At 45.4% G+C, this 117,142-nt stretch overlaps 2 protein-coding genes, 3 long non-coding RNA genes and 1 pseudogene across 5 annotated transcripts; 4 read left to right on the top strand and 2 right to left on the bottom strand.

Annotated features, from left to right (window-relative positions):
* Window positions 1-2,365: 2,365 nt before the first annotated feature.
* ETFA (electron transfer flavoprotein subunit alpha) lies at window positions 2,366-83,320 on the bottom strand. The gene is made up of 12 exons (XM_077882054.1): window positions 83,181-83,320; window positions 65,651-65,797; window positions 63,203-63,284; window positions 63,018-63,100; window positions 56,548-56,647; window positions 54,993-55,103; window positions 54,262-54,363; window positions 53,855-53,923; window positions 47,484-47,566; window positions 17,092-17,157; window positions 12,505-12,585; window positions 2,366-2,686 (listed from the first exon to the last, which is right to left on the bottom strand). Exons 1-12 carry the CDS (start codon window positions 83,217-83,219, stop codon window positions 2,648-2,650), a joined length of 1,002 nt encoding a protein of 333 aa, XP_077738180.1. The 5' UTR covers window positions 83,220-83,320; the 3' UTR covers window positions 2,366-2,647.
* LOC144303600 (uncharacterized) lies at window positions 37,466-47,474 on the bottom strand. The gene is made up of 2 exons (XR_013370621.1): window positions 43,631-47,474; window positions 37,466-38,805 (listed from the first exon to the last, which is right to left on the bottom strand). It is a non-coding gene; the product is annotated as an uncharacterized LOC144303600 (long non-coding RNA).
* LOC144303598 (uncharacterized) lies at window positions 57,431-80,130 on the top strand. Its single transcript, XR_013370620.1, has 3 exons — window positions 57,431-57,509; window positions 78,480-78,604; window positions 79,971-80,130. It is a non-coding gene; the product is annotated as an uncharacterized LOC144303598 (long non-coding RNA).
* On the top strand, window positions 58,235-60,232 carry LOC144302835 (non-structural maintenance of chromosomes element 4 homolog A pseudogene; annotated as a pseudogene).
* A 39-nt stretch (window positions 83,321-83,359) lies between the features above and the next one.
* LOC144303597 (uncharacterized) lies at window positions 83,360-97,406 on the top strand. Its single transcript, XR_013370619.1, has 2 exons — window positions 83,360-83,630; window positions 93,898-97,406. It is a non-coding gene; the product is annotated as an uncharacterized LOC144303597 (long non-coding RNA).
* A 14,903-nt stretch (window positions 97,407-112,309) lies between these two features.
* ISL2 (ISL LIM homeobox 2) lies at window positions 112,310-116,471 on the top strand. The gene is made up of 7 exons (XM_077881211.1): window positions 112,310-112,326; window positions 112,380-112,504; window positions 112,947-113,136; window positions 113,231-113,493; window positions 114,501-114,784; window positions 115,316-115,483; window positions 115,820-116,471. Exons 1-7 carry the CDS (start codon window positions 112,310-112,312, stop codon window positions 115,934-115,936), a joined length of 1,164 nt encoding a protein of 387 aa, XP_077737337.1. The 3' UTR covers window positions 115,937-116,471.
* The last annotated feature ends 671 nt before the right edge of the window (window positions 116,472-117,142 follow it).

Raw genomic sequence — 117,142 nt, 5'->3', positions numbered from 1 at the left:
CCGCCCACCAGGCCCCGGGAGGAGCCGGCCGAGGTCGCCCCCCTGGGAGCGGGGGCAGGTGTCTCGGGGCCTGCGGGGCCGTGGCTGCACCTCGGCCGGGAGGCTCGGCGGCGGCGGGGCACGAGGAGCTGCGAGAATACGGTCTGCGGCCGCGTCAGCTGCGGGGACCCGCGGACACGCGCGGCCTGATGCGAAGGCCTGAGGGGTCCCCGCGCAGGTAGCGGCCTACGGACGGGGCCGTGGGGCCGTGGGGCCGGGAGGACGGGGTCGCGGCCCTGTGGTCCCCACGCGGGGCAGGAAACAGCGCTCGGGCCGAGTCAGGCGCCGGCGGCAGGGGGAGCCCGAGGGCCCGGCCTGTGAGCGGCGTCGAGGCTGCGGCGTCGCCTCCGTCCTCGCTTCCAGGGACGAGCTCGCGGGTCCGGGCGGCGCCGGCGCAGGTCACGACCCCGGAGGAGGCGGAGCCGCAGGGAGGCGGCGGTCGGCGGGGTCGGCGGGGTCGCGGGGTCGGCGGGGTCGCGGGGTCGCCGGGGTCGGCGGGGTCGGCGCCTCTCGGCCCAGCTGCTCACCAGGAAGCAGCGGGCGCGCCGTCGCCTCAGGGAGGGCCTCGGGGTTCGCCAGTCCTGGGGCTCGGCCGGGAGCCCTGGCTCCGCTCTAGGTGGGGTTTTGTAGGGTTTGACTTGTTCATTCATGAGGGACACAGAGAGACAGAGCCCCAGGCCGGGCGAGAGGCAGGCCCCCTGCAGGCGCCCCACGCGGGGCTGGATCCAGGACCCGGGGTCACGCCCTGGGCCCCACCGTCCCCCTCCGCTCCGCGACCTGCGGCGAATCGCCGTCTCCCCTGGGAGCCCGACCCCCTGCCCTGGCCCCCTCGTCACGTGACGGGGTCCCGCAGGTGCAGGCGGTGGGAGACGCGGTCCCGCGCGGCCTCTCCGCGGGCGCCCCGCCCCCCGGGCCGTCTCCCGGGCTCTCTCCTGGGGCTCCCCGCGGAGGCGGGCGTCAGTGCGCGGCGCTTGCTCGGGCGCGGGCGGCCGCAGAGGTTCCCGACGCGCACGTGTGGTGACAGCGCGAGGCGGCGCCGCGGGCCCAGGGCGCTCAGCCGAGGTGGGGGGTCCGCCCCGCTCCTGAGGCGGCCGCGCCCTCGGCCAAGTGACGCGCCGAGGTCCTCCCGTGGAGGCCGCGCCCTCCGCCCGCCTCCCCGGGGCCGCCTCGTCGGGGCAGGGCTGAGGGACCCGGCGGGCGGACGACGACCCGGGGACCAGCCCTGCGGCCGCGGCGGGGGACACGGGCTGGCGGAGCCCCGCGGCCGCCTGGATCCGGGCGAGTCGGACGTCGCCGCGCTCCGCTCCCCGCCCGCACCACACGGAGGAGACGCGGGCCCTCAGGGCGGCGCCCGGCGCGGCAGGACGAGGCCTCGCACCCGGAGGAGCCGCTGAGCGCTCGGGGCTGAGGGGCCGAGGGGCCGAGGGGCCGAGGGGGCCGACGGGGCCGGGGCGGGAGGAAGCACGGCCGTCAGCCCCACCGAGGCCAGGCCGAGCCACCGGGCGCCCCCGCAGCTCCCCGCCCCGGGCCGCGGGCCGCTCACGCCGTGTGGAGGCCGGGAGGGGCCGCCCCCGCAGCAGCTCGCAGGGCCTCCCGCGCAGCGCCTCCGGGGCCTGGGGCCCCTCCGTGAAGCCGCGGCCTGTGCTGCGTCTCCCCGCCGCCCTCTCACCCCCAGGCGCGAGCAGGTTGAAATGCCAGACACGGAATTTTTTTTAAGACTTTATTTAGTCGTGAGAGACGCGCGGGGGCCCCGAGGCCACGCGGGACCTGTGGGGCCGGGGTCAGCGGGCGCCCGTGGGCCGCGGAGGCCGCCCACGGGGGAGGGGGCGGGGCGAGCACGGCGGTCCCCGCCCCTCCCGCCCCCTCCCGCCCGGCGCCGTGAGCCCTGAGCCCGGGAGCCGCAGGCGGCCTCCCCGCAGCCGACCACGTGCTGGCGCCGGAGCCGCCCCCTTCCTCCCCCCTCCCCCCCCAAGTCCTGTTACCTGACAAGACTCTTTAATAAAAGGAAATGCAGAATTGAATTGACCGCGAGCCAACTACACTGGCCCCGCGACCCAGGGGCGAGTCAGGGCTGCTTTGACCACGTGGGCCGCGGGTTCCTGCAGGCTGGAGCATATTTAAGATAATACTGATGCTGTGGCTCTGAATCTGCCAGCCCAGGTCCCTTCTCTCAACAATTAGATCAACATGATCCGCAGGAGGAACTTCACGGTGCAAGGTTGCCGAGAACAGGGTCCTCCGTGGACAAGACGGGCCAAGGAGAGAGAGACTTTTACTTCCCTTCTTCAATTTTCTTCCTTTACAAAGCCAGGCATACTTCTGGTAGTAGTTCTAAAGCTATGGAAATGTTTTATTATATATTTTATTCCAGAATTAGAAAATCTTTATTATTACTTTTTAGCAAAATCTCAAAAATAATTGCTTGGAACCACAAATAATTAAAAGAAATGTAATAAGAGGCTCATAAAAAAGCATTCTGGCATCTGTGAGAACTTTTTCTCGAATTATGATATGTAGCTCTCCAAGGTTTCCAACGGTCACTATGATAACCATGAATTTCTGTTCAGTTGAATACTTTGACATATTTTCCTTCTTAGAACATGAGAACTCATTTCTTCTTCAATAGCTCAGTCATTTCAGGAACTACCTGCAAATTAAAAAAAAAAAAAAGTAATTAAGCACCTTGAGCCTTCCGTGTGGTGTGGTCACAGCTCGGAAGTACACAGAGAGGGGCGCCTGGGGGGCCCAGGGCCTGATCCTGGAGTCCCAGGATCGAGTCCTGCGTCGGTCTCTCTCCGCCTGCGTCTGTCTCTCTCATGAATAAATAAAATCTTAAAAAAGAAAGTACAAAGACGCCCTGTACACTGCTCCTGAGGCAGAGGTGTGCCCCCACCCCTGCTGTGCTCCCCTCTGTGGGAATGTGGGAGCACTACACACTTAAAAAAAAAAAAAGATTTATCTATTGTAGAGAATGAGAGAGGGAAGAGCACAAGTGAGGGGAGGAGCAGCAGGAGAGAACACGGGCCCAGGCAGGCCTTGACCTCACGACCCTGGGATCATGACCTGAGCCAAGATCAGAGCCAGACATTCGACCACCTGAGCCACCGAGGCCACCCACGACTACTACTTTTGAAAGGGGAGACCACCTGGACACAAGGCTGGCAAGGCCACGAGCCCGCATACTGCCTGTAGGGACTTTTTTTTCCCCTCAAAATGAATGAAGGGGCCCCTGGATGGCTCAGTCAGTTAAGCGTCATGACCCAGGGGTCCTGGGACTGAGCCGCACATCAGGCTCCTCCCGGCTCAGCGGAGCCTGCTTCTCCCTCTGCCCCTCCCCCGCTCCCTCTCTGTCTCATAAATAAAATTTTAAAAGAAAAATAAAAACCAAAGATTGAGTCATGCATGGGGGCGCAGAGGGAGGGAGAGGATCCCGAGCCGCCTCCCAACCCCGAGACCACCGAGACCACGCTCTGCGCCAAAACGGAGTCGGGGGCTCGCCCCAGCGCCACCGCAGCGGGGGGGACTCGGGCTCGGACGCAAGCGCACGCCCAGGAGCCCAGGAGGCGCCGCAGCCGGAGCCCCGCTTTCCCTGCGCGAGGACGTCCCTGGCCCCGGGGCTCCGCCCGCCCCTGCCGGAGGCCGCCCCAGGGTCCGGCCCGGCGCTCCTGCGCTCCCTCCCCGGCGCTCCCCGCACCGGTCCAGCCCACTCCGGGAGGGCTCCGGCGGCGGCGGCGAAGGGTGGGCGGGAGGGGCGGGCGGGGGAGGAGCTGCGGGCTCGAGCCGGTCCGGGCAGGGGTGGGGCAGGCGGAGCGTTGGGCAGGCAGCTGCGGGGGAGTGTCGCGCCCCAAAACCGCCCAGCCACCTGCCAAGGATAATCAGCCGGCCTTCCACGGGGCTGCCGCGGTCCCCGCTCCGAGAGCTGCCCGCTGAACCTGCCCCCCATGCACGCGGCCGCTCAATTATTGAAGAGAGCTACATTTCCATTAGGTGGAAATAATGTGTTCGTACAACATTTATTAAGGAAATTGTCGACATGGTGTTTCTTCCGAATGTCACTCCGTCTCCAGCCTACTGGAAGGCCCGTGCTTACCACGGAGCCAGCAGGCATTAGCTCGGGGGCAGCACTAAGTGCTGGCACCACTCCTAGCTCTGCTCAGTGGGCAGACCACGAGCGGGGCCGGTCACCCGGATGACAAGCTACAAGCCTCCTGTGGGACCTACGTGTTCCATGAAAAATAGGCTAGAGCCCAACTTCTTTTAAGTGAAACATTAACTTGATTTAAAACATACAATTTTTAAAGACTTTCTAGCGTGTCTCCCTGCCACACTCCCCCCCCAAAAGAGGGCACTTTGTCCATCATCTATATCCTTTCTTATTAGATCAACCTCAGACTTTCCAAGCATACCACAAAATACCTTACTAGAAAAAAATAAATGCCAGCTCAAGTTCACTGAATGACAGCCCGGAGCAAGCTCAAAGACCTAGATTCTTATCTGTATTTTAGATAGTGTGAGATGCAGCTCCCTATTCAGTAAGACCAAATGGAAGTGAATTTATGTTTATCTTTAAAAAAAAAAAATAAAACAAGACAATCTACTGACAGAAATCACAACACAACTATATTTCGGTCATTTAGTATTTCCCCAGAGTAAGCACCATGGGAGATAGAGCAGCTCAGGCCTAATTCTTGCCCACAAGAAGTCCCCATCCCCTAATTGGGGGAGAAAAGACAGAGGACTATGAACCACCCAATCAAGAATGTGCTCATCTTACATGTAAGATGTAAGAAGATGAGAAGAATGGCACCAAATGCTCAAAATCCAGGAATCCAGGAGTTCTGAGGAAGAGATTAGGTGTGGACTTGGAAAAATCAGAACATTAACGTGGAGGAGAAAAGTATTCTGGATAAGAACTGAAGAGCAAACAGAGATAAACCCTGTGGGTTCCAGAGAAACAGTGTAAAGGGATTAGAATGACTCTAGTGAATAGCTATGTGTGGGAGAATTGGAGAAAGTTTTAAAAAACAGGTGGTATGCAAAGTCCAATCGATGGGAATAGAATACTCATGGTGCCGTGACAACATGCACAAGAATGAAGACGGAACCTCGTCTCACATCATATACAAAAATTACACACCATATACAAAACAGATCAATGACCTAACCATGGGAGTTAAAACAATAAAACTCTTATTGAAAGAAAACTCAGGGCTAAATCTTCATAATCTTGGATTTGGCAATGGATTCTTAACTATGACACTAAAAAAAACATTAGCAACAAGAGAAAAAAACCGACGAGCTGGACTTCATCAAAATTAGAAACTTTTGTACAAAGGTCATTATCAAGAAAGTGAGAGGATAACCTATCTACAAAATGGAAGAAAATATTTGGAAATTATCTCTCAGATAAGGGTTTAATATCCAAAATACATTAGGAGCGCCTACAACTCCAGAACAAAGGCAAAACTCAACTAAAAAGTTGGCAAAGGATGTGGAAAATTTTTCTTTAAAGTTACAGAAAAGGCCAAAAGGACATGAAAAGATGCCCAGCATCATTAGACATTAAGAAAATGCAAGTCAAAACCGCAATGAGACACCACTTCATACCTACCAGGATGGCTCTGAATGAAAAGTAACAAGTGTTAGCAAAGATATGGAAAAACTGGGATGCTTGCACATTGCTGGTGGAATGTAAAATGGGGCAGCCACTAGAGAAAGCAGCTTGGAGGTTCTTCAAAAAGCTAAACATACAATTACCATATTACCCAGCAATCCATATGTATAAACCCAAAGGAAATCAAAGTGAGGACTTGAACAGATACAGAGGCCTATAATCACTCTACTGGCTTAGGCAAAAGTTTCACATATATGACACCTACTAAGGGACAAGCAATAAAAGAAAAAACAGATAAAATGGATTTCAACAAAATGTAAACTTTTGTGCATCAAAGGACATCAAGAAAGTGAAAAGACAGGAGCTCCCCTCTACTTGCTAAATGGGATGCTGTCTGATTCATGACTTAATAAAGACAATACAATTAATTAATTAAAGAGAGAGGATGAGGGAGGGGAGGAGAGAAGAGAAAAGAGAAGGAAAAGGAAAAAGACAACCTAAAGAATGGAAGAAATTATTTGCAAATCACATATTGATAAGGGACTTGTATTCAGAATATATAAAGAACTCTTACAATTCAACAACAAAAAAGACAAATAACAAAAATTTTAAATGGGCAAAGGATTTGAATAGATAGATCTCCAAAGAATATGCAAATGGCCAGCAAGCACAGGAGGCGATGCTCAACATCACTTGCTATCAAGGAAACACAACCACCACCACAATGAATTACCCCTTCACAGCCACTAGAATGTCTATAAAAAAAAAAGATGGACAATAACAAGTGTCAGTGAGTGTATGGAGAAGCGGGAGCCCTCATACAGTATTGGTGGGAACGTAAAGTGGGGCAGCCACTTTGGAAAACAGCCTGGCAGTTCTTCAAAATGTTAAAAATAGAGTATCAAGTGACCCAGAAATTCCATTCCTGGCTATATACCCAAACAAGATGAAAACATATGTCTGCACAAAAACTTCAATGCGTTACTTATAATAGCAAAAAAGTAGAAACAACCCCAGTGTCCATCAAATGATTAATGGATAAACAAAACGAGGCATATCCACACAGTGGATATTATTCAGCAATAAAAGAAAGTGCTGATATAGGAGTCACCACAGATGGATCTTGAAAACCTTATGCTAAGAAACCAGCCACCAAAAAAAAAAAAAAAAAAAAAAGAAACCAGCCACCAAAGACCATATATTACATGATTTTGTCTATATGAAATAGCAGGACAGGAAAATCCATAGAAATACAAAATAGATGAGGTGCTGCCACGGTCTGGGGAGAGTGGGGAATAGGAAGTGACTACGAAGAGGTATGGGGTTTCTTCTCAGTGTGACGAAAATGTTCCGGAATTACATAGTTGATGGTTGTGTAACTCTGGATGTACCGAGAATCCCTGAACTATACATTTTAGAAGGGTGAACTCTATGATTTGTGAGCTAAATCTCAGAAAAGCTATTAAAAAACCACCACCACCACCACCACGAGTCAGGTAGTGTCCTATTCTCACTCTAACTCCGATTATAATATTTACCATTTATTGAACACCTACTATGTATCTGTGTGAAAGGAAATACAAACAGGTCGCCTAATATTTAACACAGACTGTACTAGGTACAGTATAAGCTCATTATACTGTATAACCTTCAATACATTATATATTCAATATATTGTATAAACCTTCAGTATAACCTTGTAAGGTAGGTAGTATGATATTTATATTATTTTTGAGAAAGCTTACATTCAAAAAAATTAAACAGGTTGGCCAAGATAATTTAACTAGTATGTGGCTCACAACTACTCTATGAGTTCATAACAACTATACCTGTTTGAATTAAAGCTCATAATTAATATACCAATTATTTCTCATGTGAAGAAAAAGACTTGTCTCTAACTCATGATTATTGAAGGGTTAAGTAAAATAGTATTAAAAAATAAAATGCATACACATTTTTACTCCAGATACCATATCACTTAGATCATTATTAGTCTGTTATGTGATACTTTGAAATTTAAAATTTTTACACAAAAATTTAGTCTAAAGCCACCCTTTTTACACAACTATTATTTGACTTAATGGTATCTTTTCTTTTTTAAAAATATTTTATTTTGGGGGACGCCTGGAGATGGCTCAGTCGGTTAAGCATCCAGCTCTTGACTTTGGCTCAGGTCATGGTCTCAGGGTTGGGAGATCAAGCCCCGCATCTGTATAGCTACCTCCCACTCTTACAGGAAATCTTAGGGATTGTACCTCAGGCACAGACACGGACACGAGAATGAACGGATTTGTGCCCTGTGCAGAGCCTGCTTAATCTCTCTCTCTCTCTCTGCACTCCCCCCAAAATACAAATAAGTAAATAAATATTTTATTTTTTAAAATAATCTCTACCTCCAGCGTGGGGGGCTTGAACTTACAACTCCAAGGTCAAGAGCTGCATGCTCTACCTACTGAGCCAGCCAGGTGCTCCTGACTTTATGGTATTTTCTTTAAAATCTTAATCTGAAATAGATAATGCTAACTCTCATTCATAACTTGTATCACTGTATTTTTATGTGTTGTTATAACTATTTGAGGAGTATACTCACTACACCACCTTGTCCATTCTTCGGTCAGAATTACTGTAATACTCACCTATGTTACACGCATTCTGATTTCAACTAAACGAACAATTTGATGGATACTGTCTAGGTTCCTGGAGTCTGCCAAAAGTGAGGTCTTTATTTTTTCTTTGTGGTTAGGGTTGGGGGGAAACAGAGGTTTCTGATTAGGAATAAACTTTTTTGCTAAAATTATATCCTGAAAGTTTTAAGTAAGTAAAAGATGAAGGGGAAGATAAGATAGGTCATTGGTAAACTGGGCCTAAAGGTGCTCTCCTGTCCCACTTCCTTCACCAGGACTTCCTGTCCCAAACCAAATTATAATAGAGAAGAAAACTATTCCTCTTCTGCTTATTAATGATCTAGACAAGAGACGGAGAAGGGGGCCCACTACACGTTCCCAAGGATGAGGGGTACACGTCCTTTCATTCCACTGTGTCCAAGGCACCACCCTGAGGCTCCTAGAAAGAGGAGGAGACAACTCTATGGACTCGACTTGCTTCTGGACCCCTTCCAGGGCCGTTCTGTCCAGCTGTCACTGAGGAATGATAACAAGGCAGGCAAAGACCACGGCCGCAGCCACAACGGCCTCTTCGAACTTTCAGAGTAAGTGTCATTCCATCAGGGCTGGGGTAGCTTTTGAATTCATTCCTCTTAAGAGGAGCTGCGTGAGACTTTCTCCACATACGCCGTGGAACCCCACTCGGGTGGTTCTAGCCTGGAAATTAGAACATGGAGCACATTCTTCTGCCACCAGACTCTCCCCGCAGCCAGCACGGCAAACCTGAGGTGCTCACTGTCTCTGCAGCGCAGGGTGACCAGCAGAGCCACACCTCCCTGCGCCCGCAGGCCTGGCTCAGTGCTGTACCTGCTGGGACCTGGACTGGGGCAGGACCTCGAGTGGCATCGCGCCTCCATCAGAGCTCTTATGCTGCAGCCCTCCAGGAGACTCCAGGTCAGGGCTGCAAAATGCTGGACTGCCTGCCTCCCGGGGCAAAGCCATTACTGGACCATCCCCCGTGGCCACAGCAAGGAAAGTCAACATGCATTCGTTGGACTGGACTGTGAGCTTGCTTCTTCGCACCTGCATGGCCCTCAGGAACAGCTGCAGGGTGGAGTTCCAGTACCCCACCAGGGCCATCCCGTCACAGCCACCTTGCCCCACCAGGAGGGTCCTTCTTACTGCAATTTATAGGTAGAGGAGTAGCAGTGAACCACTTGGCCATGGTCCCTAACGAGTTGGGAAGGCACGGTGATGAGCGCAAAACAGAACCAGGTGCCTGGCTTAATTGTGCCAAAAAATTGCTGAGTAGTCTTCCCAAATCAGATCTCTCTGGGACACACACAACTTGAAAAAAAACATAACTCACTGGTGTCACATATGTAGTAGCAACTCGGAGGCTACAACTCAAGCAGTACTTTTTAAGTAATCTCCACACCCGACCTGAGGCTTGAACCTATGACCCAAGATCAAGAGTCGCATACTCTACCAACCAAGCCAGCCAGGTGCCCCTCAGGCAGATTTTTAATATTTTCGTAATCTAATTTTACTGTCTTAGGACTCTCACCACATGTACACACCTTTCAGCACACACATGTACACACCTCCTCACTTGCGTGTTCCTTCTCTCCTGTCAGACCCGGGAGCTGTCCTTAATGCAAGAGGCATAGTTGTGTGACACCTTGCCATCAATAATTGCTACAAAGTTGCTCCTCCTCCAAGGCAGTCATCTACTATATAAACATAACAAATTTCCAGCTAACACTTCATCCATTTTTCAAGTAAGCCCAGTCTGTAGGTTGCAACATATAGTGTACAAGAAAACAAAAAAAATGTTAAAATAAACAATATTATTTGTAAACTTATTTAAATATTCTCTTGAAGAAAAAGGCAACTACAGTAGATGTCTGTTTCCAAACATATCAACTGAATACATGGTGAGGGTTCAGAGGGTTTCACTTTTATTTTTTGTTTGATTTATTTATTTAATTTTTTAAATTGAGGTTTGATTCGCCAACATATAGTGTAACTCCCAGTGCTCATCCCATCAAGTGCCCCCCTCAGTGCCCGTCACCCAGTCACCCCATCCCCCTGCTCGACTACCCCTCCACTACCCTACCCCTCCACTACCTTTTACATGAGAGACTCCTAACTCTGGGGGAAAAAGAAAAAAAAAAGAGGGTTTCATTTTTAAATTAAAAGGTCTTTACTGGGATCCCTGGGTGGCGCAGCGGTTTAGCGCCTGCCTTTGGCCCAGGGCGCGATCCTGGAGACCCGGGATCGAATCCCACGTCGGGCTCCCGGTGCATGGAGCCTGCTTCTCCCTCTGCCTGTGTCTCTGCCTCTCTCTCTTTCTCTCTCTGTGACTATCATAAATAAATAAAAATTTAAAAAAAAAATAAAAATAAAAATAAAAGGTCTTTACTCGTTAAGCTTCTCACTGTAGCTAAATGCTTGCTATTTGAACAAAGTTACTTACCCTTGTGAGAGATACAAAAAATTTTTCTCTCATTCTAACTTTTCCTCCCACTGGTATATCTCAGTGGTCAAATGAGTGTCATTAATTACTGTTTGTTCTCACACAGCTGGGCCGGGTAACAGGAGCAGCAGAAATACCCAAATCCTAAATTTCAATTACAGGAGCCCAGGATCACTAAAGAGGGCTCTCGGAGGGGCCCGGGTGGGGGTTTGCCAAGGGGACGGCTGACCCAGGGCAACAGCCCCATCCTAGTCTCTGCATGAGCAGCTGAAGTTCGTCCTCGCTGAGCACGAACATACACTTCCAAGTACAGGTGTGCTCTCAGAGTAAATCCTTAGTTCATGTGGAGCATACGCAGCACTGGCGAAGCCACGGTAAGGGGCCAAGTCTTTTGCCAAGGGGAACACCGTGGCGCTATTAAGGCCCGCACTGGCTTGCTGTGATTCTGTGTGAGGGCTTCCTCACTAGCAAACCCACTGCTCCCAGGGCTGGATGCTAGGTTCAGAGCCTCAATGATGGCGAGAGCGATTTCTGCATAAGGCAACCTACAGGTGTGCAGGCAAGTCCTGAGGGACAAAAAGAAGCCGGGCCAGGCACGAGCTATGTCCTTTCAATGTTACACATCAGTATCATTAAAATAATTTTTCTCATGGAGAGGGCAAGTACAGGGGTGGTGGCAGGGCAGAAGGAACACTCAAAAGTGAAGAGGATGAAGAGTGGGAAGTGTTCTTCCCTAAGTAGATCACATTAGGAAGGCCCTGAACTCTCCAACACAGCAAGCAGAGCATACTTGTTGAGCCAGACAAGCCGCACTCGAGCGCCCACTCAAAAGCTGAGTCGGGGTGCCTGGCTGCTTCAGTCAGAAGAGCATCCAACTCCTGATCTCAGGGTCAGAGTTTGAGCCCCATGGGGAGTGTGGAGATTACTTAAATATGTAAAACTTAAAAGAAAACAAAGAAAAGAAAAGCTGTAGCATTTCTGGCAAATCTCTGAATGAGGGTATTTGATGTGAATTTTTTTTTCTTTTTTTTTTTTAAAGATTTTACTTATTTATTCATTAGAGACACAGGCAGAGGGAGAAGCAGGCTCCATGCGGGGAGCCCGACGTGGGACTCGATCCTGGGACCCCGGGGTCACGCCCTGAGCCGAAGGTAGAGGCTCAATCGCTGAGCCACCCAGGCGTCCCTGATGTGAATTTCTTTAAGATACCTGCCAAATATGATTCTAGGTTATAATTACTTGAGTCACTTCACATCGTGTACTACCTTAGTACACAAGATGCCAAAAGTCATGTGGATACTTTAAAGACAATATGGACTCCTTTTTTTTTTTTTTTTTTTTACATTTTTATTTATTTATGATAGTCACAGAGAGAGAGAGAGAGAGGCAGAGACACAGGCAGAGGGAGAAGCAGGCTCCATGCACCGGGAGCCCGACGTGGGATTCGATCCCGGGTCTCCAGGATCGCGCCCTGGGCCAAAGGCAGGCGCCAAACCGCTGCGCCACCCAGGGATCCCTCCTTTTCTTTTTTTATGGACTCCTTTTCAAAGGTAAAGTTATAATACTCTATATAAACTTCATGTATTTATTAGGACAACTTCTCTTTAAGTAGTTTAAAACTACATATACATATTAATACAATACACACAGACACACAGGTACACAGACATACAACGTTCTCCTGTAATGGTTTCCTCTATGACCAACTCTAAGAGGTTCTTCTTGGATGACAATCTAGGTAACAGTCATCTCTCCCAAAGCCAGCTTACCTTAAATAAATCTGCGACAATTCCATAATCTGCCACTTGAAAAATCGGAGCTTCTGGGTCTTTGTTAATAGCCACAATTGTCTGTGAAATAAAACCAAGAGTTTGGCCTTTATCAAGAAAGCATACCATAGATTGATGGTTCTATTTTACACTCTCAATGAAACATTTTTTTTTTTTTTAATTTATTTATGATAGTCACAGACAGAGAGAGAGAGAGAGAGAGAGGCAGAGATATAGGCAGAGGGAGAAGCAGGCTCCATGCACCGGGAGCCTGATGTGGGATTCGATCCTGGGTCTCCAGGATCGCGCCCTGGGCCAAAGACAGGCGCTAAACCGCTGCACCACCCAGGGATCCCTCAACGAAAAATTAACATGGTTAAAAATGTCTACCAAGTAAGATTAATTTGATTCATTTGTGCCAATATTGTAAATTGAGAAATTTCTGGGTTTGAACATAGCACAATTATCTCCCACCCCACTACTAGCCCATCACGGTATTAATAAAGGTTTTTAAACCATTATTTTTCTTAGTTTTTTTCTGACTTATGAAAAATAATGTTTTAGGAAGTAACAAATCAGGAGAGGATTCTGGGCAGATGGAAAAATAGGAAGCATCAGAAGGAACGTGTCTTCCCACCTACACTGCTAACAACTGCACTGGCATCATCTGTCTAAGGTAACTACTTTGGGACTCCAGAGTCTATAAGGCTTGCAATTTCCAGGGGAAGGTAAACTGCAGCTCTTATTGCAGGCGCAGGTACTCATTTCCCACCCCCAGCGGCAAGCACCTGTGTACACATTCCTGCAGCAGCCTGCAGCAGCCTGCAGCGCCCGCAGGAGCCAGAGTGGGCAAAAAAGCAGCCTGTCCTCCAACTACTGGGGACGTGTGCTTTGATTACTGACTGCTGCTACCGATCAGAGATGCAGGCCGAGGAAGACTACTGTTGTTGCACCTCCCCCACTGTTGCAGATCCCTCCCCTCCTCTGGCTAAAGCTACCTCCAGGGGATTTAAAAAGTCAAAGCACTTCTGCCCCCCAGCATTGTTCTTTCTCTGAGAGCCAGACATTCAAGACTAGAATACTCAAAAACAACTGCATATACAGAGAAAATTACAAACTAACCTCACATGCAGGCTTAGAAAAGACAAAAAGACCTTAAATTTATACCTCAGGTTAATCTTTGGCAGAGAAACAGCCTACAACACAAAACACAAGAATAATAAATAAAAAACAACAACAACGAAACAGCACACCCTGGGGAAGGAGGAGAATCGGATTTCCAGGAATGCCACATCATTAGATTCAAATATCCAGCTTTCAACAACAACAAATCACATGGCATACTAACAAACAAGAAAGTACGAGTGCAAAGGAAAAAAAATCAGCAGAAACTGCTTCTGAAAAAGATCTGATGGCAGTCCTACTAGAGAAAGACTTTGAAACAATCATTTTAAAGATGCTCAAAGCACTATAAAGATGTGGAGAAAGTCAAGAAAACAATGTATGAATAAATGGAAATATCAACAGAGATCAAAAGAGAGAGAAACCAAAACAAAAATTCTGGAGACGCTAAGTACAATAACTAAAGTGAAAAATTCACTGGAGAGATTCAAAGGCTGATTTGAGATCATTACCTGAGCCAAAACCAAGAGTCAGATGCTTAACCGAATGTACCACTCAGGCATCCTCTCTATAGGTGCTTCAAACACCACTGCAATTAAAGTAAATTTAAAGTTTTGACTCTATTATTTGACTCTATTTGGTGTTATTTTAATAGATTATAATAATTCATTTCTCTAGGAGTCAAGTTTCTCCCTGCCTATTATCCTAACACATGAAAACAACTGGAACACATTTTTAAGAGAATTTTGATACAGTCTGACTTAACATATAGCCCACATGACATATGTGTAACTCCCCTAGGGTCTCTCAAAAAGATGAAAATATTCCAGAATATCTGAGAATGGAGTATAGTGTAGTCCAGATGACTACTACTCCAGCGAAACATGGCACATGTATTAAAAGATGTGTGGTCAGAGACAAGAAATGATGGTTTCAATACGAGCCTCAAACCCAAAGTCACAAGCACAAACATTTCGAATCACAGGCATTTGGTTTGCATTGAGGTGAAGCCTCCTTTGCAGGAACTAGCAGAGAATTATTTAATTAATGTGGTTGATGATTTTCCTGGAGGCCACCTGGTCAAATATCTGACAGTTTAATCTTCTGAAAGCTTTTTCATTCCCACTACATAAAAGTTATTATTATTTTTTAAAGATTTATTTATTCATGAGAGACACAGAGACAGAGAGAGAGGCAGAGACCCAGGCAGAGGGAGAAGCAGGCTCCATGCAGGGAGCCCCATGTGGGACTCGATCCCGGGTCTCCAGGATCACGCCCTGGGCTGAAGGTAGTGCTAAACTGCTGAGCCACCCAGGCTGCCCATAAAAGTTATTTTTAAAGCAAGAGCACACAACTATGGACAAGGAACCACTAAAGTATGTAAGAAGATTTGAGATGGTTATAGTCTTTCAAATTACTAAAAGAATATTCCTGAATTGTCAACTGTAAAGTATCATAAAATCTTGCTTGCATCCTCGAGCTCTCTTACTATACCCTTATAAATTCACGGTCCCTTCTTTACCAGCTTTTACAGCACAGATTATATTCAATGATATTAATATGTATATAGTTCAAAAAGTACTTTCATTACATTGACTTGTTTGATATAAACCAAATTTCATACTCTTTAAACTATACGATGATGTTAATTAAAACTAAGTTGTGGGCAGCCCTGGTGGCGCAGCGGTTTGGCGCCGCCTGCAGCCTGGGGTGTGATCCTGGAGACCCGGGATCGAGTCCCACATCGGGCTCCCTGCATGGAGCCTGCTTCTCCCTCTGCCTGTGTCTCAGCCTCTCTCTCTCTCTCTCTGTGTCTATGAATAAATAAATAAAATCTTAAAAAAAAAAAACTAAGTTGTATGTGATGTGATCATCAGATTTTTTTTTTTTAAGATTTATTCACTGATGAGAGACACACACGGGGAGAAAGAAAGAGAGAAAGAGAAAGAGAGAGAGACAGAGGCAGAGACACAGGCAGAGGGAGAAAGAAGCAGGCTCCATGCAGGGAGCCTGACGTGGGACTCGATCCCAGGACCCCGGGGTCATGCTCTGGGCCGAAGGCAGACACTCAACCACTGAGCCTCCCAGGTGTCCCATGATCATCTGTTTAAACCCCTTACTCTAATATCTCATTTTAGACCTTAACCAAAATTATAACCTGAGACTGTTGTGTCTCCCACACAAGGTAATGATGATAAGAATACGTTTTTTCATTAAGCAACCCCAGCATCTAGCACAAAGTAAGTGCTTAATAAATATTTGTTGACTGCATAAACAGAGGACACCTTGGTTCAACTTTCTTACAGACTGTTCCCCAATACTGGTCTCCTGACTTCAACTGTTCCCTTTTTGCTTTACCTAGCTAGTCCATCTGTCCCTCAATCCAGTCATGTTGCTGTGGCATCACAATTTTTGCCAGGATCTTCTTGGCAGACAGAATCTTTTATTTTAGAGAAACAATTCTATGATATGTCTGAATTGGCCCAGCTAAAAATATTTCTTCAGGTTGCTGGTGTTGGAGTGTTTTTTTCCTTTTTTCCTTTAATGCAGCAACAACATTTTCCCCATCGGCACTGCTTGTTTTCATAGCTCAGTAAAGAAACCTGCCATCCAACTGTGAAATCTGACTGGTTTTGGGCCAATTCATTTAGAGGTTACATGGAGGTAGTGAATGCATTTTTTCAAGTTAGAAGTTAAACCTGTTAAAACTTTTATTACCTTTTATATCAAACTTCCATCTGAATGAATAAAAAAGCTGGAATGTCAGAAGCATCTCTGTCTTCATGAAAGACTAAAGTTCATAATTCAAACTGTGCATTGGTATGCATGAATTAATGTGTCATATTCTGAAATATATGCTCACAGAATCCTTACACAGGGCTTCCCAATATAGTCCAAAGCAGCAAGTTAGCTTCGAATGCTTCCTCTATATACTGTATTGTTAACAATTACTGTGGTATTAAGATGCCTCAACCCCAAATATATTTGTCACCAACCTGAGAAAAGGAGCTTTGTCTCCATGAGGGTGGGACATTTAGGGGACCAGGATGAAGCAGAGAGTCAGGGATTAGAAACTTTATAAACTAATTAGATGGTCAGAACCTCATTAAGCTGTCTTCACCCTAAATTTTCTAACTATAGAGAATCAGGGCTGAAAGGGACCTTAGACATCATCAACGAATACCTGTGTTAGATAAAGAACTGAGGTGCAGCCAAGACGCATTATGTGGTAAGCTAGGGGCAGAGCTGGGTGGGGTCACATTACTTTCCATGACACAGCACTGCCTCTCCTACCAGTGGTATAGTCAAGCAGTGATCAGCACCTTGTATTACTTTCTACTCGTAGATCTGTGTTAATCTGAATGGTTGAAACTACACACACCGTAACTATATGGAAACTGAGTAAAACCAAAATTTTAAAATAGGAAAATTTTTCTTTTAGGATCATTATTACTGTATACTTACCTTGCTGTCTTTCATCCCAGCTAAATGTTGGATGGCTCCAGATATTCCTACAGCAATGTAAAGCTCCTGAAACAAAAGAGACCATACCATTAATACATACTTACATATATTATATTGTATCTTCCATAGTATTTGCTATTAGCAATTCAAGTCTTAGGCTAAAGATATTTTAAATAAAGTAGATGCAATATGTGCTACTTAAATTATGTTTTCTTCCTTCCCTGATCTAAACCAGTCTTCTCTTTCCTCCAAATTCCTATACTAGTGGGGATATAATAAATATGTGCATAATGAGAATCAATGACAATTAAGTATGTGCCAACCACTGTGCTAATAATAAGCATTTTGCATCAACTGTTTCAATTAATCTCAATTTCCTGTGAGGCAGCACTTTTTGTCTGGGCTGCTCATTTAGATACCACACTTTAAACTCATCACTCTGTATATATTCATTTACCACGTATGTGTGTGCGCGATGTATTTTCATATATATACGTACATATGAATATCACTATATATCTCTATATATACATGCACAATATATACACAATGTACATGTAAACACATACACATATTAAAATTTATTTTGGAGACACCTGAGTGGCTCAGCGGTTGAGCATCTGCCTTCAGCCCAGGGTGTGATCCTGGAGTCCCAGGATCGAGTCCCACATCGGGCTCCCTGCATGGAGCCTGCTTCTTCTTCTGCCTGTGTCTCTGCCTCATTCTTTCTCTCTCTCAGAAATAAATTAAAATCTTAAAAAAATAAAATAAAAATAAAATATATCTTGACTTGTTTGCCTTCTCATAAAAGGATATTTGTAAAATGATAATTGATATACTTCTTAAACTTCGTATTTAGAAAAAAACAAAAGTACAAATCAGCCTCAAGAGGTTCTAAACACAGACATACACACACGTGCACACACAATCTCCCTAAGAAATACAAAGTTCTTGAAGGAATAGGCTAAATCTCTGTATTTCGAGCTCTTACTAAAAGGGCCTCAGACTGTTGTTTCTAAGGAAAGGTTAATGATAATCTTTGTACCTCCTGATCCTCTGCCCCCAGTAATAACAAAGAGAATGACTACTGGCTGTTGCTCTCTGCCCCTTTATCTGAAAAGTTTATAAAGTGTCCATGTTTGGAAAACTAATAAATGCTTAATTTAATGGAGCTTAGCTGCTTCATTCTGTCTACTAAACATAATTAAGGCTTTAACTGAAAAACGTTTCCCCACACATAAGCTGAGCAAGTCCTGCCTTGGGGAGGGGGTTCCCCTACCACATAACCAGACTGATGCTATGGTTTTGTCACAACTGACACTAGTCTCTCCTCAATATGAATACAAACCAATTTCTTCCTCTGTTTCCCAACTGTAAACAGGGGGTATAGCCCCAACACTGGAACTTCTTAAAAAACCTCCCCAGGATACTCTAATGTGCAGCCAGGGTAAGAACCATTAGAGCAGATGATCCCTCAGCTCTTACGCAGCTGGAATCCTGTAACTCTTTTCAACAGGACCAGGCCAGGGGATGGGATATGCCCGGGCCTTATCTCTAAGGCATAAAGCGTCTAACTGCTTCTAAAGCAGCAAGATACTACTGTGTACCCTGTAAAAGGAAACAACTTAGTCCCCAAAGTGAGTTAAATCTTCTGAAAATGAGGTGGGCTTGTTTTCCAATTCAACTTGCTCTACAGTTACCACCTAAAAGCCTAAAGGTAAGTAGGTACAATTTGGCCTAAAAAAAACCGTCTTGGGCGGTAGATAGAAAGTAAAATGTATGGGTAAGGATAAAACACATTCCCATGGCTCCATGATTCTATCTTAAACATATGCAGTGTGTCTGTCACGACCATATACATCTGAACAATGCAATAAGGCCCTGATACTATACTTCTCATCAGGCATGGCCACTGCCATGAGATAAACAAGCTTCTTTTCTTTGAAAAAGCACCTCTATTCTTTATGTAACATTTACAGGTAACTTCAACTGATAATTTTAACATCATTTCAGTTTACTCTAACTAGCATTTCTTTAATAAAAGGACCATCATTAAATTGTCAATTAAAATATACTTACTAAATCTCACATTCAGGAAAACCAGGCCAACAAAATCTCCAAAGCAAGTTATTCAGAAAGACAAACATCCAGACAGAAAACTGTCTCACCAGCCACTCTTCCAGTACACTCTCAAAGCAAGCATTGGAAAAGATCAATAGTTCTATAAATGAGTCCTTCTAACATACATGGCCACATTAAAATTCAACAAGTCTTAAAAGCTCCATTTGCATCATAAAATGCTAATAAAAAATGTTGATCATCCTGGCAGTAAACATCTACATAAATATAACATAAATGAAATTTACTTTAAACCCCCTGAGAAATGAGTACCATTGACTTTAACCATAAATGTCACTAAGGAAATAAAGGATTCTGGGCTAAAGCAAACCAAAGGGCCATTCCTGCCTTTCCGACCAGGATAAGTGATCCAAATGGATTCACATGGCCAACAGGGCCTCATTTTGCTGTCTTACAAACATGGTTCTCTGAATAAATATAAAGACGCTGAAACAATAACCAGAGAGTCCTGGGATTTGGGCTGCTGTTCTGAGATCTGTTATGAGATCTGATAGCTCTCTTAGGCAGGAAGAGAGACTTTTTTTCTTCTTTTTTAAAAAACATGTACAGGCAATTAGACTAGTATCTTAGGATGTTTCCTTATGGCTTAGAAAGCACTTCTGTATTTCAATAATAATAATTAGTATGTATAAAACTCTCCACAGATGCTAATTTATGAAGCACTTTAGACCCTGCTTCACAACATAACAAGGCAGTCCCTGCCCTGAGGCACTTACCTTCTAAAATCAGATAGTAAGCAAGATAATTTGGATAGAAAATCAGATGTGATGTTGGAGGGAGCAGCAATTAAGGGCTCAAAAAGAGGTAGGATTAACAGAAGGAGCAAAGAGAAAAGTAAGGAGAGTCCTTAAGATGAAATCCTAGGAGCCTTAACAAAGGGAGGGAATCTAGAAGTGAGATGGATCCACGAACAGGAACAGGCAACACTGCAAAGGAAGACGCAAAGCCCCCAGGGCAGTAAGAGGACCAGAGGTTATTCTGAGACGCGAAGGAGGGACAGCACTTAGTTCAACAGAAACAAGGACCAGCAGAGGGCGGCACAAATCCCTCTTTGTCAAAATCCAAAAAGACTATACCGTAGATTCATTGAAAGAACTCGGGGCAGGGCTCTAAACAGGTTACAGTGGGCTGAGGTGAACACAGGGCTAGGGCTTGGGAACTGCTGCACCCAGCTTGCAAGAGGAGGGTATCACTGTGCTTAGGAGCCGAGGCTCGAGAATCTCCCTGCCTACGTTCAAATTCCAGCTCAGCCACCTGATAGACACGGGACCGTGGGCCAGCTGAGAACCCTACCTCAAAGGGTTCGGTGAGGCTGCAGTCCTTAGCACAGTACCCAGGATCCTAAGACACTGCGTGCCTTGAGGTTTGCTCAAATATTGATTCTCTCGGCCCACTGGGTGGCCGGCTGGGCTCCTGGGGTGGCTTCACGGCCAAGCGTCCAGCTGAGCTACCGTGTACACTGAACAGCTCGGGAGGAGGCAGCACTTACATCATCCTCATTACAGAACTCCTTTTTATTACAGTAATCTTCCAACAGATGGCAATGCAGTAACTTGAGAAAGGGGTACTTTTCTCCTAATTCATACTAAAAATGTGTATGGACTAGAAGTGCAGGGGAGCCAGAATCCGCTGCAGTACAAATGCTGTAATTTTCTACACATGCCGTAACAGGAAAAAGTTGAGAGAGAGACACTAGTTAACTATGATTTGAGCCTTGCTGATACTGCTGCTACACCTCACAGGTCCTGTAGAGACAAGCGGGGCTCTTCGTCCTCAAGACGCTCACAGTCTAACAACATAGATGAAGGTAAAATAACAGAAGTCTATAATCCAACCAGGGGGAAATAAATCAAAGTATGACAAAGCTCTGGTCTCCCGTGCAAATGCTTTCAGTACCCGCCACTGAGAAGTGCAAAGGGCTAGGGAAGCAGGAAGCAGATGGGGGAGGACATTCCTCTGTAGTCATTTCTACCCCCGCCAAACAGGAACCCACTTTTGCAGCGTATCCCATCTTCTCTGGCTCCCTGAGTCCTTTAGACGAAACAAGCTTTTCTTTTTTTCTCTTCAAAACAAGATTTTAAAAGTAGGTTTTATTGGTCCTAATTTAATAATAAACCTTTGTGTCTGACGAACAGAAAGATGACTGGGATGAAATCTAAAGCACTCTTACAGAAATTCAGCCAACCTGTGGAATCAATATGGTCGAATATTCTGATAGGTGACTTGAGTTTTGGTTACTTTCTTTGGAAAGAATGAACATTACTCCTGCTCAACCGAAACCTTGCGCCAGAAACCTGGAATTCCAAGGGGTATTATCTGGGTCTTACTCTCCAGAGACTTTAGTGCAGAAGAAGCTAAGGAGAAAGTGGTCTCTTACTTGCACATCGTGATTTTTGTCTAACACTGTTAACTGCAAAAAATATTTATATTGTGAGACACATATCTAATTCTTAAATTTCTATTAGCCACATTAAAGTAAGAAAACAAGTGAAACTAATATTAACAATGCAATCTCAATTCAGACTAATGACATCTCAAGTGTCTCACAGCCACATGTAGCTTCGTGGTTACCACAATGGATAGCACAGATCCAAGATAATTCTATAATAAGCTAAAGAGCAGCTTTCTTGTAAACTCTACAAGGGTACATGGTCTGACAGTCGATCTAAAGATAAAATGACATTAGTCTAATGTGTCTGCTTTGCTTATATGGACTCAGAAGATCATTTATAGGTTTTAAACTCTGACAACTGAAGGAAAAGAAAAATCAGCAGTCTAACAAAGCTGAAGACCAGCATGAAAGGCAGTAAGATTAAACAAGAGAGCAAGCAGCCAAGAGTCTCAAATTTTAGGTAGTGTGGACCATTATAAGAAAGCCAGAGGCATATGAAAACTATTGGCTTAATATAGTAAACTTATAATCTGAAAAGACACTATCAAATTTTGTCCTCTTGTAAGCTATAATTTTTCTTAAAGCTCTAGAAGGACTTGCAAATTCGTCCTTAAAAACACACTTTTCAAAAAAAAAGTATCTAAATAATGATTTTTTAGAAAAATTTTTATTTTTTAAAGATTTTACTTATTTATTCATGAGAGACACAGAGAGAGAGAGGCAGAGACATAGGCAGAGGGAGAAGCAGGCTCCATGCACTGGGAGCACGATGTGGGATTTGATCCCGGGTCTCCAGGATCGCGCCCTGGGCCAAAGGCAGGCGCCAAACTGCTGCGCTACCCAGGGATCCCCCTAGAAAAGTTTTTAAATAAAAATTTAAAAATACTTGGAATGAAACACCAAAAAAAGGCAAAGTATATCAGAAAAATTTATAGTTTTAAAATTTTTATATTAGGAAATAAGGATGATAGAAAATGAGTGAGCTGACTGCCTGAGTGGCTCAGTCGGTTAAGCGTCTGCCTACAGCTCAGGTCATGATCCCAGGGTCCTGGGATCGAGTCCTGCACGCTTCTCCCTCTGTCTCTGCATCCCTCTCTCTTTCTCTCTGTCTCTCATCAATGAATAAATAAAATCTTAAAAAAAAAAAAAAAAAGAAGAGGAAGAAAGAAAATTCGTGAGTTAGGATCTCAACTCAAGAACGCTGAAAATGAGGGGTGCCGGGGTGGCTCAGTCAGTTGAGCTTCTGACTTCGGCTTAGGTCACGATCTCCGGGTCCTGTGATCCAGATCTCTGTTGGGCTCCCTGCTCAGCCAAGAGTCTGCTTGCCTCTCCTCCCTCTGCCCTTCTCCCTCCCCCTGCTCCTGCTCTCTCTCTCAAATAAATAAATAAAATCTTAAAAAAAGAAAGTTGAAAATTACCAAGTATACAAAATCACTACATTTATTCAATCACTATTATAACAAAATAAGTAAGATCAAACAGACGGGTTTGGATTCTGACTGTTTCACATACCCTGTGTTCTTGGGCAAGGTATTTAACCTCTCAAAATCTCATGTGTAAAATGGAGACAAACAACTGTAGTTAATAGGACTGCTGTGATCATTAAATAACACAATGCATGTGAAGTGTTTAAAATAGGTTAGATGTTATTATTCATGTTATTATTATTACTAAATGATCACTAAATCCTTAAACCAGAAAGCATAAGATAGACAATTATCATCTACATTCCACTGTAAAGTGGCAACCATCACCATCTCAAGGAAGTTATTAATTTGATACAATTCTTCTGGGATAATGTATTGGGAAAGTTTCTTTTTACTGATACCTATCAGTTTCTTTACTGCATACAGTACTAGCTATAAAGTTAGAAATTAGAAATTCTGCCCAACTTTCTAGACAGTGCTGGCTGGCTTAGAAAGTTGGGGTAAATACCTCTGCAAGATTTTTTTTTTTAAGATTTTATTTATTTGAGAGAGAGAGAGAGAAAGAGAGATCACAAGTCGGGGAAAGGGCAGAGCGAGAAGCAGACTGAGCAGGGAGCCCAATGATGGACTTGATCCCAGAACCCTGGGATCATGATCTGAGCCAAAGGCAGACTGTCCAACTGAGCTACTCAGGTGCCTTCTTTATAAGATTCTAACACAATCTTTTTATAGAGATACATACCCAGATTCAGGTACTAAGACATATCATATTGGTTATATAAAACATATATATGTGGGGTGCCTGGTGGCTCAGTCAGTTAAGTCTTGAGTCTTTAGTCTTTAAGTCAGGGCCTTAAGACCAAGCCCAAATTGGGCTCCATGCTGGGTGTGGAACCTGCTTCAGAGTCTCTCTCCATGGGATGCCTGGGTGGCTCAGCAGGGGAGTGTCTACCTTCAGCCCAGGGCGTGACGGGGCGGGGGGGGGGGGGGGGGGGGGGGGGGGGGGGGGCCGGGATCCAGTCCCATGTCAGGCTCCCTGCATGGAGCCTGCTTCTCCCTCTGCCTGTGTCTCTGCTTCTCTCTCTCTCTGTGTCTCTCATGAAAAAAAAAAAAAAAAAGATTCTCCTTCTTCCTCTGTCCTTCCTCCTGATTTACATGCTCTAAAAAGAAAACAGGGCAGTCCGGGTGGCTCAGCAGTTGAGCATCTGCCTTTGGCCCAGGGCATGATCCTGGAGACCTGGGATCGAGTTCCATGTCAGGCTCCCTGCATGCAGCCTGCTTCTGCCTCTCTGTCTCATAAAAAAAATAAAATCTTAAAAATAAATAAATAAATAAATATCCATACATATATATATATATATATATATATATATATATATATATATATATATATAAAGTCGAAATTACATGAGTTTATGATGTAAACTCATACATTCACTTTTTTTCTGGAATCGGACAGTACTCTGCCAGCAGCAAGTTCAGATCTGCTTTAAACAAAGTAGAAAGGAAAGATTTAAACATTTACTTTTTTGTTCATATGAAATATAAGTGGAGTAGCAGAAAGGCCAAGCCAAGCCAATATTGCTTCATCTCTTTAAAAATCAGGTTTAGGGGAACCCTGGGTGGCTCAGTGGTTTAGCGCCGCCTTTGGCCCGGGGTGTGATCCTGGAGTCCCGGGATCGAGTCCTGCGTCAGGCTCCCTGCATGGAGCCTGCTTCTTCCTCCTCCTGTGTCTCTGCCTCTTTCTCTCTCTGTGTCTACTGTGAATGAATGCATGCATGCATGCATGAATGAATGAATGAATAAATAAATATTTAAAAAACAACTCAGGTTTAAAGTTTCTTTTCTGACAGTCTCCCTTCCTAGATAGAGCTGGGGAAGAAATAAAAAACTACATTTCTTCAGAGATAAAAAATTTTAAAAGACATCCTATAAAGTAGTTCTAGAGCTCAGAGATCCAATGTTATGTGTTGAAAAACAATATCCCTATGATGGCTTCAGATAGCACGAGTTTTGCAAAATGGCAAGTGCTTTCTCAACTTTTTTATTTAGAAAGCTACAGAAGCATGATCTTAAACAGCAACTGTTACAGCTAAAACATAACACACATACACAAGACAAATGCCAGATTAGGAGTTAAATGGAATTTATCACAGCAAATAATGAATGTCTCTGAGAAGTAGATTAACCGAACTATATTTTCTAATTACTGCAAGTCCCCGGTGCATTAGTTTGCTATATTTCATCCTGTTGCTCATTTAAAAGGCCAAACTATTTCCTCTGTTTGCCAAATTGTGTTAACACAGACTAGCTACAAGTCCATCAAAGAGACAGACTCACAGATAAGACTCAGAAATCATTTGCTGCTGTTGATGTTTGTTTTAATTTGTTTGATTTAATTTCAGTAACATGTACTGAAAACTAATACTTTCAGATAAAAACTTTGACCTGCTTTGCAATGAAGCCAATACCTGGTTCCAAATGACCTATAGGAAAGGCCCAGAAGCAAAGCCAGAAACGCGTTTATGGGAAAAAAACAAACAAACAAACAAACAAACATAATCCTCATCTAGCCTCTGAAGGTTGCTCACATGAATGGACATTCTATGTCTCAGTAGATGGACTTGGTGATGATCAGGCAGAGAATATATAGCTTGGATTTTTTAGTCAAAGATTCTTTGAAATCCTAAACTCATCTTTAGACCTAAGTGCTTCCATATTCTTTCTACAGCCCCACCTTTTTCCCCAGAGGCCAAGTAAATTGTTTTCTTCACAACGGTCTAGTTACAGTATACCCAAAGCAGATGGCAATTTATACCACTAGCATATACTTACTTCATTCTGTACCTCACTATTTTTATTCAAAATACAAATTTAATAACCCACTTTCTCAAATGTAAAGTCAAAAGATTTTTTTTTTCTTTTTAGAGATTTTATTTATTTATTCATGAGAGACGCAGAGAGAGAGAGGGAGAGAGAGAGGCAGAGACATGAGCAGAGGGAGAAGCAGGCTTGGGAGCCCAACATGGGACTTGATCCTGGGACTCCAGGAACACACCCTGGCCAAAGGCAGGCACTAAACCATTGAGCCACCCAGGCATCCCAAGTTAAAAGATTATTTTAAAAAAAAAAGAACATTAACTGTATTATGACCTGCAATTCAAAAGTTTAAATGTAAGCCAGAAAAAGTGAAATTTCCACTCTTAACCCTTTAGTACTGTTTTTTTAATTGCAAATTGACTACATTGGACCTGAAATAAGTTTTCTTAGTATAATTTTTATAATAAAATATAATTTTTAATATTCAACTATTTTGCGATTAAATGTGTAGTATTTACCTAATTCGCTTCCATGCTAATTCACAGATTTTCCATTGTGGGAAAATATTCTTCAAGCATATTTGAAAAATCTTTAAAAAAAGGGGGAGGGGGGATGCTTGGGTGGCTCAGTGGTTGAGCATCTGCCTTTGGCTCAGGGCGTGATCCCAGAGTCCTAGGATCGAGTCCCTTGTTGGGTTTCCTGCAAGGAGCCTACTTCTCCCTCTGCCTGTGTCTCTGCCTCTCTCTGTGTGTCTCTCATGAATAAATAAAGTCTTTAAAAAAAATTTTTTTTTGGAATAATAGAAAGCCAAGTTTATTATTATATACATTGCTAAAATTAGTCAGATGATTAATTTACACTGAAATATTTGGGTATATGCCATCAGAACACTCAGATATAGAATCAGTCTATTACAAAGCTTTGCATTTTAGCATGTCAAATAAAAAGTTTGATTAACAAATTTCTTGTCAGCAAGGTTTTTTAATTGATCTAAATCAGTTAGAACATGCTAAACTATTATATACCTATGTAGAATTTTGGAATAGTAAGGGACCCCTAAGATTATCTATGTAATCACTTTGTCTTATGAAAAAATTGAGGCCCACAAAACAGAGATGGCACTAGAACCCGACTTCCAAGCAGCATTCTCTTCCCTCAGCAAGCTGTCTCCTTCCTAAAATTAATAAGAGTTAGGCCATTGCTTCTGCATAACATTTCTTGATCTTTACTCTAAAATTCTTAAGTTCTATGCCAATGACCTCATAAGAGCTACAAAGTGACCAGGGGAAAAGTAAAGTTTATTAAAAAAAAAAAAAAAAAAAGCAACCAGAGTTGTGAAGTTCAGCCCAAGTTACACAAAGACTCCTTTTTAGTGCCTTCTAAAGTTAGAAGGATTTTAGTGGAGCTAGTAATGTGGTAAAGGAAGAAAATAATACATTTACTATTCATCCAACCTAACTAGAGACCCTCTATGTAATCTCACTTCAAGGAAATGGAATACACTGTGTCCCAAACACCATACCATTTCCCAAGTCCCTTTTCAGACTTGCTACTATCAATATATAACATTATATGGTAATTATATATGTGTGTATTTATTTGCATATATAACGATTAGACTAAGTTGTTCAAATGTTCTTTTGTACAGGATCTTAAGTACTTGGGACACCTGGGTGGCTCAGTGGTTAAGCATCTGCCTTTGGCTCAGGGTGTGATCCTGGAGTCCCAGGATCGGGTCTCACATCGGGCTCCCTGCATAGAGCCTGCTTCTCCCTGGGCTTGTGTCTCTGCCTCCCTCTCTCTCTGCGCCTCTCATGAATAAATAAATAAAATATTAAAAAAAAAAAAAAAGATTTTAAGTACTCCTATCTTTGGCCCTAAAGTGAACAAAAGGACTGAAACACGTATGCTAAATGATCGATTATCCATTAAATAAACATTTCCTTGTATTACAGTCTTATCTTCTCTGACATTCATGTGCATGTTTATCACATCTGAAGCTATACATTAGAAAACAAATTAGCATTTACATGAAAGAACCAACAATATAACTAGAATAAGAATAGAAATTTAGAATAACTTTCTTTCAAGTTACCACACAAAGACAGCTACAATAATGATCTGTTGTCTACTCATTGATTTTCATGTCAGCTGTTAAACTAGATTGACTGCTTGTAAGATATGTCAATTTATCCTAACAGTAGCATGCTTTTAAGCAGTTATATATGTAAAAAGAGTTCAACACTCTCCAAAACTTAAAAATTTCAACCTTATATATAAAATAGCAGTGAGTAACAAACTTCACTGGTATTGGTCCTCTGGAATAAATGTTTAAAGAAACCAGTCTAATAAAAATTAGCTAAGAAATAAAGAAAATCATTTGGTTACACTTTAACTCAAAGATACAATCAGAACTAATTCTTAGCAAATAAGTTTTTAGCCACTGCACAACTGAACAGTTTATAGTGCCTAACCCCAGTTTATAAGTTCTACGACTTTTTCCCTTGTCATTTTAAGCTTCATGGTAAGGACTCTGATCATCCAGGCCACGTAATTACCTTTAAGAAGCATGCTTAGGGTGTTTTCTGGACTGCAGGTCCATACAGCATTTCTCTCCGCCCTCTTGGGAATAGAACATCAATTGCTTTCAGCTAAATGCACTCACATATGAATATTTTAGTACAATTTAATGCTTCTATACTAACCCCAAAGGAACAGAGCATCAATTTGAGAACACAGTTCTCTTGGAGTTAAAAGCCAAGCTGGATAATGCAGTATGAAAGGGCTTGTCAGTCTTTAGCTTTTTAGCAAGTCAGAAGAGCAGTCCATAAATTCAGTCCCAGCTGTATACAAATAACTCTATAAAGTCTGTTTCTACACAGACTTTTCAACATTAGTGAATTTTTCAAAAGAGAACCCCCAAAACAAAATGTCCTCTATTGGAAAATCCCCCAAAATTGCTTGCTCACCTGGCAACTATTCATTTACTCTCAAAGTTGTAAACAGACCACAGCTCTGTTAGTAAAATACCAAAATATAGACAAAGTAATCTATTGCCACTAAGAAGTTGCACTAAGTGTAAAAACACATTTCCCTGGAAGCAGGTAACAGATTCTTTAATGACTGCGGTATGCTTATGTTTGGATGCGTAAGAAAGTTAAGTCACAAACAGAGCTTCTAAAAGGCAATCCAGAGAAAAATGTAAAACAGGAACTACCATAAAATATGCCAAGGCTTACAAAGTCATTGGAATTAAATTTTGGTCATAGCACAAATAGTCATTCCAGTAAGCTCAATAAATACTAATTAATGTCCTCACAAAATCCAATGAGACTATCAAATATGAATTATAGAAATAACACTTCAATACCTGTTCATGATTTCAAAACAAAAATTATCTCTTAGCAAGCAAGGACTTGTAACTATAAAAATAACCAACATACTTATACTATATGCCAGGTATGGTTTTAAGTGTTTTACATATCACTTATTCTATCTTTACAATTACCCATGAGATAGAGACTATTATCACCATGATATAGTTGAGAAAACTGTGGTACATAGAAGTCAAGTGAAGTTATACAAGCAAGCAAACAATTATTATATGACAACTATTATAGAAAATTTCTTTAATCTCATAAAAGATACCTACTAAAAAGAGACAGCAAACATCATACCTAGTGGTGAAACCTATTAGAAATTACTGAAAAATAAGAGGCAGGATGTTTATCGTCATCACTTCTATTAACAATGTCCAGGGAGCCACAGCTGACATAGTAAGAAAAAAAATAAAGGATAAAACAAAATTTCATTATTCCCAGAAGACATGACTGTGTATGTACCACGCCCAAGAATTATTCCCAGAAGACATGACTATGTACAGCACCTAAGAATCTATAAATGAATAAAAGCAATGTATAAACTGCATTCTTATTTACCTATCTACATTTATAAAGAAATTATAAACTACCTAAAAAAATAATGTTGTATAGAAGACTAAATATTGCAAAGATGTCAACACCCCCCAAATTAATCTATGCATCCATAGTTCCTCACTTGAAGAATTTCTGCTTCTGAGTATTTGCTACAATTTGTACTTTTTAAAAAGATTTATTTATTTATTTATTTATTTATTCATTCATTCATTCATTCATTCATGAGAGACACACACAGAGAGAGAGGCAGAGACACCGGCAGAGGGAGAAGCAGGCTCCATGCAGGGAGCCCGATGTGGAACTTGATCCCGGGAACCTAGGATCCCGCCCTGGGCTGAAGGCAGACGCTCAACCACTGAGCCACCCAGGCGTCCCATTTTTCTCTTTAATAAAAATAAAATACAGATTTGGGTTCTGTGAGTTTTCAGTAATTGTGTACAATTTCAAGAACCACAATAAATCTGATATGACAAACCTACATTTCCAACCAAAATTTAAATTGTGGGATTTGACAAACTAATTCTAAAACTGCAAGAGAATGGTAGAGAGCCAAGAATAACTAAGACAGTTCTGGAGAAGAACAGAGGAGAGGGGAATTGTCCAACTAGATAATTTTATTATTACAGCTTTAGGTGTAATACTGGTACAATGACAAACATCTGACTGATAGGCCAGAGACCCAAGAAATAGACTTGTCCATGTCTATAAACATGTACAAGGTGACACTAGGGACCGGCGGAGGAGAAAGAGAGTATGTAACCAAAAGTTAGTCATATGAGAATAAAACAATACCTACTTCACACCAAGCATAAAAACCAAAGCAAGTAGATTAAAAACCAAAATGTAAAAAGCAAACTTTATAGGTTTTAGAAAAAAATACAGGTGAATATCACTATGACCCTATCTTAGGAAAGATTCCTTAAACAAGACACAGACAGTAGATATTACAAAGGAAAAAAATAAGTTCAACCACATTAAAATTAAAAGATTCTGTGTATCAAAAGACATATTTAAAAGGAGGCTAAAAACTGATTTAAAAATGTATGCAACACACATAACCAACAAAAGAGCACCCCAAATATATTAAAAACTTCCAAGAATTGATAAGAAAAAAAAACAATAGAAAAATGGGCAAGAAGATATGAACAGGAAATTCAGAGAGAAAAAAAAACCACATTAATGGAGATTTAGAATATAAAGATACCTCACTAATGACCAGGGAAAAGGAAAAAACAGATTTCATCCCCATCAAACTAGCAAAGCTTTTTTAAAACAAAACTGTGGTAAATATACATAATATAAAATTTACCATTTTCATCACTGTTAAGTACAGTTCTGTAGCATTAAGTATATTTGCCTTCTTGTGCAATCATCACTGTCTCCAGAACACCTTCTATCTCCAGAACGGCAAAATTTTAAAAAACCAAAATACAAAAGTTCAAAGAGGATGAGAGGTAAGTTTTATAAACTGCTGAGTATAAACAGCCACTTTGGTAGACCCTTCATCAATATGTGGTAGACTCGATATTTCCTCTAATTGAGCAGATTCACTCTCAGGCATACGTCTCTAGGGAAACACTAACACGGAGACATAAGAATCTTCAAGTACGGATGCCTGGGTGGCTCAGTGGTTGAGCGCCTATCTTTGGCTCAGGGCGTGATCCGGGACTTTAGGGATCGAGTCCCGCATCCGGCTCCCTGCATGGAGCCTGCTCTCCCTCTGCCTGTGTCTCTGCCTCCCTCTGTGTTTCTCATGAATAAGTAAATAGAATCTTTAAAAGAAAAAAAAAAGAATTTTCAAGTTACATTATTTGTAACAGCAAGAATTATAGACTAAATAAGCATCTATTATTAAAGAAATGAGAAAAGTATGACATATTTATATAATAGGACACCATACATTTGTGTGAAACACAAATGAAGTAAAACTGCTACCTGGGGATGCCTGGGTGGCTCAGTGGTTGAGTATCCACCTTTGGCTCAGGGCATGATCCTGGGGCCCTGGGATCGAGTCCCACATCGGGCTCTGTGTGAGGTGCCTGCTTCTCTCTCTGCCTGTGTCTCTGCCTCTCTCTCTGTGTGTATCTCATGAATACATAAATAAAATCTTAAAAAAAAACCTGTTACCTAAAATATAATGGATGAATCTCGCAAACATTAGACTAAAAAACATAAAGAACGCACACAACATGCTGTTGATATAAAGTTTTAAAAATGGGGATCCTGGGTGGCGCAGCGGTTTGGTGCCTGCCTTTGGCCCAGGGCGCGATCCTGGAAACCCGGGATCGAATCCCACATCAGGCTCCCGGGGCATGGAGCCTGCTTCTCCCTCTGCCTATGTCTCTGCCTCTCTCTCTCTGTGACTATCATAAATAAATAAAAATTAAAAAAAAAATGTATACAAAACAATGTTACCTATCAATGTTTCCCAACTTTTTTATACTATGACACAGACGAAGGTAGCATGTGTATGGTACACTGGGCTAAGTGAACAAGGCTAGTCGTAATGTCTCCTGTTCCAAAGGCTAAGAGGATCAACATCTCAGCAGACTTGTAAATCATTCATGGTACTCAAGTTGAAAAGTTGAGCTATACACTGTTTAGGGAACTGGAGATATACAGTATAAGTGAAATGTATTGAAATCATCATCAAATTTAGGTAATGGGTACTTTTCAGGGAAAAGAAGGACATGTATCAAAGTACATAGGGGGCTTTCGATTTCTTAAATCTTAAATTCGGTAGTAAAAGGTGTATATGGTATTCTTTTTATGTATTACATATATATTATATAATGTATATATATTAAATAAATAGAAAATAATGGGAAGAACAGTGGATTTAGCAAATGTAAGCTATTTTTTCAAGCTCAGCCTACCAAGAGAGATGAAAAGGGAGGTAGCTACTGGGAAAAAGAGGCTGCTGGGTCGACAAAGAATTTTCCTTTTTAAGATTATAAAAAAGGAGCCAGTAGAGAGGGAGAGGCTCTAAACCCAGAACAGGGGGGGTAAATAATGGGATACTGTGCCAAAGGAGGTAGAGGTAATGGGATCCAAGAACATAGGTAGAGAGATTAGCATTCAATTAGAAAAGGCAGGCTCAGGTCTTTGATGTATATAAGGAAGTGGCATTGTTTTGCTTTTACAGAGAGGACAGTAAGTTGACTCGTGAAGTAGAAGGAAAGATCAGTGCCTGAGACTAAGGGAAACAGTATGAAATAAGGAGTTCTAAAAATTGGTACAATTTAAGGTAATGCTGATATATACTAACAGAGGGCAAAATCAAAATTCAGTTCAGGTAGATCTATTTGTGGGGAACCGAAACTATGTAAAATCCACCAGTTTTTCCTGGACAAGTGGTTTTTAAAATGTGCTCAGGGCTCCAGTCATTCTGCAGAAGGGCCACAGAGACTCTTTCAGAAAAATGGGAAGGAAAAGAGCTTCATTAGCAGCAGCACTCTAGATTACACCACTTCACTGCAACTCCACTTTTCCTGTTATCCATGAGGCTTCCTGACAAGAAATGTTCTACAACTAAATCACTACTCTGAAACTTTATCCTGGAAAAGCCAGAGCAAGCCCCAAACCAAATAATTTGGCTCCTTATGGAAATGCACTTAAATATTAGGCAATTGGCTGACACTGAGGGGTATTATTTAAAAAAAAAAAAAAGTCCTATGAAACCACTGTCCTTTTTATAGTAAAGACAGTAAGGACATTGTTGAGGATGTTAATCAATAGTGTCTTCTTCAGAAGGACTCAAGGGATAAATCTCTCTCTCTGATCTCGATTCTCGATACAGGCCAAATTATGCTTCCCATGTGTAATCAGTTTGTTTTTTACTTTAGGGACACTGTAAACCAGAACATTGATCTTGTTTCCCAATATGACCTAGGTTTTAGAAAACCTAGTGCCAAACGTGCAGACTAGATCTAGCAAACGGACAGAATATATAATTTATTTTCTTTAAAATCTCTCTCCTAGTTTTAACATATCTCCAACCTTTATCTTTCATCTGAGTTTCCTCAAGACCAAATTCTCCCCTAAGAAACAAAAGACAGTTTGGCAATTACAGGCAGGGGAGTGGAGAATAGGAATAGGAACACTAAGAAAGCCCCAGCCCTAAAGCCTGGGTACAGAGGGCCTAAGACTGAGGTTAAATAAGAAGTGAGAGTTACTCCTTACTACTACCACAAGACTAAAGGTTAAAGAGCAATGACAAAGAAATGCAATACCTGACCCTAAACTGAACTCTGTATGAAGAGGGGACAATACTATAATGAACACTACAAAGCTAAATGACAGAACTGGAATATCCTATTAGAATATGGAAAATGAATTAGAATTTAAACTGACAAAATCCAAATATAGGATGTACATGTAACTTTGGTTATTTAAGAGGATATTTCTTTTCTTAGAAAACACACACTAAAGGGACACCTGGGTGGCTCAATTAAGTGCCTGACTCATGACAGGTCATGATCTCACGTGTTATGCAACTGAGCCCCACTTTGGGCTCCGCACTCTGCAGAGTCTGCTTGAGATTCTCGGTCCCTCTCCCTCTGCCTCTCTCCTGACTAGTGCTCAACTCTCTCTCTCTCTCAAGTAAATAAAAATAATACAACTAAAATATTTAGGGGTCATGATGCTACTATCGTATGCTCAGGAAAAAAACTATGTATATATGTGTATAATATACACACTGTACTATTTTTAATTTTCAACTTTTTGTAAGTTTGAAATTATTATTTTTTAAAGATTTTATTTATTTATTCATGAGAGAGAGAGAGAGAGAGAGAGGCAGAGACACAGGCAGAGGGAGAAGCAGGCTCCATGCAGGGAACCCAATTCGGAACTCGATCCCGGGACCCCAGGATCACGCCCTGGGCCAAAGGCAGGCGCTAAACCACTGAGCCACCCAGGGATCCAAGTTTGAAATTATTTCCAAACAAAGAGTTAATTAAAAAATAAAGAGTAATATAGACGAATTTGTTGTAATAGTGAGCTGTAAGATTAGTGGTTCCCCAGCATGGGTATGAATTCTTGCAGGGAACATGAATCCATAAACATACCAGAAATTGTTCTCCAAACATGTTCAATAATCTTCCATATGAATGTGTAAACTGCTATGAATGATAAAATAAAAATTTATTTAAAAGTATAACTAAATTCACAGCATCTTTTGGGTATTATATATTTTCATACTTTCTCAAACAATCGATAAAAATAAAATTGTTTCATGAGGATAATAAAATTTGCCTTTGTGTCCCTTTACTTGAATAGGGAACTTCTAACTATTTTTATCAGAGAGAACCGTGTGATGCTTTCCATAGCTATTACCAAATGGCAACCAAACAGAATGTAGGATCTTACATTATATTCTTACAAAGAATTATATTATATTCTTACAAAGAATATAAAGTTGAGAGGAATGTGAAAAGAAAAAATCAAGCTTTAAAGGATTCAAGAGGCTTCAATGGTACAGAACAAAATCCCAAAATTCTTTTAAGATTTCATTTACTTGAGAGAAAGAGAGAGCGCGCGTGCACACAAGCCCACACAAGCAGGGGGAACAGCAGAGGACAGGGAGAAGCAGGCTGTCTGCCAAGCAGAGGACCCAAGCGATCCCAGGACCCCGGGATCATGACCTGAGCCAAGGGCAGATACTTAACCGACTGAGCCACCCAGGTGCCCCAACAAAAACCCAAATTTAATAAAGACAATGTTCAGCTTTAAACACAAAGAACACTTCATTATTATTAGACAAAGGAGACATGGTTTAATTGTAGGCAACAAAATATGGGTGAAGGAGAAGACTGAGAGTTTGGATGTCCACAAGTGTAATACATGCCAACAGTGGGATACGCTTGCCAAGGACCTAATGCAGTATTAAGTAGCATTAATTAAAGTATCATTTGAGAAGATAATCTAATTCCGTACTCGTATCTGAGCACATGTGAAATACCGCATTTGATTCTGGGCCTTAGGACTGCTGCTCATGGTCCTGAGGGAACTGCTCCTATCAGACTAAACTTTCTTCCAGAGATAAATTATAAAACCTTGTTAAAATACAGACACAGTAACTATTTAAATATTTTGGAGATCAACCAAGACAACCAGAAGGCAGAATTCTGAGGGAGGGAGGCACAAAAGGATGAGCCTACCTTATACCTCTACTTTCTCCCTTGGGGCATCTGCAGATTTCCCACAGAGGATAAAAACCAATCAGAACGCAGACACTTTGGATAGAAACCCACAGTCTCAATAGCTGAGAAAACACACAGAAACAGTTTGTGGCTGTCACATTAGCTGGAAAGAAAGGAAAAAAATTCTAGAGAGAACCACAAACTCTACATATGTACTCTGCTTAGACCCTGGTGACCGCCACCTTAGGCATGTGGGAGGTGGCTTCTCAGCCACTCCGGCTAGTACTGAAACAGAAGACAGAACCTGGAGTTTTGGTGCTGTTTTGTGTTTTAGTTGCATTTGTCCAGAATCAATACCAACTAATCACCAAAGAATTTCATTATATGAATGCTTGCCAACAAATAAAAATGGTGCTGAAATAAATATACAGGGTTAAATAACTTTTTTGAATCTCGTTATTTATCCTGGAAAAACTGTACTGACTTTTGCAGTCATGATGCAAAAAAGCAACAGTGGGTAAGACTCCTATTTGCATTAGACCAGGCAGCTGCACCAAAATGAACTAGTTGTCGCTGCACTCCTCACAACTACATACTCAGTTTTAGATTTTTTTTTTTTTTATATTCATAGAGACAGAGAGAGAGAGGCAGAGACACAGGCAGAGGGAGAAGGAGGCATCATACAGAGAGCCTGATGTGGGACTCGATCCAGGGTCTCCAGGATCACACCCCAGGCTGCAGGCGGCGCTAAACCGCTGTGCCACGGGGGCTGCCCCATACTCAGTTTTAAAAAAAACCTGAAAAGGGATGCCTGGGTGGCTCAGTGGTTAAGCATCTGCCTTTGGCTCAGGGTGTGATCCCGGAGTTCCGGGATCGAGTCCCACATCGGGTTCCCTACATGGAGCCTGCTTCTCCCTCTGCCTGTGTCTCTGCCTCTCTCTCTCATGAATAAATAAATCTTAAAAAAATTAAAAACCTGAAAAATAAAAAGCTGGTTTCACTTACTATTGTTTAAAACAAAAAGATTTTATTTATTTATTCATGGGAGACACAGAAAGGCAGAGACACAGGCAGAGGGAGAAGCAGGCTCCACGCAGGGAGCCTGATGTGGGACTCGATCCCAGGTCTCCAGGATCATGCCCTGGGCTGAAGGCGGCGCTAACCTGCTGAGCCACCCGGGCTGCCCAAAATTTGAGCTTTTAAGTGATAATCAGAATTCTAAAAAACTTATTACCATAAATATGAAGTTTAAAGACTCTTCTAATGAGCTGAGTGATATTAATGAACCTGACTTTTTGAGACTGATAATATGTGTCAATGTTTGGGAGATCTGCAAAACTCAGTAAACCATTACAGCTTTGGGGATATTGTGGGTTCAGTTCCAGACCAACACAATCAAGCAACAAATATCACAGTAAAGCCTGTCAAATTAATTTTTTGTTTTCCAGTGCATGTTCACCCTGTATTATAGTCTATTAAGTGTGCAATAATACGTATGTCAAAATAATGTACAGACCATAATTCAAAAGTACTTTATTGCTAAAAGATGCTATCAGGTGAGCTTTTCACAAGTCATAATCTTGTTGCTGGTGTAGGGTCTTGCTTGATGTGACTGCTGACTGATCAGGGTGGTGGCTGCTGAAGGCTGGGGTGGTTGTGGCAATTTCTTAAAATAAGACAATAGTGCAGTTTCCCACATCAGTTGACTCTTCCTGTCATGAACAATTTCTCTATAGCATATGATGCTTTTTAATTTTATCCACAATACAACTTTTACTAAAATTCCTTATCAACTAACTCTATGTCATGTTATAAATCCTCTGTTGCCAACAATCTTCACAGCATCTTTACCAGGATCAGTTTCTGTCTCAAGAACTCACCCCCTTTGCTCACTGGTAAGAAGCAACTCCTCATCCATTAAAGTTCTATCATGTGATTACCACAATTCAGTCCCATCTTCAGGCTCCATCCACATCTAATTCTAGTTCTCTTGCTATTTCCACCACATCTGCAGTTACTTCCCCAAGTCTTGAACTCCTCAAAAGTCCTCCATGAGGGCTGGAATCCACTTTCTCCAAAATTCTGTTAATGTTGGTATTCTGACCTCTTCCATGAATCATGAATGTTAATAGCATCGAGAATGCTGAATCCTTTCTGGAAGGCTTTCAATGTACTTTCCCCAGATCCATCAGAAGAATCACTATCTATGGCACCTAGAACCTTACAAAATGTATTTCTTAAACAATAAGACTTGAAAGTCAGAATGACTCCTTGATCCATGGGCTACAGAACAGATGCTGTGTTAGCAGGTATGAAAACAACACTCGTCTTGCACATCTTCTAATCAGAACTCTTGGGAGACCAGGTGCATTGCTGAACAGTAACATTTTGAAGGAAATCATTTTTTTCCTGAGGTCTCCATGGTAGACTTAAAATATTCAGTAAACCATATTATAAACAGATATGCTGTCATCCAGACTTTGTAGTTCCATTTACAGAGCACAGGAAGAAAAGATTTTACTTAATCCTTAAGGGCCCTAGAATTTTCAGAATGATAAATGAGCAATGGCTTCAACTTAAAGTCATTACCTGCATCAGCCCCTAACAAGAGAGTCAGCCTGTCCTTAGAGGTTTTAAAGCCAGACATCCATTTCTCCTCTCTATGAAAGTCCTAGATGGCGTCTTCTTTCAATAAAAGACAATTTTGGGATCCCTGGTGGCTCAGCGGTTGAGCTCCTGCCTTTGGCTCAGGGCGTGATCCCGGAGTCCTGGGATCCAGTCCCACGTCGGGCTCCCTGCGAGGAGCCTGCTTCTCTCCCTGCCTGTGTCTCTGCCTCTCATGAATAAATAAATAAGATCTTTAAAAAATAATAAAAAAAAATAAGGTGAGAGATGTATACAATTCTTCCTTTCACTTGAACACTGAGGAGGCCACTGAGGGATTATTAACTGGCCTAATTTCAATATTGCTGTGTCTCAGAAAATAGGGAAGCACAAGGAGGGGGAGATAGATGAGGCAACAGCCAGCCAGTGAAATAGTCAAAACCCATACAACATTCATCTATTAAATTAACTGCCCTATATGGGTGAGGTTCATTGTGTCCCAAAATAATTAAAATAGTAATATCAAAGATCTCTAATCACAGATCACCATAACAATATAATAATAATGAAAACTTGGAACTATTGCAAGAATTACCAAAATGTGACACAAAGACACAAAGTGAGCAAATGCTATTGAAAAAATAGCACTAATAGACTTGCTCAACGCAGGGTTGCCACAAACCATTAATTCATTAAAAAAAACTCCACACATCAGAATACATGTGTAGCATAATAAACAGAAACACAATAAACGAGATATGCCCATATTTTCTAAATGAACAATGCATGATGTACAAGATTGTGAAAGATCCAAAGTGCAATATAGACCACTGGATCTTAATATAAGAATATGAAAAGTTAATTGATAGGTTTCACATTCCACACTGCAAATAACATTTAAGAAATTACTACTTGTCGAGGTGTCTGGGTGGCTCAGTTAGGTGTCCAACTCTTCAGTTGGCTCAGGTAATGATCGCAGGGTCCTGGGATCAAGCCCCATATCCAGTTCCCCCCTTCAGCAGATCGTTTGCTTGTGTTCCTCTCCCTCTGCCCCTCCCCCTGCTTGCTGTCTCTTTGCTCTCTCAAATAAATACCTAAGTCTTTTTAAAAATTACTATTTGTCAAGCTTTGGTGTAATATAAAAGAAATATATCCACAATTTTCTTAAGAGGCTATTAAAATACTCCTTTCTCTTTCAATGATGTATCTATGTGATAGTAGACTTTCTTTACATACTTTTTTTTTTTTTTTTTTTTTTATGATAGTCACACAGAGAGAGAGAGAGTGGCAGAGACATAGGCAGAGGGAGAAGCAGGCTCCATGCACCAGGAGCCCAACGTGGGATTCGATCCCGGGTCTCCAGGATCGCGCCCTGGGCCAAAGGCAGGCGCAAAACCGCTGCGCCACCCAGGGATCCCTCTTTACATACTTTAATCAAACTAATATAAGAAAACAGAGGAAGCAGAAATGAGAATCTAGTAATTTTCTATTAGCCAACTATGAAGGCAAAAATGTAAAGCAATGCGACTATTCCCATTAAAATCACTTTTGTTTTAGAAAATATTTTCACCAAGATGTTATTTATATTAAGAAGATAGTTTATTATTTTAATATTTTTAAATATTTAAAATTTTTCTGTTTGCATTTCTTTTTTTTTTTTAAGATTTTATTTATTTGACAGGGAGAGAGAGAACAAGCAGGGGGAGCAGCAGGCAGAGGAAGAGAAGCAGGCCTCCTGTCAAATGGGGAGCTCAATGTGGGGTTTGATCCCAGGACCCCAAGATCATGACCTGAGCTAAAGGCAAAGGCTTAACCAACTGAGCCACCCAGGCACCCCTCTGTTTGAATTCCTAACATAGAAAGTGTCAATAGATAAGACCCACTTAAAAGCTCTTTGAGAACCCTCAATCTTGAAAAGGAATCCTAAGACAAAAAATTTGAGAAGTATCATATTGCACATACAATGAAACAGGAAAATGTGGAAACACAATCAAAGAAGATGGGGCAGCCCGGGTGGCTCAGCGGTTTAGCGCCACCTTCAGCCCAGGGCCTGATCCTGGAGACCAGGGATGGAGCCCCGCATCTGGCTCCCTGCGTGGAGCCTGCTTCTCCCTCTGCCTGGGTCTCTGCCTCTTTCTCTCTGTGTGTCTCTCATGAATGAACAAATAAAATCTTTCAAAAAAAAAAAAAAAAAAGGAGATCAACCCTAAAATAACCCAGATTTTGGAATTAGTACACAAGGATTTTATTATTTTTATTTTATTTTAATTATTTTATTTATTTTATTTTATTTTAATTATTTTAATTATTTTATTTTATTTTATTTTATTTTATTTTATTTTATTTTATTTATTTTATTCATGAGAGACACAGAGAGAGAGGGAGAGAGGCAGAGACACAGACAGAGGGAGAAGCAGGCTCCATGCAGGGAGCCTGATGTGGGACTCAATCCCGGGTCTCCAGGATCACGCCTTGGGCCAAAGGCAGGCGCTAAACCACTGAGCCACCCAGGGATCCCCATACATAAAGTTTTACTGGAATATAGCCATGCTCATTCTTTTGCTTTCTGTCTCATTCATTTACTTATCTATGGCTGCATTTGCTCTACAACTACCAGAGACATTCTATGGCCCATAAAATTATTTGGTATTATCACTCTTTACAGATAAAGTCTGGTGAACCTTGGTCTAGATCTTTTATGTTCTTACTGAATTTCTTGGCCTAGTTATATCAATTACTAAGAGAAAGTGTTAAAATCTCCAAATATGGGATCCCTGGGTGGTGCAGCAGTATACGCCTGCCTTTAGCCCAGGGCGCGATCCTGGAGACCCGGGATCGAATCCCACGTCGGGCTCCCGGTGCATGGAACCTGCTTCTCCCTCTGCCTATGTCTCTGCCACTCTCTCTCTCTCTGTGACTATCAGAAATTAAAAAACAAAAACAAACAAACAAAAAAAAACCAACAACTCCAAATATGATTATGGATTTGTCTGCTTCTACTTTAAGTTCTCTTAATTTTTGCTTGATGAATTTTTTGAACCTATGTTACTGGGCACTTCTACAATCATGATGGTTCTGTCTTCCTGATAAATTAACCCTATTATTATTATGTAATAATATCTATTATTATGATGTAATAATCTCTATCTCCGGTAGTAACCACTGTCTTAAAGTCTACTTTCTCTAATATTAATAAAGATACTCAGATTTCTTAATCTCTTATGCTTACTGCTTGTGTGGTATATCTTTTCCTTTTTATTTCCTCAAAGATTTATTTATTTGAGAGACAGCATGTGCACACAGGCAAGAGCAGAGAGAGAAAGAATCTCAAGCAGACTCCCTGCTAAGCACAGAGACCAACGCAGAGCTTGATCTCACAACCCTGAGATCATGACCTGAGCTGAAATCAAGAGTCAGAAGCTTAACTGAGCCACCCAGGAGCCCCAGTGTACCTTTTTTTACCCTTTCCCTTTCAGTGTATATCTTTTTTAGATTTTAAAATGTATTTCTTATAGGTGGTTCATGGATGATGTCTTGCTTTTTATACATTCTGACAGTATGCTTTTTGAATGGAGTATTCATTTAACTCCTATTTTTCCTCTGCTTTTAAGATAGTCTATCATTCTTTAAACATTTTTAAAAGATTTTATTTATTTATTCATGAGAGATGCAGAGACATAGGCAGAAGGAGAAGCAGGCTTCCTGCAGGAAGCCTAATGCAGGACTCAATCCCAGGACCCTGGGATCATGACCTGAGCCGAAGGCACTCAACCACTGAGCCACCTAGGTGCCCCTCATTCTTTAAACATTTTTATTATGATGTGCCTTGTAGTTTCCCTCATGTTTACTCTCCTTGGGGTATGCTGAGCTACTGAGATCTGTGTGTTTATAGGTTTCATCAAATTTAATTTTTTTTCTGGTCATTATTTCTTCAGAAAGTTTGGCTCTTCCAATTATATTGGGCCTGCTAAAGTTCTCCCAGAGCTCATCCATGCTCTGTCCATTTTTTTTCCTGTGTTTTTTTTTATTTTCTCTCAGTGGAGTTTTGCTACCACATCCTCAAGTTCACTAATCTTTTTTCCTGCAATGTCTAATGGCATAATATACATTCTTTTCAAGTTCATCAAGACAGGGCATTTGCCACACCATAAAATAAATCTCAGTAAATATAAATATTAATATCTTCAAAATTAAATTAGAAATCAGTAATAAGAAGCGCTCTAGGAAAAAAGCTCACAAATATCTAGAAATTAAACATTTATAATTTTATAAATTAGAAAGTATTTTTAAATAAATGATAAAAATACAATATATCAAAATTTTGGGGATGCAACTAAAGCAGTGCTTAGAGGGAAATTTATACCTTTAATATTTACATTTAAAAATAAGCAATAGGGATCCCTGGGTGGCGCAGCGGTTTGGCGCCTGCCTTTGGCCCAGGGCGCGATCCTGGAGACCCAGGATCGAATCCCACATCGGGCTCCCGGTGCATGGAGCCTGCTTCTCCCTCTGCCTGTGTCTCTGCCTCTCTCTCTCTCTGTAACTATCATAAATAAATAAAAATTAAAAAAAATAAATAAATAAAAAAAATAAAAATAAAAATAAAAATAAGCAATACAGTTTGGTTAGCTCAGTTAGAAGACCATGCAACACTTGACCTTGGGGTCATGAGTTCAAGCCCATGTTACATGCAGAGATTACTTAAGTAAATAAACTTCAAAACAATTTTTTTTTTTCAAAACAATTTTTAAAAATAAACAATACAGGGCAGCCTGGGTGGCTCAGCGGTTTAGCACCGCCTTCAGCGCAGAGCGTGATCCTGGAGACCCGGGATCGAGTCCCACGTTGGGCTGCCTGCTTGGAGCCTGCTTCTCCCTCTGCCTGTGTCCCTGCCTCTCATTCTGTGCCTCTCATGAATAAATAAAATCTTTAAAAAATAATAATAAATAAACAATACAAAATTAATGATGTTCTACCTTAGGAGCAAGGTAAACCCAAAGTAATTAGAAGGAAGAAAATTAAGACACACACACACAAAAGACAATGAAAACAAGTTAACTAAGCTAAAATTTGGCTTACTGTCAGTGCAGCTGCTACAGGAAACAATTTGGCAGATCCTCAAAAGGTAAAACAGAGTTACCATATGATCTAGCAAGTCCACTCCTAGGTATATAACCAAGAAAAATGAAAATATATGTCTACACAAAAACTTGTATATGAATGTTCATATCTGCATTATTCATAATAGCCAAAAAAGTGTAAATAACCCAAATGTCCATCAAATTACAAATGTATAAATAAAATGTGGTATGCCTACATAATGGAATACACTTAGCAATAAAAAGTAATACTATGACATGGATAAATCTTGAAAACATTATGCTAAATGAAAAAAACACAAAAGACCACCTATTATATAATCATTATTATGAAATATTAATATGAAATGCCCAGAACAGGCAAATATATATATATTATATATATATATACACACACACACACACACACACACACACACAGAAAGTAGAATGTTAATTGCTTTGGCCTGGGGAAGTTGGAGAAAAATGGTATGTATCTTTTGGGGACAATGAAAATGTTCTAAAACTGAGGTGATGGTTTTATAACTCTGTGAATATACTAAAAGCCAATGAATTGAACCTTTAAATTGGATGAATTGTATGGTATATGAATTGTATCACAATAAGGCTGTCATTCTAAAAAAGTTGGATCACTGAGATTTTTTATATATTTTTTATAAACCCACTAGACTGATGAAGGGAAAGTAAACAAAAGAGAGAAGACATAAATTACCAATTGTAGAAATTAAAGATGATCCAGATCTTATAAGACTATAAAAAGAATACAGGGCAATATTATAAACATCTTTATCCAATACATTTGACTCTTAGAAGAACTGGACCAATTCACTGAAACATACCACTTAGCCAAACAGACTTAAAATAAAATAAAAAATCTGAATAGCTCTAAAGCCATTAAAGAACTTGAGTTAATTGCCAAATACTCCACCAAAGAAAACTCCAGGCCAAAACGGCATCACTGGTGAATTCTACCACATTTAGGACAGGACAAAACAAAACAATCTTTTTTTTTTTTTTTTTAAAAACAAAACAATCTTACACAAACCATTCAGAAAACAGAGCAGTAAGGAATATCTTTCAACCCGTTTTATGAAGTCAACATAATGTGGATGCCAAAATTAGATAACTATGTATTTAAAAAGAAGTTACAGATTATTTTGATCAAGACAGACCCCCAAATCTTTAATACAATGCCAGTCAATCAAAACCAGCAATATATTAAAATGATACATGATCAAGTAGGGTTTATCACAGTAACTCACAGTACTCTAACATTCAAAAATCAAACAATGCAATTCATCATATTAACAAGATATAGGAGGAAAAAACAAACGATCATTTCAACAAATGGAGAAAAACATTTGACAAAATTCAACAACCATTCATGGTAACAACTCTCAACAAAACTGGAACAGAAGGGAAGTTCCTCAACTTGATACCATTAAGAAAACAAACAGGCAAGCCACAGTTCGGGAGAAAATATTTGTAAAACACACCTCACAAGAAGCTCATGTATTATAACTACATAATTATGTAATATAAATTATATTTAATAAAAAAGAAAATTCTGTACTTCCAAGTTTTCTGTATACTTGAGATTGTTTCAAAAAGGATTTTTTGAGTTTTGTTTTCTTTAGAGAGACAGCGAGAGAGCATGCAGGGGAGGAGGAGAGGAAGACAGAGAGGGAGACTCTTAAGCAGGCTCCATGCTCAGGGCGGAACTGGACTCCGTACTCTTGATCTCACAACCCTAAAATCATGATTTGCACCAAAACCAAGAGATGTTTAAACAATTCAGCCACCCAGTTGCCCCTAGATGGCTTTACAAGGTTTTTTTTTTTAAAGATTTTATTTATTTGAGAGAGAGAGAGAGAGCGCATGCATGCATAACCGGGAGAAAAGGCAGAGGGAGAATCGGAGTGCCCACTGAGCAGGGAGCCCTAGGGCTTGATCCTGGGACCTCAGGGTTATGACCTGAGCCTAAGGCAGATGCCTAACCACTGAGCCACCTAGGCACCTGATTGCTTCAGGAGTTTTTAAGCTTAAACACACACACACACACACACACACACACACACACACACACACGTAGATACATGACCAGGCCGAACTCAGAGTTAATGAATCAGAATCTCTGGGGATTATATGATTTATATTTTAAAAAGTCTTTAAAGTTTTCAATATAGGGACGACTGGGTGGCTCAATGGAGAGTCTGCTTCTCCCTCTCCCTCTCCTCCTCCCCCAACTCATGTTCTCTCTCACTATCTCTCTCAAATAAAAAAATTTTTTTAATAAAATCTTAAAAAAAGGGGGGGGGGGGTGCAGCCCGGGTGGCTCAGCGGTTTAGCACCGCCTTTGGTCCAGGGCGTGATCCTGGAGTCCCAGGATCAAGTCCCATGTCAGGCTCCCTGCATGAAGCCTGCTTCTCCCTCTGCCTGTGTCTCTGCCTCTCTCTTTCTCTCTGTGCCTCTCATGAATAAATAAATAAAATCTTAAAAAAAAAAAAAAAAGAATTTTCTGTATTTCATGCAGCTACACAAAATAAACTAGGTGTTCAGGATAAGACAACTATGATTCATAGCTCCTGATTTCAAGATTCTATGTTCACTAATACAAACTGTTTCTATTAGTATTATAATAAATAGGTTTTATGGTAAATAAATGTTCATGTGAACTTATAAAATCCTTTACTAATAAAATTTTTACCAACTTTATATTTGGTGTTATGATATGAATTTTTTTTTTCTAAGATTTTATTTATTTATTTGAGACAGAGACGGAATGAGAGAAGCAAACTCCCCGCTGAGCAAAGAGCCCAATGCTGGGCTTGATCCTGAGACCCTGGGATCATGACCTGAGCCAAAGGCAGACGCTTAACCAACTGAGCCACTCAGGTGCCCCTATGATATGAATTTGCCAATGTTCTTAAGAAATCAAAAGACACTGGATTTTCTTTCTTTTTTTTTTCTCTTTCTTTTCTTTTCTTTTCTTTTTTTTTTAGAGAGGGGAAAAGAGAATGAGGAGGGGTAGAGAAAGTGGGAGAGAGAAAGAATTCCAAGCAGGCTCCAGGCCCAGCACAGAACACAACACAGGGCTCAAACTCATGTGAGATCACGACCTGAGCTAAAATTAAGAGTAAGACACTTAACCAACTGAGCCACCAAGGCACTGCAAGATAATGGAATTTAAATAAAAACTTAAAAAAAAAAAAAAAATCTCAAAGGGGATCCCTGGGTTGTTCAGCGGTTTCACGCCTGCCTTTGGCCCGGGGCGCGATCCTAGAGTCCCGGGATCGAGTCCCGCGTCAGGCTCCCTACATGGAGCCTGCTTCTCCCTCTGCCTGTGTCTCTGCCTCTCTCTCTATGTCTATCATAAATAAATAAAAATAAATCTTTAAAAAAAAATCTCAAAGTCAATGCGGGATTTAAGAACTGCTACGCATTTTACTGAGACCAAGAAATCCATAGACCCTGCGAGGAGGACATATTCACCAGGGTAATGGCAAACTCCTTAGATACACTAAATAATATCCTAATGTACACTAAATAATACACTAATAATACACTAAGTAATGAGATGGTTATTCAATACGATCTGGTTTTTATCCCCATAGAATTTTGCATAGCAGGACACCTGAGTGGCTCAGTGGTTGAGCTCCTGCCTTTGGCTCAGGGCGTGATCCTGGGGTTCTGGGATCGAGTCCCACATCGGGCTCCCTGCATGGAGCCTGCTTCTCACTCGGCCTGTGTCTCTGCCTCTATCTCATGAATAAATAAAATCTTAAAAAAAAAATTTTTTTTTTTTGCATGGCATATTTTATCGCAATACTTACTGGTGCTACTATTTTTCCCGTCTGTCCAACTTGCATGTCATTGGGAACAAAGCCAGCATCAACAGCAGCACGAGAAGCACCAACTAGAGGGGAAAACATATTTGTCATTTTTTTTAAGCTCTGTTAGTCAGCTGGCTGGGATATTCACTACTATATACAAAGGCACTGGTAAGTACAATCAGAATTTATTTTATAAAGCCCTTATTTAAAAAAAAATCTCCTTATCAGGGATCAAGAATTCTAAAATGAAGTACTAGTGCATTTTATACACAAAACTTCAAGAAATGCCTTCGACTTATACCCAAGGATTTAAGATTTTAAATTTGGCTGAAGTCTTCTGCTTGCTTTATCAAAAAGGTATCCAGGCATTCATAAAACATACACTATAACCTGGCATGCCATTATACAATGATTCTTTAGGCAGTAACTTCACAACTCTTGAAGGTACTATGGTATCATTATCTCCTATGATTAAAGACAAGTTACAAAAAAAATAAATAAATACAAGTTACACATAACAAGTTACACTATCTAAAAAAAAAGAGAGAAGTTAAGTAGCCTTCTATCCTCCTTCAGCAGGAGTGAACAAGGCGCCCTGTACTTGGAGTAAGGTCGCTCCTCTCACAGCAGGGTTCAAGAAGGAGCCTCAGGTCCTCTTCACCTTCATCTAGAGGGGACATGAGGAAGCCACAGACAGCACTCCGTACTGCCTCCTAACGTGCAGTCTCAATACTACCTGAGTAAGTGACGACTGGTCACATCCTGCTCTTTACTTACTTCAATCACTACAATAAGGCCCAGACTCCAAGGTTATCCTTCATAATCCACAGACTAATCTCTGAATGCCCTGTATGCTCCCTAATGTATACCCATCTTCCCACTTATGTAGATGCTCCCTGAGGACAATGATTCCCCTGCAGTTCTCTCCAACTGATGTTGCTCTTTTCTGCCACCATCTTTATAACGCTGGGCATGGAGATGGGACTCTTCATTTACACCTTCAGGAAGTTCTCCCTCCTTCCTCCTTAAAAGCTTTCAGCTGAGAATCTCACATCATCAGATCATGTCACCCATTTATTGCTTTGTCAGCTATTAACCACAAGCCAAGCTCCTTCATTTCTCAATGACTTTTAGCTTCTGGGCCATTGCCACTTTCTCCAATACTAGTCTTAATTCTCAGATATTTCAACACCTGGCCTCATAGTTCCTTAAATAACTCTTCTCCAGTCATCTATGTCCTCAGCCACACCCACGGTCAGATCCCCAACCTTTCCATTACCAATATCCCTTGACAATCTCAATTTCCACTGTCTCTCTGTGACTTACTCTTTCTGGCTCACTCCTTTAGCACCCAACTCCCAACAATCCTCTGACCTCACTGGGATCTGTATTTCTTTCTTTCTTTCTTTCTTTTTTTTTTATTAAGCTTTTATTTATTTAATTGAAAGAGAAAGCAGAGAGAGTGAGCAAATACATGACAGGGGTGGAAAGGCAGAGGGGGGGGAAAAGCAGACTCCCTGCTGAGCAAGGAGCCTGATGCCAGGGCTCAATCCCAGGACCCTGGGATTATGGCCTGAGCCAAAGGCAGACAACTCAACTGACTGAGCCACCCAGGCGCTCCAGGATCTACATTTTATTCACTGTCCCTCTCTCCCACTATGTTGTCTCCTGTTTACCTGGCTTAAATTCTATGATCAATGGCTCTAATCACTTCATTGCCTATGCCTTCAATCTCCTTGCCTTCACCATCACACTCAACTAGAAAAACCTCTATCTCTGGTTAACTTATTAAGCAATCTCTATACCTTTTCTATACCTGGTCCCCGTAGTTCAGCATAATTGGAGAAAAACACCAACACTAAGCTGTGTTAACTGGGTTTTACTATAAATAAATAGGCCTTCATTCTCTGTTTCCTGAACTATAATTTTGTATCTTTTCTTCTCTCGTCAACCTTCCAATACTCTAACACCCCATTCAGCTGATGACCTTGCTTCCTATTTCACTTAAGAAATTGAAATCATCACAAGCAAATTTTCACATGTTCCAACTAACATACACATTAACCTGGTCCATATACTTCTTTGCCTAATTAAGGACATCACTCCAGCAACTCTCCCTTCCCTCTCCTATGTAATTAATTTTTCCCTCTCACTGAAGCATTCCCATAGCACAGAAGTATGCTGTTGGTCCCATTCTCCCCTAAATACTGTTCATTTCTCTGTTTTCTCATACAGCAAAATCTCTCTATAAAGAGTTATCTGTATTCACTGATTCCAATTCCAGGCCCCCCAATCTATTTCTAAAAACTTTTCTTTTAAAAAGATATGAGAGAGAGAGAGAGAGAGAGAGAGAGAGAGAGAGAGACACCATGAGCAGAGGAGGGCATAGGGAGAAGTAGACTCCCCACCAAGCAGGGAGCCAGATGTGGGGCTCAATCTCAGAACTCTGGGATCATGACCTGAGCTGAAGGCAGATGCTTAACCGACTGAGCCACCCAGGTGCCCCTCTAAAAACTTCTTTATTAAACCACAACACATATACAGAAACACATACAAATCACAAATGTAATACTCAATGGCTTATCATAAAGTGAATGCAATCATGTAAGGACTACGTTGGACTATTCTTTTAAATCCATTCCACTCAAGTTTTTGCCCCCACTACTCCCCTAAAACTGTTTAGCCAGTGACCTCTAAGTAGATAAATCAATTAGTCACTTTATGTCCTCATCTTCCTTGATCTATTACAGTATTTGACAAAAACACTTCACTTGGATTCCAAAATATCATGCTCTCTGTTCTGGTTTTCCTGCCTTACATACCACTCCTTTTTGGTTTTCTTTCTCTCCTTCTCCTCTACCAAGAGTCTCTAGGGTTCCTGGGACCTTTTTTTTTTTTTTTTTTTTTTTTTTTTTAAATTTACACTCACTTCCTTGGTGATGCCATCCAGTGTCATGGCTTCAAATACCACCGAAACGCAACTGATTCCCAAATTTATTCTCCAGCCCAAAGTTCTCCAATGAATTCCACGTTCCAATGCCAACAGTTTAACAGACATCTCTACCTGTATGTTTACTGTTAGTGCAAAACTTAATATGCCCAAAACAATTCCTGATTTCTCCCTGGAACCTGTGCTTGGGGTCTTGACCATCTCAGCTAATAGTAACTTCTTCCTACCAACTGCCAAATAAAAACTCTCCCTCATCATACATATAACCCATCTGTCAAGAAATCTCAGTGTTTCTTTACCTTCAACTATATATCCTCTTTTTTTTTTTTCAATTATATATCTTTTTTTTTTTTTTTAATTCATGATAGTCACACACACACACAGAGAGAGAGAGAGAGAGAGAGAGAGAGAGAGAGGCAGAGACACAGGCAGAGGGAGAAGCAGGCTCCATGCACCGGGAGCCCGACGTGGGATTCGATCCCGGGTCTCCAGGATCGCGCCCTGGGCCAAAGGCAGGTGCCAAACCACTGCACCACCCAGGGATCCCTCAACTATATATCCTAATACTACTTCTCCCCACATCTACTGCTACTAACCTGGTCCAAACCACTAGTATCTCTCACCTGAAGGATTAAAATAGCCTCCTAATTGATCTTCCTGTTAATGCATGTAATCTCCTACACTCTATGCTCAAAATCGCAGCTTGAGTGTCAGGTCATGTGACTCTTCTACTCAAATCTTTCAATGGTTTCCCATTTTATCCAGAGAAAAGCAATCTCTCTACGAAGACATGCAATGCCCTGTGTGGTTTGGTCTATCACTCCCACTCGTATCTCTTACTACTCTCCCTTTTTGTACTTTCCATTCCAGCCACACTGGCCTCCTTGCTATTCATCACATAAACCAAACACACTTCTCCCTTAGTTGGACTCTTTGTACTTTACTGGTCCCTTTACCTGAAACATTCTCTCTCTTTCAGATCTCCTCAGGGCTTGCTTCCTCACCTCCATCAAACCTTTGTTCAGTTCTCTCCTTTTTAAGGCCTCCTCTGACTATCTTACTTAAAGCTGCATCCTCCCTCTCCAAACTCCATCACACTCAACTAGAAAAATCTTCATCTCCAAACTCCTCCTCCTCTTCATAGCATTTTACCCTCTAACATCCTAATTTATTTATTATTTACTAATTTATTGTGTTTAGTATCTATGGATGGCAGAAAAATGGCCCCTCCGAAGATATATTCACTTTCTAATCCCCAGAATTTATATTACCAACATGGCAGCAGATATAAAGTTAAGGATCTTAAGAGAGGGTGCTTATCCTCAATTATCTAAGTAGTCCCTAAATGTCACCACATGTATTCTTATAAGAGGGATACAGAAGGAGATTTGATACAGATATACAGAGAAGAAGGTGATATGAAGACAGAGGCAGAGACTGGAGTGATGCAGCCACATGCCTAGGAATGTTGGGGCAGCCTCTAAATACTGTAAATGAACAGATTTGCTCCCAGAGTGTGGTCCTGCCAACACCGTAATTTCAACATACTCTGGCCTCTAGTACTGTAAGGGATTAATTTTCTGTTGTTTTAAGCCACCCGAGTTTACAGCAATTTGTTACAGTACCCACAGGAAACTAATACAAGTCTAGTCTCACCCAAATACAAATTTAACTTCCACAAAGGCAGAGACTTTGCTTATTTTTGCTCACTGCCATTTCCCAGTTCCTAAAATAATGCCTGACATATGGCACTCAATAAACATTTGTTCAATTTTTTTTTTTAATTTTTATTTATTTATGATAGTCACACAGAGAGAGAGAGAAGCAGAGACATAGGCAGAGGGAGAAGCAGGCTCCATGCACCGGGAGCCCGACGTGGGATTCGATCCCGGGTCTCCAGGATCACGCCCCGGGCCAAAGGCAGGCGCTAAACCGCTGCGCCACCCAGGGATCCCTACATTTGTTCAATTAAAGAATATATGAGGGGATCCCTGGGTGGCACAGCAGTTTGGCGCCTGCCTTTGGCCCGGGGCGCGATCCTGGAGACCCGGGATCGAATCCCACGTCTGGCTCCCAGTGCATGGAGTCTGCTTCTCCCTCTGCCTGTGTCTCTGCCTCTCTCTCTCTGTGACTATCATAAAAAAAAAAAAAAAAAAAGAATATGAATGAGGGGCACCTGGGTGGCTCAATCAGTTAAGCTTCTGCCTTCGGTTCAGGTCATGATCCCAGGGTCATGGGAATGACCCCCCACATTAGGCTTCCTGCTCAGTGGGGAGCTTGCTTCTCCCTCTCCCTCTGCCCCTCTCCCTACTTGTGCCTTCTGTGTCTCCTGCTCTCTCAAAAACATAAAATCTTAGGGACACCTGGGTGTTTCAGTAGTTGAGCGTCTGCCTTTGGCTCAGAACATGATCCCAGAGTCCCAGGATCGGGGTCCCCGCGAGGAACCTGCTTCTCCCTCTGCCTATGTCTCTGCTTCTCTCTCTCTGTCTCTCATGAATAGATAAGTAAAATCTTTAATTAAAAAAAAAAAAACCTTAAAAGAAGGATAAATGAATGAAATAAACACCCTCAAATAAAACCATCTGATTACAGAGTCAATACCATGCCTTCATTCAGATAAACAAAAGCATAACCTAGAAAGTTACAACAAAACTCCTAAAAGGGGGAAGAAAGAAAAGAATGGAGACTTTTTTTTTTAGAGAGGCAGAGTGGGGGAGGGAGAGAGAGGGAGAGAGGGGGAGGGAGGGGGGGGAGAGAGAGAGAGAGAGAGAGAGAGAGAGAGAGAATGAAAATCTTAAGCAGACCCTATGCTCAGCTTGGAGCCTGACATGAGGCTTGATCTCACAATCCTGAGATCATGACCTGAGCCAAAATCAGAAGTTGGATGCTTAACCAACAGACCCCCGCCCCCAGGAGCCCCATTGTAAAAAGAATATATTCATGTAATAGTTCTATAATTTAAAAAAATTTCCAATTCTGATTTTTCAAAAACCATTCCACTCTCATCAGTACATTTTTAATACGTCCTATCTTTCCTCTAAATGATTAACTATAATTTTTAAATAATGTTAATTTCTATTTTTATGAGATTTATATTACACTACCAATAAAGAGAAAAAACAAAGGCATTCCTGAATCTGAAGTAGGTACTGAAGCTGACATTTAAATTTTTTTTTTAATGGAAAAACAACAAAGGTTTTGCAAATATAGTGTCACATAAACAATAAAAAAGCACAAGGGACCCTCTCTGCACTGAATGCTATACCCTTTACCTGGAGACTAAGAAAAATCATTTCAGAGAGAAAATCTGAAAATCAAATAAAGCTCATCTGCAGCCTTGAGTGACTCACATATAAATGAAGTTAGAAAAAATACTTCCAACAAAAAGGGAGTAATTTTTTACTCAAGAAAATAACTTTACCTGCAGCATGTAGTTGATCTGCCAAATCATATAACAACTTAAAGTTCTCTCCACTCTTCAAACCCCGACCTTATTAAGTTGGGAAAAAGAAACAACAAATTAAGTAAACATAAACCCCAATCTATAATGGAAACATAAACTCCATTCTATACAGCTATGGAGATGACTTGTGCCATGCTCCCCCTGGTGCTAGCCATACCGATGTGCATCTGAGAGCCCAAACTAGGTTATTAAGCTCATGGTTTCATTTTCCTAATTGGTAAAATCGGAATAATACTTGCAACTTATCTACTTCTTACATCTGAAAAAAAATATCTGTGCTCCTCTATAATAAACACTAATAAAATCAAAGTATTTTTAAGTATACAACATCTTTTAAAATTAATAAATTACAATATTCCACTTACCACCAGATACTACCACTTTGGCACCAGTTAGCTCTGGTCGATCACTTTTTGTTAATTTCTGGTCAAGCCATTCTGCTATCCCCACTGAGGAAGTACTTGATGCTGTGTACATTGATACAGATAACAATGGCTGGGAGTTAAAATTCAGTAACAGTAACTTTTAAGAGAAACACATAAAGAATTAATTCCATGAAATTTAAGCTTGTTAGTTACTGTGAATTTTTTGTGCTTCTAATTTTATTCTCTGTTTTTTTGGAAAGAATTGAAGGGATTAGATTCCAGCCTTCACCTCATTAGCTATATGTCTTTTGAGAAGTTACTTAATTTTGAGTCTATCTATAAAACTGGAATAACCCTCTATGAGGTCCAAGTAAGATATCTATAAATATTAAAGAATAACACCCTCTCTACATTCACTAGTAATTACATTCTTTTATTATACCAAGTCTCTCAAGTATTATAATAGGAAACAGTAAGAGAAAGTAAAACTAAACACCCCTTTGATCTATCCTAGTACCAAAAATTATATGATAAAGGCACATTATAAATATTTCTTATTTTTGGAATGCTTGGAAATATTATTTAGACTGAGCTCTCAGGCAGTCTGCATTAGAAATTTAACCAGAGGCCATCTCTTATTCTTTTTTTTTTTTTTTTTCTTATTCTAATATAATCAGTGAACTAAAAACCAAGAAACAAAACCAAACAAAAAACTTCAAATGAACACTCACCCTTTTCTGAACTGGCACTACCTCCACTTGTTGCTGCAGCTTCAAAAGATGTTCCTCGGACAGAAAACACCTTCACGGTCTCATCGCACTTCACTGTACATATAGCATTGCCTGAAATACACATTTATTTTTTAAAAATCACCCATGGAAGGCAAGTATTCCTTTGAGGTTCAGAATTTACTTCATGAAAAGAAGAAATAAATAACTGTGGACCAGTTGTTTTCTACCTCTACTAGGTACACGAAAAAGTACAATAACATTAAAGAAACGTATCAGTAGTTATTTATATAACCTTGGGTATTTTTACAAGTAGGACAAGGGTTCCTGGAAGCAAGAAATTGGAATAACCTAGGCAGCCACACTAATAAGGCATACTCTTCCTAAAAGGAATATAGACAAAAGCTTCCTTCTCCAAAAACACAGTCAGTAACTCAACAATATGAGAATGCAGCTACTAGGCTTGCTAAAAGAGGAAAATAAATGAAAACATGATAGGGCATAAAGAACAAGAGGTGTGATATGCCAGGATTTTAAAAGAATTTAAGACATTTATTATGGATTAGCAATCACATAAGAGTGACCTAAACTTCACCCATATTTCCCCTAACTCTACTAAAGATGAAAGATCTAATTTGAGAATTGACCATTAAATTGAAACACACAACTGCACTCAGAAAGAACAAAGAGTTCACTGCCTTCTCTAGCCCCACTAGGGACCAGTGGGCTTACAAAAGATCAACTAGAGACACTGAAATGAATTTCCTAATGCAGATGGAAACGGAGTAGAAGCTGTGAAGATTAAGAATACTATATATTTTTTTAAGTTAAAGTTTTGCTTCTTCAGGTGCCACTAACAAAATATATTGAATAATGAATCTAATTTTTATTGATGACTGGAAAAATCTCATCGCTCTATAAACTGAATAAGCAAGAAAGAACTGTGCTCTGAATCTATTAAAAAGAATTTCATGTCATGGTCTAGAAGCAATTCTAAGATTAAGATTTGTCTCAAAAACCTTAGGGATGCCTGGGTGGCTCAGTGGTTAAGCATCTGCCTTCAGCGCAGGGCATGATCCTGGGGTCCTGAGATCAAGTCCCACATTGGGCTCCCTACATGGAGCCTGCCTCTCCCTCTGCCTATGTCTCTGCCTCTCTCTGTCTCTCATGAATAAATAAATAAAATCTTTAAGAAAAAAAAAAAAAAAACACGGGCGGGGGCTGGGGCGGGGCGGGGGTGCGCCCCCGAGGAGGCCCCGCGTCCCTCGGAGCCCGCGGCGCGGGCGGGCCCAGGTGCGCGCAGGTGAGGCCCCGCGGCGGGCGCTTCCGGCCTGGCGTCCCCGACCCTCCGGCGGAAAGGCGGCCCCGCCCCGCCCCGGTAAATAAAAAAAAAAAACAAAAAAAAAAAAAACAAAAAAAAAAAACAAAAAAAACCTTTAAGATGGTCCATTTAAAGCAAGTGTATGACTTGTTTAAAATCCTATCTTCAAATTAATTTCTGCTTTTAAAATTCATGAAAAGTTAACAGGTTGATTAATTCTTTTCCTTGGGTACTCACCTGCATAAATAGTTCTCACAAATGTGTCAGGAGACTTGATTGCAATGATGTCAGAAATTGGGGCAACATCAAGTTTGGCTGCTATTCTGGGCAAAAGGTTCTAAAAGCAAAAATAGTGAATTACACACATACACACTTACAGATGGCTATCAACTATCGACACTAACATTTTCTAAATGCATATTCTGTAGAAATTTTAATTCAAATATTTTTTATTTCATATGCATCTTTAGACATACCAAAACTTCAAGCTTTTTGGATAGTCTTTGAGATTAATTAAGAGTTTTATGAGTTATACAGTAATAAACCATCTTAACTCAGTATGTTGAATTATAAGATACGATATTTGCTTTAATGAACATCACTCACAAAGTATGACCATCTTGGATTACTGAATTTAGGTAAAACAGAAAAATATTTAAAAGAGTAATAAAATTCTCAAGTACTAGAAAATATTATACATGTATATATTTACTTAATATATATGAAAGAAAAAATCTCAAAGCAGACATTTCGTCTTATTAAAAATCAATATTACATCAAAAAGATCAAAACTAACCTAAATACCCATCAACAGAGGATAGGCTTCTTAGTTATACCTCATCTATATCATGGAATCCTATGTAACCATAAAACAAACAAGAATGAGAAAGGTGAAGCACAGCCTGTATAATACATACGGGAGCAACAAAATTAATGTAAATGCTTTTCCTTGTATATGCATACAACATCTCTCTGACATAGGTATGTGTGATAACTTTGCCCTCACTAGTAGAGATCTCTGGGAAAGCCACAATATCCCCAGGTCTCAGTTACTTCACCTCACCAATGACAGAAAGAGAATTCCTAGCCTTTAGTCTAAAATTCTAAACCCTAGGGCTCTAGAACAGAATTTTAGTGAAGACAGAATGTCCATACTTTCTGGATTCAAAGGTTTCTATCATCTAAATGTAATCCAAAAAGTTAAGTATTGCTTTCTTTTTCAAGTTAAGATTTATTTATCTGAGAGAGGTCGTACACGTGTCCCCCACCAGGAGGGCGGAGGGGGGGGGCAGAGGAAGAATGAGAAGTAGACTCTTTGCCAAGCAGGGAGACCAGCTGGGGGCTCCATCCCAGGACCCTGAGATTGTGATCTGAGCCTAAGCCAGTCCCTTAACCGACTGAACCACCCAGGCGCCCCACATTGCTTTTATCAAACAAATGGAAAGCTGAATTCTACACTGCTTTCTACACAGAGCTTACTCCATGGCATCTCCTGAACTTGGTACATGACACCATCTCTAGCAAACTCTCACTGCAACAGTGTTCAAGTTCCTCTCCTGAATTCTGTCCCCAAACACTCTTTGTTCTCTAATACTTCTCCCAAGATTACTCCTTTATTCTGTATCCTCCTACAAGCATGTACAATTATACTATTTAATTGCATTAACATGTAGTTTGTTTTAAAATAATTTTAATATACATACTATATAATGATCCTCAAGTAAACTTATAAGCACCCCCAGGGTAGAGGTTTGTGTCTTCTATTCCTCTTGTGTTCCTACCCTGTATCTAGTAAGTGGTTCTATATATACTGATACTAACAAGTGTTCTCAGTCAATTTTCCACCTGTTATATGTACAACAGGAAAGATTTCCTAATTTTCAGTTTATTTTTATCTTCATTATATAGCAGGCCTCCTTTAACCATGACAGAGCTACTGAAAAGTACCACAGTTTATAAAATCACAATGAGAAAAATTAAGATCGCTCAAAAAATAAAGCGTTTGGGAAAACAAAGTGCCATTAAACATACTTCTAACTTGGTAAATAAGAATTTTAGAAGATACCTATTTTCAAAAGAAATCAAATTTGACAGTACTTAAAGCCTGCTTCATGCAGTCATTTCTGAAATCACCTTCTTTAACTATTCAGGAAATACTACTGGAATATTGTTACCTGGCTGAGCAAATTCTTTTACAAACACAGTCTGTCTCTTTTTATAGTCTTAAACTTTCTAAATTGCTTGAAACTTAGTATCTTTTGTACTTCCATTATCCCTTGTTTAATTTCAGCACACCTTGAAAAAGATTTGCCACCATGCTTAGAGGCATATGTTTCTCCAGGTCTGATCCTTCATTTAAGTATCCTGAGAAGGTAGATCATCTATCTCTACGCCATCCAAACAGGCTTGACCACATGGTTTCAGGGGAGGAAAGGCAACAACTGTCAGGGTGTTTTTTCATAGGCAAAAAGATGACAGATTTTTAAATTCTAGCATACCGGTATAAAAGGGTGCTAACTCAAAACCACAGTTGGTAAAGGACTGTTACAGAGCAGATTACTTAGCTTCACCTAATGGACTCTTTCTCATTCCAAACCCATTCAGAGACTACACCAGCTGCTCTTATGTAACCCTTGTTTTCAAAACATTTCGTATGTTACAACACAGCAATTAAAGTCAGACTATTAGGCAGGCCCGGCGGTCCGGCCGCACTGGGTCTGCTCGCGCGGGGTGGCCCCGCTGTGCGACCTTGGCAGGGGCCGCGCCACCAGGGAGCTGTCGGAAACCTCGGGCCGCACCGCACCTGCACCGCCCACTCCGAAACTCAGGGCGGCCCCACTCGCCCTCTCGGGGCCTCCGGGCTTGCAAAGTTTGGGAGCCGCCGTTAGGAGCGCTCGTCTGCGGCTGCACGAGCCCGGGAGCCCCTTGGGTGAAGGCGAGAGGCGGCCGGGCTCCTTTGAGAGTTCCTGCAGCTTAGAGAAAACCGGGAGGATATACTGAATGCCAGAGACAAATTAACAGAGGTCCTTGAAGAGGCCAACACTCTGTTTAATGGAGTGTCCCGAGCAAGAGAAGCAGTCCTAGATGCCCAGTTTCTCGTTTTGGCTTCAGATTTGGGCAAAGAGAAAGCAAAGCAACTGCGTTCTGATCTGAACTCATTTGATATGTTAAGATATGTTGAAACTCTACAGACACATATGGGTGTAAATCCACTAGAAGCTGAAGAACTCATCCGTGATGAAGATAGTTCTGATTTTGAATTCATAGTCTATGACTCCTGGAAAATATCAGGCAAAAGAGCAGAAAACACCTTTAGTAAAACCCATACATTCCACTTCTGTTGGGTTCAATACAAGGAGAGTTCCCTGTGCCAAAGCCACGAAGTGAACGTCCAAGAAAAGGTCCCACGACAGAATAGAAGACAATGCCTGACCAGTTAAGTGAAATGGAAGAATCACATCAAGAAGCGACAGAGAAAGAAGTGGAAAGAATTTTGGGATTGTTGCAGACATATTTCCGAGAAGATCCCGATACTCCTATGTTGTTCTTTAATTTTGTGGTTGATCCACATTCTTTCCCCCGAATAGCAGAAAACATCTTTCATGTTTCCTTCATTATAAGGGATGGTTTTGCAAGAATAAAGCTTGACCAAGACCGACTACCAATAATAGAACCTGTTAATATTAATGAAGAAAGTGAGGGAATTGACCAAAACACCCAAATTAGGAATCAAGGAATTATAGCTCTGAGCTACCGTGACTGGGAGGAGATGTGAAGACCTTCGAGATATCAGAGCCTGTGATTGCTTCAGGCCAAAGCCAGCAGAGGCTAAGCACTTGACGCCAGCAAAGGACTCAGATGGATAGTGAAATCCAAAAAGGGAAGCAGCATGTATTGTATATATTGTATGATTAAACATTTTTAAAGACATTGTTTTTAGTAAACTGTAGCTTTTGATAGTTAATGAATTTGTCATGGTTGTCTTTGATTAAAGGAAATTCACTGCCATAAAAAAAAAAAGTCAGACTATTAAAATCTAGCTAATGAGATGCAACAAACATCCTTTCTTGGTTAATAATCTTTTAAAAGAATTGTCAACACAAACTCAAGACTCATGAAATCGGTTAAATCATCTAGCACAGAATCAAAACTCTCAGAACGGTCCACAAAGATCATTTAGTTCAATGCACATCTATAACAGAAAGTTGGATGTTAATCCTCTAACTTAATCTTCTCCAGAGTAAGGGCAACCCTTACTCTGGAAACGCATTCCTTTTTTTTTTTAACATCTCTACTTGGTAGACCTTGGATATCACTTGGTCAAACTGCATCATTTTACATATAAGGAAAAACAGACTTCAGGAAGGTGAAATGACTAGCCGAAGGTCATATAGGTCTATGGAGCCATTTTACTTATCAGTTACTAAATACTATTAAAAAAACCAAAACTTTATGATAGTCTGTAATATGACAACCTAATAATAAAAGGATAATTGTTCATTAAACTCATGAATTTACATTGTAGACTATTGTTACTGCCTAGAAATTCTGTTAACTTTAAAAGAAAAAATTTAGTGAGTTCAAATTGATAATTCTAAAGGTAAAAAACAAACTACAGCAATTTACAGGAGTTATTCTGCAAGTTCTCTACATGGTTTGCAGTGATTCATATCTAGAAGCAATACCACATCACAAATAAATATTCCCTAACACTACTCATTTGTAAGAGAAGAGATCAATGTCTTGGAAGCTCACAGTTATCATCACTCAACATGATTAGTGATTTAAGATATTATATCTTATTCCTCAAACTCATATTTTAAAATCAATTACATCAGAATTATTATAGTAAACGGAAAAAAAGTCAAATTGAGAAAACTCAAAGAAGAAATAAAAACCATAACTATATGAAAAGATATTTGATCTCATGATCAGATAAATGCAAAATTTAAAAAGATAGAGTTTTTTTACCCATCAGATTGAGGGGAAAATGTTAAAATTTTAAATATCAGATGTTGGCAAGGTACTCTCTTATGCGACTAATGGAATGTAACCTGAGACCTCCTCTTAAGACAGCAATTAGCAATATATATCAAAATTTTAAAAGCACACAGTCTTTGACCCAACTATTACACTTCTAGAGCTCTATTTTAAGTAAATAGCAGCATATGTATATAAGGAGGTATGTATAAGGACTCTTCCTTTGTAGCAGGTTTATAAATGTAAAAAATTAGAAACAACCTAAACTGTCCATCTTTGGCTAAAAAGATGTACAGCTAAAAGCTATATGGCCATAGAAAATGAGACGGACATGAGCAAATATTTTCAAGATACATTCTTAAGTAAAAACCACCAGTCACAAAACAATTCATGATATGTTAATATATTTTAGGAGTAAAAAAAAAGATTTGTGTGGGTATTATAATTTCAAAATCCACAGCAAGAAGACTAAAAGAATGTACAATTTGTTAACACCTATACTTCTGAATTAGGAAGAGGCAGTTGGGAAGAAAAGGGGAATTTGATACCTTGCTCTGCATATTACTATCTATATGTATCCTTTATAATACAAACGTATTTGTGTACAACCTAATTTATAATCTTTAAAAGTAAAACTAAAACCTGCAGCTTATTAAGAATGGGTAAAAAGAAAAGGGAGGGATCCCTGGGTGGCGCAGCGGTTTGGCGCCTGCCTTTGGCCCAGGGCGCGATCCTGGAGACCCGGGATCGAATCCCACATCGGGCTCCCGGTGCATGGAGCCTGCTTCTCCCTCTGCCTGTGTCTCTGCCTCTCTCTCTCTCTCTGTGACTATCATAAATAAATAAAAAAAAATTAAAAAAAAAAAAAAAAAAAAAAAAGAAAAGGGAGCTAGAATACCCAAGTCCACAGAAAGCAAGAACAACCCACTGACAAATTCTCTTGGGCTCCCCTTACTTTCTCTCTTTTTTTAAAAAACTTCATGCAGATAATCATCTGATAATTCTTTCTCCAGACATATCACAATGTGCATCAGATTACAGCTTTCTTTACACTAATGATGTTTTCTTTTTTTTTTTTTTAATTTTTATTTATTTATGATAGTCAGAGAGAGAGAGAGAGAGAGGCAGAGACACAGGCAGAGGGAGAAGCAGGCTCCATGCACCGGGAGCCCGACGTGGGATTCGATCCCGGGTCTCCAGGATCGCGCCCTGGGCCAAAGGCAGGTGCTAAACCGCTGCGCCACCCAGGGATTCCTAATGATGTTTTCAACTACTACACAGCCCTTCCAAATTCCCCAAGTAGATAGAATTTGGCCCATCAACCACTTAAATAAACCATTGCTTAAGATGGGTTACCACTATAAATGACATTCACATGCACACAGTTCAACACTGTTTTCAAAAAAAGTAATTTTTAAAAATATCCTAGAGTTTTCTCAATGAGAAAATTTGAAAATCTGGAAGTGGCGTTCTAGTAAATTATGACAAAATCTTGAAAGAATAGAGTTGTCTCTGTGATAAAATCTGAAAAATTTGAAAAGATTGCATCTTTACAAAAATTGTAAGAAAGACTTAAAAGTTAAAAGGATTTTAGCAAAACTATCATATTAATTCAGAAAGCCAGGATTAGCTATCTAAACAGAGTCTGTTGCACATTTTCAACACAATGAAATCTAACCCATCGAAATAATGACATCAGATTCCATCCACATTCTCGATCTTCTCACCTTTCCAAAGGCAGATGCTCCAGCACAGATGTGTGTGTAACTGAACTGCTTCTGAGTTGCCAAAATCAATGGCGTCAGTTCCTCTGAGAATTAAACACATTTTATAAACACATTTCATAATATTTTCATATTCTTATATTTAAGCATACTTTAGATACTAAACTTTTTCCACTGGAAAATCTCACCTGGAAGGAGGCCTTTGTATGTATCATGCTGGGCCACCAGAACTTTGGCTACACCTGCTACTTTGCAGAGATCTTGTGCCACCTATAATTAAAAGAGTTTTTTAATTATCTAAGAGAAAAATATAAATAGAGCCACCACTACAAAAATCAACAGAGCATAAGATATTAATGGCCAACTACAGAAATCGTTCTTATCAGAAAAAGGACTTAGGGGAAAAAAGAAAATTATTTAATTAAAAAAAAAAAACTTAGGCTAATTAATCTTACTACCAATTGACCCTAAACAAAAATTCCTGCCTTGGAAAAAAAAAAAAAAAAAAAAGTATTAACTGATAAGCCAAAACTAGCGCAGCTCTCTATTCAAATTTAGTTATAAATTGTACTTTTTACCTCATTAAATGCAACGGTAAATTCATCATTTTAGAAACAGTGAAAAAAAAAAAAAGAAAAGAAACAGTGAAAATGAGGCAATGGTTAGGTTCTCTCATACACACACACAATAACACAGCCAATGGGCCTCCTAGACGTAAAGAACAGGACTTAACAACACTGGTTTACAGGCCACTGCACTTTATTTGGCAATAGTAATTTCTGCTGGTATTAAAATTAGTGAATTTAGGCAATAGAAAAATCTTATATGATGGTCCATTGTCAACTTCTAATTTCCTGCCGAGTTACATGTATGTATCTATAATAAAGCAAAATAATTTTTATTTTAATTTCTCATTTTTCCTGTGTGGAATCAAAATGAAGTTCTGAGAAAGCTTTTTGTTTACTCAGATTTCCTATATACAGAAGGCAAGCAGAATTTCCCCTTTTGAAACAAAGGGTTGCAGAAGGGGAGGTTGGTGGGGGGTAACTGGGCAACAGGCACTGAGGAGGGCACTTGATGGGATGAACACTGAGTGTCATACTACATGTGGGCAAATTGAATTTGAATTTAAAAAATGTAAAAAAAAAAAAATAGGAATGCCCCCTTTTAATTCTCTAAATTACAGCAAGACTGGCTTCTGCTTTAGCAGAGACAGAAACATCACATCATGGTCTTCTGTCTTCTTCTTTACCTCCATGCCAATTCCCCGATGAGCAGGCATAAAAAGCTGTGCCTCCTGCCTCCTTCAATGGAAGGAAAGGCTGCAAGAATATTCACTGTTTCCGAGGTTGCAAAAGTACCTCTGCTGCACCAAGTATTCACTGGCACACTGTCTTCTATCAAAATGATCTTTTTTACCAGCAAAAAATTCTGGCACTACATAGAAAAATCACTTGCTACTTACGATAAATAGCTACCAAAAAAACATAAAACTGAAATCTGCTTAGGCTATTAAAAGTCTCCTTATACAGGTACTGTTTTTCTTTCAGATTAGAATGTGACAAACCAGTAAGATTGTAACTAAAGAGAAAATTATTTCTGCTTTGATTTTTCTCAAAATAGTGTAAATAAAATAGCATTTCAAATATTTTTAAAATATCTGAATATTTATTTAAAATCACAGTCAAATAACCAAACCCAGAACTTACATTAAATCTAAAAGCAGGGCAACCAAAAAAAGCTTACTCATGTCATCATACATCGTGGTTACTATCAAATAAATAAAAGATGCTATAGTTGTTAGCAGGATTTAGGTAAAGAAGTCCATACAACTTAACCCCAAACCTGCTAGAGTACATTCTTTCAAGATACTGATTTCACGTAAGATAGTAGTGACGCCTGCATTCTGCATCTGCATTATACCACATGTTCTGAGGCAATGCCATTTAATAAAAAATAAAATCCTCTAAAAAGAAACATACTCTTTCCAGATTTCTTCCTCTGAGGTTCAAGTCCCCAACTGCACACCTGGCAACTCCTGTGTGGTACAGGAGAGAACTGGTGATTCAACTGAATTGAAGCATGATTCCATGCCCAGTGGTACGAATCCTGCAAATCGTATTATAGCACCCTTCTAAAGGGTTAGTTTACAAAGCTGTTATCTCATTTCCTCAACAACGAAAATGAAATAATCTTTTAGTAACAGCTACAGTTTGAAAAGCATAATACTTACCTGTGAATTCTTACACCAAGTAAAAATTAGTACCGATGATACTTTGTGCAGATTTACCACTTTCAGGAATTAAAAGCAATTAGCTAGTATATTCATCAATACACAAAAGGGATCGGCTATTAACCTCAAACTCAAATATTATCATTCTACTTGGTACCTGATGGCACATGATGGTGCCAGTGGAACTAAATCAAGTATTTTACCTCATTTCAAAAGACAGAATGCTTAGTGAGCAAACCTTTTAGTTCCTTTTTCACATGTAGTAATGACTGTGACATTGGCCATTTAATGAGGATTAGTGCCCAGTTTGGGTTACAGTCCTCAGCATAATTCTCTGTTGCCATCTTTCCCTGTCTCTTGATGGAGATTATATTTGCTATGGTTGACCTTAAAAATTTCTCACCTTGTCACATTTGGTTCCAGCTACTAAGCAAGACACTTCACCTCCAAGATGTTTGGCTGCAGTGATGGTATTTAATGTAATGGGTGCTAGGGTATCATTTGCATGCTCGGCTATTACCAGGGTACTCTGAAATCGTAGCAGTGAGGCCTAAAAGGAAAAAAAAAGAAAAGGTTTACCTCTAATTGTTAAGCATGTGTGCTTTAAAAAAACAACTGTACACAACACTCAGTTCTATAAATGTATTCATAAAGTACTTCCTTAATGGCAAAAATTAAGCTATTTGTGTCTATTTTCTATTACTAATATTCTTTCCTAAAAAAGAGAAAACACAAATTTGTATTGTCAGAAAAATTTAATTGCTCCCACTAATCTAAGCTTCTGAATATTGTATGCTCAATGAGAAATCGCTAACTACATCTAAATTAAAATTCTTAAGTAGAGGGGCGCCTGGGTGGCCCAGTCAGTTAAGCGTCTGCCTTCAGCTCAAGTCATGATCCCAGGGTCCTGGGATGGAGCCCCTTGTCAGGCTCCCTTTTCAGCAGGGAGTCTGCTCCTCCCTCTCCCTCCGTCCCGCTTTGCCACTCGTGCTAATAAATAAATAAAATCCTCAGTTCGAGGGGTGGCCTGGGTGGCTCAGTTGGTTAAGCATGCAACTCTTTATTTCCGCCCAGGTCACGATCTCAGTCATGAGATTGGGCCCCATTTCAGACTCTGCGCTGAGTGTGGAGCCTGCTCGAGATTCTCTCTCTCTCTCTCTCTCCCCCTCTGACCCTCACCCCCATCCCCACTCAGGCATGCGTGCTTTCGCTCCCTCTCAAAAACAATAAAAATAAAATAAATATAAAATTCTTAAGTGGAACCTATTAAGAATGAGGAATCCAACTATTACCAAGTACATTCACTTGCAGCAAAACTGCTAAAGATACAGTATATCCAGAAATAATGGGTTTGAAATCAATTACTAAAGCTGCTTTCTATTGTTTCAGGCATAATATATTCAACACCCAAGTAACTGATAATGTAAATATGTCTTTAAAATACAACACCACATAGTAATCTTGCTGGGTTTCAATTGTTTAAACATGTTTCTGAATTCAAAAAAGAAGCTTGCAAAACCGTATCTTGAAACCAACCAGGACCCATCTGTATCTACTGTTGACTATCAAGAGACCACTAATAAATAGTTCAAGGTCATCTGGAAGAATTTCAAACACCAGGAACACAAAGATGAACAAGAATGGTCACCGTACTCAAAGATTTTAAGGGAAATAAGATTTGCTTACATACAATTATGGGAACAGTTTTTCAATTAATGAAGAAATACAAAATGCTGGGGGGTTCCAGATCATGAATTATAAAATCAAAAGGAAGAAGGGAAGAAGTTCAGGTGTTCCTGTCTAGTGAAAACATGAGGAAGGGCACCATAGCTGTGACGGAATAATAAAATTCTGGAACTATCCTTGTGAAAAATCACAATGAGAAATGAGAAAAAGAGCCATTGAGGATCAAATGGCATAGCTATATGGCTTACTTCAACAAAAATCTTTGATCTGGAGTTGGAGTGAGGAAAGCATGGTTTAACATTTATACCCAGAGCTGGATATTTACAAATTATAATGTACATATATTTGTATAATTCACAAATTTAAAATGCTCATTACACAATTAAATTTTCAAAATACATATTTTTTCATTTTCATTACTATACTGTACATACCAGCTGCTATATTTTAATATTCTTCACCTTTGTATTGGTGAAGTATATGAATATACCAGTTTTGCCAGTCCTTTAATATATTTGGTAATTAGTAGCTTTTTATTATTATAAACAACACAGGGGCACCTGGCTGGCTCAGTCAGTGGAGCGTGTGATTCTTGATCTCAGGGTTGTGGTTTGAGCTCCACACTGGGTGTAGAGATTACTTTAAAAAATAGTAATAAAATACATTTAAAAAAACAAGCAATGCAGAGAAGATCATCCTCATAACTAAATCTTTGCACTCATCCTCAACAAACGAGAATGTTTTATTCTAGAAAAACCTTCTGATTGGAAGCTGGCTAGACCTTAGCTGCTCTGACTCCATAGAAGAATAAGCTAGATTCAATGGAACCTTCAACAAGCTATAGGGACCCTTCTTCCCCTAAGCTTCCTACCTGTATCAGTTCATCCTCAACCTCCTCCTCAGTCCTCTTAATCATCTCTATCTTTGATGCACCAATCCCAGAGCTGGGGACCAGAGACTCTAGGGATATGCCAGAGGAAGGAATCACTGCATTATATACCATGGATGGCATTTGTCTTTTTCCTCCCTTTATGTTTACTCAAAGGAAGCAAAGAAGGAGGAAGAAATGAGACTTTTGTTGCTGCCAGATCACGTACTTGCTTGTATAACTTTTTTTTTTTTTTACAATGAAACTGCTTTCTTACAGGAGGTGGTTAAAGTATGCATATCGTATGATTCTTTTCTTATGACAAATTGCTCTAATTGGTGTTAGATCAAGAAACAGGCACATTTTTAAAGGTTTTAATACTCACTGACACAAACTGTTCTCCAGAAAGTTGTAGCAATTCACAACAGGTCACAATTCTTGAGATGGAATCAAAGTTCTTAGAAATACTGTGCCTATTCATCAAAGAATCTAATACAACTTTTTAAAATCTACATCTGTAGAAATATGTAGTACTTTCTCTTCTTTTTAATCAGAAGAGCACAGTATCTTGCAATGAACTCTAATAAAGACTCAATGGCCTAATTTATTATTTAAATCACATTTCACAAGAATTGCCAGTAATAAACTACTTATTACCAATATATATCAGACACCATATTGTGATGTTTCACACACCATTTACCATAAAAATTATGAGATTTCCATCACTATCTGAAGAATAAATCCAAGATTTGGTGGCAGAAGGCCCATATTTGCCATAAATTATAGTTCTATCATAAGACAATTAGGCAGTTCTCCCAAGGAATCATCAAGCTTTTTAGAGCTTCTAGGGGGGATACTGTATATTCTTATTAAAAGACCATTCAAAATTATAAGAGTAAACAACAACAACAAAATATTCGTAAGAATCCACTTGGTTCATCTACCTGATTAATCTTTACTAATTACTATATACACCATACAGGCATTCTATATACTTTACCAACTGACTCCGTATAGTTTTTAATACTGAGCTTCTTTCTAACTCAGTTCTACCTTTTATTCCTCAGATACCACCTAAAGAGAAGCTTTGGCACCTAAACATGGTTATGTGGCTTAATTCAGCAATAATAGTTGTGTGTAGCAAGAGAAATTGGTCTGTAGCTTTTAAAATGTTATGCCTCAATCTAGAGCCCAGTTTCTTTATCTGCAAATTGACGGAGATGAACTAGTTCAAAGGACTTCAAACTACATTCCATAGACGTCTAAGGGTTCCAGGGAGGCACACCTCAGGAACCACCACATAGGATAAAGTAAAGCTCAGACAAGCAGGGTTGCCAGAATGGCTCCTCAGCTTTGCTTTAACCAAATTAACTACACCAAAATATACAGTGAGAGAGCTGACCGCGGAACAACATGGGGAGTAGAGTACTGACCCTTGATACAGTCAAGAATCTACATGTAACTTTTGACTCCCTGAAAACTAATACCCTATTGTTGACCAGAAGCCTTCCCAATAACATTAATAGTCGATTAACACATATTTTGGGGGGGGAGGAGCAAGATGGCGGAGGAGTAGGGTCTCCAAATCACCTGTCTCCACCAAACTACCTAGAAAACCTTCAAATTATCCTGAAAATCTATGAATTCGGCCTGAGATTCAGAGACCAGCTGGAATGCTACAGTGAGAAGAGTTCGCGCATCTATCAAGGTAGGAAGACGGGGAAAAAGAAATAAAGGAACAAAGGCCTCCAAGGGGGAGGGGCCCCGCGAGGAGCCGGGCTGAGGCCGGGGCGAGTGTCCCCAGGACAGGAGAGCCCCATCCCGGAGACGCAGGAGCTGCACCGACCTTCCCGGGGGAAAGGGGCTCGTGGGGAGTTGGAGCAGGACCAGGAGGGCGAGGAGGCCCTCGGGCTCCCGGGGACAGTAACAGCAACTGCGCGCCCAGGAGAGTGCGCCGAGCTCCCTAAGGGCTGCAGCGCGCACGGCGGGACCCGGCGGGACCCGGAGCAGCTGAAGGGGCTCGGGGGCGGCTCCGCGGAGGGGGCTGCGGGGCCCCGGGAGCAGCTCGGAGGGGCTCGGGCAGAGGAAGAGGCTCCGTGCGGAGGGGGCTGCGCGGTTCCAGGAGCAGCTCGGAGGGGCTCGGGGGCGGCTCCGCGGAGGTGGCTGCGGCCCGGGAGCGCGAATCCACCAGCGCAGGCTCCGGAGCACAGGGCGCCGGGACACAGCCCAGGATCCCGCCTCCCCCGGGACAGGCAGAGGCCGGGAGGGCCCAGGACAGCGAGGACGCTCCTGCCCCAGCTGAGCACATCAGCGGCCCCGCCCCGGAGCCTCCAGGCCCTGCAGACGGAGTTCCTGCCGGAGCTGAATCCAGGTTTCCAGAGCTGCCCCGCCACTGGGGCTGTTCCTCCTGCGGCCTCACGGGGTAAACAACCCCCACCGAGCCCGGCACCAGGCAGGGGCACAGCAGCTCCCCCAACTGCTAACACCTGAAAATCAGCACAACAGGCCCCTCCCCCAGAACACCAGCTAGACGGACAACTTCCAGGAGAAGCCAAGGGACTTAAAGAACACAGAATCAGAAGATACTCCCCGGTGGTTCTTTTTTTGTTTGTTTGTTTTTGTTTTTGTTTTGTTTTGCTTTTTGATTTGTTTCCTTCCCCCACCCCCTTTTTTTTCTCCTTTCTTTTTCTTTCTCTTTTTCTTTTTTTTTTTTTTTTTTCGTTTTTTTTTCTTTTTCTTCCCTTTTTTTTTCTCTTTCTCTTTTCTTTCCTTCTTTCTCTCCTCTCTTTTTCTCTTTTTCCCAATACAACTTGCTTTTGGCCACTCTGCACTGAGCAAAATGACTAGAAGGAAAACCTCACCTCAAAAGAAAGAATCAGAAACAGTCCTCTCTCCCACAGAGTTACAAAATCTGGATTACAATTCAATGTCAGAAAGCCAATTCAGAAGCACTATTATACAGCTACTGGTGGCTCTAGAAAAAAGTATAAAGGACTCAAGAGACTTCATGACTGCAGAATTTAGAGCTAATCAGGCAGAAATTAAAAACCAATTGAATGAGATGCAATCCAAACTGGAAGTCCTAACGACGAGGGTTAACGAGGTGGAAGAACGAGTGAGTGACCTAGAAGACAAGTTGACAGCAAAGAGGGAAACTGAGGAAAAAAGAGACAAACAATTAAAAGACCATGAAGATAGATTAAGGGAAATAAACGACAGCCTGAGGAAGAAAAACCTACGTTTAATTGGGGTTCCTGAGGGCGCCGAAAGGGACAGAGGGCCAGAATATGTATTTGAACAAATTCTAGCTGAAAACTTTCCTAATCTGGGAAGGGAAACAGGCATTCAGATCCAGGAAATAGAGAGATCCCCCCCTAAAATCAATAAAAACCGTTCAACACCTCGACATTTAATTGTGAAGCTTGCAAATTCCAAAGATAAGGAGAAGATCCTTAAAGCAGCAAGAGACAAGAAATCCCTGACTTTTATGGGGAGGAGTATTAGGGTAACAGCAGACCTCTCCACAGAGACCTGGCAGGCCAGAAAGGGCTGGCAGGATATATTCAGGGTCCTAAATGAAAAGAACATGCAACCAAGAATACTTTATCCAGCAAGGCTCTCATTCAAAATGGAAGGAGAGATAAAGAGCTTCCAAGACAGGCAGCAACTAAAAGAATATGTGACCTCCAAACCAGCTCTGCAAGAAATTTTAAGGGGGCCTCTTAAAATTCCCCTTTAAGAAGAAGTTCAGTGGAACAGTCCACAAAAACAAAGACTGAATAGATATCATGATGACACTAGAAGATATTTGCAAATGACATATCAGATAAAGGGCTAGTTTCCAAGATCTATAAAGAACTTATTAAACTCAACACCAAAGAAACAAACAATCCAATCATGAAATGGGCAAAAGACATGAACAGAAATCTCACAGAAGAAGACATAGACATGGCCAACATGCACATGAGAAAATGCTCTGCATCACTTGCCATCAGGGAAATACAAATCCAAACCACAATGAGATACCACCTCACACCAGTGAGAATGGGAAAAATTAACAAGGCAGGAAACAACAAATGTTGGAGAGGATGTGGAGAAAAGGGAACCCTCTTACACTGTTGGTGGGAATGTGAACTGGTGCAGCCACTGTGGAAAACTGTGTGGAGGTTCCTCAAACAGTTAAAAATATACCTGCCCTACGACCCAGCAATTGCACTGTTGGGGATTTACCCCAAAGATACAAATGCAATGAAACGCTGGGACACCTGCACCCCGATGTTTCTAGCAGCAATGGCCACGATAGCCAAACTGTGGAAGGAGCCTCGGTGTCCAACGAAAGATGAATGGATAAAGAAGATGTGGTTTATGTATACAATGGAATATTACTCAGCTATTAGAAATGACAAATACCCACCATTTGCTTCAACGTGGATGGAACTGGAGGGTATTATGCTGAGTGAAGTAAGTCAGTCGGAGAAGGACAAACATTATATGTTCTCATTCATTTGGGGAATATAAATAATAGTGAAAGGGAAAATAAGGGAAGGGAGAAGAAATGTGTGGGAAATATCAGAAAGGGAGACAGAACATAAAGACTGCTAACTCTGGGAAACGAACTAGGGGTGGTAGAAGGGGAGGAGGGCGGGGGGTGGGAGTGAATGGGTGACGGGCACTGGGTGTTATTCTGTATGTTAGTAAATTGAACACCAATAAAAAAAAAAAAAAAAAGGAAAAAAAAAAAAAAAAAAAAAAAAAAAAAAAAACACATATTTTGTAGGTTATAGGTATTACATGCTATATTATTACAATAAAGTAAGCTAGAGAAAATAAAATCATTAGATAAGAAAATATTCATAGTATTGCACTCTATCCAAAAAAAAAAAAATTTCACATGCAAGTGGACTGGTACAGTTCAAATCCATGTTGTTAAAGAGTCAAGTTAAACAGCTGGCTCTTGATTTTGGTTCATGTCATAATCTCAGGGTCCCGGGATCCAGCCCCACAAAGGGGAGTCTGCTTGAGAATTTCTCTCCCCCTGCCCCTATTCCCACTCATCCTCGCTCACATATGCACATGCTCTTCTCTCTCAAATAAGTAATTTTTTAAAAATGTGTAAGCAGACTCCAGATTCTGAGTTTTTAATTACTAGCTCACATCAAAGTACCATCACTTTTAAGCTGTTTTATATACATATCCCTAGCTTTTCAAAAGTTCATTTTATGCCATTTCACTTTTATGGAAGACCTACCTATTTTCACTAACCAAAAGAAATCTGAAGAGGATTTTCTTTTTTATGAAAAAAGTGAAAAGCAAAACAGCATTACATTTGTTTTGCAGCCAGCTGTACCCTGAAGCATTGTGCACTCCAAAGCAGTGAGAGTGGCACCATCAAGCTCTTTCCCTGAAACTACACTCAGCAGTCAAGCTACCATAGCTTTGAACTGTGTGGGCATCTGTGATTTATCTCTATTTATTTTGTGCATTCATTAACAAGACATGTCCTATCATATCAGAAAAGCCTAAGATTCTCTCTCTGCCTGTGTCTCTGCCTCTGTTTCTCTCTCTGTGACTATCATAAATAAATAAAAATTTAAAAAAAATATATTAAAAAAAAAAAAAAGGGATCCCTGGGTGGCGCAGTGGTTTGGCGCCTGCCTTTGGCCTAGGGCGCGATCCTGGAGACCCAGGATCGATTCCCACGTCGGGCTCCTGGTGCATGGAGCCTGCTTCTCTCTCTGCCTGTGTCTCTGCCTCTGTTTCTCTCTCTGTGACTATCATAAATAAATAAAAATTTAAAAAAATATATATTAAAAAAAGAAAAAAAGAAAAGCCTAAGAGAGGTTATCTTTGGGTCTGAGAACACTTCAAAAATTTTATAAGTTAATGGCAATTGCTTCTTCAACTGTGAAGTGAAAACCTCATGAAAGGTTTTATAGGAAAGCTGCAGGGAAAACCGGTATATGGGTCACTCCTATAAGATTTCACTTAGCAGATATTTTCCTGATTTTTAAAAACTAGCACTGCTCAGGGACACCTGGGTGGGCTCAGCGGTTGAGCATCTACCTTCAGCTCAGGGCGTGATCCCGCATCGGGCTCCCCGAGGGGAGTCTACTTCTCCTTCTGCCTACATCTCTGCCTCTTTGTCTCTCTCATGAATAAACAAACAAAATCTTTTTAAAAAAAATAGCACTGCTCAAAAAAGAAACAAACAAACAAAAAAGATGCCAAAGCCCTCTTTTCCAGGTCTAAAAATTCTACAGCCTTAAAATCCTACTTTAGGTAGAGGAGTGGTATAGATGCCACTAAAGATTCAAAAAGTACAGATCCATTACTGAAAAGGTTTTTAAACAAAAGTTACATTTTATTATCTCATGATCCACTGCATCTGTACACTTTAAGGCCCTCTTTTTTATGGAGAAAAGGGAGCCAAATTATTAAACATTTAAAGAGAACTATTGAAGGACTTAATAAGGTAACAGCCCAAAAAGGAATCCCAACCTCTTCCAAACAGTTAAATAACTTAACGCAGGCTTCAGTCACCGTAAGTTCTGGGTCCCTGACCTTATGTGGGCCCTCAAAACTGCCTGACAATGTCACGATGCTATCCCTGTTGGTACTCTCACTCGCCAGGGCAACTGTGTCAAATATCCCCTTCTGATGTTTGTCAAATGCCAACAGAGTATGCTTCCTACCCTGAGAGCTTCATTTTCTATTTTATTCAACAATGAAAACTGAAGCCATTAGAGGGGACCTGCTTCGCCTTCCTGATATCCAACAGAAATTCCCACCCCTGTCCTATCAAAATGGAAGCTGCTACAGATCACTTTATCTGGGCTCTCAAGTCTGTCCTCTCAAATCTAGCAGAAGAATTCTTTCTAATCTCTCAGCAAGATCTCCAACCTCTCCCATTTTCCAGGGCTCCTTCCCATCAACATTTAAACATGTTTGAGGCTCTCCCAATTTTAAAGAAGCCAAAATTAAAAACCCACAGCCCCACCTTCCATTCCAATTCACACCAAAATTACCAATAGATACTTTTCAGGCTTCACCTTACTTATTCTCTCAGAATATTCAAAATTATTGACTATTCTCATTGCCATGGCTTAAATTATAATTTATCACCTATAAAAAGAATCATGTATATATTGGAGGAAAGAGATATTAAATCTTGTTCCCAAGCGCTGTACCTAAAATTAAGTTACTTCTGTACATCCAACTGCTTAACTTGCCTAACTTCTCAAACACTCTCCAACTAAGCAGATCAAAATCTTAACTCCTCTTTCCCCTGATCCTCTAACCCCTTACCACACTGCTTCTCCAGAATTCTTCAGGGGATGCACCACTCTCTAACAAGCTGCCCAAACCATGATCTGAGAGTCACATTCAGAGGGTTTCTTCTCAACCCTCACATCCAATCAACTGCTAAAGTCCTAACAATTCTCCCCTTCTAAATATAGTATCTCCTAAATCCATTCACTTCTCTCCATCATCAATGCCACCACCTGTTGCAGGTCATTATCCCTCTCCTAGATCACTCCAAACATCTCCCAACCCAGCTTTCCCCCCCTGCCCCAATCCATTTCTCCCACTGATCTTTCCATGACACAACTCTAGCACATTATTCCCCTGCTTAAAACATATCAATTGCTTCCTGCCCCATTAGGATTAGTAAGCTCTTTTTAGGTTGGCTTACCAGGCATTTATTTTATGGTGTGATCTACCTCTCTAGCCATATATTTCTCTCTCCATTTACACCTTATTTTCAGATATTTGAACTTGCCCTGCTCTCTCTGACCCCAAGCCTTCCCTCATATTGTTCCATCTACCTAGAGGACCTCTTCCTCTGTTACCTGATTAGCTTCCAGTCAATCATCCTTAAGTTTTCTGCTTAAATGCCAATCTTTCCAAGAAGCCTTAGTACAGTGCAGTAGTAAAGAGTACAGGCTCTGGAGCCACCCTGCCTGGCTTTAGACTTCCACCTCCACTGTAACGTCTCTGTGTCTCAGTTCCCTGATCATAAAATAGAGATGAAATGATGATGATGATAACCTCACAGAGTTGTGAGAATTGAAATACGGGAAAAGTGGCCGGAACACAAATTCTTGATAAAAGTCAGCTACGTATAAAAGGTTTCTTGGGTCTCCTTAGACTAGTTAACTTTGCTACCCAATACAATACACTGAATTGCCTTCATTATATGTAGCACTTACCACACGTGACTATACTTCTGATTATTTTGTCTCCACTTGATTTTGAGGGCAGGGGCCATATTTTATTTTCTTACCACTATAACCCCAGCTTCTACTTCAGTGTCTAGCCCAGAGGAAATATCTAATAAATGAATTGAACACTGATTTTAAAAACCTCTTCATCAAAAAAATGAGAGGACAGGCCACAGATTGGGAGAAAAAGATTTGCAAAAGGCATAACTGATAAAAGGCCATCACTGAAAAGAACACAAAGAACTCTTAATATTCAACCATAAGAAGCAAACTGATTTTTAAATATGGGCAAAAGATCTGAACAGACACCTCACCAAAGAAGATATACGGATGGTAAATAAGCACATGTAAAGATGTTCAACATCATGTATCATGAGGGAACTGCAAATTAAAACAAAACTGAAATACTACTGCATACCTATTAGAATAGTGAAAATCCAAAACGCTGACACCACCACATGCTGGTGAGGATATGGAGCAATAGGAACTCTGGTGGAAATTAAAAATTGTACAGCCACTTTGGAAGACAATGTGGCAGCTTCTCAAAAAAGCTGCCATTCTCAAATCTTGTCATACAATCCAATAGTCATACTCCTCAAATGAGGAGTTTTGAAACTTATTTACACACAAAATCCTCCACATGGATATCTACAGCAGCTTTACTCATAACTGCCAAAACTTGGTAGCAGCCAAAATGTCCTTCAGTAGGTAACTGGATAAACTGTAATTCATCCAGGGAACAGAATATGCAGCACTTTAAAAAGAAGGGGAAAAAAAGGTGCTATCAGGCTATGAAAAGGCTACATACTATATAGTTCCACTTAACACGCTGGAAAGGCAAAGCTGTAGCAAAGCTGTAGCAACAGTGAAAAGATCAGCAGCTGCAGGGTTCAGGGCAGGAACTGAGAGGCAAGAAGCAGAGCCTGGTATATTTCAAGGCAGTGAAACTGCTCTGTATTTAATATAATGGTGGATACATGCCACTGTCCATTTGTCAAAACCCATAGAATATAGAATACTAAGAGTGAACTATATAAATATGTAATGTAACTGTGTCCTAATGTAAACTATGGATATGGGTGATAATGTCAATATGGATTCATCCACTGGAACAAATGTTATCACTCTGGTGTAGGTCCCTGATAGAGAGGCTAGGGAGGGTGGGGAAGGTGAGGACAGGTGGGGGGGGGGGGTACATACGGAAACTCTCTGTACTTTCTGCTCAATTTTGCTGTGAACCTAAAATTGCTCCCCCAAATAGTCTATTTTAAAAAAAAATCTGTTGCTTTAAAAAACATCCTTTAAATACTTCTATACACTGAAATATAGAAAGCAATTTTAAGACTCTAGATCTGCCTTTCCCCAAGGTTGCTCATCTAAGCCACAGAAAATCAAAAAGACTGTTGTCTTAATTCTTCCAAGAATGAACACAGCTAGACAGTGGATGCTTTAAATGCCTGTTGCCATCTTATACTTACACTTCCTTTTGTGTGTGTGACTTGTGACTGTACAAGAAGTTTATTGGGGAGTACTAGAAACAGCATCTGTGAGGCATCAAGGAAACAGGCCTGGGCAGTGGAAGAAGCTAAGCTCCAAGATTACTATGCAGTCACAACAAAGATAGCTGATCCCACAAGAAGCCCTGGAGATCAGCATCAGGCTCCCTGCTCACAGGGGAGCTGCTTCTCCCTCTCCCCTCTGCTCCTATCCCACCCCACCCCTCACTCATGCTCACTCTCCCTCAAATAAATAAAATCTGGGGGGGAGGACTTTCCAAGTTCTAAAGCAAAAAATAAATATGTAATTAAAGCCACCTATCCCTACTCTACCGTACATTTTGTAATAATAAAATGTATATTACATTTATGTACTTAAACTAAATAACTTACTTTAACCTCTTTAGTAATAAAATATGGTAACTTTTAATCATGACTAGAAACGTCGTATGACATTGATTATAATATTAAAAATATACTCAACTTCATTCACTTTAAAAACAGACAAGACCCTTAGTAGACACATTGGCAGGCAGCATAATTCTACAGAATTCACCTTATACAATAAATCTTTTAGAACCCCATCAAAATTGGCTCCCTTTCTTCTTTCAAAAGAAATTAAAATTTGCATGCAAATTACAGAGTTCAAGCTCATTTGTCAGTGACAGGGCATGGACTCTGAAAAATGTCATGTTCCTTCACACCAGTTTCACAGCATCTGAATTATGATTATTACTCTTTCCCGTCTGGCAGTGAATATAAAAACAGGAATATTCAAATGCCCTTGAAAAGGGTTGCTTCACTCTCCGCATAAAATATTTCTTTGGTATCTTATTAGTCAACAAATCAATTTCAAATGCAAATGAATATAAAACAATACTCATAATTCAGATTAATTTCCCCAGGAGAATGTTAACTAATTGCAAATACCTATTTTCCTCTTACTGCGTTCTCCAGCTTACTGTAGATGTAGAATACCACCTTCACTGAACAGACGACATTGAAGAGCCCCCCAAAGAGGAAAGACTTTGCTCAAGGGCACAAATCAGGTCAATACTGGAAAGAGAACCTGGATACCAAATGCAAGTCATTTACTTTACATTTTACCTTTTTTTTTTTTTTTAACTGTAGTAAATAACACCTAGAAAATTTATCATCTTAATCATTTTTAAGTGTGCAGTTAACTATATACACGTTAAGAGTTCAATATAATTTTTCAATAGATTCGCTTTAATCTATTATTAAAAATATAGTTTTGTGAAAATATATCCTCCTAAATAACTCATGGTTAGCTATGGAAGAAATCTTTTTAAATTTCAAGAGTAGGGATTTCAGATAAACTATTTGGGTTTATGACATCATTGATATATAAATGTTGGGGTTCAGAGCCAATGGCCAAGAAAAAATTCTAGACCTGTCTTCAGTGAAAAAAGGTGATTTTTATTATAGCACAGGGACAGGACGGGTGGGCAGAAAGACCTATGCTGCGGTTTTGACGGGTGACTGATTATGTACTTTCAAGTTGAGAGAGGGTTAGGGATGGGGTAAGTCTCTAAGGAACTTTGAAAGCAAAGTTTTCAGGACCTTGAGGGGGGCCAGCTACTGTTGGGAAAAAGCCATTTATTACTGTCTTGTAAAACCTTAGTCATAAGACCCCTCAGATGTATATCAGTAGGCCATATTCTTGGAGGATGATTGCTAACATGTATCCTGGGAGTAGAAATAAAGGAAGCTTCCAAAGGAATTTTTACATGTTAAAGAAGATTTATAGGATACTGGAGGTCAGGATAATGTTAATCTAAGATTGCCTTTTGCCCTTAACAAAGTATTAACATAGAGGCAGCTGACTTCCTAGAGTGAAGGTCACTCTACCTGTTTCAAGAACTTGTCAGTGGGCTGTAGGCAATAAAGAAATTTCTTTTCTTCTGCCTTTGTTTCCCACATCATTATAAGTAAATGGAAGCCAGGAGGGACTCTCACTTTAGAAATACAGGACAACCTGAAAGCATCAAGGGGTGCCTGTGTGGCTCAGTTACCTGGCCAGCTTTTGATTTTGGCTCAGGTCATGCTCTCAGCCGGGACCAAGCCCTATGTCAGGCTCTGCACTCAGCCGGGAATCTGCTTGAGGATTCTCTCCCTCTTCCTTTGCCCACTCCCCCAACCCTCGTACGGGTGTGAGCATTCTCTCTCTAAAATAAAAAGTAAATCTTTTAAAGAAAATGTAAGATACTAATGGATTATAACCTACTAAATAAAGGATGCATGATAAATAAGAAAGAAATCTTCATTATAATAGAATGCTAATACAGAAGGAATGATGGAATTAGAAAATTACCATTTTACATCACAGTAATAATTTCTCTTAACATCAACATTATGTTAAGACTAGTGGGTGAAAGTCTGATGAGAAAGAGGAGACTCACATAATCTCAATATATCTCCCTACAGGGATCCCTGGGTGGCGCAGAGGTTTAGCGCCTGCCTTTGGCCCAGGGTGCGATCCTGGAGATCCGGGATCGAATCCCACGACAGGCTCCCGGTGAATGGAGCCTGCTTCTCCCTCTGCCTATGTCTCTGCCTCTGTGTGTCTGTGTGTGTGTGTGTGTGACTACCATAAATAAAATTTTAAAAAAATCTTTTTTAAATATATATCTCCCTACAAGTTATTTAAAAATCATAAAGGGAGGGGATCCCTGGGTGGCGCAGCAGTTTAGCGCCTGCCTTTAGCCCAGGGCATGATCCTGGAGACCTGGGATCGAATCCCACGTCGGACTCCCGGTGCATGGAGCCTGCTTCCCCCTCTGCCTATGTCTCTGCCTCTATCATAAATAAATAAAAATTTTAAAAAATAAAAAAATAAAAAAAGTAAAAATCATAAGGGAGAAGTAGTAACTTGAGAGTGGAAAAACCTGATAACTTTAGCCAAGTAAAGTTAACATCACCAATAATGGGATAAATCAACATTATGAGCTTCCTAGCATGATGCGCTGAGAACACATATCACTTCTGTGAGACTCATGAGGAAATACCAGATGAACCTCAATCTGGGACAAAAAAGAAGACCTATATTCTTCAAAAATGTCAATGCCATCAAAGCCAAAGAAAGGCTGAGGGGCTTTTCTAACAAAGACTAAAGAGACATGAAAACTAAATGCAAGGCACAATCCTGGACTACCCTAAACCAAACTGAGAGAAAAACTGCCATAAAAAATATTAATGTGACAAATGACAACATCTGAATGTTTGTAGGCTGGATAACAATATTGTATCACTGTTAAACTTCCTAGTTTTGCTGATTTTACTGTGGAAATGAAATGTGAACCTCCCTGCTCTTAGAAAATACACACTACACTGACACAAGAATAAGGGGCATGTCTGCAACATTTTCAAATGGTTCAGAAAAATAACAAGGGGCACCTGGGTAGCTCAAAGGTTGAGTGGCCAACTCTTGGTTTCAATTCAGGTCATGATCTCAGGGTCCTGGGATCAAGCCCTGAATCCAGCCCCACGTGGGCTCCGTGAGGAGTCTGCTTCTGGATTCTCTCTCTTCTTCTTCCTCCACCCCTCCCTGAGTACACACCCTCTCACGCACATGCTCTCTCTCCCCCTCTTGCACTCTTGTACACTTTCTCTCAAATAAACTAAATATATATATATATTTTACTTATTTGAGAGAGAGCAAGTGAGGGGCAGAGGGAGATGCAGGCTCCCCACTGAGTAGGGAGCCCAACATGAGGCTCGATCTCAGGACCCAGGGATCATGACTGAGCCAAAAGCAGATGTTTAACTGACTGTGCCACCCAGGCACCACAAATACATAAATCTTAAAAAAAAAAAAAAAAAAAAAGAAAGAAAGAAAAAGTATCCATGAAAAGAGATGAAGCAAATGTGTCAAACTGTTAACAGCTGGTGAAACTAAAAAGGTTTTGAGAATTACATATATTATTCTTACAACTTTCCTGTAAGTTTGAAATTATTTCAAAATTTTAAAAAGTTATGTATGTGTATTTACGGATCTATTTTAGAAGTGTTCCTATCACTTCCTTATATTCTTGAAATTCCACTCTGAAATGTTCTTATTCCTTTAGAGCAAGCACTCTACTTAGCCTGACTTCAGATTTCCAAAATGAGTCAAGGTCAAGCTTTTTGGCAAACCACAATAAAGATCTGAAAATACCATGTATGTCTATTAGCAAATTGTGTGACAAGAATTTCTTAAGCTAATCATTTCACTTTTCACATATCTACAAGACATCCTAAATTGTCCCTACTAAAGTTACTTCATTCATTCATTTATTTATTTGCAAGAGAGAAAACATGATGGGGGAGAGGGGGAGAGGGAGAGAGAGAAGCAGGTTCCCGGCTGAGCAGGGAGTCCCATGTGGGGCTCGACACCAGGACCCTGAGATCAAGAGTTGAGCCCAAGGCAGAAGCTTAATCAACTGAGCCACCCAGGTGCCAAATTATTTCACTTATGCCAGACTTCTAACCTGCCCACAAAATTACCTTTCAATAACTGCGTAGCTATTTTCTGCCAGTCTGACTCTATACGTGGCATCTTCCAAAGCCATGACTCTAACTTGTTTATGCCTACATCTCCTGGGGAGAAAAATGTTCTGGGAGAAAGACTGACCTGAAGGATGGAGATCTGAACTTTTCTCACAGGGGAGAGGGGCACACAGGTTTTGTTGCTGTTTAATGAAGCAAGGAACACACACACATACAAAAGAGCCTACAGACATCTCGGAAGATTGCAAGTTCTGTCTCAGGGAGAAAATCTCTGGGGTGGACAGGAAAATACACACGCCTAAAACAACCTGCGGAGGAGGACAAACCTGCGGAAAAGGAAAAAGGTCACCAAGGTCTCTGACCCAGTTTAACGACCTTGTTTTTCACTTAACTGGAAAACTTAGAGAATCCACAATATAAATGGTCACTTCACTTGTAATCGGTCAGTCTCCAAACACTATCATCCCAGAGCGTAGAGACAATATGCTCTCTATCAACGTTTCGCGCAAGATGGAAACGTGGCAAACATGATTTCTAAGTAAAGCATCAGAAAGCGACCGCGGTCAGCAGCCCCGCTCCTCGGCCAGCACCGCAGACCCGGGGTACAGACGCCTGCCCTCCAGGCTCGCGGCGGCTGCCCCCCCGCCCCCCGCCAGCTCCCGGCACCTCGCTCCGCCCCGTTTCCCCGGCCCCGCCGCCTGTCCTGGCCACGCCCCCTGCCCCATCTCCTCCGCCCCGCCCCCCCCGCCCCCGGTTCCCGGCCCCCTCCCCTCCCGACTCTCCGGCCCCGCCCCTAGCCCCGCCCCCTCCCCCGTCTCCTCGGCCCCGCCCCCGCGGGCCCCGCCTCCTGCCGCCCGACCCCGCCCCCTGCCCCTCGGGCCCCCTGTCTCCTCGGCCCCCGACCCCCGGGAGCGCTCCCGCGAGCCGCCCGCAGAAAGGCTTCGATGTCCGGGACGCGGGGAGCTCGCGGGTCCGACGCAGGGCAGCCGGCCGCGCACCTGAGGTCACCCTGACCCGCACCTCGGCCCCGCCCCGCCCGAAGGAGCCCGGCGCCCGCCGCACAGCCCCGGCCCGCCCGCCTGCGCCCCGGCCCGTCGGCGCCCAGGCCCCCGCGGGGCAGCAGCCGGCCCGCCTCCCTCCGGCACTCACCGCCCGCCGGAGCCGAGCTGTGGCCGCCGCTCGGAACATGGCGTCCGCTCCGTCCGCCCCGCAGCGCCGTCACCGCGGCCGCGCAGCCCGGGAATCCCGCGAGACGCTCGGTCCCAGCAGCCCATTGGCCGGGCGGCAGCCAATCGGGACGGCGGAAGGCGGGGGCGGGGCCTGGGAAGTGGGGCAAAGGGGAGGCCTCGCGCGGCGCGGCGGGGGCCGGCGGCCGGGGGGGGGGCGGGCGGGAGCACCTGCCTCCCCGCCGCAGCGCTTGCCCCGCAGCCCCAGCCGCTCCGCCCGCCTCCCCACGCGCGGGGCCGCCCCTCGCCCTGCTCCCGGCCGTCGGGTCACGCAGGTCAGCGCTGCACCTGCCCCGGGTCAGCCCGTCTTCCCGGTCAGGGCACGTGATACGGGGACGCGGCGGCCTCCCCAGACGGCGCGGGAAACCTACAGGTGAGCAGGGAGAGGCACCCACCAGGGCGCCGGGTCACGGGGGTCACGGTCGCAGCGTCCTGCGAGGCAGCATCGGGCCCCCACCCGGCCTGGCTCCCGCGGGCAGCGGGCTCGCCCTCTCGCCTTATTAAAAAGAAGAGGGAGAAGACTCAAACTAATAAAATCATGAATGAGAAAGGAGAGATCACTACCAACACCAAGGAAATACAAACGATTTTAAAAACCTATTATGAACAGCTCTACGCCAATAAATTAGGCAATCTAGAAGGAATGGACGCATTCCCGGAAAGCCACAAACTACCAAAACTGGAACAGGAAGAAATAGAAAACCTGAACAGGCCAATAACCAGGGAGGAAATTGAAGCAGTCATCAAAAACCTCCCAAGACACAACAGTCCAGGGCCAGATGGCTTCCCAGGGGAATTCTATCAAACGTTTAAAGAAGAAATCATACCTATTCTACTAAAGTTGTTTGGAAAGACAGAAAGAGATGAGTACTTCCAAATTCGTTCTATGAGGTCAGCATCACCTTAATTTCAAAACCAGACAAAGACCCCACCAAAAAGGAGAATTACAGGCCAATATCCCTGATGAACATGGATGCAAAAATTCTCAACAAGATACTAGCCAATAGGATCCAACAGCACATTAAGGAAATTATTCACCATGACCAAGTAGGATTTATCCCCGGGACACAAGGCTGGTTCAACACTCATAAAACAATCAATGTGATTCATCATATCAGCAAGAGAAAAACCAAGAACCATATGATCCTCTCAATAGATGCAGAGAAAGCATTCGACAAAATGCAGTATCCAATCCTGATCTCGCTCTCAATTACATAAAATCTTAAATTAAAAAAAGAACCGGGCCCCGGAGGGGCTCAGCGATTGAGCATCTGCCTTTGGCGCAGGACGTGACCCCGGGGTCCTGGGATCGAGTCCCACGTTGGGCTCCCCGCAGGGAGCCTGCTTCTCCTTCTGCCTGTGTCTCTGCCTCTCTCTCTCTCTTTCTTTCTGTTTCTCAGGAATAAATAAATAAAATCTTTTAAAAAGAAAGAAAGAAAAAAAGAAGAAAGAGAAAGAAAGAAAGGAAAGAAAGGAAGGAAAGAAGAAAGAAGAAAGAAAGAAAAGAAAGAAAGAAAGAAAGAAAGAAAAGAAAGAAAGAAAGAAGAAAGAAAGAAAGAAAGAAAGAAAGAAAGAAAGAAAGAAAGAAAAGAAAAGAAAGAAAGAAAGAAACCATGTAGGCAAAAGCCCATAAGGGGAAGGTCCAAGGACAGGATCGGGGCCGTGCGCTGCTGCAGAAAGAGGCAGAGCGGCTGGAGACACAACTACAACTACCGTCCTCCTTGGGCAAGGCCTTCAATGTGGGTGAATTGCCCACCCTGGCCCTCGCTTGCTCCACCTTTCCTGTCCCTGGGCACCCCACCCACATCCTGGCTTCAGTGCCCTTGGCTGCCAAATCTCTCCTGACCTTTACATCCACATATATACCTGCCCACTTGGGCATCTCCTCAGGATGTCCCTCAACAACTCAAACCCACACGTACACAGTTGACAGCATCCCCTTCCAGATTTAATTCTCCCGTATTCCCTTTGTCAGGAAGTGCTTTCCACCTCCACTCAACTGCTCATGCCAGAAACAGCTCCCAGATCCATCTAGGACTCCCTTCTACCCGACTCCGTGTTGGGATTGCTGCGGTTGCCTTCTTACTGTTCTCTTAACTTCTAGTCTTCACCCTCCAATCCATCGCCTACTGCAAATAAAGGGCTCTTTCAAAAGGGTAAATTGGGGGCAACTAGGTGGCTCAGGGTGTGATCCCAGAGTCCTGGGATCAAGTCCTACATCAGGCTCCCCTCAAGGAGCCTGCTTCTCCCTCTGCCTGTGTCTCTGCCTCTCTCATGAATAAATGAATAAAATATTTTAATAAATAAATAAATAAATAAATAAATAAATAAATAAATAAGGGCAAATCTATGATGTTACTCTTCTGTTGAACACACTTCAGTGCCCCATCATGGGCTTTCCCCCTCCCCCCGCCATGGGCTTATATAATAATATGCAAACCCCCTACCATGACATATAAGCCCTGTGTGAACTAATCCTTCCTTTTCTCTTGAGACTTGTCTTCAACACCCCCGCCCCGTGGCCATACAGAACTTCCTTCCTATCCTCCAATGCCCTACCCCCTCTGTCTCCCCTCTCATTTCTTCCTCCATCTCCATTTACTCCTTCAACTTGTTAATACCTATTCATTCTTGGGCATCCTGAGTGGCTCAGCGGTTTAGCACCGCCTTCAGCCCCAGGCCTGATCCTGGAGACCTGGGATTGAGTCCCACATCGGGCTCCCTGAGCGGAGCCTGATTCTCCCTCTGCCTGTGTCTCTGCCTCTCTCTCCATGTCTCTCATGAATAAATGAATAAAATCTTTTAAAAAAAAACCTATTTATTCTTGAAATTTTGGCTTGAACATTCCTCCTCCCACTAACTCTGGATGAGGTACTTCTCCCATGTACCCCTATTTTCACCTGTACTTTCCCTATACTGGCAGTTGTCACATGGGTTGTAATGACCTGGTTACTTGTCTATCTCACCCATCTGACTATAAGGCCTGTAAAGGCAGAGAAGCTATCCTATCTCCATTATTATTATTATTATTATTATTATTATTATTTTAATATTATTATTTTAAGTCTTCAACACCTTGCACAGTGCCTGGCTCATAGTAGGCATTCAGTCAGTATTTGCTGAATGAATCAACAAACTAATGAATGACTTGCTAAAAAAGGCTGAACTTTACCATGAAATTTTTAAGCAGGAGAGTGACATGTTCAGAAAGGATCTCAGTTCCCAATTTGTCAACAATCAACCTTTCCATCTTTGTCAAGTCTAACTAACAAATCCCATCGGCTTTCCCTTCAAAAGATGCCTACAAATCAACAACTTCTCCCAACACCTCTTTATTCCTCCACCTGGAAGCCACACCTGGAACTTATTGTCTCCTTGCTTGCTTGCTTTTTTTTTTTTTTTCCTTGCTTGCATTCAATCCTAAATTTCCCTCTCAGCCAGCATCTCTTCTGATCTCGATGGCTTCCCTGAGGATCTGAGCCCCTAACCACCACAACTTCTCAGGGGCTCAGGGGTGCTGCTCTTGCCCATTTATTGTCAAAATTGAGTACGAGAGTACTGAGAAGCACCTAAGTAGATCACTCTTGGCCAAGATGATGACTCTCCTTCTTGCCTTCTGGTCCCTACAAACAAGGTGCCAAGAGCACTCAGGTAGCCTCTGCAGCTTACAGTTCAATAGGACTGCTGCTGTGTCCTCTTGTGGAAGATTCCCCTTTGGGGACAAATACCTCTATCCCTGCAGGGCCCAGAGATCTGGAATTGTGAGATCTGGAAGCCCAAATTCTACAAATGCCCATTGAGAGTGACGGTACTAGGTCCCTCTTGCTCCTACCTCCTTGGTTCCTGGGCCCATGTGTTCTTCTGACTGGGCACACAGCACCGTATAAAGGTCTTTGATTCAAGATGGATGTGGCTTCCTGGAAGCTGAACCCCATCCTCATAAGGTATTGCCTCTAAGCTGGAGCTTCAAGTGGGCATCAGGAGGCCATTCCAATGCCCTATCAGGCCAGCAGCTCTGGGTGGTCCAGTATATGACTAGATGACTCAATTCTGTGATCATAGACTCATTCCTGCACATCCACTTCAGTAAGTTGGGTCCCTGACCTGATGTTATGTAAGATCTTGTGCTGGTGAATGAAATCTTCAAAAAGCCTTCAGGTAGCGGTACTGGATGGGATCTTGTGGGCAGGAAAGGTAAACAGTACCCAGAATACGCTATTTCCTGTCAGGATGAGTCATGGCTCCACCAGGATGGAAGGGATTCCATGTAGTCAAGTTACCACTACCTGGCCAATTGGTCTCCTGGAGGATGGTTATGACGTCGGGGGCATATTCAACAGTAGCTGACAGTGGTCCTTGTAAGTGGGAGCCCATGCTCTCAGGCTCACACTAGCCTCTGCATCTACCATTGTGGCCACTTTTTCCGTGTCTCCTTCGAGCCAGCACTGGGCAGCTGATGAGAGACTGGCTGAGGTCGCCTGCCCAAGTGAATTTTGCTTTTTTTAGTTATTTAGTGTCTCTTCCATGGTGAATGCTTTCTAGCTGGTGTTGCCATGTGATACAAAGATCCTACTCGGGGTATTTGGCTGGCTCAGTCAGTAGAACATGTAACTCTTGATCTTTGGCTCATGAGTTCAAGCCCCATGTTGGGTGTGGAGACTACTTAAAGATCTTCATGCCTTGTGGTAATTCCCATACGTCTATCCATCCTTGTGTCTCTATCCCAAACTCTTTGTCCCTAATCTTCCCAAATTTCTTCTTCCAGGCCTCTACCAGTCATACAGTCCTTTCACCATTGCCCCTGAGTTCATGTGTATTCTAACCTTGGGGCACTGCTCTGTCTACAGAGTCGGTGCCCAGGTGCACCTCTTGAAGTTCTGCCCACTGAGAAGATCTTTCACCTGTTTCTCAAGGTCACCCCTAAGTGAGGGGCAACTACCCTCCGTTCTCAATTACATACTGAGACAACTCTCCACAAGTCAAACACAGGATTTTCCCTCCTCTTTCAGCTGGCTGTAAGGAAAGGAAGCCTACATATAGCCATCAGTGTGAGCTGAGGAGGTGCTGGTGTAAGGGTGTGTCACGACCTGGCATCTGGGCTGCCTGTCCAAGCAAAACTTGCTTGAACCATCTGATCCTATCACTTGTGTTCCATCCCAGATGCACCGGCTCCATCATAGGATGGATTACTGCTGGCTGCCTGGTATTACGTCTTGGTGGGTTTGATAGAGCCTCGCTCATGATGGGTAGTTCTGACATGTGGTCCCTCGATGTCCTATGATCGGGCCCAGTGGCACATGAGCAGTTTTTTTCAAAAGGCACACAAACCTCTCCGATACATGGCATGGCCTTACTCCAACACCCCAAGGACCTATGTTGTGATTCCCAGGGGAAGTTGCCGCAAACCACACACAGCATCTTTTACCACTGAAAACAGTAATACCATCTATACCATCTATAGAAGCATAAGTGGCCACGTGGCTTTTATACAATTGCCTGTTAACCCTCATCTTTAAAAAAATTTTTTTTCCATAAGATGTCAGTGAAGCTTAGTAATTGCCACCCAATGCCATTGTGCCGTTGTGGTCCCCCTGTGTTGCTCAGATGTCTCGTACATTCCCTTCTGGAAGCATACCATCCCAGGTCACCACCCGTGAAGGGTTTCACAATTGGACCCCCACTTTATGCTAACCAACAACTATCTGTGTTCCAGGTACTGGCGGTCAGGGGGCGCTCGGGGCTAGGCTAGCAAAGACCACTACAGCTCCAGAACCCCACCTGATGAACTGCTTTCTCAGACCACTCCTGCCCCCCTGCTCCTCTTGGGAGCAGGCTCTCCTCTTGATGCAAGCACACGAGGACCAGCAGGAGGGTGCTTTTAGAATTCACATCTGTGTAAGGCAAGACAGAAGCAGAATTGGGGCAGAAGGAGAAGCTGGGCTGAGGTACCAGCCTGAACAATAATCCAATGGATGTGAATTATTCTGTTATTGAATTAGATGGCGCAAAGCATTGGGTTTCTTATGCAATAGCATGATAGCCATGCTAAAGGCATACAATGGATAGGGACACCTGGGAGGCTCTGCGGTTGAGCGTCTGCCTTTGGCTCAGGGTGTGGTCCTGGGGTCCCGGGATCGAGTCCTTCATCGGGCTTCCCGCAGAGAGCCTGCTTCTCCCTCTGCCTGTGTCTCTGCCTCTCTCTCTCTGTGCCTCTCATGAATAAATAAATAAAATCTTTTAAAAATAATAAAACAGACTATCTCAGTACATCAGAATTTCTTCATGGTGAAAGAGCTGCAGCCGAAGTTTCTGATTTGTTCATGTGTTAGCCGAACAAGGGTGGCCATTTACTGATGGGGAATTACTTAGATTGGGTCTGACTGAGCAGCTGACAAAACGTGTGCAGAGAAAATGAACTTGTCTGCTACTATGAGATTTGGGGGCAGAAGAGAACATGGGGAAGCAAATCAGTAATCAATTGAAAGCCAAAGCAGATTATTTCTGGTAGCTTTCCTTGGCTTTTGATGAGTTAACAGATGTTACTGATCCTGCTCGCTTAGTATTTATTTGAGGAGTCAACGCCAAATTTGAAATGACTATAGGATGGGCCTCTGTGAATGGTCTGAATGAACAGGAAGTTTTCAAAGAAGTTGAGGAACCACTAATTTAATACAACCCAATGTGGAATCTGCAAAGATAGATTACAACTGATGGTGGTAAAAATATGTGTGGAGCAGAGAAAGACTCAGACAAATGTAAAAGCTTGTGAATGCATAAGATGTGAAGGGCCCACCGTGTTGTGCATCAGCAGCCACGTCATTGAAAATACTTTGAATCTGTCACATGTCACTCACAGTGTCAACAGTGAACATCGTTCTCTAGGCGAATATTGCCAATTGCATGATTTTTTTGTGTCAAAAATAGAAGCTGAGTCATCTGACTTGCCCTATCACACAGCAGTTTATTGGGTTTATTGCAATGCTTCAGCCCAAGACCAGGTTGAAATTGCACTCAAATGTTTATAACAGCCCCAAACTGGAAATAATCTAACTGCCTATTCACTGGCAAATTCATGGGACAGATCGTGGTCTAGTGTATTCGGCTGTGCTATGGACTGAATCGTGTCCCCCAGAACTCATACATTGAAGACTTAACACCCGATTTGATATTTGAAGATGGGGCCTTTGGTAATTAGGCGTAGAGGAGGCCATGAGGCTGGAGCCCTCATAATGGGATTAATGTGCCCCTCCTGCATGTGATGACCCAGAGAGAAGTTGGCCATCTGCAAGCCTGGACGAAAGTCCTCACAAGAACCCAACCATGCTGATACCCTGATCTCAAACTTCTAGAACTAAAAAAACAAAAAACAAAAACCAAAAAACAACCAGTCTCTCTTATTTAAGTCACTTAGTCTATGGCATTTTGTTAAGGCTTTCCCAAAATGACCAAGTATGGTCTATTGCATTCACCGTAAAGCAGTAAAAAGGGTGCACATTATTGACAAATGCCATGAAGTGGATCGATCTCAAAAGCACTAAGTGAAACAAGACAGACACAGAAGACAGATGATTCTATTTATAGGACAGTCTGTAAAAGGCAAAACTACAGGAAGAAAAGACAGATAAGTGGTTTCTAGGAGCTGAGCCTGGCAAATGGGCGTGAGGGAACCTTCTAGGGGGATTAAAACATCCTATATCGTGATTGTAGTATATGCACTGGCTGTGTACATTTATCAAAACAAAACAAAAAAAAAACCCTACATTTTAAATTGGTGAATTTCACTATACGTAAATTTCACCTCAATAAAGTTATCTAAAGCACATCCACACACAAGCGTGCACGGCAGGTCGCCAGCTTGAAGTCTCTGCTTGTGTAAGTTATAATCAGGATGTTGATAGAAACATAGCTGAAACATTTCATTTTGAAATCTGACCCATGTCCTTAGTTCAATCCAGCAGCCAATCGTGTTGGCTTTAGCTTTCTGCTTTCAGGCCACAGCAGCCTCCCACCTAGGCTCTGAGCTTCTGCTCTTGCCTTTACAAGCTATACACCTCGGAACAAACGGAGATGCTCTAAAATATTAATCATTTTGTAGGCACACCTGAGTGGCTCAGTCGGTTAAGCATCTGCCTTTGGCTCAGGTCACGATCCCAGGGTCCTGAGATAGAGCCCCTCATGGCGCTCAGCGGGAACCCGCCTCTCCCCCTCCCCCTCCTACCTGCTCTCCCTCTCTCTCTCTCTCTCTCTCTATCAAACAAATAAAATCTTTAAAAAAAAGAAAATTCTATTATTAAAAACCACACTAAACCATCTCTGTCCAAAACCCTCCCCCATCACACTGAGGGAAAAAATTCAAAGATCTTTCCGTGGCTTCAGGTCCTCCCTTGATCTGGCCCTTGCTTGGCCCTCTGATTGATCTATTTTCTCCCGCTTCAGGGAGGCTTTCTACTCAGCCTCCAACACTCCTGCCTCGAGGCCTCTGTGCTTGCTGTTCCCTCTGCCCAGAATGCTTTTCCCCCAGAGCTCCTACATACTCTGCTCCTACCCTTCACTCAGGTCTCAGCCTAAATACTACCTCCCCGAAGAAGCTTTCTTCAACCTCCGATATGGGAGCCCTTCTCCACTTTCTCCTTCTAACTATGTTTTATTTTTTAGAGCTAGAGCTTTGTTCTATTCATTGCTGGCTCCCTTGCACCTAGAACAATATCCGGCACGTTTAAGTGCTCACTGCGTACTTCATCGATGAACAACGAAGACACAGATGAACAGATAAGCTGTTGCTCTGAAGCCTTCTTAGACTTCCCAGCCTGCACTCACTTACCTCTCTCTTTCCCTCATCCCTCTGGCTTTGGTTGACTTTATGTCTTTGTTTCTTTAATAACAGCTTTATTGAAATATAATTAATGCACCATTTAATTTACCCATTTACTTTTTACAGATAAATTATTTTTGATAAATTCAATGTTGTGCAGCCATCACCACAGTCGATCTTGAAATATTTTGATCACCTCGAAAAGAAAGCTCACGCTCTAGCTGCCGCTCCCCTATCACCTCATCCCCCAGGCCCTAAGCAGCCACTCATCTACTTTCCATCTATGGATTTGCCTATTATGAACATTTTTAACAAATGGAATCATATAACGTGTGCTATTTTGTGATTCGCTTCTTTCACTTAGCATACTCTTGTCAAGGTTCATCTATGTTGTAGCATTATCCATATTTTATTTCTGGTAATGACTGAATAATATTCTATAGTATGGATATACTACATTTTATTTATCCATCAGTTGATGGACATTTTGGCTTTTTCCACTTTGGGGTTCTTACGAATAATGCTGCTATAAACATCTGTGTACAAGGTTTTGCCTGGAAATATGTTTTCATTTCTCTAGGATTAGAAATGGCAACTTTGGATCTAACCATTTAAGGAACTGCCAACTGGTTTCCAATGTGGCTACACCATGTTACATTTCCACCAGCAGTGTGTGAGCCCGATTGCCACATCTCTTTAGTTGTATGTCATTGGTCTATATGTGGTTTTGCTGTCTTATCACAATACAAATGTTTCACTGTATTTCTGGGACCACTTCAAGCTTAGGTTGTTATTGACCTTATGTTATTGGTCAATGTTTAACATATGTGACACTTACTACCTCAACTGAACTGTAAACTGTTTTAGGGCAGAGTCTATGTCTTGTACATATTCCCCTTCACCACATGGTGAAGTACCAGGCATGCAGGAGGTGTTCAATAACTAACTATCTGTTAATTATCTGAAAGAATAACAATAGAAGTCGGCAACAACTATGAAAGGAGAAGAAGGAAAAAGGAAGGAAGGAAGGAAGGAAGGAAGGAAGGAAGGAAGGAAGGAAGGAAAGAAGGAAGAAGGAAGGAAGGAAAGAAAGAGGGAGGAGGGAAGGAAGGAAGGAAGGAAAGAAGGAAGGAGGGAAGGAAGGAAGGAAAGAATTCAGGGCCATAGGGAAATTTAGAACCTAATCATTTGAATTTTAAATATTATAATGAAAGGTCAAGCATCAAAAAGCTCATTCTTTTGCTTCTCCCTGAAAAAAAGTAACTCATTGTGAGATTTTCCACATGCAAAAGAATGAAGCGGGACCCCTTCTTTACACCATACACAAGAATTAACTCAAAATAAACCATAAGAGCTAAAACTATGAAACTCTTAGAATAAAATCATGTTGACCTTATCTTAGGTAAAGCCTTCTTAGATATGACACCAAAAACATGAGCAACAAGAGAAAACATTGATAAATTAGACTTTATCGTTATTTAAAACTTTTGTATTTCAAGAGACGCCATCAAGAAAGACATCCCACAGCATGGGAGAAAGTATTGGAAAATTAGATTTGATAAGGGAGGGCAGCCCGTGTGGCTCAGCGGTTTAGCGCCACCTTCAGCCCAGGGCCTGATCCTGGGGACCCGGGATCGAGTCCCACATCGGGCTCCCTGCATGGAGCCTGCTTCTCCCTCTGCCTGTGTCTCTGCCTCTCTCTCTGTGTGACTCTAATGAATAAATAAATAAAATCTTTAAAAAAAAGATTTGATAAGGGATTGAATCCAGAATATATAAAGAATTCTTCGAACCCAGTAATAAAAAAGAACCCATTTTTTTTTAATAGGCAAAGAATCTGAATGGACTTTTTTCCGCACAGAGTACATACCTTCGTGGGCTCTGGTGGATGCTGGGGTGCCTGCGAGTGGAGAGGGCGACGTCCCCGTCCCTGGCCGGCAGGGGAGGAGGGGCAGGGCCACAGCCTGCTGCGGCTGTCCCATGCATGGAGAGGTACCGGCCACACGACGGTGACCACAAGCACCGAGAAGGATGTGGGGAGACTGGAGGCCCCTGGGTCCATAACCTGGCAGCTCCTCAGGACACTTGGGGGAGTCGGACGTCACCCAGCAATTCCGCTCCGGTGTTGCCCCCACATGTCGTGTGTTGGCACAGACCCACCCGAATGTTGGCAGCAGCCAAAACGTGAAAACAATGCAAACGCCCATCAACTGGCAAGTGGATACATTCAATGTGATGTGGTCACACGACAGACTGTGATGACAGGGCGGCCGGAGCACTGACCCCCGCGGGGACCAGGAGGCCTTCTGAGAAGACCGTCATCTTTATGATCATGGAAGAAGCTGGTCACACCACCGCGTGTCATATGGTCCTGGTTACATGCAGCGCCCCGCGTGGGCAAGTCTGTACAGAGAGAAGTGGTCACCTGTGGCTGAGGGCACTGAGTAATGCATGTACTTCACTGTGCACGTGCAAGAGCGTGTGTTTGTACTTTTAGGGGGTAACAAAAATATCTAAAATTGTGGTGATGGTCATACGACCCTGAATATACTAAAACCCGTCGAACCAGATACTTTAAGTGTGTAAATTGCATAGGATGTAGATACACATGCAACATAGGTACACACATCACACATGAGGGTGAGGGGTGTTATAAGTTCTGTCATTCATTTTCTGTTTTAAAAAATATTTTAAAAAGGCAGTAATTTGGAGCGCCTGGGTAGCTCACTCAGTGAAGTGTCTGTCTTCGGCTCAGGTCATGATCCCAGGGTCCTCGGATTGAGCCTCACATGGGCTCCCTGCTCCTGGGAAGCCTGCTTTGCCCCCTCTCGCTCCCCTGGCTTGTTCTCTCTCTCTCTCTCTCTCTCTCTCTCTCTGACTGTTAAACAAACAAATAAATAAATAAAAAATCTTAAAAAAAGAAAAGGGAAAAGGCAGCAATTTAATCATTGGTGATTACAAGGGTCTTGGACACACTGCACACACCAACGTGGGCCCACCAGTGTTCCAGGACTCCACCTTGTTCTGATACGCTTAATAGCCTTCAGTTCTCTCTGTTATCCAGCTGTGTGGCTGAAGCTCACTGCTTCCCAGAGCCACCCCAGAATTTCTGTATAGGAATATTTTAGGGGCAGCAGTCCGGTTAGAAGAAAAAGAGGTCTAAGAATTTGTCCTGAAGCTGTGTTGGCATAGCAGAGTCACTCTTTCACTTAAAATTTGGAGGCTGATGGAGATTGGATCCTAGAGTGCTGCTTCTGGGTGGTCCCTTCCTCCACTTCAGTAAGGGCCACATAGAAATGAGCCTGTATTCCTTAAACCTGCTTCATAGGGGCCCCTGGGTGGCTCAGTGATTGAGCGTCTGTCTTCAGCTCAGGTCGTGATCCCAGGGTCCTGGGATTCAGTCCCACATCAGGCTCCCTGCATGGAGCCTGCTTCTCCCGCTGCCTGTGTCTCTGCCTCTCTCTGGGTATCTCTTATGAATAAATAAAATCTTTTAAAATAATAAAAAAAAAAGTGCTTCACACTTTCAAGGCCCATCCATGTTCTCAACAAGCAATCGTTTTGCTATGACATTCGTTGACTTATAGCACACGAGATACACAGCACATGAAATACATAGCACAGGAAAATGGCCCTACGTTTTTAGCCATGTCTACCAAGGGGACTTCTTTCTTTGTGCTAAAAATACCTACAGATGATTTTAACTGTGCCACGTTCAGATTCTCCTTTCAACTCATCTGTTCCTTCCAACATGTTGTCATTTCTCTGTTTGGAAATCACAACCATGAAACCTCAAACATTTATGGGTTATGCTAACAGCTTCCCTTGGTGTATTTTTAATAGTCATTGCTTTTATTATTACCAGATGTCAAGATCCCAAATGATAACAGAGCGACAGACTTTAAGGGTAAGATTATTTGGGCAAGAGAAATGTGATGTTTTTGTATTTTGTGAGATAGCAGGTGTCTGACCTGGTTGGTAACTGAGACGCATTTAGACAAGTTCCCTGATTTCTTTGCCAACCCTCTGTATCTTCACGGGTCAGGAAGTGTTGGTAATGCCTTCCTCATAGGGTTTTGGTGAGAAATGTTTGGGATTTCATGTTGTACTAGTTACCTACTGCTGTATAACAAATTACCCTCCACATATAACATCTTGAAACAACTTTTATTAACTTAGAGTTTCTGAAGGTTAAGGAACCGTGGAATGGCTCAGCTGGGTGGTTCTGGCTCAGACTTTCCCGCAAGGTTACATTCAAGCTACTGGCCAGAGCTGCAGGCTCTGAAGACTCATGTGGGACTGGGAATCACTTCCAAGACCACCCGTGTAGCTGTTGGCAGGAGGCTTCAGGCCCTCACCACAGGGACTTCTCTATGTGACCTTCCCCAAAGGCAGAGACACCAAGATGTTATTAACCCAAGCTTGGTGGTGACATCCCATCATGACTGCCACATCCACCCGTCACACTCACCAACCCTGCAACAGCGTAAGAGAGGACAAAGCAACGGTTAAGGTAGCAGGAGGCAGGGGTCATTGGAGACCATCGTGGAGGCTGGCTACCACCTAAGCAGGCACACCTGGGCACCACGACTTCGACAACCATTTATTGGGCAGTTGTGTGCAGGCTGTATTCTGAGTGCAGGCGTATAAAACAGAACGGGCCGCATCCTCCAGGGCCTCCATTCTAGAAGCTCAAGAAATGCTTAAGAAATGTGTTTTCTCCTAATAAGAAAGAAACAAAAATACTTCATTAAATGAGATCTTACCAATCAGAAGTACAGCTATAGGCTGACCAATTCCCACTTGGGAAAGTTGGGGAGCGCTCCCCGTATGTGCCAATTACAAGACGGAAGACTGCGGTTTTCAGTTTAGAGGCTGGAAATTTATAATAAGAATCCTAGCTGCGGAGTGCGGGGTGGCTCAGGTCATCATCTCAGGGCTGTGAGGTCGAGTCCGCATTGGGCTCCACGCTCAGCACAGAGTCTGCTTGGGTTCTCTCTCCCTTGCCTCTGCCCCTCCCCCTGCTTGCTCGCATTAAAAAAAAAAAAAAAGATGTTATTTATTGAGAGACAGAGAGAGGGAGAGAGAGACAAAGGTAGTGACCGAGATGGCTAGGGAGCATGAGCTGGGAGGAGAGGGAGAAGCAGGCCTCCGGCCAAGCCGGCTCCCTGCCTGACGCGGGGCTCGATTCAATAATAAGATCTTTAGTGCTCGCTTTGGCAGCACATATAGGAAAATTAGAACAACAACGAAATCTTAAAAAAAAAAAAAAAGAATCCTAGCTGCAGTAAAGACACCCATTATAATTATCTGTGAGAAAATGTGTAATAAGCAAATTGATGGTATCCACCATCGTGAAAAAGTGGTTATTTTCCAAATCTATTCTCAGACATTGGTTGCACTCTAGGCACACTAATAAACGAGCTTCTAAAGTCATGACGTTCTCAGGTCCTCGTGAAAGCCGCTAAGGTGGGACCTCTGCTTGGCCATGACTCATCTGCCGTCAATTTTGTTGACAATATAATGTATATGTAGACATGGTAGATTATATAAGAAGATAACTTTGAGCTTCACATCTTCTAGAATGCATTCTGACCATGCCAGTGTGTACCAATTAGTGAGTTTTTACTCTCCTGATACTTTACTCATCCTAAAATATTCAAATTTCAGACTCTTAGAGGAGACATGTATGATTCATGGGATTAATGGCCAAGGAATCTGCCTACATTATCAAATTAGCCTTGTGTTTCACTAGCTTTCATAATGCTGCAGTCAAGGTTGAGCTTTATACAAAAATATTGACGTCTTATTCTGAGCTTAATAAAACATGCATATCTTTCCAATATACCATAGATAGAATGAATGCTAAAATGTCTGCTGGTGCCAAGAGCCTGCAAGGGCCCAACAGATACCATCCGAGGGCCCACTGGATGGATGGCTGTCCTTCCCTGTGATGCCCTAGGCCAGCCTTTCAGGGCTCCTGAAGACCCCGTGGTTAGGTAGCTCTTTGCTGAGCTTGCTGCCCTCCACCAGTCCTGTAGAGGATGCCGGAGAGGAACGGATACCACCTCTGATCCCATGGATTTAACGAAAGACACTGGTCCCATGGTCTCCTCCTCCACGAGAAAGGGTCAGGATTCTGTGTTATTCACAGAAGTATTCTCAGTGCTTAGAAAAGGGACGTGGAGTTATCTTCATTAGAATCTCTGAGAATTAAATCATCACTTGGCCCCCAGGAGTCTCCACACTCACCTCACGCACCGTGAAACTCTAATGAGAGCCGTGGGGCCGAGCAGAGGCCAGACCTTGTGCGGTGCTCACTCTCCAGCCTCCTTGATTTGCGGCCAATCCCTGCTGCTCCATGACCCTTTTCACTTCAAGACTCTGCCCAACGTGTTCCCAATCTTCAGCCCAAGATGAAGATTTCAGCATTTTTTGGCCAAATGGGAACAATAAAAATGATGTAATGAGTTTTTCACAAAACTCAATGGAAAGGACTATTTATTCTGAACTATTCTTTTTTTTTTTTTTTGGTATTAATATGTTTCCTCTTATATTAAGTGATAGTAGATCGTAGCTTTTAAAAACATGTCTTGGGGCTCCTGGGTGGCTCAGCAGTTGAGCATCTGTCTTCAGCCCAGGGCGTGATCCTGGGGTCCTGGGATCGAGTCCCACGTCGGGCTCCCTGCATGGAGCCTGCTTCTCCCTCTGCCTGTGTCTCTGCCTCTCTCTCTCTGTGTGTCTCTCATGAATAAATAAATAAACTCTTTTAAAAAAGAAATCTTGGGTATGTTCCCTCTAAAGTCATAAGTGTAGAGTGTAAATTGGTAAATTAAGCAACTCATAAAGAAGAAAATAGACATCCTCTATAATCCCAGTTCTCAGAGAAAATAAATGAAGCGGTCTGAAAGATGACTTTCTATTCCGTTTGCTCAGTTTATCACTTAACTTTTTAAAGAAAATAGAGTTATTTTGTATAAGCTGTTAGGTAACCTCATATTACCCCCTCCTGCATAATTATGGGCTGACTTGGCACAGCAGGTGTATGAATGAGAGCTTAATCCTCACAACAACCTATGAGGTGGGCACTGTTATTTTTCCATCCTTGTAAGTGAGGCTCAGGGAGGTGATGATAAGCACCCATTTCACAGAACCAGCAAATGCTAGAGCCTGGATTCTGACCAGGGGTGCCTGGTGCTGGAGCTCAAACTAAAACAGTGTGATTCAGGTCACTTCCGTTATGTGGATTTACCACAATTTATTTAACCAGCCTTTTAACTTTTGTTCATGTTTATGCCCCTCCCCTTTTTTTAGTTATCGGTGTTATACATAAAGCTTCAGTGTAAAACCTCAGGATTAAGTCTATATGTACATTATCCACAAGTATTTCCATGAATAGTTTCTAGCAGAAGGCTTGCTGGGTCAAAGAAACTGCAGAATTTTAAGTCTTCGACAAGTTTTGCCAAACCGCATTTCAGATTGTGCCTTTTTGGAAGGTTGTGCCCCTCGACACTCTCTCCGACAGGCTGTGATAGGGCCAGTGTCCTCACACTTTGCCAACACTGGGAATTTGGGGGTTTGTTTTTATTTTTAGATATTTGCCAGTGTGAGAGGCCAAAAACGACCATCCATTTGTGTTTCATTCATTTTCTTTTCTTTTCTTTCATTACTAATGTGGATACACTGTAAGATAACCCCCAATGATCTAAACCCCGCATGGTCCCCTCCCCTTGAATGCCTATGATTTGTTTCTGACAAATATAGCAAAAGTGAATGGATTGTGCACGTGTGATTGACCAGCTGATTTGGGGCTCATGAAAAGTGAGTGGGCCTTAATTATTTAGATGAATGCTTTAAAAGGCCCCCCCCTCCCCAGGGGCACCTGAGTGGCTCAGTTAAATGTCTGTCTTCAGCTCAGGTCATGAGCTCAGGGTCTTGGAATGAAACCCTGCATCCAGCTTCCTGCTCACTGGGGAGTCGGCTTCCCCCATCTTCCTTCTCCCTCTTCCCCTGCTTGTGCGCTCTCTCTCTCTCTCTCTCTCTCAACTAACTAACTAACTAACTAACTAACTAACTAACTAACTAACTAAATGCCTTTTTGAAAAAGGCTCCGTCAACTTGGAGACTCACCAAAATCTCTCTCTCTCATTCTCTCCCTCCCTCGGCTGCTGCAGGCTGAGGAAGCAAGACGTGGCAGGCAGGTGCATCCTCCGCCAGCCGGGGAGCTCGGGGCGCAGTCTCCCCTGTGGAGCCTCGGTGGGCCCCCGGCCAACGCCTCCGTTCCGGCCCGCAGGGCGCTGAGCCGAGAACCGGGTAAGGGGGGCCCAGAGTTGTGCACACAGACGCGGGAGGCGGCGGCGGCTCCGGAGCTGCGGGGTCTGTGGGGCGAGAACTTTGGGCGCGTGTAATGGGCCATGAGCTCCTCCCGCAGCCCACTTTTCTGTGAGTGCTCATCACTTTCTTGTTTGAGTCATTAATGCACCAAAGCCTCCTTTATAAGGCATCAGCCCATTCGTCTGTCCCGATCCATAAGGAGCCGCTGCTCGCTTCCCTGGAAGGGGAAGGGCCTTTGCTTCCTGGTTTCAGAAATCCGGCTGGTGACCCGGTTGCTCTGGCCCTGCAACCCCCCTTTGTTTCTTTTTGTTTTTGCTTGTTTGTGTGTGTGTGTGTGTGTGTGTGTGTGTGTGTGTTTTCCCCCTTTGTTTTGACTCTGGCTGGTCCACGACCACAGGGGCAGCCGCCTCGGCCAAGCGGGCCTTGACCTCTTCAGCAAGGGAAGGTGGCTTGTTCCCCAAAGACGAAGCCAGGACCCGCGCAACCCTCGGGTGACGGCCTGCGGGAGGATGCGGGCCGCGTGGCAGACGCCCTCGGGGGCGGAAATGCAGCTTCCTCTGCGGTGCCAAGCGCCTCAGGGCGGGAGATGCTGCCGCTGTCAACCACCTGCTGGGTGATCAGCCCGAAGCCGGGGCAGAAGGCGGGTGCCCAGCGGTGTGGCTTCACGGGCCCCACTTAGCGTCTGGCCTTGGTCGGCTGCCCGTCTCGTGGTGGTGCCCGGGGATCCTCATGCTGATGCCCAAAGCTTGGAGGCGGGAGGTCTTCCCGGGCCCCAGACCAGTGCCCTGGGCTGGCACAGTGACTTGCAGGGGCGCTGGCCCCAGCACGGATGGCAGCTAGCGCCTCGGTGGCCCCAGCACGTCCCGCACCTCAGCGGGGCCCTCCTTGGCGACACAAAGCCCACCCTCCCCCAGTCGGGAGGCAACAGTTTCTCCAGAGCTGGGTTGGTCCCCGGATGCCGGGGAAGGCCGCGCGCCCCGTTCTTGCCCCGCAGCCTCCCAGCCTTCCCGCCGAGGGCCGCGCGGATCTGCTGCACCTGCGTGGGCTCCATGTCGTCCGCTCCACGATGGAGCATTCGGGATGATCATCCAAAAGTTGTGTGATCTTAAGGCAGCAGTTGGGCCTCTAGGGCCCGCTGTCCTCCCCGGGCATCGCGGCGGCGCGTGGGGAAGGCCATACAGGGACAGGGACGCGTCACCCTCCCAGGAAGCCCGAGAGAGCCACGGCCCGTGCACTTTTAAGCGGCCGAAGCCGCTGGTCTTCCCTGTCGGGAGCAGACCCTCCTGGCGCCCCGCGGAAGGCCCGACCCAGGCAAGCCTACAGGAAGAGGCACCTCTGTCTTTGTCTAGTACCTTTGTGGCTTTGTCATTGCATTTAAATCTTTAATCCAACTGAAGAAGGTTTTGATAAATGGCGTGGTACTGAGAGGTCTGCCTTTACGTTTTTTCAAATGTATCAATAATATATATTGAATAATCGTTTGCTTTTCCATTGAATTCCTATCAAACTAAAAGTCTGATTTTGGCCTTTTCTATGTCATATTAAATCTGCTAGATTCTGCCTTGGTATCAAACTATTTTCATTATTAGGACTTTATAATTCATTTTTAATATCTAATAGGGAAAAGCACCCTTCACTTCTCTTCCTTTCTAAACTGTCCTCATGGGACGCCTGGGGGGCTCAGCGGTTGAGCGTCTGCCTTCAGCTCAGGGCATGACCCTGGGGTCCTGGGATCGAGTCCCGCATCGGGGCTCCTGCAGGGAGCCTGCTTCTCCCTCTGCTGTGTCTCTCTCTGCCTTTGTGTCTCTCATGAATAAATAAATAAAATCTTTTAAAAAATAAAAATTAAAAGAAATAAACTGTCCTCACTAATTCTCACACATTTCTTCTTCCATTTTATTTATTTTTTATTTTTTAATTTTTATTTATGATAGTCACAGAGAGAGAGAGAGAGAGAGAGAGAGGCAGAGACACAGGCAGAGAAGCAGGCTCTATGCACCGGGAGCCCGACGTGGGACTCGATCCCCGGTTTCCAGGATCGTGCCCTGGGCCAAAGGCAGGTGCCAAACCGCTGCGCCACCCAGGGATCCCATCTTCTTCCATTTTATCCTTAGAATTGTTACATCGAATAACATTGGCAATTTAATTATATTTGTGGTATACCAAATTACATTTATAGATAAACTGGAGGAAAATTGACATCATCTATGTAATTCTATACTGGAACGTATATTGGTGCTCTCTGTGTTTGTTTTTTTTTTTGGTTTTTGTTTTACATGGTCCTAGTCAAGAAAATTTTCTTCATAATAGACTTTTTACATTTCTTATTGACTTGATAGGGTTTTAAATATTTTTAAATATTTAATATTAAAAAAATTAATAAATTAATTATATAATTCTCCAGAGCTGGGTTGGTCCCCGGATGCCGGGGAAGGCCGCGCATCACGGGGTTCCTGCCCCGCAGCCTTAAATAAATTAATTATAGCATACTTTTTTAAAGATTTTATTTATTTGTTTGAGAGAAAGAGAGAGAAAACAAGCAGGGAGGAGGAGCAGAGGCAGAGGGAGAAGCAGACTCCCCGCTGAGCAGGAGCCCCATGTCTGGCTTGATCCCAGGACCCCAGGATCATGACCTGAGCCGAAGGCAGATGCTTAACCCACTGAGCCACCCAGGTGCCCCTAATTATAGTATATTTTTATAATTGTTTTTTGCTAGGTAGAAAAGATATGTATTTACTTAATTATGCAACCATAAGTTAGCAAAAGTTTGGCAAGAATCAACTGGCTATGTGGAATTTACAAAACAATTACGTATTTACAATTCTAATTTACAATTCAAATTACGATATACAATTACAATACAATTGCATATTTTGTTATTATGTGTAAATTATTTGCTATCCTTCCTTGTATCAATAAATTTGTAATAAACAATATGTATATATATACAAATTCTTTCCTAAAGAGCCAGGTTCTTAAACGTTTATCAGCACCCCGCCAGGGAGGTATATACGCCTGTGCTGGTCCCTCTAAGCCAGCAAGGGAATCCCTAATTCCTCATCAGTGATTGGTTCAGAAGGGGAGAGATCAAAGCCAGTGTGGGTCAATGAAACAGAAAACAGGTTTTCTGGGGGATTCTGAAAAGAAGCTTCCTTGGTTAGTGAGAGCCTCAGGAAGCCAGCTCCTCCCAACGGTCACAGACAGGAGGCACGTGATCCCAAGTATTTTGGGAGCCATTGTGTGGCCCTAAGAACCATCCTCTGAACGCAGCTGAATCGGTAACACAAGAGCAGGGAAGCAGAAGACCCTGCTGATGACGCCTGTCGACCCTGGGGTCCTCTAGCTGCACGTCTGCCCTACCACTGGGTCTGTTGTTTGAGCAAGCTCACTTCCCCCTTGTGCCACTTTTTGATAGGCTTTCTATCAGCCCGGAGCACCCTGATGATACACGAAGAATGAAGGCGGTGTCTGGAGGGCCATCCGTAGCACCCCGTAGCCTCCCCCCTCCACTGCACCCACGCCATCCTTGCCTGCACCCTGTGCACACATGCAGCGCAGCCTTTGCCCAGCACTCTCCCTCCTCACTCACAGGCCACGTTGGAAGCTCTCTCTCCTTTATTTTTTTTAATTTTATTTTTTAAAGATTTATTTATTTATGATAGAGAAAGAGAGAGAGAGAGAGAGGCAGAAACACAGGCAGAGGGAGAAGCAGGCTCCATGCAGGGAGCCCGACGTGGGACTCCATCCCGGGACTCCAGGATCACGCCCAGGGCCAAAGGCAGGCGCTAAACCCCTGAGCCACCCGGGGATCCCTGATCTCTCTCCTTTAAAGACCCGCCTTGAACCCCACCACCTTCATGAAACTTGTCTAGTTCAAGGAAATTCTCCTTCGTGCTCAGCCTGCAAGAGCCTCACCGTGCGTTGCTGTCTGTGGATGCCTGCGCTTTCCCGAGCCTGGGTCCCTTTTCTCAACCAGAGCAACGTGCTGTTGGGCCGAGGCCATTCCGTGTGCACCCTCTGGCCTATTCCACTGCCTGGCTCAACTTCCTGCTCCTTGTAGTGTCCAGTCAGCACTTCATGGGGAACCCGCCAGCCTTTAGTCTCTACTCCCCCTTGCTTTTTATAAGCACCAGGATTCAGCTGGACGAGATTCCCACAACAGCAAGAGGGGGGTGATTGTGTTTTGAAGGTCTTTACGAGTATAAGGCATGTCTAAAGTAGCTATAAATAATTTATATTGTCCATAACTCAAGCTGATCAAAATAGACCTCACCACCGTGATGCAGCAAAATCTGGTACAAGCCGCTTTTCTGCTGCCTCCAAACCAATTACACACTTGGAGCAGATGAAAATCTGACTGGATTCCCTCCTGAATCGGATTAATGCCCCATCCGCAACCACATTAATCACAATCTGTCCATGATTAGACATCGGATAATCTCATTGGACAGGAGGTGACAGCCCAGATTCTATTATCTCATTTATTCTATTTTTGAAATTCGCTGGTAACTGTAGCCTCCAGAAGATGTTTTCCAGCAAAAGAGGATCATCTGTGCGATCTGTTGAAAAATTGTTGCTTGATGGGCTTTGACTGTAACCAAACACGCGGCATCGCTTATAATTCCTATTTTATTTTAAGGTGACGAAGAGACAAAATAGGGCATGAGAGGGTGGTCCTTGTTATGAGAAAAAATGTACATAGTTGGCATCGTATGAATGTGCGTTGGAAAGAACAAAAGGTGTCCTTCAAGGAGGGAGATGCCTGGTGGTGAGGTTGATTCGGCATCTGACTCTTGATCTCAGCTCAGGTCTTGATCTCAGGGTCAGGAATTTTAAGCCCCACCTTGGGCTCCACAATAGGCGTGGAGCCTACTTAAAAAAAAAAAGAAAAAAAGAAAAAAAAAACACCTTTTCAAAGACTGTGACAATAGCTTTATGAAGCGGCATCCTCACAGCTGATGATGTACATTAAATCCTTACCCATTTGTCTTCATATCATAAAAGGCAAGCATCCACGATGGGTAAGGGGACTGTAACTGGCCCCCCAAGTCTGCAAAACCCAAACCCACACACATCTGTGCAGGATGGAGGAGCTTATTGCAATTTTTAGTTTTTCTGTTGGGGACATAACTTGAAAAGAAGGCGTCATTAATGTTCAGGTCAACCGGAGAGCTGACAGTTCCTCTAATCTGATTCCAGAAATACTGCTAAAGGGAGCTACGAGGACCACAGGAGTCGGGGCAGTCCCTAGTCCACACCCGCACTCCCGGACTTGGGGCCCTGAGGTCGGCTCCGGCCCAGGAAGGTGCAAAGCTCGGGGCAGATTCGTCCTGATGACCCTGGGGTCTGGGTCTTGACCCAGATGTAGGATTTCAGTGCATCTACCCGGGGTGTCCAAGTGACTGATGCTCTTCCCCCTTCCTTGGGGTAACTACAGAAGCTTCCCCGTAGCCCCGTCAGCTGCTGGGTGAGCCGGCCAACGTGCCGGGAGGAGAGGCAGGTCCCCATTCACGTCCTGCGTCCTTCGGGCCTCGCTGGACGCCGCACGTGTGACCCCTTCCCCTGCAGCTGCGTCCCTCGCTGTCGGAAGCTCCTGCCCGCAGCTGGCCCACCGCCTGGCCCCAGCCTGGCTGTCACCTCCTGCGTGACCGTGACCTCCTGTCCCCCCGCCATGCCCCTCCTTGCAGGCCTGGCACTCATCCTGTAGGTCACGGCTGGGTTGCAGGCCCCCTCCCTGTGGTGACCGGAGCCGGGTGCCAGGCAGGGGACGGCGATAGACGCCACCCGCGAGGCGCTGTGGTGACAGGGCGGGTCCTGGGCGAGCCCGACTCAGCTTCCACATGCAGGGAGGGGACAGGTGGTCACAGGGAGGACGGGGCTCGGGGGACGCAGGGCGAGGATACCAGCAGGACGCCTGGGCCGGGGAGGAGCCCCTGCCCCTTGGGGCCGATGGCCTGGGCCTGAGCCTCGGGTGCGGCGGGGCGAGCCGGCTCCCCTCGGCCTTGGGTTTCCTCAGGAGGGCACCCGGAGGGGACCCGCTGGGGTTCTGGTCAAGGCTGAGGCCTAGTGGACAGAGGGCTCGGAGGAGCCGGGCCGGGGTTCGGTCACAGGGGACCCCTGCCGGCGATACTTTCCTGTCCCCCTACTGTCTCGGGGAGGGGCACCCCGTCCATCCAGGGCCCCAGCCTGGGGCCGCCGGGCAGGAGGCTGGTTTCTCTGCACGGCAGCCCCCGGCCGGCCTGGTGAGTCTACCCCCTTCCCGCCCTCCCTCCCTACTACCTGGATCGCAGGCGGGGCTGGAAGCGGCGGCGGGAGGCCCAGAGGGCGGCGGGCGGCACCCCAGGGCCCAGGCCGCGCCAAGCTGGCGCCGCTCCCACCTTCTGGAGACACGGGAAAGCTGCGACTTGCCCCACCTGCGGAGGCCCCTGCCCGAGGGGGGCCCGGCCGCCAGCCCCGCAGCCAACCTGCCGGGACTCGGAAAGAAACAAGGCCTCCTACCTGGGGTTCCTGCGTCTGTGGGTTTTTAAAAAGATTTTGATTTATTTAATTGAAAGCACGTGCTCGCGGAGGGGCGGAGGGGCAGAGGGGGAGGGAGACGCAGAGCCCCGGAGGCCCCCCAGGACCCGGATCGCACCCGAGCGGAGGGCGCAGACTCAACCACTGAGCCGCCAGACGCCCCTCGCACATAGTTTTTAAAAAGGCTCATTTTCTCATCGTCCCGTAATGAACTCGAGCTCCCCAGGAAAAGAGCGATACAGACCGTGGGTCCCTTCATACCGTGACTTGGACTCGTGTCCACTGTGAACAACGTGACAATGAACGAACAGACCAATCGCATCTGGACAGACCCAGGACCCAGATCCGCCAGGAGGCCCACGGACTCGGGCTGCGGGGCTGAGCCTCAGCCCCACCTCGCGCTGGGCGTCCTGACACCTCTTATCCACCTCTGACCCCTGAGCGCTGCGCGATGACTCGATGACTGTGCGGCCTAGCTGGTGGCCTCGGAGGCGGGGCTGGCGGCATGCGTGCCACTGTGCCTGGCGTGAGGAGGTCTGCACCGGCTTAGCTCAGGGCCCAGCTTGCTCAGGGGCTCAGTGGGCATCAGGGAAGAGAGAAAGGGCCCGGAGGGGGGGATGGGAAGGGGCCCAGTGGGGAGGCAGGGGGCCCAGAAGGGACGGAGGGGGCCCTCAGCACCCCTGGGTGCCTGCTTGCTCAAAGGGACTCTGTAGGAGGCGGCAGGCGAGCGGGGCGAGGGCGCAGGTCTGGATGCGGGAGCCAGGGAGGTGGGCGCCTCCCACACCCATGAGCTCCGGGAGGCTTAGGCGAGGGCCTAGGAATGCTGGCGCCCTCCCTGGGCCCGCCCGGCACCCCAGCGGCCTTGGGCGGAGGCAGGGGCCCGGCTCCAGCTGCTTGGTCACCTGCTGCTGGGCAAGGCTCCGGGCTGCGGTGACTCCCGCAGCGCTGCCTCCCCCGCCGGCTGCCCCGTGGGGCGTCCCCCCACCCACCCGCGGATCTGGAGGCGGAGGCTGCTCGTGGGCAACACCAGCGGGTCCCCTGGGACCGGTCGCCTCCCTTCCCAGGCCGCAGTTCCCTGGTGGGTGAGTCGGATCATTTCCACACTGGGCCTGCTCTCTGGGGCGGCTGCGGGGATAAGGGCAGGGACGTGCGGAGGCAGCTGAGGGGAGGCCTGCGGCCACCAAGGTGACGGCCGGAGGTGGAGGCTGTACCCAGTGTCCCCCCCATGCGTGACCCCATGGGCACAAGGCCACTGCCCTCTGTGCACAAGGAGGCCCTCCTGAGCAGGCAGGGACGGGAAGGCAGCGCGGGAGCAAGGCTGTGTGTGTGCCTATGTGCGAGGCCGTGTGGCCGTGCACGTGTGCAGGTTTGCATGTGCAGGTGCGTGTGCCCAGCCCCTCAGGTGCGTGTGCCCGGCCTCCCAGTGCTGACACGACAGGCGGGGGTGGACGGCACCTCCCCTGGCACACACGGGCCTGCGGGCCGAGGCCCCGGGGCCCCTGCAGCCTCCTGGCTCCGGAGCTGGAGACAAGAAGGGAAGGGCGGGGGCTGAGCAAGCCGGTAAAACCACGACAGTGCGGCTGCGGAGTGTGACCTGTGACCCGGGCTGCTCGGGGACCCCAGCTCTGCAGCCCCGGGCCGGCCTCTCCCCATTTCCCCAGGGCTCCGCAGGCCCGGGCCAGCGTCGCCGCGTCCCTCCTGTCTCCAGGCTCCTGATGCTCAGCGGTCAGTGGTCAGCGAGGCGGTGCGATGTGGGGAGAAGCTCGGGGTCAGGAGCCCCCTCCGCGCCTCTGACCACCCCCCGCGGCGCTGGCTCGGGCCCTACGGGAGGACGGCCTGGAGCTGGGGCTCCCGAGCCCGAGAAGGCGCCAGGCGCCCTGTGTGCCAGGTGTGGCCCCTGCCCTCCCCAGAAGGGCACCTGGGGCGCCCAGGAGGCAGGGAGAGGGCGCCCGAGACCGTGACGAGCGGGGAGGGCCTCCTCCTGTCCCGCCGGTGCCGGTGCCGCGGCTGCGACTCCAGGGTGTGCACCCGGGACCTTGCAGCGCCAGGGAGGAGAGGGGTGGCTGGTGGCCGCGCGGGGACAGAAGCACGGCCGTGGAGCTGGGCCACCAGCCTCGACGACCGGAACCAGTCACGTTGCCCAGGAAGCCTCGGTGTCCCCGGGGATGACCGAGTCTAACGCCACCACCTCCTGACGCGCTGTGGAGCCCGGCAGGCCACCAGGAGGGGGATCGCCCTTGGGAGCCGCCGGTGCTGCTCCCCTGGCCCCGCGATGCCCACCGAGATGGTTTCCCCCTTGGGGCACGATGCATTTCTCCTCTTGGCAGGAGAGGGCTGGGGTCCAGGCTAAGACTCTGCCGCAGCCAGAAGCCCCGCGGGGCGGCCCTCACCGTCGGATCCGGCTACTCCCTCGCCCCTGGCCGGGAGCTGGGCCAGGCCTCGGGGTCCGGGGGAGGCTAACGGTGTGCGCAGGGCGGACGTCCCCTCGGCCCGCACCCACACGGGCACCCACGCCGGAGACAGCATCCACGGAGGCCCCCACCGCAAGCGCCGTCACAGCCCGGACTGCTGCAGACTCGCCGCCCGCCGGCGTCCTTGCAAACCTTTCCCGGGGCAGCCCGGGGGGGCCCAGCGGCTTGGGGCTGCCTCAGCCCGGGGCGTGACCCCAGGGTCCCGGGATCGAGTCCCACGTCGGGCTCCCTGCCTGGAGCCTGCTTCTCCCTCTGCCTGTGTCTCTGCCTCTCTCTGTGTCTCTCATGAATAAATAAACTCTTTCAAAATTCCCTCTAGTACAGATACCCGCTCTTTTATCCCCCATTTTACAGATGAGGAAACAGAGGCACAGAAAAGTAAGATGAGATGCCTTAGGTCCGGGGTGGCCTGGCGCGCGCACAGCACACATTGCCTTCCCCCTCCCCTGAGCCCCGTTTATTTGCAGACACTTTCCCGGCAGCTCTGCCCCCGCCGCGCCCCGCCCCGCCCCGCCCCCCCCCCGCGAGCGGCAGGTGCGCCCGGCCCGCTCCGTCCCTGCAGCCCCCCCCCCCCCCCGCGCCCATTTCCCGGACGGCAGCCTAGAAGTCGAGGCCCCGCCTCCCGGGAGCTTTAGCGGCAGGGCCGAGCTGCGGCCCGGGCGCCCCCTCCACCGGGAAGGCCGCCGTCACGCGCTGGCACGCGGAGCCCGCGGCGAGGTCCCGGGCGGCCGCCGAGTCCCGCGCGCCACGTTTGCAGCTGTTTTCGTTGCCGCGGGTTTGTGACACGAAACGGAAGAATTGACGGAAGATCGGTGATTTGGGAGTAGGACGCGCGGACGACCCTAGCACCCTGCGTAGACGGCGCCGAGCCCCCGGGCGCGCGGGTCCGCGGCAGCTTGTCCCCCACCCCGCGACCCCGAGGGCAGGGCCCGGGCTGGGTCCCGCCCCCTCCCCTCCGCTCCCCTCCCCTCCCCCTGCAGCCCCGAGGGCAGGGCCTGGGCTGGGGTCCCGCCTCCCCCTCCCCTCCCCTCCCCTCGCCTCCCCTCCCCCTGCGGCCCCGGGGGCGCGGCCTGGGCTGGGGTCTCCCCCTCCCCTCCCCCCTCCCCTCCCCCTGCGGCCCCGGGGACTCGGCCTGGGCTGGGGTTCCCCCCTCCCCCTGCAGCCCCGGGGGCGCGGCCTGGGCTGGGTCCCGCCCCCCTCCCCTCCGCTCCCCTCCCCTCCCCTCACCCTGCAGCCCCGAGGGCAGGGCCCGGGCTGGGGTCCCGCCCCCCCTCCCCCCTCCCGTCCTCCTACAGCCCCGAGGGCAGGGCCCGGGCTGGGTCCCGCCCGGGTCCCGCCCCCCTCCCCTCCCCCTGCCCTCCCCTCCCCCTGGGCCCCGGGGGCGCGGCCTGGGCTGGGTCCCGCCCCCCTCCCCTCCCCTCCCCCTGCGGCCCCGGGGGCGCGGCCTGGGCTGGGGTCCCCCCCTCCCCTCCCCCTGCGGCCCCGGGGGCGCGGCCTGGGCTGGGTCCCGCCCCCCTCCCCTCCGCTCCCCTCCTCTCCCCCTGCAGCCCCGAGGGCAGGGCCCGGGCTGGGGTCCCGCCTCCCCCTCCCCTCCCCTCCCCTCGCCTCCCCTCCCCCTGCGGCCCCGGGGGCGCGGCCTGGGCTGGGGTCTCCCCCTCCCCTCCCCCCTCCCCTCCCCCTGCGGCCCCGGGGACTCGGCCTGGGCTGGGGTTCCCCCCTCCCCCTGCAGCCCCGGGGGCGCGGCCTGGGCTGGGTCCCGCCCCCCTCCCCTCCGCTCCCCTCCCCTCCCCTCACCCTGCAGCCCCGAGGGCAGGGCCCGGGCTGGGGTCCCGCCCCCCCTCCCCCCTCCCGTCCTCCTACAGCCCCGAGGGCAGGGCCCGGGCTGGGTCCCGCCCGGGTCCCGCCCCCCCTCCCCTCCCCCTGCCCTCCCCTCCCCCTGGGCCCCGGGGGCGCGGCCTGGGCTGGGTCCCGCCCCCCTCCCCTCCCCTCCCCCTGCGGCCCCGGGGCGCGGCCTGGGCTGGGGTCCCCCCCTCCCCTCCCCCTGCGGCCCCGGGGGCGCGGCCTGGGCTGGGTCCCGCCCCCCTCCCCTCCGCTCCCCTCCTCTCCCCCTGCAGCCCCGAGGGCAGGGCCCGGGCTGGGGTCCCGCCCCCCTCCCCTCCCCTCCCCTCCCCTCCCCCTGCGGCCCCGGGGGCGCGGCCTGGGCTGGGTCCCGCCCCCCTCCCCTCCGCTCCCCTCCTCTCCCCCTGCAGCCCCGAGGGCAGGGCCCGGGCTGGGGTCCCGCCCCCCTCCCCTCCCCTCCCCTCCCCTCCCCCTGCGGCCCCGGGGGCGCGGCCTGGGCTGGGGTCCGCCGGGGCCCGCCGGGGTCCGCGCTGCCCGCCCACATCCCCGACCGCTCGGCCGCGACCCGGGCTCCGGCCCCCCCAGCCCCCTCCAGCCCCCTCCGCGGCCGGGCCCGGGGACGGAGGCGCGCGGCGGCGCAGGCGGCAGGGGACGGGGTGGACGGGGTGGACGGGGTGGGCCTCGCGCCCGGCGGCCGCCTCGGACCTGCAGCTGGGCCTCCCGCGGCGAAGGCCCGGGGCGTCTGCAGGCGGGGCCCGCGCCCACTGCCCCGTGTCCCCCCGAGCCCGGGGCCGCCTGTCCCGCGGGGCGAGCCCGACCCGGGGCCCGACGGGGTCCGCGCTCGTCGGGGCGGGCCGCGCTCCATTGTTCACTGCGGGCCAATCGGGTTTGTCCCCCGCGGCCGCCGGGCCCCGCCCCGCCCCGCCCCTCCGCCCCCGCCCCGCCCCGCCCTCCCTCCGCCCGCCGGCCCCGCCCCCTCCGCCGGCCCCGCCCCCGCCCCGCCCCCGCGGTCCCGGGGAGCTCCGTGACGCCGCAGGTCCCGCCCCCGGCTCCGGCCCCTGGCGAGTGCGTGCTGACGTCATGCTGCGTGCGGGCCGGTGCGGAGTCGCCCCTCCAAGTCCGCGGGGCCGCCGAGTTAGTTCCCCGAGAGCCGGCTGGGCGCGCGACCCGGGTCCTGGCCGGCCGCGCCCTCCGCGCCCGCGCCCCGCTCGGTGGATGTGGTGGATGTGGTTCTCCGCCCCCCGCGCCTGGGTGCGATGGGGGACCCTCCCAAGAGTGAGTCCGCGTGCGGGGCGCGGCCGGGGGGCGCGGGGGCGCGGGCCTGCAGGTGTCGGGCTCGGCCGGCGGGCGGGGCCCCGAGCTGCCCGGTGCCTCCGCGGGCGACCGCGCGCCGTGCTCGCCGGGGACTGCGGGGCCGCGCCGGGCGGACGGACGGGCGGACGGGCGGGCGGACGGGCGGGCGGACGGGAGGTCGGACGGGCGGACGGGCAGGCGGACGGGAGGTCGGACGGGCGGGCGGACGGGCGGGCGGACGGGCGGACGGACGGGCGGGCGGGGGCGGCCCCGGCCGCGGGGAGGGCGCAGCTCCGCGAGTCCGAAGGCGCCGCGTTTTCGTCTCCGACCGTCCGGCCGCGCGCGGCTTCGTGGTAGCGGGACGAGGGTGGGGGCGCGGCGGCCGCGGGCGACCCGGCCTGACCCCGCCCGCGCGCGCCCGCAGGGAAGCCCGGGACCGCCCTGTGCGTGGGCTGCGGGAGCCGGATCCACGACCAGTTCCTCCTGCGGGTGTCGCCGGACCTGGAGTGGCACGCCGCCTGCCTCAAGTGCGCCGAGTGCAGCCAGTACCTGGACGAGACCTGCACGTGCTTCGTGAGGGACGGGAAGACCTACTGCAAGCGGGACTACGCCAGGTGAGGCCGGGCGGGCGGGCGGGCGGGCGGGGGCGCCGCGCCCCGGGACCCAGCCGCGCCCCAGGCCCGCTGACGCCGCGCCCCGGGCCCGCAGGCTGTTCGGCATCAAGTGCGCCAAGTGCCAGGTGGGCTTCAGCAGCAGCGACCTGGTGATGCGCGCGCGGGACCGCGTGTACCACGTCGAGTGCTTCCGCTGCTCCGTGTGCAGCCGCCAGCTGCTGCCCGGCGACGAGTTCTCGCTGCGGGAGCACGAGCTGCTGTGCCGCGCGGACCACGGCCTCCTGCTGGAGCGCGCGGCGGCCGGCAGCCCGCACAGCCCCGGCCCGCTCCCCGGCGCCCGCGGCCTGCACCTGCCAGGTAAGCCGGGAGCGCGGGCCGGGCGGGCCGGGGCCGGGAGGAGCGAGGCGCTCCCCGAGATGGACGTGGGCCAGCGGGGGCCGGGGGGGCCAGCGGGCCCTGGGGGATTCCTGCCCCGACACGGAGGGGCTCGGCCGCCCGCTCAGGCCCCTGCGTGAACCACTCGTGCTTGTGCGGGAGCCGCTGCGGAGGCCGGAGGCCTCGAGGTCTCGGAACACGGCTCGGGGGCCGCTCGGGCCGCTCAGAGATGCGTGGGAGTGGGAGTGTGGCCACCAGGGGGTCAGGGCTGGTGGCCCCGGCTGGGCAGCTCCAGCAGGCCCGGCTGCGCCCCTGGGTGCTGCGCGGTCGCTCCTCTGCTTGCCTCCCCCGGGGAAGGAGACTGAGCCGGGCCGAGGGGCTCTTTGTGCGTATTTGTCCCGACCCCGAGGGGCTGTCGGCGCAGGTCCTGTTTGGAGGGGGCAGCCAGGCCGGCTGGGCGCGTGCTGGGGGCACCCCATCTCCGCTCCCTTTTGTTCGGCGCGGTGGGCGGCGCAGGCTGCGTCCCGGGTGGAGAGAACCCGGAGCCCAGCGGGGATGTCGGCCGCAGGGCCGGGAGCCTGGGCCCTTGGAGGAGGCCGTGGGGGCCGGAGCCCCCGGCGCCCCGGCCGGTCCGCAGTCTCCGGAGCAGGAGGCAGGGCTGCCGCGGGCCCCAGCGAGCGGGAGACAGGCCCCCAGTCCCCGAGGCCCCCGCCGCCGCCGGCCCTTCGGTGTCGGGCCCGGAGCCCCTGCTCCCTCTCCCTCCCTCGCCCCACGGGCCCTGAGCAGCCCTCCCTGGGGTCGGTCCGTGCAGGAGGCGCCGGCGGCCGGGTGCAGGGCTCCCAGAGCCCGGGCGGCCGCGGGGGACAGGGCGGGAGATGCCGAGCTCCCTGGGGTCGGGGAGCGGCCGCCGGCGGAGCCGGAGCCGGAGGGAGGACAAGGAGCCGGGCCTGGGCGCCCAGCCCGCGCCCACCTCCGCCCGGTGCCCGCAGAGCCCGCGGCCGCCCGGCAGCCCTCGCTGCGCCCGCACGTGCACAAGCCGGCGGAGAAGACGACCCGCGTGCGGACGGTGCTCAACGAGAAGCAGCTGCACACCCTGCGGACCTGCTACGCCGCCAACCCGCGGCCCGACGCGCTCATGAAGGAGCAGCTGGTGGAGATGACGGGCCTGAGCCCGCGGGTCATCCGCGTCTGGTTCCAGAACAAGCGGTGCAAGGACAAGAAGAAGTCCATCCTCATGAAGCAGCTGCAGCAGCAGCAGCACAACGACAAGACGGTGAGGGCTGCGCGGCCGAAGCGGGGGGCTTGAGGCCTGGGGCACATCCGCGGGCCCTTTTCTGGGGGCTCTGGGTAGACGGGGCACCGGGGCACTCCCAACGGCGTGTTTGCACGCTCGGCGCCAGGCTTGCTTTGGGGGTTCAGGCTGCTTCGTTTCGCCTGAGCTGGGGCCCCTTGTCCCCGCCGCCGGCCTGAGCCCGAGCCGCCTGGGTCTGCGTCTTCCACTCGCCCGGCTGGGTGGGTCCTCTTGGCTTGGTTTGGTTGGGACACGATCGCGACGAGTGGGAGCGCAGGCCTGGAGGTGCTTCTCCTCTCGGCCCCCGACTGGCTTCCAGCAGGGAGGCCGGGCTCCGGGCTCCGGGCTCTGGGAGGCCGCCGAGCATCCCGGCCGGGGCGGAGGACCCGCTGGGCTGCCGTGGCCTGAGCGCCAGGCCCCAAACCTCTCAGCATCGCCCGGGGCAGTGCCGGGGTGCTGGGAGGCGCTGGACCCGCCTGAGCATCCCTGGCCTCCCCTGCGCTCGTCCCTCAGAGCCTCCAGGGATTGACGGGGACGCCCCTGGTGGCGGGCAGCCCCATCCGCCACGAGAGCGCCGTGCAGGGCAGCGCCGTGGAGGTGCAGACCTACCAGCCCCCGTGGAAAGCCCTCAGCGAGTTCGCCCTGCAGAGCGACCTGGACCAACCCGCCTTCCAGCAGCTGGTGAGGTCCCGCCCGGGCCCTCGGACCTCAGGTCCCGGAGGGGTGGGATTTAGGGGCTCCCCGGGGAGGGGGCGCTGGGGACCGCCTGGCGCTGAGGGCACAGGTGCGGGTACTGCTGGCGCACGTCGGCCGCAGTCCGCTCTAAAGCGGGTGTCCTGGGCCAGGGCACCACAGGGGAGGCCCTGGGGCCGACGCAGCCGAGCCGGCCTCCCACCCCTGCGCGCGCTCGGGACGTGGCCCCTTCCCCGCAGGGCTTGCTCCGGCCGTGTCCCTGGCTAGTGGCCTGGGGCTGCAGCCCGCGCCGCCTCACCGCCTCCTCCCGGGGCTCCTCCCCAGGTCTCCTTCTCCGAGTCTGGCTCGCTGGGCAACTCCTCGGGCAGCGACGTGACCTCCCTGTCCTCGCAGCTGCCCGACACCCCCAACAGCATGGTGCCGAGTCCCGTGGAGACGTGAGGGGCCCATCGTCGCCAGCCCGCGGACCTCGCATGCTCCCCGCATGAGACGCACCCACGCTCAGGCCATTCCTGCTCCGAAAACTCTCGCCTTCGTAATTATCATTATTGTTATTTAAAGAGAGACGCCGCAGCGGCCGGGAGGCCCGGAGCTGCAGGGTGCAGCCTGCTCTCACCAGGCCGGAGGGCCCTGCTCTAAGAACGGCTATTTTTTTCAAAACCAGAATTTGGGATTTACTAGGGTCAGCTGTGCGCCTGCCCTGGCCCCGCCGCCGCCGCCCCGTCCGTCCGGGTGGGGCCACCGCTCCGGTTCCTGCGGCTCCCGGGGCCCGAGGGGACAGAGCCGGGTCCCGAGCGCGGGGCTGCCGGAGCAAAGCGGAAACGGGACTCTCCTTGGAAACGTTCTAAGTTATCAGTCGACGGAGGACAGCGTGTGAGCCTTTGCCGAACAAAACGTAAGTTATTGTTATTTATTGTGAGAACAGCCAGTTCATGGTGGGATGAATATTTTGATCTTAATAAAAAAATTAATAACCCGTTGCGAGGCTGCTCCTTGTGCGGTGGGCAGGGGAGGGTGCGTCGGGTCGGAGCTGGGGCTTGGAGCTCTTGCCGCGGGGTCCCAGAGTGGGTGCGGGGCTGGTGCACCCCGGGGGTGGGCGCGGTGCAGGGTCTGGGGGTGAGTGCAGGGGCCGGTGCACGTGGGGTGAGCGTGGTGCAGGGTCCAGAGGTGAGCGTGGGGCCGGTGCATGTGGGGTGAGTGCGGTACAGGGTCCGGGGGTGGGCGCGGCCGGTGCAGGGTCCCGGGGTGAGCGCGGTGCAGGGTCCCGGGGGTGAGCACGGTGCAGGGTCTGGCGGTGGGCGCGGGGCCGGTGCAGGGTCCAGAGGTGAGCGTGGTGCAGGGTCCCGGAGTGAGTGTGGTGCAGGGTCCTTGGGGGTGAGTGCGGTGCAGGGTCCCAGGGGTGAGTACGGGGCCGGTGCACCAGGGGTGAGCGCGGTGCAAGGGCCCTGGGGGTGAGCGCGGTGCAGGCTCCTGGGGGTGAGCGCGGTGCAGGGTCTGGCGGTGGGTGCGGGGCCGGTGCAGGGTCCCGGGGTGAGTGTGGTGCAGGGTCCTTGGGGGTGAGCGCGGTGCAGGGTCCTGGGGGTGAGTGCGGGGCCGGTGCACTTGGGGTGAGCGTGGTGCAAGGTCCTTGGGGGTGAGCACGGTGCC

This window comes from Canis aureus, chromosome 32 (assembly GCF_053574225.1).
Source record: "Canis aureus isolate CA01 chromosome 32, VMU_Caureus_v.1.0, whole genome shotgun sequence".
NCBI classification, from domain to species: Eukaryota; Metazoa; Chordata; class Mammalia; order Carnivora; family Canidae; genus Canis; species Canis aureus.
This window is presented reverse-complemented; position numbering and strand designations above follow the sequence as displayed.

Coding starts and splice junctions, on each gene's coding strand:
- ETFA (XM_077882054.1), bottom strand. CDS start 83,219: ATGTTCCGAGCGGCGGCCACAGCTCGGCTCCGGCGGGCG. Junction 55,104..56,547: donor TGTGAGAACTATTTATGCAG/GTGAGTACCCAA, acceptor TGTGTATTTCAG/GCAATGCTATATGTACAGTG. Junction 17,158..47,483: donor CGGGAAAAATAGTAGCACCA/GTAAGTATTGCG, acceptor CTTTTGTTTCAG/GAGCTTTACATTGCTGTAGG.
- ISL2 (XM_077881211.1), top strand. Junction 113,494..114,500: donor CCGCGGCCTGCACCTGCCAG/GTAAGCCGGGAG, acceptor CGGTGCCCGCAG/AGCCCGCGGCCGCCCGGCAG. Junction 114,785..115,315: donor AGCAGCACAACGACAAGACG/GTGAGGGCTGCG, acceptor CTCGTCCCTCAG/AGCCTCCAGGGATTGACGGG.